A 144179-nucleotide genomic window follows, 5' to 3' on the forward strand; every position below is an offset into this window, starting at 1 on the left:
TATTCTGATACTCTGCATCTCTGTAATCAACCTAAGAGTGTGTCTGTGTTTATATATTCTATTCATCTATTAATAGTAATATTGTGTATTATATTGCTTGGTGGGTTTGCTGCTTGTTTATTTAAAATAAACCAAATGCAATAAAATAAAATGGTATGTTGTGCTCAGTTTTATTTAAATATGCAATAAATATATATATATATTAAACAAAATCCCAAATGATAATAATAATAATCTCTTCACCTTTTGGTATAACTCAAATGAGCTGAACATATGGTGCACTGTGGCATTTTATTTTTTTTCAATTTATTAAATTTAAATTTAGGTAATGTTACAGTCTTAACTTTTGTTGTGGAGTTTTTAAACCATTTTCTTTAAACTTTAACTCTCTACAATTATAACTTAAATTATCTGGACATTTTCTGAATAAGGTACTTTTGTATCCAGTTTTGTATCCAGTCAAAAATGCTGTAAAAAAAAAAAAAATATATATATATATATTTTTTTTTCACCATAAAAGCCAAATTACATACGCATATATATATATTACCTTTTTTGCTGAATGTTTAGTACCAGTCGCTTTTAGTTAAATTAAGTGACTTGAACTTTGTTTTATTAATATATTCAAGAATTGGCTTAAGAAAACTGCAGTAATCCAGTAATATATCAGGTCTTTCTTTAGATGAAATTAAATGAAATGTTCTGTCCTGTGTGCAAAAATAAGCTACTAAAAAGCTACAAAAAAAATCAGTTTTGGCCAAAATGATCAATTCTCTTGAAGGTTTTACAGACTGTGAGGAGCAATCAATGCCACACACATACCAGAAGTCACGGGACAGCAGTATATACACATTGTTCATACATTGCCACCCTGCTGTTCCAATACTTTATTTACCCAATGCAAATGATCTAACGCACATTATCTTATCACATGTGTTCTCTTATCTCTGGATCTACAGATACGCTGTAGCAGCATCTATAAAATAATCATTTATTATCATGTGAAAAATTTAAATACAGAACCATTTTTATTCATTATTATTCAACTTCTCCACAAAAGCTGAGTTCAGAAGGAATATTGAAGGTAGAGAGAGAGAGAGAGAGAGAGAGAGAGAGAAAGAGAAAGAGAGAGAGAGGGGGGGGCAGATTTTTATTATTTTTGTTATTACAATTTTTATTATTACTATTGCTATTATTGTTGTTACTATAGTCATAGGCCTGGACAATATTTCGATATCGGTATTTATCACGATAAGAAATGTTTCAATAACGGTAATATCATTTTTGTGGCATATCGATATTTATTATTTACAGACAGGCGTTTTTTAGCGGCGTCACTTCACTGCAGCCCTGAACACAATCAGCCTCCGTAGCCGGGCTACGTCAGTGTGTGATGACGCAATCATACAGGCACGTAGCCGGATAAGATAGGCTAGGCTAAACCTGGGTCGGCTCCGCTCCGGTCCGCACCTAAAATCTCCCGCGATGAAACGAAACCGACCCTAACCCGCTCGTTTTCATCGCAGGACATTTTAGATGAAGATTGAGCGGATAGTTGAGGGAGGCAGGTCTAATTCAGTGGTTCAGCTTTCAAAGGTCTGATAAACTTCAGACTTCAGCTTGCTCCAAATTGTTCTGGAGAGTGGAGCCGACCAGCAACAGTAATACATCCGTTCCTCCACCTCAAGCAGATTCACTACACACAATATCTTCCTTATTCTGGCTAAAACACTTTTGTAGTTTATGTTGTATCTAAGTTATTTATAGTTGATATAGGTTTGTTTATTTGACAGGGATATCATGTTCCCTTTATATATATGAAGGCTTTTTGTATTCCCTATTCTGGTTGAAGCACTTTTGTTTTGATCTGTTAAACATGTTTACAAAAGAATAAGAAGCTCTGCCTCTGTTGTAATGTAAAGTTATTTATATTGGTAATTTGTATATAGGTTATAGGTTTATGTTTGACAGGGATGTCATGTTTTTATTTTGCTAAATGCAAATAAAAGTGAGCATTGATTTATTCTGACCACTTTTTATTTATAAAGTATTTTACAGTTTTTTGTGAGAGGAGGCTTTAAAGACTTACATTTAAAATTTCAGACAGTATTATATAGATTTCCATTGCAGGGCTTCTTAGCAGTTTTTCTGAGGCCTTCAAAGTATTTATATCGATATCGAAATTATATCGTATCGACCGAAATTAAGGAATATATCGTGATATAAATTTTGGCCATTTCATCCAGCACTATATAGTCATAGTTTTTATTGATGTTTCTGTATATATTTTCACTGATGTATTTTTATATGTTCAGTTTTGATATTTGTATGCTTTAAAATGAATAAAATTTAACTGAGAGGAGTAGAGTGAGAAGTAGAGGTAAAAAGAGGTAGAGGTAAAGATATGTAGAGAGAGGGAGAGAGGTATATATATATATATATATATAGAGAGAGAGAGAGAGAGAGAGAGAGAAGTAGAGAGACAGAGGTATTATTATTACTATTGTTATTATTTTTACAATTTTCACAATTTTACAGTTTTTATTGATGTTTCTGTTTATATTTTAATTGATGTGTTATTGATGTTTGGTTTTAATATTTGTGTGCTATAGCAACATTGTTTTAAAACAGTGATTCTAAGAGAGAGGAGTAATAAGAGAGACAGAGACAGAAGTACAGTATAAAGAGAGAGAGAGAGAGATATGTTACAGACTGTCACAACCTGAGGGACAACCATGTTTGGACAAAACCAAACAATATAAATTATTATAACTCATTTCTAATAATAATGATTTAGTGCTTACTATTACACATGTATAAAGTCTAAACACTCTTGTTTCCTTTTATTTTAAATGATCATTAATAATGATTATAATTGTTAATCCTGTAAATAACTAAAGTTCTGTTGCTGTAATCTGTATGTATGTAATCTTTCTTTTTAATTTAATTATTTATTTATTTTTTTCTGTTTTCTGTTTTATGATTTGGCAATAGTGTTGCTTGTTACATTCAGGCTAATAAAGCACCGTTCAACTAAACTGAGAGAGAGAGAGAGAGAGAGAGAGAGAGAGAGAGAGAGAGAGAGAGGAATAGAGGTATAGCGAGAGAGAGAGAGAGAGGTAGAAAGAAGTATTTTTATTATTATTATTATTATTATTATTATTATTATTATTATTATTACTACTATTGTTATCATTATTGTTGTTATTACAGTATTTATTAGTGTTGTTATTATTACTATTGCTATTATTGTTTTTACTATTGTTACAATTTTTATTAATTGTTGTTTCTGTTAATATTTTAATTGATGTGTTACCATTTGTTTGGTTTTGATATTTGTGTGTTTTGGCAACATTGTTTTTAAAAAAGTGATTCTAATAAAACCAACTTAAATTAAAAATAACAATTTTAATTTAAAAGAGAGAGAGAGGTAGAGAGAGATGTGTAAAAAGAGAGATAGAGACAGAGGTAAAGTATAAAGAGAGAGATGGAAGTAGTGAGAGGTAGAGAGAGAGGTAGAGAGAGAGAGAGAGAGAGAGAGAGAGAGGTAGAGAGAGAGAGAGAGAGAGAGAGGTAGAGAGAGAGAGAGAGAGAGGTAGTGAGAGGTATATATATATATAAAGAGAGAGAGAGAGAGAGAGAGAGGTAGAGAGAGAGAGAGAGAGGTAGAGAGAGAGAGAGAGAGAGAGAGAGAGAGGTAGTGAGAGGTATATATATATAAAGAGAGAGAGAGAGAGAGAGAGAGAGAGAGAGGTTGTGCTGTAAGAGTGATAGAAGGAACGGTTGAAAGTCACAGGAAGAACTCTAAACAGGAAGCTGTAACTTCCGCATCGCTCTTAAACACTCGTCTCTCTGAAAGATGTCTCACTGTTTGAGGAGGTTCTGCTGAGCTGGTTCTGGGTGGTTCTGGGTTCTGATTGGTTCTGAGAGGGTCAGCTGGTCCTGCACTACACTGGGAGCAGTGGGGAACTCTGGATGTGTTGCTGAGAAGAAACTTCTACAGGATATTCTACAGGATATTCTACAGGGTTTAGAGCAGCAGGGTACCAACCAGAAACATGGTACCGGTCCAGGACGGGTCCAACTCGGACAGATTACGCGTCCCGCATCAAGAGGCAAGTCCTGAACATCTTTATACTCATATATTACAGTACATACACAACCTGATCAGTGAAGAACATTACTGCTGAAGAGGATGAGAAATGTATTAGATATTTATTTATTAGATTATAAGATTATCACAGAATAACAGTGTAGAATTACGCTATATCTCTACAATTCTATTAAACAATATTTGTCATTTTTTGAGTCGGAAGAACAGATGGATTATAGACTTAATCTGCAGTAGGTGTCTTCCACCAACCCATCATCTGACATTTTATTTCCAGCTACGTCACACAGGAACTGGAGCTCAACTGCGCTGGGGCAGTAGTTGTAGAATACACTGTATAGTACACTGTAGAATACACTGTAGAGTACACTGTAGAATTTGCGTTAAAATTAACTGTAGAGAACAGCATAGAATGCACTGTAGAGTACCGCGTAGAATGCACTATATAATACATTATATATTAATCTGTAAAGTGCATTGTAGAGTGCACTTTTAAATGTAATGTAGAGTACACTGTAGAGTGCACTGTTGAATAAGAATATACTGTAGAGTACACTGTATAATGCAATGTAGAATGCACTGTAGAGTACACTGTAGAATACACTGTAGAATGCACTGTAGAGTACACTGTAGAATACAGTGTAGAACACACTGTAGAATAAGAATACACTTTAAAGCACACTGTAGAATACACTGATTAATGTAATGTATAAATGTACTGTAGAGTGCACTGTAGAGTGCACTGTAGAATGCACCATAGACTACACTGTAGAATGCACTGTAGAATACATTTTAGAGTTCACTCTAGAGTGCAATGTAGAATGCACTGTTTAATGCACTGTAGAATAAGAATATACTGTAGACACACTGCAGAGTACACTGTAGAATGCACATAGAATACACTTTCATGTACTGTAGAATGCAATGTAGGGGACACTATAGAGTGCACTGTAGATTAGATTGTAGCATGCAATGTAGAGTAAATTGTAGAATGCACTGTTGAGTTCACTGTAGAGTACAATGCACAGTGCACTGTAAAATGCACTGTAGAATGTATTGTAGAATACAGTGTATACTTACACTGTAGAATGCACTGTAAAATGCACTGTAGAATGCACTGTAGAGTTCACTGTAAAGTACACTGTAGAATGCACTGTAGAGGTCACTGTAAAGTACACCTTAGAATGCACTATAGAGTTAACTGTAGAATGCACTGTAGAATGCACAGTGTAGAATGCACTGTAGTGTGTACTGCATAGTATATTCAATAATACACTGTAGAGTACACTGTTTAAGGTAATGTAGAGTACACTGTATAATACACAGTGTAGAATGCACTGTAGAATGCACTGTGTAATATACTAAAGAATGCACTGTAGAATACACTGTAGAATGCACTGTAGAATACACTGTAGAACACACTGTAGAATGCACTGTAAAATGCACTGTAGAATTCACTGTAGAGTGTACTGCATAGTACATTAAATAATACACTGTAGAGTACACTGTTTAAGGTAATGTAGAGTACACTGTAGAATACACAGTGTAGAATGCACTGTAGAACGCACTGTGTAATATACTAAAGAATGCACTGTAGAATACACTGTAGAATACACTGTAGAATGCACTGTAAAATGCACTGTAGAATTCACTGTAGAGTGTACTGCATAGTACATTAAATAATACACTGTAGAGTACACTGTTTAAGGTAATGTAGAGTACACTGTATAATACACAGTGTAGAATGCACTGTAGAATGCACTGTGTAATATACTAAAGAATGCACTGTAGAATACACTGTAGAATGCACTGTAGAATACACTGTAGAACGCACTGTAGAATGCACTGTAAAATGCACTGTAGAATTCACTGTAGAGTGTACTGCATAGTACATTAAATAATACACTGTAGAGTACACTGTTTAAGGTAATGTAGAGTACACTGTAGAATACACAGTGTAGAATGCACTGTAGAACGCACTGTGTAATATACTAAAGAATGCACTGTAGAATACACTGTAGAATACACTGTAGAATGCACTGTAAAATGCACTGTAGAATTCACTGTAGAGTGTACTGCATAGTACATTAAATAATACACTGTAGAGTACACTGTTTAAGGTAATGTAGAGTACACTGTAGAATACACAGTGTAGAATGCACTGTAGAATGCACTGTGTAATATACTAAAGAATGCACTGTAGAATACACTGTAGAATGCACTGTAGAATACACTGTAGAATGCACTGTAGAATACACTGTAGAACGCACTGTAGAATGCACTGTAAAATGCACTGTAGAATTCACTGTAGAGTGTACTGCATAGTACATTAAATAATACACTGTAGAGTACACTGTTTAAGGTAATGTAGAGTACACTGTAGAATACACAGTGTAGAATGCACTGTAGAACGCACTGTGTAATATACTAAAGAATGCACTGTAGAATACACTGTAGAATACACTGTAGAATGCACTGTAGAATGCACTGTAAAATGCACTGTAGAATTCACTGTAGAGTGTACTGCATAGTACATTAAATAATACACTGTAGAGTACACTGTTTAAGGTAATGTAGAGTACACTGTAGAATACACAGTGTAGAATGCACTGTAGAATGCACTGTGTAATATACTAAAGAATGCACTGTAGAATACACTGTAGAATACACTGTAGAATGCACTGTAGAATACACTGTAGAATACACTGTAGAATGCACTGTAAAATGCACTGTAGAATTCACTGTAGAGTGTACTGCATAGTACATTAAATAATACACTGTAGAGTACACTGTTTAAGGTAATGTAGAGTACACTGTAGAATACACAGTGTAGAATGCACTGTAGAACGCACTGTGTAATATACTAAAGAATGCACTGTAGAATACACTGTAGAATACACTGTAGAATGCACTGTAAAATGCACTGTAGAATTCACTGTAGAGTGTACTGCATAGTACATTAAATAATACACTGTAGAGTACACTGTTTAAGGTAATGTAGAGTACACTGTAGAATACACAGTGTAGAATGCACTGTAGAATGCACTGTGTAATATACTAAAGAATGCACTGTAGAATACACTGTAGAATGCACTGTAGAATACACTGTAGAATGCACTGTAGAATACACTGTAGAACGCACTGTAGAATGCACTGTAAAATGCACTGTAGAATTCACTGTAGAGTGTACTGCATAGTACATTAAATAATACACTGTAGAGTACACTGTTTAAGGTAATGTAGAGTACACTGTAGAATACACAGTGTAGAATGCACTGTAGAACGCACTGTGTAATATACTAAAGAATGCACTGTAGAATACACTGTAGAATACACTGTAGAATGCACTGTAGAATGCACTGTAAAATGCACTGTAGAATTCACTGTAGAGTGTACTGCATAGTACATTAAATAATACACTGTAGAGTACACTGTTTAAGGTAATGTAGAGTACACTGTAGAATACACAGTGTAGAATGCACTGTAGAATGCACTGTGTAATATACTAAAGAATGCACTGTAGAATACACTGTAGAATACACTGTAGAATGCACTGTAAAATGCACTGTAGAATTCACTGTAGAGTGTACTGCATAGTACATTAAATAATACACTGTAGAGTACACTGTTTAAGGTAATGTAGAGTACACTGTAGAATACACAGTGTAGAATGCACTGTAGAATGCACTGTAGAATTCACTGTAGAGTGTACTGCATAGTACATTAAATGATACACTGTAGAGTACACTGTTTAAGGTAATGTAGAGTACACTGTAGAATTCACTGTAATCGGGGGGGGGGGGGGGGGTGTGGAGTAACTGAAGGCAGTATTAAAACACTGATACTGATGGATCGTTGCGAAGCTTCCTGATAAGAAACAGGGAAGCGTTTTAGAGAACTGCACACAGCACCACAGCATGACCAGTTTAACTGCATCCTCCTGTTCCGCATATTAAAATCATCTGCTATAATATCACCAACAATTCTAATACAGTAAAAATATCCTCTATATTGGGAAATCTCCATATTCTTGAAACTAGACTGTTTTACTGTTGCATTTATATTATGCTGCATTTACTACTTTTTTATTTTTTGTTTGCAGTTTATATGCATTAAACATGCTGTACTTAAGTACTGTGGTAGATCTTTGTTTGGTACTCTATGATTACTTTTTGCTGAATATATAAATCTATTTATATTAAGTAAAACTTTTTAAAATTATTTATCATTAAAAAAGTGTAATATGTAATGTAATATTTTGTAATATTGTTGGCAATATCGTTATCGCAAAAATACCCTATAATATCGGGATATTATATAGAAAGTGACTTTTACCTGCTAACTGTATGTAACCTTAGGCTTTAGTAAACATAAAATCATAAAAACCTTTAAAATACTCTGATTTTAAAGGTCCAGAACATCCAAAAACATTTTAACATTTTAAGAACATCCAAAAAACTCGACAGATTGAACATTCTAAGAACGTTTACGGTAACTTCCAGAAAAGGTAACTTCTACTAACCAAAACTTGAAAAACTTGAAACGCTATAAGGGTGTTTTCACTCTGGTCCTGATCTGGATCAGGATTCTGGGCTGGTTGATTTGGGGGGCGGGGCTTATTATGTTTGGTTTGTTTTCACACACAAGAACTTCACCTAAACTATCAGTCCTACCATACTGAACTTTATTTTTATAGTGCCCTTGCTTTGACTGCTCTGAGTCCACTTGAAGAGAAACCCAGACCATGATGCTCATCGCTATCTTACACCCCGCCAACAGTATATTTTCACGCCTTGAGCCTGTGCTGTTAAAATAGGGTCAGAGTTTAGGATTATCTACACTGATGGGTGTGGTGGTCTGAAAGTGAGGTGTCTTCAGGTACATTTCTTGCATGTTTCTATATACAGGAGCTCCACTGACTGATTAAAACCCTGACAACAGTCAACAGTCAGCTGTCCATTCCTATAGGAGCTCCCAGCGCTGGTACACAACCCCAACTTTTAACTCAACAATAAACAGAATAAATAATAAAATAACAGTACTGTTCCCTAATGCCAGGTTCACACTACACAACTTTTTTTTGGTCAAACTCTGGTTGTGCTGCAAGTCTTTCGGTTTTTGAGATTTTCACACTAGATGACTAATCGCTGACACAAGATCATAAATTACACAATTTGTCGCTGTGGGAAATCGCTGACTCATCTCACAGCTCTCCAGAAACACATTTTTCACCAGAACTGAACGCACTCTAAAAACTAGTGATGCCAAACCAGAGATAGAGGAGAATACGCACTTAAAGTGAGTCCAACATGAACGAGTTATATGAAGCAACTGAGTAAAATTAGAGTTTTGAACTGAAATATGTTCTTATGTTCTCAACACAGAACTATATCAAATGTTTCAGTACTGGATACATCATTTATTGTAGTTTTAAACTCAATTATAAACTTTTTAAACATGCTCTACCTGTATCTCCAGGATCAGATTGCCAGTCAACCAATCAGCTCACAGCAGCAGTAATGCTAGAGCTTTACAGTGTAAAACCACTTACTGTTTTTCTGTAGATTAAATTAAATATACAGACACACTTTCTTTGCTTTTTTTGGCAAATACATTATTCGAATTTATAAAAATTAAAGAAATATTTAAAACAAGTAGTTCATTATTATTTTTAATTTAAAGTTTTTAGCTTTTAGCTTCATTCACCACTATTCACAGAGGAGTCACTCGTGAGCTCCCTCTAGAGTTTAACAGTGATTTACTGATTTAACAGAGATAAAGAAAGTGGTCAGAATCTCTACAAATGGCAGGAGTTTTGGACCCGTGGTTCTCTCTTTTTTATCTCTGTAATTCTTTTAGCAGTATGTAGCCACTGCTCCTGACTCTTAGTCGACAACTGGGTCAGATATCTAGCATGCCAAATATTAAGATACGAATAAGCCAAAGTCAAAGTCAAGTCAAAGTCAAAGTCAAAGTGGTTTTTATTGTCATTTCAGCTATATACAGAGTACACAGTGAAACGAAACAACGTCCTCCAGGGACCATGGTGCACATAAACACAGTGTAGACAGAACAAAAAGTGCAACAGTACAAAAGTGCAGACAGACAATACAACACAATACAGACAAAGAATAATAAATAACAAGACAGTGTACAAATTATGCAGGGTGCAAAAAGTGTGCAAAAAAGACCAGTGAGGTAGTAATTACCTCTATTACACAGTGTGCAATAGAGTCCAGTGAGGTAGTAGGGTTTTTAGTGCTTTCCATTTTCTGGGGTAAGTGGGATAAGAGTGTGTGTGCATGTACAGAAAAACCATCAGTTCAGTCTCTGCAGTTGAGGAGTCTGATGGCTTGGGGGTAGAAGCTGTTGCAGAATCTGGTCGTGCTGGACCGGATGCTCCGGTACCTTCTTCCCGAAGGCAGGAGGGAGAACAGTTCGTGTGAGGGATGGGTGGGGTCATTCACAATGCTGGTTGCTTTGCGGATGCTGCGGGTGGTGTAAATGTCCGTGATGGAGGGGAGAGAGACGCCGATGATCCTCTCAGCTGTCCTCACAATACGCTGGAGGGTCTTGCGGTCAGAGACGGTGCAGGACCCAAACCAGGCAGTGATGCAGCTGCTCAGGATGCTCTCAATGGTCCCTCTATAGAAGAGTGTGAGGATGGGTGGAGGGAGACTGGCCTTTCTCAGCTTCCGGAGGAAGTAGAGACGCTGCTGGGCTTTCTTGGCTGTAGAGCTGGTGTTCAGGGTCCAGGTGAGGTTATCTGCTAAGTGGACACCAAGGAACTTGGTGCTCTTAACAATCTCCACAGAGGACCCGTCGATGTTGAGTGGAGAGTGGGTGTGTTGTGCTCTCCTGAAGTCAACAACCATTTCCTTTGTCTTGTCCACATTCAGGTGAAGGTTGTTGACTGTACACCAGTCTTTCAGCCGCTGCACCTCCTCTCTGTATGCTGACTCGTCGCCTTTGGTGATGAGACCCAGTACGGTTGTATCATCGGCGAACTTGATAAAGCTGTTAGAACTGTGTTTTGCAGCACAGTCATGAGTCAGCAGGGTGAACAGCAGAGGACTCAGGACACTGCCCTGGGGGGCCCCAGTGTTCAGTGTGATGGTGCTGGAGGTGCTGCCCCTGAACCGGACTGACTGGGGTCTCCCCGTCAGAAAGTCCAGGATCCAGTTGCAGAGGGGGGTGTTGAGGCCGAGCGAGCTTAGCTTCCTGATGAGGTTCTGTGGGATGATGGTGTTGAATGCTGAACTGAAGTCTATAAACAGCATTCTGACGTAAGTGTCCTTCTTCTCCAGGTGGGTGAGGGAGAGATGAAGGGTGGTGGTGATGGCATCGTCCGTGGAGCGATTGGGACAATATGCAAACTGCAGGGGGTCCAGTGAAGAGGGCAGTCGTGTCTTGATGTTCCTCATGACTAGCCTCTCGAAGCACTTCATGATGATGGGTGTAAGTGCAACGGGACGGTAGTCATTGAGGCAGGACACTGTGGACTTCTTCGGCACGGGAACGATGGTGGTGGACTTGAGGCACGTTGGGACAGTGGCGCTGCACAGGGAGATGTTGAAGATGTCCGTGAGAACATCTGTCAGCTGGTCTGCGCACTCCCTGAGCACTCTGCCGGGGATGTTGTCTGGTCCTGAAGCTTTTCGTGGGTTGAATCTGCGCAGAGTGTTCCTCACATCCACTGCAGTCAGGCACAACACCTGCTCGTCCGGCTTGGGCATGGTCTTTCTCGCCATCGTGTTGTTTTGTGCCTCAAACCGTGCATAAAAGTTGTTCAGGGCATCAGGGAGGGAGGCATCACGTTCACAGGACGGTGGCATTGTCCTGTAGTTGGTGATTGCCTGGATGCCCTGCCACATACGCCGCGCGTCACCCGTGTCCTTGAAGTACAGAGCTCAGAGCTCACCTGGCTTTTAAAGAGAATGATGACAAAATGATTGGTTTATTTCATTTTACGCGCAAAATTAACCACACCCATGATTAATTAAGAGAATTAGTGCATGACTGTTATGCATAAAAGCATATTTTTGCTTTTATTAACTCGTACGGGAAGCTACACTTTTTAACTTATTCATTTTATAGTAGATAACAAACCATTTATAGTAGTTAGTAGTAAATAAAAAGTATTAATATGCTTACACGCTTTATAAATAAATAATGACTATGTATTTTTATATTCATTAATTTTATTTTTTATATGTGCAGTCTCACTCGACGAGTCCGGGATCATCTCGCAGGCAGAGACAGGTACTGATATATTTCTACTAATTTACTGTAGATTTCATTATTTTTGTAGATTTTCTGCCTGTTATAAACTGAATAAGTTAAAATATTCTAAACAAAAATCTCATTCTTTTATATTAGAGATTGTATATTTGTTCTATAAAGCGATGTGAACAAAACCAACAATAACAAAATAATTTGTAATATTTATTTTTTATATATTAACAGTAGCTTTCCTTTTCTAAGTGTATTGTAGTTTAGACTGTTTTTGTATTTTTTAAGAAGAGATTTAAGAAGCTTTGTATAAAAATACAACAGATGTAACGTCTGTCAAAAAAAAAAAAAAAGTGGCACTTACCTAAAATATATTTTTTTACAATTATATTTTATAGAAATATGTAATTCATATTTTTTTTATAAACATATTCTGTTTTTTTTAGCACTTATGATTTATTCAATAATTCTCTATGTGTTTCTGTAGAGCTTTAGCATAGTCTTCAATATTAAATTTACAATGTAAAAAATCACAAAAACTAAGAAAAAACACACTAAATGAGAGAGAAGAGGTGTGTCCAAACGTTTGACTGGTACTTTATTTTAAGTGTACTGAACTGATCTGATATTGTTTTAATTTTAAGTTAATTAAATTAAGTTATTTCTGTCTGTTTTTGTTCTTCAGGGATCTCCGGCTCGGAAGCTGGGGATGACGAGGAGACAGAAGGACAGAAAGGTGAACAGCCAATCATTGGTTCTGAAGGTCACATGGGTCGGCTGTGTTCCAATCTGTGCACTGTTCACTATTCCCTACACAACAGCACACTATTATACTAAACGAAATTATACGAGTTTACAGTTCCAGACTCAGGATTATGAGTCGCATTAGCTGCTGTTTATTTATATTATTTTATTTATTATTAGCACCTTATACAAATATACAATATATACACTACATTATTATTAACATGTATAAGCAGAAAATAAATTAAATAAATTAATAAAATACAACTAAATATACTAAATAAATACTGGGGAATGCTTTATGCTTCATCAGCTATTATTAGAACACAACATGGTAGTATATAGTTAAAATTTGCATGATCAATTATTAAATATATATTGTCTATATTACTGTGTAGTACACATAATTGGGACACAGCCACTGATATATATATATATATATATATATATATATATATATATATATATATATATATATATATATATATATGCACACACACATATATAACATATGTAGTGAACATAATTAGACATGGAGCTAATAGACTCACTATAAAGGGTGTGAAGCAGCTGAATATATATTTTAATTCTTTTGCAGGACTTTAAAGATCCAGAAAATCCAGAAGAACGAGAGAAACGGCACAAAGAGCAAGAGGCAAGTAGTTGTACAAAAAATATATTATTATTATAATTTTATTTATTATTTTTTTATTCTTTATGACGAGCAGTAATTTAGAGTATCTTTACTGATTATATCCATATTAGCTATAGTTAAATCTATCTATCGATTATGCCAGCTGTTCCCTGATTTTATTCACACCTACCGGTAAATCCGAAATTGGTTGGCCGGTAAATTCCGACCCTGCAATGTGATTGGCTGAGGGGCGTTCTGTGAGTGCCGTTATCAGCCGGTAATGCACTGTAACCGAAGCTCTCCATGTATTACTGTATTACTCCGCCACATACAGGTAACCTAGCAACGATGCAGCGCTTACAAACCAAACAGAGCAGCTACAAACAGAGCAGCAATGGAACTATTTTAACTGGCGGAGTTTTAATAACCAAACAGATCCTATTTTCCAAAGTCAGTGCAGTGCTTCATGCTTCCCTCTGCTGACAACTTTTATGGAGATGAGGATTTTATTTTCCAGCAGGACTTGGCACACTGCCCACACTGCTAAAAGTACCAATTGAACTTATATAGTATTCTACTTTTCTGATACACTGATTTTGGGGGTTTCATTGGCTGTAAACCATAATAATAGTCAACAATAAAATAAATAAATGCTTAAAATAGATCACTCTGTGCAAAATACATATATATATATATATAATATATGAGTTAAGTAACTTTTTAATAATATTGTAATTTTTTGAGATGCACTAGTAAATTACGTTCAGCTCCAGACAGCTTAATATGTTACAAAATATATGTTCAATGTTTTATTTTAAGTAAAATAAGTATAACTGTGTTTTCTGCAGCTGAAACCGTTATATAAGGAGCTTCTGTACACCATTAAGCACAGACTGGGGAAACCGAGCGGCGACGCCCAGTATAGCGCCACCCAGCTGCAGGACTATATTAAAGAGGTGAGCTTACACCCAGCATTATACCTGCTTATTTTATAGTTCATTTTTTGATATTGTGTGATTAATGCGTATTAAATACATGTCCTTCTGAAAGGCTTTTGGAATGACGGACGCTGAGCACGAGAGCCTGAGTGAAAAAGTCCAGAGTTCACAGGTAATTAATTTAGATAAATTGATCTATTTATTTATTATTTATAAACTTTTTAAGTTGGAAAACATCTTTAAGGGTTTAAATAATCTGAATTTTCTAATTTTTAACTCTGACATTTTACACAGCGGCCAGTTTACTGTCTTAAGGTAACGGTCAAGGAGGCCAAAGGGATTCTGGGAAAGGACATCAGTGGTACGGGTCATTTTATTGTTGTTTATATGACTTATCTATATATATATATACATACAGCTCTGAAAAAAAATAAGAGAGCACTTTAAGAATAATGAGTTTCTTTGATTTTACCAAATTAAAAACCTCTGGAATATAATCAAGAGGAAGATGGATGATCACAAGCCATCAAACCACCAAACTGAACTGCTTGAATTTTTACACCAGGAGTAAAGCAGCATAAAGTTATCCAAAAGCAGTGTGTAAGACTGGTGGAGGAGAACATGATGCCAAGATGCATGAAAAAAACTGTGATTAAAAACCACCAGGGTTATTCCACCGAATATTGATTATTTCTGAACTCTTAAAACTTTATGAATATGAACTTGTTTTCTTTGCATTATTTGAGGTCTGAAAGCTCTGCATCTTTTTTGTTATTTCAGACATTTCTCATTTTCTGTAAATAAATGCTCTAAATGAGAATATTTTATTTGTAATTTGGGAGAAATGTTGTCTGTAGTTTATAGAATAAAACAACAATGTTCATTTTACTCAAACATAAACCTATAAATAGCAAAATCAGAGAAACTGATTCAGAAACTGAAGTGCGACCTTCATTTCAGGGTTTAGTGATCCGTATTGTCTGCTGACCATCATGAATAAAGACCAGGAGGGGAAGAGCAGCAGCGCTCCTTCTAAACCTCAGAAAGCCGTGGTGAAGGACTCCGCCCAGCAGGGGGAGGTGTTCCAAACCGACATCAAGAAACAGACACTCAACCCGGTCTGGGACCAAACCTTCGCACTGTGAGTGTCCTAAAACTTCTGGAGGAGTTCAGTGATGGAGAGTTTACAGTAAAAACTCAATCTTCAATCGTTTTACCTGAAAAAGGGGTTTTTGAATCTGGTGTGCTTTATGTCCCCCAACACTACTTCAAAGATTTTAAATTATTGGAAACTACAAATTTACAGCATTTTAAAGTCATCATTTAATAAAATTATGTGTCTTTGCAATATGATGTAAAAAAATAACTTACAAAACAATTACACTATTTCTTTAGATTCAAACCCATCAAACCCAACCAAGTCTCATTTGACTCTGTCACACTCAACCCTGTTACACTCAACCCTCTTCATGCTAAACCCCATCACATTTAACACAGTCACACTCTACCCCGTCACACTGAACCCCCGTCACACTAACCCTAACCCTAACCTAACCCTAACCAGGTCAAACTCAACCCTGTCATACTCAACCCAATCACATTTAACCCCTGTCACACTCAACTCAGTCACCTTCAACCCCCTCACACTCAACCCTGTTACACTCAACCCTGTTACACTCAACCCTCTTCATGCTAAACCCAGTCTCATTCAACCCAGTCATGTTTAAACCCCATCACACTCAACCCTGTCACACTCAATCCCGTCACATTTAACCCTGTTACACTCAAGCCCGTCACACTGAACCATGTCAAACTCAACCCAATCACATTTAACCCCTGTCACACTCAACTCAGTCACCTTCAACCCCCTCACACTCAACCCTGTTACACTCAACCCTCTTCATGCTAAACCAAGTCTCATTCAACCCAGTCACGTTTAAACCTTATCACACTCAACCCTGTCACACTCAATGCAGTCATATTTAACCCTGTTACATTTAACACCATCATGCTTAACCATGTCAAACTGAACCTCATCACTCCCAACCCTGTTACATGAAACCCAATCACATTTAACCCCGTCACATTCAATGCAGTCACACTCAACCCCGTCACACTCAACCCAGTCACATTTAACGCCGTCACACTCAACCCGGTTTCATTCTACCCTATCACACTCCACTGCGTCACATTTAACACTGTCACACCGAATCCTGTCACACTCAATGCAGTCACGTTCAACCCCTTTACACTCAACCCAGTTTCACTTAACCCAGGCACCTTCAACCTTGTTACATTCAACCCCATCATACTAAACCCCGTCACACTCAACCCTGATTCTAAGATACTAAGTTTTTAATTTCTTTAGTGCATCATCAGTAATGTAAAGTGTGTAGTGGTGTTTAAACAGTTTGAGCTCTGTAGTCTGAGAACAGGCTGGAAACAGTGTGACTCATGATCAGCTAACTGCAGTTCATCACTCTGTTTCCATCCAGGGTGTTTCAGGATTTATCATCCAGCAATTTTCATCTGGAGATGTGGTGAGTAACCAGCGCCCAGGCAACGAGCGGCTTCAGATCCGCTTACTCACTGAGGTTAAACCAGGCTGAGCGAGGTTAAGCGAGGTTAACAGAGGGTAAATTAGGTTAAGTGAGGTTCAGTGAGATTAGGAAAGACTACATTTGGTTTAATCGAGGTTAATTGAGGCTGATTGAGGTTAACAAACGACTACGCTTGGTTAAATGAGGTTATGCGAGGTTAAGCTAGGTTTAGCATGGTTAGGAGGATTAAGCTTGAATAAACAAGGTTAAGCGAGGTTAGGGAAGACTACATTTGGTTTAATTGAGGTTAAGCGAGGTTAATTGAGATTAATTGAGGTTAAATGAGGTCAACTGAGGTTAAGCGAGGTTTATTGAGGTTAAGCGAGGTTTATTGAGGTTAAGCGAGGTTAATTGAGGTTAGGAAAGACTATATTTGGTTTAATTGAGGTTAACTGAGGTTAAGCGAGGTTAATTGAGGTTAAGCGAGGTTAATTGAGGTTAATTGAGGTTAAGTGAGGTTAAGCGAGGTTAAGTGAGGTTAAGCGAGGTTAAGCAAGGTTAATTGAGGTTAAGCGAGGTTAATTGAGGTTAAGTGAGGTTAAGCGAGGTTAAGTGAGGTTAAGCGAGGTTAATTGAGGTTAAGCGAGGTTAATTGAGGTTAAGCGAGGTTAATTAAGATTAGGAAAGACTATATTTGGTTTAATTGAGGTTAAGCGAGGTTAATTGAGGTTAAGCGAGGTTAATTAAGATTAGGAAAGACTATATTTGGTTTAATTGAGGTTAGGCGAGGTTAAGTGAGGTTAAGCGAGGTTAATTGAGGTTAAGCGAGGTTAATTGAGGTTAAGCGAGGTTAATTAAGGTTAGGAAAGACTATATTTGGTTTAATTGAGGTTAAGCGAGGTTAATTGAGGTTAAGCGAGGTTAATTAAGATTAGGAAAGACTATATTTGGTTTAATTTAGGTTAAGCGAGGTTAATTGAGGTTAAGCATGGTTAATTGAGGTTAAGCGAGGTTAATTGAGGTTAAGCATGGTTAATTGAGGTTAAGCGAGGTTAATTGAGGTTAAGCAAGGTTAATTGAGGTTAAGCGAGGTTAATTAAGATTAGGAAAGACTATATTTGGTTTAATTGAGGTTAAGCGAGGTTAATTGAGGTTAAGCATGGTTAATTGAGGTTAAGCGAGGTTAATTGAGGTTAAGCATGGTTAATTGAGGTTAAGCGAGGTTAATTGAGGTTAAGCGAGGTTAAGTGAGGTTAGAAAAGACTAAGTTTGGTTAAACCAGGTTATTCGAGGCTGAACTGAACTGTTTTTCCTCTGTTTTACAGGGATAAAGATGAGGAAGTGTCGCTCGTCCAGAAATTTGACGAGTTCCGGACAAACTTCCATGGCCTAAAAAGGTCTCACACACACACACACACATACACACACACACACACACACACACCTGTTTCCCTAGAAATAAAAAAAAAAGGTAAATTCACTCAGACTTGTTTATATCTAGTGCTCTGTCACTGATCTGGACCGGCCCTACAGTCTAACTGCTGCTCTGGAAATAAGCTTTATAAGGAGATCATGAGTTCAAATTCCAACCTCAGGTTCTTAGAACGATTTTACTTTAACATTTATTTTACTTTACTTTTAACATATCCAGAATGTTATTAATTATCAATTTGGAAATGTTGTACTTGCTAAAACTTGCTAAACTTTCCAATGATGTTGTGATGCAAACTATTATTATTATCAGGCGTCATTATGTCATTCCTGTAATGTTAAAAGCCAACCTTTCTGGATCCTTTTCAGTACATTGCTAAATGTTTTTTTATGTTTTCTATTAGCAGCTAACAATTTTTGATTAGTAGAACATTTTTAAAATATAGCATTTAATGTTCTTAGAACATTTTTTGTTCTAAGCATTCTGGTAGCGTCGCTGAAACGTCACTTGTGTCAGAGTTTTAATTGTTCGTTTTGAAAATGTTGCTTAACATTTCCATAATGCTCAGTCTAACAGGCTTACAGGCTGAGCTTGTTGCAAATTCTTTTAAAATGTTAGTTGTGCAGGTCTGATTTTACACTGTTTTCACTGTAGATCAGTATAAATGTTATAAATGTTATATGTGTTCTCACTGTACTGTGGTTTGATTACAGGATGATAAAAGATGCGAAAAAGGAAAAAGGAACAGATGATTTTCTGGGGAATGTTGTTCTGAAACTACAGGTAGATATAAATCATAACATTTTACAGATTTAATAATTTTACACAATCCAAACCAAACATTAAACCAGATTTTTTTATCATCAATGTAAACTGTAGGACCTGCACTGTACAGAAGACCGATGGTGCATCCTCCACCCCCGGACCGAGACGTACCCAGACCGCGGGCAGTGCCACCTCCAGTTCAAATTCATCCATAAGGAAGTGAGCAAAACCAGTTTCCTGAACATACTTCACTTTTATAGTTACCACTAGTTAATTCAGGTGCTTTCCTCCCAGCAGTGTAAAGGGAACTGAATCAGGACAGAAAATCAATTTACTAGAACAGAAATTAACACTTTACTGTAGATCCACAACTTAAACTATTCAAAAATTACATCCAATCTTGCATTTTACAATATCTATCATTCTATCACCCTGTTTTTACATGTACAGCTCTGCCAAAAATAAGAGAGCACTTAAAAATGATGAGTTTCTTTGATTTTACCAAATTAAAAACCTCTGGAATATAATCAAGAGGAAGATGGATGATCACAAACCATCAAACCACCAAACTGAACTGCTTGAATTTTTACACCAGGAGTAAAGCAGCATAAAGTTATCCAAAAGCAGTGTGTAAGACTGGTGGAGGAGAACATGATGCCAAGATGCATGAAAAAAAATGTGATTAAAAATCAGGGTTATTCCACCAAATATTGATTATTTCTGAACTCTTAAAACTTTATGAATATGAACTTGTTTTCTTTGCATTATTTGAGGTCTGAAAGCTCTGCATCTTTTTTTTATTGTTTCAGTCATTTCTCATTTTCTGTAAATAAATGCTCTAAATGAGAATATTTTTATTTGGAATTTGGGAGAAATGTTGTCTGTAGTTTATAGAATAAAACAACAATGTTCATTTTACTCAAACATAAACCTATAAATAGCAAAATCAGAGAAACTGATTCAGAAACTGAAGTGGTGTCTTCATTTTTTACAGAGCTGTATATTTTTGTGGTCACTATAATAAAGCAAAGAAGCTTTTTACTGGCTAAATATTGACCAATTATGACAGATGACTGAAACTTGACAGATATCTCTATCTATGCATGCTTTAGAAAGTAGTAAAGTTTAGCAATGGTTGGCCTGTAAGAGGCTCAGTAAAAGAAAATCAAGTATAACTTATTATACCAGGTATTAAACCATATGAAGCATCATCTTTTTTATTCAGTCCACTAGCATTTTATAATTATCCAAATAAAGTATCCAAACAATTTCGATTTTTTACAATTTGTGGCCCCAACACCCAGGTTAAATGGCCAGAACCCTGTCATTTTAAAAAACATACTAATTTAACAGAAATGTTAATAATGACTGATGGAAAAGTCAAAGTAAGATAAGCATCTGAAAAGGTCTGAGGTTTAAAAATCACTATTTGAAACACGGTTTCCTTTTCTGTTTATGTGTTGCTTAATAATTCTGCTTATTAATGGCTTATAACCTAATTAATGACAATTAGTAAACCCATTATAAATGATTTATAAAGGAGTCTTATTTTAAAGTGGTACCAGTAGAAGTCTTTTCTTTAGAGGAATTACAGATGGAGCCAGAGAGCGATGAGAGAAAACTGCTACAGGAAGACGTCTGGCTGACCCACATGGAAACAGCAGCTTTAGCCTTTAGCTCTTTAGATCAACATGATTAAGAACTGAGTCTAAGTTTCAGCAGAGAAGAGGAGAATTAGAATTAGAGTTAGAGTTAATCTGACAGGGGAAGAACTGCAGATTCACAGTCTTTATCTTGTCTTTGTGACGGACAGAGGGATGAGACGCTGAGCGCCGGGCGAAGTGCTTACGTGAACTATAGTGGCATCCTGCAGCAGTTCGTTCACGCCCACATCTCCAAACAACAGGTGGGCACCCGTTTAACCCCCTTTTTCCCCCCCTGATCTCAACCTAATCTTAGACTGACTGATTGAACAGGTAAATGGGTAAATTAGCTTTGTAAATGATTTCTGATTTAGTTCAGTATCTGTGCTGGAATATGAAGGCAGTATATAGGTCTGTCACGATAAGAATGTTTTGTGGACGATATATCGTCTCAGAAATTATTGTGATACACATTTTTTTTTTATTTTAAGACAATTAAATACCACTGACATAATGATAACAGAATGGCATAAAAAAGCAATTATACACTTTTTAAAGACAGTGAAAATTTAATTAATCATTTATTATAATTAGTTTGGGAATGATATACTTATTTCTTCACCCATTTTTGTCCACACTGTGAAGCATGACTGGCTAAAATACTGTGCACTGTTTTATTTATATATATATATATGAACAAACATACAAATAAACACCATAGACCAGGGTGGGCAATTTTTATACAGTTATTTTAACAGACAATACACAATATTTTAACAGTTTTAGAGGGCCAGACTAACACACTTATATATATACACATATATACACATATATACACATATATAGTGTAGCTATACTTTCAGCTACACAACTTTACACACAAAAAAAATGCAATAAACGCTCTACATCAGTACACAGTTTTTTTGTGTTCAGAAAAAGTGCATTAAAATCAGGCTGAAAATCTGATGTGTAAATGTGGAGGACAGCACACAACTGTGATCAAATCTATTTTATGAACAACTGAATATAGATTTTTCCTAAGTTTGGTATCCCATTTCTCCAAAATGAAACAGTAATATAATTTGAAACATTTATTTTGAATACATGAGAAAGATATCTTGAAGAATTTAGTGGTGTGATATAATAACCCTTTGATTTTCCTGTTTTATATGACTCTTATAGGTCTTATTTTTCAGTAATATGACTGGAAACATACATTATGAATACAGTTAATTACTGCTAGTAAGACTTTTGTGCTATCATTTGATAAAGACTGTTTTACAGATGGGTAGTTGTATTTCTGGTGTATATTTGTTGATTAGATCTGGGAAATTATGAAACTTGTTTCTCTTCCATTTTTTCAGTCTACCGTGCACACGGCTACCGTAATACACCGTTTAGCAGTTTTTGGTGCGGACAGCGCGACTTACAGTTTTACTTTTCTCTTCTAATTTACCAACAATCTCACTTAGGTCTGCCATAGATGATATCACGATTATCAAAAATGATTAAGGTCATGTTCATTTATTGTATCATAAATCGATACTGCAATTATTGTGACAGGCCTATCAGTATACTGTGTTTATGATGATGACGTTGTTGTTGGGTTGTAGGACAGCAGCCCCTGGAAGGGTGGTTTATGTGGTGAGGGAACCACCCTGCTGGAGCACTACGCCGCCCAGAACGACATCTCCCCCTTCCTGCAGGACCTGGCGTGAGTTTAATCACCGATAGTGCTCTGAATCTGCTCACTATTTATGATTTAGTGCACTGTGGAGTACGTCTGTCATTTTCTCTGTGTCTGAATCATAAAGTAGAATTTAAATAGGATTTTAAGGCACTATCTACATTAATCTGCTACACCCACTTCCTCAAAGTTGTCATTCCATTATTTTTAAAATCTAGTCTAGTTGTACCTCTAGTATAAATAAATGCTATGTGAGCTGGTTGTTTTTTGTGGGAAAAAAAGGGCTCCGGTGATCCAGTATAACACTGCTTTAATCCGGTGGAGGAGTGGGCGAGGAGAAAAAATAGGACTTTGGCTCTTGCTCATGAATATTCATACATGCAAACATATCGCCTCTGATTGGCTAACATCACTGCGACACAAGGAGGCGGCGAGACAGACAACAGTTAGAAACTTTTTAAAATAATAATAATAACAGTGATCTTTACAATGTCATATGTTACTTTACAACATGTGTAATAATGCCCTGCTAAGTGCAGTTCAGCCACTGATCTAGTCTTAGAGTCTCTGTAAAACACCAAATCCACCGGAGATCCTATTTAAACCTATAGTTACTTACACACAGAGGTGGGTAGAGTCCAGGTCCTGAAAATAAAAATCCACCCCGGGCTGAGTTTTGTTGGCTGAGCCGCAGCAGATCCACCCAGGCAGTTGGAACAAACAAAATCCCGGGGTGGATTTTTACTTTTAATTAGTGTAAACACAACTGTTCTAAACATCTAAACACCTACCTAACTCAATTGTACTTGGCTGGTGTTGTTCCTCCATAGACTAATTCTAACCATTTGTTTCTTAGCTCTGAATTATTGGGTAAAGTATATAAACACTGATGTGTTATTCGCACAAATAACACAGGAATGAACTGCATGCTGTTTCTAGCGCTATTAGTTTTCTCCTATCTGACGAGACGGCGTCGCCGCCCGGCTTCAGCTCTGCCTGTGGGCGGTCCCGAGCCGAGGTGGGCGGGGCAAATGAATACTAATTCATTCACGGGTTGATGTAGACACAGTGCTTTTCCTGATCATTCTTCATTACTTCTAAGGAATATATTTCAGATATTAATGAAAAAAATATGACTTTGGCGTTTAGTGGCTTTTTAAATGTAAATCTACTTCAACCACAGACGCAGCTACTCTTTTTTGGAAGGTGGTGGATGGAAGTTATATGGAACTTCTCAACACTGTTAAATTCAGACTAATTTCAGATTAATCTGAAACTGAGTTTAGACTGAAATTAGTCTGAAATGAGTCTTTTGAGAATTTACAGGTTCTTGAGCTAATCTGAAGCTACATGATATTTGGAGGTCTGTAGTGGTGGTCTCTGCAGTAGAAGATGAAAGCCTGATTAAATATGAGATATATATATATATGTGTGTGTGTGTGTGTGTGTGTGTGTGTGTACAGGAAGTGGGTGGCCTACAGTAAACTCTATCAGAGTTTGGAGGTGGATTCTACAGTGCTGTTTCAGCAGTTAACCAGTATTGAATACCACTGGGACCAGCAGGAGCTCCCATACCAGCAGGTACATAACCTATAACCATAACAAAGATACCTGTACCTCAGGGCACGCCCGTGAGGTGTTATCTTGTGAGGGAGGCTGAACACCTTTATTATGGTGATGTGTGTAAAAACTGAATTCAAATATGCAGCAATACCCTTCAACAAACAAAGCAAAAAAATTAAATAAATATATATAAATATATATATATATATATATATATATATATATATATATATATATATATATATATATTTATGCCCGTGCCTCACTTTACCTTACTTTACCTCACGCTAATTCTTTCTAACACACTCTGCCTCATTTTACATCACTCTATCCTCACCTCTACCTCACTCCACTTCATTCTACCACACCGCACCTCATTTTACCTCATTTTGCCTCACTGTGCCTCACCTTTTAAGGTGTTCAACCTTATTCTACCTCAACTCTGACTCACTTTTCTCTCATTCTACCCTCACTCAGCCTTACTCTAGCTCACTGTTGGTCCTTCTACCTCACTGTGCCTTGCTTTACCTCACTTTACCTTCACTCTGCCTCATTTTACCTCTTTCTGCCTCAGTTTTAAGGTGTTCAACCTCATTCTAACTCAATTCTGACTTAATGTACTCTTACTCTAACTCCCTCTACCTAATTCACTTTGCCTTACAATACCACACTCTACCTCATTCTGCCTCATTTTACCTCATTTTGCCTCACTGTGCACCTTTTAATGTGTTCAACATTGTTCTGCCTCAACTCTGACTCACTTTACTCTCACTCTACCTTACTCTAGCTCACTGCACTTCTTTCTACCTCGCTGTGCCTCACTTTACCTCAGTCTACCTTTACTCTACCCTTACTCTGCTTTACTGTACCTCACCCTACCCTCACCTCATTCTACGTCTTCCTACCTCATTCAGCCTCACTCTATTCGACCTCACTCTATCTCAACTCTGACTCTCTAACCTCATTTTACTTCTTTCTACCTCAATGTTCCTCACTTTACATCACTCTACCCTCAATCTGCTTCACATTACCTCACTCTGTCTAGCTCTACAACACTTTCCTTTATTCTAATTCTACCCTTACTCTACCACACTCTACCTCATTCTGCCTCACTGTGCACCTTTTAAAGTGTTCAACCTAATTCTACCTCAACTCTGACTCACTTTACTCTCACTCTACCTTTACTCTAAGCTCACTCTGCCTTACTCTACTCTGCTTTACTGTACCTCACCCTACCCTCACCTCATTCTATGTATTCATGCCTCATTTAGCCTCTCTGTACCTCACTCTACTTCTTTTTACTTCACTCTGCCTCATTTTACCCCATTCTACCTCACTGTGCACCTTTTAAAGTGTTCTCTCGAATCTGATTCACTTTCTACCCTCACTCTACCCTCACTTTGTTTCACTGTACCTCACTCTGCCTTGCTCTACGCTGCTTTACTGTACCTCACTCTACCCCAACATCTACCTCACTTTACTCCTTTCACTCTACCTCACTCTACTTCTTTCTACCTTACTCTGGTTCATTTTACCTCATTTTGCCTCACTGTGCACCTTTTAATGTGTTCAACCTCATTCTGCCTCACTCTGCCTTACTCTAGCTCACTGTGAGTCTTTCTACCTCACTGTGCCTCATTTTACCTTACCTCACTCTACCTTTACTCTGCCCTTACTCTTCTTCACTGTACCTCACTCTGTCTTGCTCTACTCTGTTTTACTGTACCTCACCTCTACCTCACTCTACCTCATTGTAACTCACTCTACTACTTTCTACCTCATTATGCCTCACTCCTTTTAACACCTTTTAAGATGCTCATCCTCATTCTACCTCAACTCTGACTCGCTTTACTCTCACTCTACCTCACTGTACTTCTTTCTACCTCACTCTACCCTCACTCTGCGTCACAGTACCTCACTCTGCTTTGTTGTACCATACTACTTTCTACCTTATTGTGCCTTACTCTAGTACACTCTACCTCATTCTGCCTCACTCTTCCTCATTCTGCCTCACTGTGCACCTTTTAAGGTGTTCAACCTCATTTTTCCTCAACTCTGACTCACTTTACTCTCACTCTACTGTACTCTAGCTCACTGTATTTCTTTCTACCTCACTGTGCCTTGCTTTACCTCACTCTACCTCTCTGACTCACTCTACTCTCATTCTACCCTCACTCTGCCTTACTCTACCTCACTGTGCCTCGCTTTACCTCACTCTACTTCATTCTGCCTCACTCTACTCTCATTCTACACTCACTCTGCCTTACTCTACCTCACTGTGCCTCGCTTTACCTCACTCTACTTCATTCTACCTCACTCTACTCTCATTCTGCCTTACTCTACCTCACTGTGCCTCGCTTTACCTCACTCTACTTCATTTTACCTCACTCTACTCTCATTCTGCCTTACTGTACCTCACTGTGCCGTTACCTCACTGTACCTCATTCTGCCTCACTCTGCCTTACTCTACCTCACTGTGCCTCGCTTTACCTCATTCTACCTTCACTCTAACTCACTCAGCAGTATGTAGAGCAATGTGTTTGTTTTCAAGTCACATTTTTTATAAATTTAGAACCTTTAAGCACTTCCGTAACAACAAGCAAAAGTTAAGTAAAAGCTATGAGTCTACGTCTCTGTTAAATACATACAGATAAAATAAAAGTTTATAGTTTTTAATGGTTTATATATTATTTGTATTAAGTTTACTGATAATTACTGATATTATATTTTATAAATTTCCATTTTGGCTTGTGAAGTCATACCTTCTGACTGTCTTTAGGGGGTTGAATATTTCTGATTGAAAGTGTGACTACTGATTAGGTCTGATTTTGTTGAAATTATTTCCTTTAATTCTTTAATCTCCTGAGGTCGGTTTTAAACGGTTGCAAACTGTTTTAGTATAAAAATGAACAGAAATCAGCTGTAAAGAGTTCAAAGTTTTGCAGTGCATGCTGGGATATGAGCTGCAGCTGAACTATAGATGTAAGATAGTGTAAAAGTGCAGAATTCTGCAGAACTCTGTTCAGCTTCTAGTGAATTCTGCTGTTTCACAACTTCAGAGCTTCTCTGTAATCTGATCTGGTTACAGCAGAAAAGAGACTGAGCTTTAAAACACGTTTTATAAACACTGTGATTAAAATCCAGGGTTATTCCACCAAATATTGATTTTCTTTTTTTCCAGAGCTGTATTTATAAATCATTTGTGAGGGGTGTACTGCATACGCTGCATGTTTGCTAAATGTTGCACCTTGGAGAAATGTAATTCAGCTGCACTGTGTACCTGTACTCAGGTAGACTGAAATAAAATATTTTAAGTATTTCAGGGTTTATTAATTTGTATTAATTTGTATTAATTTGTGTGTTTTTAACAGAAACAGGAGCTGGGTGATTCTCTTCACGGTTTTCTTCAGTACGGTCTTTGTTTAGTGTCTAAATATCGGGACATCTTCCCCCCGACGCCCAAAACCACGCCCCGCCTGCACACGCTGCTCAGGTACGCCGCCGAGGATTATGGGAAGATACTCACAGATTATGCATGGTTTACACTGTCCATTAGAGTTAATAGTGGTAATAGTTTAGTAAATAGAAGATAAAAGGCATGAAGTTAAGATGAAACATTCACTTTAAGCAGTTTTAGTGTTTTAAATTTAAAAACAGAAAGAAGCAACATTTAAAAATGATGGGTTGGGTTAAAAACAATTTTGCTAAAACTCCTTTAAAGTCTCTGAAACGTCCTTAGTTCAAACTATCCTTTAATATGTGTGTAAAAATCTGTATGTCGTGTTTTAACTAGTAACAACTAACTAACTCATGCACTGATTTACAGATTATCACTTTTTGACATAAAGTAAACTAATGTATAACACGTTGCCATGGAAACGCAGCAGCTGTTTTATAATTCTATATATGATTCAATTATTTTTTAAGCCACAAGATGCATTGCTTTTCTACATTAACGTGGAAAATATGTGCCAAAATGAAGCGCAAAACCACTATTACATCACATTTCACTTTTCTATCGAAAAACAATATCACAAGAATTTACATTTTCAAAACTAAGAACTAAATTTTTGTCTAAATTCATGTTACAATTATAAAATCAGCTCAACTGCAGTTTATTCCACTGTGTTGCTGTGTTGTGAATGTTCAAAACCAAATCACAATGCACAGGACTACAGTTCGTCTAGGAGCATTGCAGAATTCGTGCCAAAATGAAATGTAATTACTGTCCAATCAGAACCCACTACTAAACGTGGGGCGGGGCTGAAAAACCAGTCAGAAGCGAGCACTCATAGCTGTACTTTAAACCAGAGAAAATTTATTTTGCGAAAGAATATAAGAGGAAATAAAGACCTAATTCTATAAATGAAGGCGGGCACAGTTACAGACGAGTGTGTATTTTTTTTAGAGTTGGTTTTCACGCTGCCTTTTTTCAGACTGGAAAGATCAGTCCAGAGTACTGATCTGTGGGTGTGTTTGGTTAATTTTTTAACAGTTATGTTAAAAAACCTACACTGACTGGTTTCTCAGCCCCTCCCCAATTTCAATAGTGGGTTCTGATTGGACAGTGATTACATTTCATTGTGGCACAAACTCTGCAGTGCTCCTAGATGAACTGCAATCCTGTGCACTGTGATTTTGCTTTTGAACGAATGCATTGTGTGTGTGTGTGTTTGTAAATATGTGTTTGTGTGTGTGTGTGTGTTAATGGTGTGTGTGTTTGTGTGTGTGTGTGTGTGTGTGTGTGTATATATATATATATATATAGAGTGTTGGTGCAGATCTGTAAGACTCGAGCGTTTCAGAAGTTGAACCCGGCTCAGGTTGATCTGCACGACGAGGTGATTGATGCAGTGCTGGTGAGGAATTTATATTTACTATACATTTTAATTAGATTAATTGATAATAATAATTGATCAGTATTGATCCTGATCATCTGTGATTGATGTTCTGGTAGAACGGTACAGAGGAGTGGTTCAACATTAAGAAGGGGCTTCATCAGCCCATGACCAAGGTACCCTGATACTGAACTCTTTAAAGTGTTTAATGATTAGTTTAGTGTTTATTAGAGATTATTGATTATTGATTGATTATGTATCTGTCACAGGATCTGCAGGACAGTGTGGGCGCCCTCTCCAGGCTGATCGGGGAAGTGCAGGAAGATATTCGGCTCAGTAAAGACGTGTGGAACCGAGTATTCGTCAGGTAGAACATCACACAGATCTATAATTACTGATCATTTGGATTGATTAATTATATTGATTAATCAATATTGTGTGTGTGTGTGTGTGTGTGTGTCTCCTCAGTGCCGTGCAGTTAGACGTGTTTACTGTAGTTTATCAGAAGCTGGACGCTCTGGTGAGATCTTCTTCTTCCTTTCTGATCTGATAAAATAATCTGATAAAATATGACATTTTTATATATATATTTACACTAATAAATAAGATTATTATTAGAGTGTGGACTCCCCTGCTAAACTTAGCAAAATATAGAATCAGTTACTCCAAAAAAAGCAGGATAAACTCATTTTATTCCCTTAATTTCAGGAGAAACAGTAAATGAGCAGGTGTCCCAACACTTTTGTCCATTGTGTAAATTCTGACCATATTTTTAGGTCGTTTTTAAATATATATAAAACAAGTTTATTATTTCAGTTGAAATTTGAGATTAATTGAATTGATGCACATATTGTCAACGCTCACATTATAAAAAATATATATTTTATCATCAGAATTATTGATTATGACCCGTGTGTGTGTGTGTGTGTGTGTAGCTGGCGGATGAGCTGAGGGCTACTCTGCTGCAGTTGGAGAATAATATGGATCAGTCGTTGGCGAACAGTCTGTTTCCGGTTTATTTGAGTCTGCAGGTCATTCATAAAGATAAAGCCTTCCTCCAGAAAAGGTCAGACATCCTCTAATCACATCACCAATCACATCACAGATCACAGAACTAATCACATAACCAATCACATCACACTTCTAATGACACTGCTAATCACATTACTTACTACATTAACAACCACATAACCAATAATACTATTATCACATCACCAATCACATTACTAATCACATCAATCACATAACTTATAACATAAGACAGAGCTCTTCAAAGAGCACTTACTCTCCTAACACCTCTAACTAACTACCTTCTACTACCAGATCAGGAGAATCTCTCACTATCTTTAATAAACTCCTGAAGACAGAGCTCTTCAAAGAGCACTTACTCTCCTAACACCTCTAACTAACTACCTTCCACTACCAGATCAGGAGAATCTCTCGCTATCTTTAATAAACTCCTGAAGACTGAGCTCTTCAAAGAGCACTTACTCTCCTAACACCTCTAACACACTACCTTCTACTACCAGATCAGGAGAATCTCTCACTATCTTTAATAAACTCCTGAAGACTGAGCTCTTCAAAGAGCACTTACTCTCCTAACACCTCTAACTAACTACCTTCTACTACCAGATCAGGAGAATCTCTCACTATCTTTAATAAACTCCTGAAGATTGAGCTCTTCAAAGAGCTCTTACTCTCCTAACACCTCTAACTAACTACCTTCTACTACCAGATCAGGAGAATCTCTCACTATCTTTAATAAACTCCTGAAGACAGAGCTCTTCAAAGAGCACTTACTCTCCTAACACCTCTAACTAACTACCTTCTACTACCAGATCAGGAGAATCTCTCACTATCTTTAATAAACTCCTGAAGACTGAGCTCTTCAAAGAGCACTTACTCTCCTAACACCTCTAACTAACTACCTTCTACTACCAGATCAGGAGAATCTCTCACTATCTTTAATAAACTCCTGAAGACAGAGCTCTTCAAAAAGCACTTACTCTCCTAACACCTCTAACTAACTACCTTCTACTACCAGATCAGGAGAATCTCTCACTATCTTTAATAAACTCCTGAAGACAGAGCTCTTCAAAGAGCTCTTACTCTCCTAACACCTCTAACACACTAACTACCTTCTAACATCATTTCCTTCTTCCCCTCCTTCACTTCTCTATCCCTTTATTTCCCTTTGACCTCCTTTAAGCCCTATCTAAAAATGTTTTATCTTAATTCCTATTACTTTTGTACTTCATTATTGTAAGTCGCTTTGGACAAAAGCGTCTGCCAAATGTAATGTAATGTAATGTAATGTAATGTAATGTAATGTAATAACACTACTAATCACATTACTTATCATATTACAAATCACACTACTAATAACAATACCAATCACATCACCAATCACATCGCTAATCACCTCACAAATCACATCACCAATCACATAACTAAAAACAGTCCTAAATCACATTACTAACTACATCAATCACATAACTTATAACATAACTTAACACTACTAATCACATTACTAATCACATTACTAATCATATTACTAATCACAATAATCCCACCACTAATACTACACATGACTAACCACATTAATATTCACATCACTAATCACATTACCAATCACATGACTAATCACATTACCAATCACATAACTAATAACACTGTTAAATCACATTCCTAACTACTAACTACTAACATTAATAATCACATAACTAGTAGCAAGACTTATCACATCAATAATCACACTACTAATAACACTAACAATCAAATGATTAATCACAACAATCACACCACTAATATTACAAATCGCACGACTAAACACATCACTAATCACATTATTCATCACAATAATCACACCATTAATTATATTACAAAACACAACTAACCACATTAATAATCACATAACTAATCATATTACTAAGCCCACTACCAATTACATTACTAATCATACTATTACATTATAAATCATGCTGCCAATTACACTACTAATCACATTACAAAGTGTAATTACTAATAACATTACTAATTGCACTTTATCACACCACCAAATCACACTACTGTACTATTATTATTATTGTGATTAATGTTATTAATGGTTACTGTGGTGATGTGTAAATGTGATTCAGAGGGAAGACGCTGCAGTTGACGAGTTTTCATGAGGATTTCCGGGAGGCTCTTCCTTATTGGCTGAATAAAGCCTTCAGCACCACGTCAGAGCGAGTAGAGAAAGCTGTACAGGTGGATCAGGTACGCCCCCTCTCTCACAGACCACGCCCACTTTCACCTGATATAAACTCCGCCTTATGGTGATGAGCGTTTCTGAGCCAAAATGAAAATCCCTTGCGTTTAGTTTCTAGAGTTTTACAGTAATTACTACAGAGCGATTTTAATCCAGTATGTTTTTGATTTGTACAGTCTGAATGTTATTACAGATATGTGATTTTATCCAGGATGAAATAACGATGTGTGTGATTTATACAGTCTGACAAACAGAAAAGTACATTGTCTGAAGGAAATGTTGGGCGGTTGTGCGGCTAACATGATTCACACCGATCACTAAGGTAATCCAGGTGGTTACTAAGGTGTGGCTATTAAGTGGTAGCTAGGGTGTTTGTAGGTGGTTGCTATGGTGTTGCTAGTTGGTGGCTGTTGTGTCCCCAGTGCTTGCTATGGTGTTGCTGGGTGGTTCCTAGGTGGTGGCTGTTGTTTCCCAGGTTGTTGCTATGGTGTTGCTGGGTAGTTGCTATGGTGATGCTACGTGGTGGCTGTTGTGTTGCTGGGTGGTTGCTACGGTGATGCTAGGTGGTGGCTGTTGTGTTGCTGGGTGGTTGCTATGTGGTTGCTTGGTGGTGGCTGTTGTGTCCCAGGTGCTTGCTATAGTGTTGCTGGGTGGTTGCTAAGGTGTTGCTAGGTGGTGGCTGTTGTGTCCCCGCTGTTTGCTATGGTGTTGCTAAGTGCTTGCTAGAGGTTTCTAGGTGGATACGTTTGGCTAGTGTACACTACCAAAAAAACTGCACCACAAAGTTGTATTTTATTATTTTTTTAAGCACAGAAATGATAGAACTTCGTCTTAAACTTTTAAAAACTAATTCAAAACTTGTACAACTGGTGCAATTTATTCAGTTCTGAAAAGGGGATCATTAATACTGGACAATAGATATTTTAAAAACATGTTTTAAATGATTTTTAAATATTATTTTGCTCTTTTTCTCCAGCTGCAGCCGCTGCAGACTGGATCAGTACCCATAAAGCACAGCTCGTCGGCGGTGGACCTGGCCGCCTGCCTGCAGCCCATCTGCCAGCTCTGGGAGCAGCTGGGCTGGCCCGACTCGGAGGAGGGCTTCATGCTGATGGTCAAACTCACAGAGGTGGGTTTTCATACCGTACCTTCCTGGTATACAGTGAATAACTCTATTTAAGTAACGTTCTAATCCAGATTATGGTAAGAGCTACTCAACTAAATAAAGAAAAAAATACTTTAAGAAATCACAAAGACAACCAAAATGTCAGGATGAAATTGGGACTCATCAGAACGACACATCTAGTAAAGCTGCAACTAATGATTATTTTGGTAGTCGACTAATTTGTTGATTATTTCTCTGATTAGTCGATTAGTCAACGATTATTTCTGCCAATCCTTCAGGGTACGGCTCTTACTCAAAATGATAGAAACAGCTAAACGTGAGATTTAAATGCAAGAAACAAACCAGAACTTTCAAATAAAAGAAAAATAATTTGCACGTGGTGCTACAAATTAACAATTAGTCGACACTGAACATTTGGAGTCGAAAAATTGTTATAATTGATATTGTCGATTATATCGACTAATCGTTCAAGTCCTAGCATCTAGTCATATTCCATAATTCCATCTTTTAAATAATTGACAGTTTTAATTGTGATAAATATCTCAGGATATCTGTAAGATTGCATCGACGTACTGCCGGCTGCTGAAGGCTCGGGTGAAGGAGCTGTCGGATAAATCAGACCCCGGCATCGCGATAAACATGGTGAGCCTTATCAATAATAACTCCCATAATTCACCTGCACCCACTATTATCAGCCCCTCACTACAACTCCCATAATTCACCTGCACCCACTATTATCAGCCCTCACTACAACTCCCATAATTCACCTGCACCCTCTATTATCAGCCCTCACTACAACTCCCATAGTTCACCTGCACCCACTATTATCAGCCCTCACTACAACTCCCATAATTCACCTGCACCACTATTATCAGCCCTCACTACAACTCCCATAATTCACCTGCACCCACTATTATCAAACCTCACTACAACTCCCATAATTCACCTGCACCCACTATTATCAGCCCTCACTACAACTCCCATAATTCACCTGCACCCACTATCATCTGCCCTCACTACAACTCCCATAATTGACCTGCACCCACTATTATCAGCCCTCACTACAACTCCCATAATTCACCTGCACCCACTATTATCAGCCCCTCACTACAACTCCCATAATTCACCTGCACCCACTATTATCAGCTCTCACTACAACTCCCATAATTCACCTGCACCCACTATTATCAGACCCTCACTACAACTCCCATAATTCACCTGCACCCACTATTATCAGCTCTCACTACAACTCCCATAATTCACCTGCACCCACTATTATCAGCTCTCACTACAACTCCCATAATTCACCTGCACCTGTTATTATCAGACCCTCACTACAACTCCCATAATTCACCTGCACCCACTATTATCAGCTCTCACTACAACTCCCATAATTCACCTGCACCCACTATTATCAGACCTCACTACAACTCCCATAATTCACCTGCACCCACTATTATCAGACCTCACTACAACTCCCATAATTCACCTGCACCCACTATTATCAGCCCTCACTACAACTCCCATAATTCACCTGCACCCACTATTATCAGCTCTCACTACAACTCCCATAATTCACCTGCACCCACTATTATCAGCCCTCACTACAACTCCCATAATTCACCTGCACCCACTATTATCAGCTCTCACTACAACTCCCACAATTCACCTGCACCCACTATTATCAGCCCTCACTACAACTCCCATAATTCACCTGAACCCACTATTATCAGCCCTCACTACAACTCCCATAATTCACCTGCACCCACTATTATCAGCCCCTCACTACAACTCCCATAATTCACCTGCACCCACTATTATCAGCCCTCACTACAACTCCCATAATTCACCTGCACCCACTATTATCAGCCCTCACTACAACTCCCATAATTCACCTGCACCCACTATTATCAGCCCTCACTACAATTCCCATACTTCACCTGCACCCACTATTATCAGCCCTCACTACAACTCCCATAATTCTCCTGAACCCACTATTATCAGCCCTCACTACAACTCCCATAATTCACCTGCACCCACTATTATCAGCCCTCACTACAACTCCCATAATTCACCTGCACCCACTATTATCAGCTCTCACTACAACTCCCATAATTCACCTGCACCCACTATTATCAACCCCTCACTACAACTCCCATAATTCACCTGCACCTCTCTCTCTGTATCTCCTGTGTGTAGTTGTGTGTGGTGGTGAATAATTTGGAGCACCTGCGTTCGGTGTTAAACCGCCTCCCTCAGCAGCTGAACTGGGCGGGGCTTCGGGAGAGAACGCGGAATGTGATTGGAGAAACCCAGTTCCAGAACACGCTGCACTCGCAGCTACAGCACACCCAGGCCGTCCTTAACCGAGAGATACGCTCAGCTGTCGACACGCTGGGGAAGAAGGTAACGAACTCCATACTCATCGCTATCTTACACCCCACCAACAGTGTATTTTCCTTCCTCCTGCCTGGTTTAAACAGCAGCAGATCTTCTGAATATATCTACACTGATGGGCGTGGTGTTCTGGAAATGAGGTGTGTTCAGGTACATTTCTGGAGTTTTATCTTGTTTATCTTGGTAACAGAAAACACAGGAGCTCCACTGACTGAATACAACCTAGACAGACGCCAACAGTCAGACGTTCATCGCTATCTCGGTAACACAGGCGCCGTGCCGAGCCGAGCGTACACCCCCACTTATTACACACACATGAACACACAGCAGCACAAACCCAACTTTTACATCAACAATAAACAGAATAGTAAATAAAATAACATTGCTGTTCCCGTAAATGAGCTGCTGGAGCTCCTTCACAGCGTCAACCAGCAGCTCAGTTTCCTCTGCTGAGAAGAGTTTGTTGGACACGTCCAGGTAGCTGCACCGTTACAATAGCAATCCACCAAAGACAGAGCTCACCTGATCTACTCTTAAAGAGAATGATGAGCAAGAGACGCTCTGATTGGTTTATTATTTCACATTACGCCCAAAATTAACCACACCCATGATTAATTAAGAGAATCAGTACATGACTTTTGCTTTGTGTTTCCACATAACTGTGGACGCTGTAAGAGGAAGCTGTCTGAAAGGGATGTTCGGGTGCTAACCCGGATTGTATCCAATAAAAACCATAAAACCACGGCTGATCAAATCACGCAGAATTCAATGTGCACCTCAACTCTCCTGTTTCCACCAGAACTGTCCGTCACCACAATCAATTACTGTGCTCTAAAACCAGGTGTTTCACTTTCATTCTCCAACACCTGTATTTCTACCTGTAGAGTAATGAATGGAGATTTTTTTTTCACACCTTTTCTCGCAACACTTCATCGTTTTCTGGTTACAGATGCACACCGATATTGAGAAGTTCGTCCGCAGTATGGCCACACGCCACCGGCTGCCCTCCAGATCCACAGAGGACGTATGTATTAAACAGAAATCTGGAGTTATAATGCGATAGTTTTGCAGAATCGTAATAAATATATATTTATCTCCTGAAGGCGGTGCACCCCTTGATGCGCTACCTGGAGGAGGAGCTTCAGTTTATGAACGAAAATCTGGTTCAGGAGAATTTTAACAGGTGAGTCTAAACCCCTATATGGATGGGATTAGTTTCTCAGGGGGTTCTGGGTAAATTTCTATTTTATGGGTTTTTTTTATTCCTGTCCTGAACGATTATGTACATGTTTTTCTCAGACGTCCTCTGAGATGATCAAAGTTTACTTTCAAACATTTGATTAAATACTTAGACAATTATACTTATTTCTCAATATATTTAAATGTATAATTAATTATATTTTTTTTTCCACGAGGGAGAGGATTTTAAAATAATGAAAAAAAACACAGTAGACTGCAATGTGGTACTACTTATTAGCCAAACCACTTAAACAACATTACAAACCATTAATCTGATCAGAACCTACCTGTATCTCTCTCTCTCTCTCTCTCTCTCTCGCACTCAGTCTGCTGATGCCGCTGTGGACAAATTCAGTGAAGGTTCTGCACCAGATCTCTCAGCAGGAGGACAGCACTGTGGTTTACTTCCACAGACTCCAGTTCACTCTGCAGGTTAGAGCTGATTGGCTGAACTCGCCTGTGGCGCACCTGTAGCTAATCAGAAGCACTGAAGTGTTTAACCAGCTGTGGGAGGCGGAGCTTTGGTAGATTGGCAGTAGTGTAGTTGGCCTGTTTTATTATTCAGCTGTTTTTCTTTAGATATGAAATTACAGTCTACTATATTCTCTTTAAGACCTTAAATGTTTTAATTTCTCTGTAAAAGAAAGACATGATTTTATTTTGTGGCTTTATTCAGTGTACAGTGCTTTACTATTTCTTAATTAATTTATTTATTTACTTATTATTAGTATTAATATTATATATATATATAATATTATATACACTTATATACACCTTTATTTACACTTGGAATACATTGAGAGTAACCCTCATTTTCAATGCAGCTGAGCCTTTACAAAATTAAAGGGACTGAAAAATAAGTTTAAATATAAAAACAAGCAAATAATATAAAAAAATAGATTTAATTATGAAGAAATAAAATAATTCAGAATAAAAGGATATGCAGAATGGCTAAAATGTAAAGAAATAAAACAGAGATACATAATTATAATTAATTAGAATAATAAAATATAAACACAATTTTTAAAAGAAATAGAGGACTAAAATAACACCAACTTTATAAAAAAAAGGTAATTTTTGGAACTAAAATAAATAAATACCAATAAAATAAGTTAAGTATAGAAAAAAGTATGTAAAAAATAAAAGGACAAGATTAATAAAACAAAAAGATACACAGCCGAAAGTAAAAACAGTAATAAAAAAAAATAAAAAGATTAAAATGTAAAATCTAAAATTTGATCAATAAAATGACAAAACAAATAAAATAAATAAAAGGGTAAAAGAAAAAAAACTTAACTAAAACAGGTACAATCTGTCTGAAGGTGGTTACTTATTAAAAGTTGTTAAAATCATTAAAAAATGATTTAGTGACACCAGTGAGCCGAGTTTTATAGTTTTAGAGTTTCCTGTAGTGAATTCCTACTCGCTTCTGCTCTGTAGCTAAACATAAAAAAGCATTAAATGAAAATTGAAGTTTTTTAGCTGCATGAACAGAATCAGCTGAACATTCTAAAATTGTATCATCTGCATAAAGGTACACTTTATATATGTTAAATAAAACTGGACCCAGGACTGAGCCTTGTGGTACTCCTTTGTCAATAGTAGTTAAATTTAATTTATAGTTACCCAGAATCACACATTGTTTTCTATCTAAAAGGTAATTGTATTTAAATATGGGTCCATTTTTTGCCTGTTCACAGGCTACAGGTGTAGGTGATACAAAATCTCTTTTCTCTGCAGTAAAATAAACTAAATTGTCTGTTAATACAGGCTGTTACAGGCTGTCTGACTGAAGTTCAGGTCAAGTATCCATTTAACCCTTCTATTATGTTCATTTGTCAGGAACAGTAAAGGATTTTCTGAACTTATTATGAAAAAATCATAATAATAAGTGTGAATATTTTATTACTCCTTTGCTAATTATTATCAATATAATAAATATTTAGTGGAATAGTGCCCCTTACCTGTAACAGGTAATGGTTCGATTATTATACAATTAGGATAATTCACTCGTGTTTCTTAAAAAATACATATTCTAACTTTTTTAAATGTTTCACTACTTTATTACTTCTAAAAGACCACCATATAAAACAGTAGTTTTGCACAACATGAACCATTTTCATATTATATGTTTATTACAGTAATTAAGGCAAGCAGAAGAAGTTTCATACTGAAAAAATACTTTTAACTATTTTTCCTAGATCTTCAAACTTTAAAACAGGTCAAATTGACCCGGAACAAAACAGGAGGGTTAATTATTTAAAAATACAGGCAAAAAGAGCTGCTAAAGGGTTAAAATTCTGTATACTTCTGTATAATATAATTCTGTATAATATACACATTAATAAAGTGTTTAAATAATTGATGTTATTTATTTATTTGCAGTGTTTGGAGCAGTGTTTCCATGCTGAAGGGAACGGTCTTCCTCGTGAGACACTTCACACAGAAGAATACAAGGTCAAAACTTTTACATTATTCGATAATAAATACACTCAATAATAAAACATTACAGTAATTTTACATCTACAAACGTCTTTAAGCATCACTTTTAGCATTTTAAAATAAGCAACTGCCCCAAAAATTTAATTTAAATTGATAAAATCAGTCCTGCTGTAATGAATTCATCACTATCTGGGTTCTGTTCTCCAGGTCCTGCAGAATCACCTGCTGCTGAACTCGATGAGCTGCCAGCAGCTGATGGAGAAGTTCTTCGAGAGGAAAGTCTGGGAGCAGGTCGGACTATAATCGATTTATCATATTAATACATTTTAAAGTGTGTGTGTGTGTGTGTGTGTGTGTGTGTGCTGATAGGTGATATGCAGGATTGTGTTTGTGTAACAGAAAGTGTGTCATGGTGAGAAATACGGAGCGGTGACTCTCATCATCTCGTATCATCGATCAGACGGGAAACTGCATGTAGAAGTTCTGAACGCCGTAAACCTGATCCCCCTCGACTCCAACGGTACCCAACAACACCATCACCACACTCATAAAATCTTCTGTATCATAGATTAATACTAAACTCAACCAAACTATCAACAAAAATAATATCACTTCAGTTTCTGAATCAGTTTCTCTGATTGTGCTATTTATAGGTTTCTGTTTGAGTAAAATGAACATTGTTGTTTTATTCTATAAACTACAGACAACATTTCTCCCAAATTACAAATAAAAATATTCTCATTTAGAGCATTTATTTACAGAAAATGAGAAATGACTGAAATAACAAAAAAAAGATGCAAATAATATTCATAAGAAAATAAGACAGCACTTAAAAATGATGAGTTTCTTTGATTTTACCAAATTAAAAACCTCTGGAATATAATCAAGAGGAAGATGGATGATCACAAACCATCAAACCACCAAACTGAACTGCTTGAATTTTTACACCAGGAGTAAAGCAGCATAAAGTTATCCAAAAGCAGTGTGTAAGACTGGTGGAGGAGGAGAACATGATGCCAAGATGCATGAAATTAAAACTGTGATTAAAAACCAACCAGAGTTATTCCACCAAATATTGGAATAATTTCTGAACTCTTAAAACTTTATGAATATGAACTTGTTTTCTTTGCATTATTTGAGGTCTGAAAGCTCTGCATCTTTTTTGTTATTTCAGTCATTTCTCATTTTCTGTAAATAAATGCTCTAAATGAGAATATTTTTATTTGGAATTTGGGAGAAATGTTGTCTGTAGTTTATAGAATAAAACAACAATGTTCATTTTACTCAAACATAAACCTATAAATAGCAAATAGCAAAAAAACTTTGCCAGAGCTGTATGTTTTGTTATCAACACAGTGTATAATTTAAAGCATTTTGCTTAAAATACATTTAATGGAAATACACATCGTCGCTGTCCTTTTAAAAACACTTATCTTCCTTTTTGTAATAATAAACTCTACATTACATATACATACAGAAAATATACATTACATTTTGACTTCCATTAAAACTTTAGAAGGTTTTTTCTCTCTCCTGTAAAGTTGCTGTTTTGGAGATAAGTGTTTTTCATTGGACAATTAAATTAAAAATGTACTATTAGTATTCCTAACCTAATTTGAACATACTTTTAATAGTAATTTTATGTTTTGAGAGAAACATCCTCAGATGTTAATAACCCGCCCTGATGCTGATTTTATGGAGTATGTTTATAAGTTATGGTTATAGGGGATAATTCTTTATTCTGACCCCGTTCTCCGCAGGTTCCAGTGACCCGTTTGTTCAGTTGTCTCTGGAGCCGAAACACGTTTTCCCGCAGGCGGAACCGCGGACCACCAAGATCATAAACCGGGACCTCAACCCCCTGTTCGAGGAGTCATTCGAGTTGTGAGTAAAACTGTAAAAACCGGATTAAACCTGTGCAGAAATATTAACTTAACCTTCCTGTTATGTTTTGGGTGAAATTGACCCGTTTTAAAGTTTGAAGATCTAGGAAAAATAGCTAAAATATATATTTTTTCAGTAGAAAACTTCTTCTGTTTGCCTTAATTACTGTAATCAAATATAATATGAAAATGATTAATCTCACATATTTGCAAAAACTAAAAGTAAAACAAAATTTCAATGTTATGTAAAACTAGTGTTTTTTTTTGTTCTGTATTTTTATTTTAAAATGAAAAACAAGTGAATTATCCTAATTGCATCATTATCTGTTAGAGGTAATGAACACCATTGCACTAAATATTGATAGAATAATTATTAATGAGTTATTTGTTTTGTTCCAGACATCACTGCTGTTTCTGACAAACATAACAGGAGGGTTAAACTCTATAGTTTTTAATCATCTCTAAGTTATTACTTTAATTGTTCAGTTATTTTAGTTAAAAGAGGTTTGTGTGTAATGAATAGTTTAAAGAAAGTACTTTACATTGTAGAATAATTCCTAATTATATTGTAATATCGTCGTATATTTACTAGTTTAAGTTAATTTTGGCAACTGATGGCAAGCTGCATAACCGGGATTCAAACCAGGGATCTCTTATCATAGTGGCAGCGCCTTAGTCCGAATTGAATTGAATTAAATAATATATGTAATATGTATTAAAAGCTACAAACAGTGAGTTTTTGCAATAAGTATCCTGATATTCTGGCTATGCACAACATCCAGCTTCTAGATAACTGGTTAGCTAAATTAATTTTCGTTAATTAATAGTTTAAACAACTAGAAAATGAAATAGTTATTGGCTACATCAGGTCAAGTTAATTCTAAATTCTAAGCTAGCTGATTCTAAAGTTAAGCTAAGTGACTGTCACAGGCTGTAATTTATTAAGCACACGGTGGGTTTCATACTAGCCCACCGCGCTCCACAAAACCAGCAAGCTGATTGGCTGTTTCTCCTGAAACTGGCTCCGTGATTGGCGTTAATAGATTTTTTTCTATTCGCCCATGGCCAGTAGCCTGTCTCCTCATTTATAATACAGCTAAGCTGAGTGAATCGATTCGGGGCTACTGGAAAATCATTCGGGGCTAAAGCCCCAGCAGCCCCGGAAGCACAGGCCAGGCGACGCCCCTGGTAAAGAGTTACCAGGTCACTCAGATATAGAATTACACTATGAATTCTATGTGTTTTATCGATACGTGTTTTCGGCGCTAACTGGTCTCTGTGCTGTGGTGCAGTGCGGTGACGCTAGAGCAGTGCCAGTCTCCGGGGGCGTGTCTGGTGGTTACGGTTCTTGATCACGACACTCTTCGCACCGACGATTTCGAAGGAGAGGCGTTCCTGTCCCTGAAGGCGGTGCCTGGAGTCGCGGGAGGAGGAGCTCCGGACCCCACCCCCGCTCAGATCCGCCTCCCCCTGCTGCACCCCAAACCCAACAGTACGAATTTCTATTTCTATTCTTAATCTGTTTCTACAGGGCTGTGGGTTCGAGAGTTGATTCTACTTAACGGTCAGCGTTGGGCCTTTGAGAAAGCTCCTCTTCATACAGTAACGACAGATCAGTACATCTGAGATATAGGGCCCTATTTTAGTGATCTACAGATCTGTAAAAAAAATAAGAGACCTCTTAAAAATGATGAGTTTCTTTGATTTTACCAAATTAAAAACCTCTGGAATATAATCAAGAGGAAGATGGATGATCACAAACCATCAAACCACCAAACTGAACTGCTTGAATATTTACACCAGGAGTAAAGCAGCATAAAGTTATCCAAAAGCAGTGTGTAAGACTGGTGGAGGAGAACATGATGACAAGATGCATGAAAAAAATCTGTGATTAAAAACCAACCAGGGTTATTCCACCAAATACTGATTATTTCTGAACTCTTAAAACTTTATGAATATGAACTTGTTTTCTTTGCATTATTTGAGGTCTGAAAGCTCTGCATCTTTTTTGTTATTTCAGTCATTTCTCATTTTCTGTAAATAAATGCTCTAAATGAGAATATTTTTATTTGGAATTTGGGAGAAATGTTGTCTGTAGTTTATAGAATAAAACAACAATGTTCATTTTACTCATAAACCTATAAATAGCACAATCAGAGAAACTGATTCAGAAACTGAAGTGCTCTCTTAAAGAAACACTGACGTGTCTTTGCTATCGTAACGACAGGAAAAGTACACCTTGTGCAGCTTAAAGCACAAAAGTCACATACTTATTCTCTTAATTAATTATGGGTGTGGTTAATTTTGGGTGTAATGTGAAATAAACCAATCAGAGTGTCTCTTGCTCATCATTCTCTTTAAGAGTAGATCAGGTGAGCTCTGTCTTTGGTGGATTGCTATTGTAACGGTGCAGCTACCTGGACGTGTTCAACAAACTCTTCTCAGCAGAGGAAACTGAGCTGCTGGTTGACGCTGTGAAGGAGCTCCAGCAGCTCATTTACGGGAACAGCAATGTTATTTTATTTACTATTCTGTTTATTGTTGATGTGAAAGTCGGTGTGTCTTTGCTATCGTAACGACTGTAAAAGTACACCTTGTTCCTCTGTTTGCAGGTGAAACCACGCTGAAGCTGCTGGAGGCTCGGCGAGGAGAACGCGAGGCTCAGGCTTTCGTTAAACTGCGGCGACAGAGAGAGAGACAGTCTCAGGAAACCTGTAAAAAACAAGAATGAGGAGAAAGAAGAAGAAGAAGCCGGATCCAAACACCTTATTCTGCACAGCAACAATGAGAAGAACTTTAGTTTAGTTTACTGTAAGCTGGAACTTTCAGCATAGCAAAAGACCACTGATATACAGTAACAGCCAAAAGTTTGGACAGTTTGGCCTTAAAATCAGTGTTTTCTCATTATTTTAAAATGTTCTGTATTGTAGATTAATACTAAACTCACTTAAACTATGAAGAAAAACGTATTAAAATTATTTAGTAAACAAAAAAGTGTTAAACAAAACATAATATGATCTATAATTTATAATTTACATTCTTCAAAGTATCTCCTCTTGTTTAGATGATCAGTTCTGAACATCTCTGCTGGATTTTCTCAGTCAGTTTTATGAGGTAGAGTCTCCTGGAATTCAGGCTTTCAGTTAACAGCTGTGCTGAACTCATCAAGAGTTAATTACTTGAATTTCTTGTCTCTTAATAAAGTGTTTGAGAGCATCAGTTAAAGTAAAGTAGTGAACAGGTAGAGTTGCAGGTATACAGTGAATAGTGAATATTTGAATAAGAATTTCAAGAACTTTGAAAGTATCCTCAAGTGTAGTTGTGGCAAAGACAATCAAAAACGTTATTATAATGATGAAACTGGCACTCATCAGGACCGCCCAGGAAAGAAGAAGTATTTTAGTTTGTTTAACACTGTTTTTAAGATACTACATGATTCATTATGTGTTCCTTCATAATCTGATAGATCACTGCACTATTCATTTACTATGTAGGAAAAATAAAAACTCCATATAACTTATATCCACCACCTTCCACAGAACGGGAGCTACGTCTGTGGTTAAAGTATCTAAATTTAAAACATCCACCCAAATGTCCATATGCAGACTTCCCAAGTCTCCCGGAAGTTGGCATTTATAAATAACGGTTGGCAGGCATTGTTTTTTGTTTGCAGGAGCATCATAGCACCCATTAAAACTTATTTTACCTCAGACTACTCTAAAGTATATCCATGTCTGGTAAAAGTATATACAGTGAAAGTCTTGCCCTCTACGAACTCTACAAAAGAGGACGTGGCAGAATAAGGTGGATAAAACTGAGGGCGCCGAGTGATCTAAAACACTGCCACATTGATCAGGAGGTCGCTGGTTCGAATCCCGATCATGCAGCTTGCCATCAGCTGCCGGAGCCCCGAGAAAGCACACACAGTTGTCCTTGCTCTCTCTGGGTGGGTACAGTACAGTACATGGCTCTCTCTCTTTCCCCTAATCACTCCTAGGGTGATGTGGATCAGCACAAGGCTGCATCTGTGAGCTGATGTATCGGAACCGACCGAGTCTGACTCTTCACACGTTTTTCAGAGGAGGCGTGTGCTAGTCTTCCTAACCCTCCTGGTGTTGTGGCATCACTAGCGATCACTAGCTGAATGGGTGGGAGAAAAATCTTAAAAAAATATATATATTTTCTGTATCTATTCATCTTTACCTGCATAATATTAATATATTGTTCTTTAAGTGTTTATTTTATGAGTTAATGTTGTATTTTATTGGAATATGATCTATTCTAATAAATAGATTAATTTAATTCAGACTTAAGTGTTAATTATAGTAATAGAGACAGAATATTGTGATGAATATTGAGTTGAAATGCCAGAAAAATGTAATTTTCAGCTTATAGAGTGCATGTGTATTATGACCATTAAAATTTAACTCATAAAAAAAGAAGTGACTGAGACTTTTTCATCCAAAAATATACATTTGTTTATTGTCTCGTACAAAATCAGAACACTGTAGCTGAGCGGTTTGGAGCAGACGACTACAGAACTCAGCGCTGAAGCTCTGAAACTGAGGAGCTCCAAAATTAACCTAAGCTTTAAACTGATTTATCTAAATTCTAACATAACCTTAAAAATGAACCTTAAACTACAGCCCCGCCCCACCAAAACCATATCAAAACTGTACAGTATTGTGTCAGATTTGTTCTAAAGGTCTGTATAGCCCCACCCACTCTCAAAATAACCTACCATATTTTTTTCGCACTATAAGGCGCACTTAAAACTTAAAATCCTTTAATTTTTAAAAAAATCATATATATATTGTGTATATTGTGAATTCTACCAGTCAGGTATTAAAGGAGCAAGAAAAGCCACTTCGCTGAAGTACAGAGTATAGGAATTATACAGGAGTTTCAATGAAGTTTCTCCAGCACTAAGGCTGGGTGCAGCAACATTAGCATTAGCATTAGCCGCTAACTGTGCTAAGCGCTAGCTAAGCTTTCGCCATTCAGAGGTTAAAACAAGCTACGTGGGATAAACAGCTAGCTAGTATCCCCTAATATCACCCTGACTTACCGGAACACTCTCAAGGGTTCCTCAGTGTAGCACTGTCGGGCAGCATTTACTAGCACTATGTGCAGCTAGCCGCTAGGCGCTAATGCTAAAACTGCTGCACCCAGCCTTAGTGGAAATCTGGAAATCTTACTGTAAATAAACAGAAGTGCTTTACTCACACAAATAAACAGTTTTAGTTTTCAGGAGAGAAATCTATGCAGATTAACATCCAAAATATATTCGACTTGAATACATTTTTTAAGAATTACAGTTTTGTTTACTTAATTAGCTTATCTTAACATAAATTAATTATTCCCCCACCACCCACCACCCAGCAGAAAGATTGATGTGCTGAATTAGAAGGGAAACGCCCCTTAGTAGGCATCACCCCTGTTCCTTACTAGTTTCGCATAATATATATGAATATAGACCAAAAAATAGACGTTTCCGGTAACCTTCCTGCGACCGAGCAGCAAATACTGTGAGACTAACAGAGCTGCTGAAATCCTTAACTATCGAATATTATCTGATTGGCTCTGAGGATTGCCAAATTGCGTATTTTGCCTAAAAATGGCTAAAAGTCGACAGATCTATAGAAGTTTCAACCACTGGGCTCCTGTGATAATGCTTTTATTTCCTGTTCTGCAATTTTAAGACTAATCAGATTTTATGCAAAATGGGCATATTACACATATCTGACGGGATTAGAGTGTTAATTATGTCAAAATTATTCTGTGAAGTTTTACATTTCTGTGTCTTTGCACCATGATACATTTATTAAAACATTGACCTATTGGTCAACATTATGGGAATCCCAGTCAAAGGTTTCTACAGCCAGTCCAGACAGAAACTCTCGTCCAATTTTAGTTTTTACAAAGTTTTAGTAACTTTTATACACGTTCTGTCCTTCTAATCCTAAACAGCTAGGATAAAAAATAAATTAACATTAAAAAATGGACGGGTCTCAGAAGGAAATATGAAAATAGACCAGGAAATAGATGTTTATTGATAGTGTGCCTTATAGTGCGAAATATACGGTATTAAAACGTTCCCCTTTCTTTCAGTGGGCGGAGTCAGTGCACATTAAAGAAGGCTAAATTAGACTAAAGAGCTGTTCACATACAATATCAAAACCAAATAAAAGCTTGCATTAAAAATGAAAAAGCAGAAAGTTTCCATCGTTTTGGTGACACAGAATCAGCGTTTAATAAATGCTGTAAAATACTGTCGTTTTTCGCTCCTTTAGCAGATCGTTGATGTGACGCTTTAAGAAAGGAAAAACCTCAATCAAAAACCTGAGTGTAAACCGAACTGTGCTGATCGACGCTAAAATCCAAATATGAACCGTATTTTTGGATCTCCTCAAATCTGCTGAAAGAGCACAGGATCCGTATTCCTCTATAGAAAACTTTTCTTTACACTAAAAAACATTATACAAAAAGACGCTGCAAAAGTTCAGGTCAGCTTTTCGTTTGTTGCTAAACTGTTTTATCTGTCAGAAGTTTAACAACTAAAATCTAGCATTTAAAATCCAGGAGCTGCGCTGTAGTCGATAGTGAACGAATGCCGTAAATGTGTTGTTTCTTGCGGAAGCATTCGGGCACTGCTCTGTGAATGCTGAGGCAATAAGCGGTGATTGTCATTGTTTAACACTATTTCTGGGCCTTTATTTAACCCTTTACATGTTTTTTGATTGATGCCAGAGAAGAAACGTGGTTCTTTGTGGAGCAGAAAGTGGTTCTGACTGTAAATAAATGAAAAGGATTTACTGTACTAACTCAAATAAACATTTTTCAGGAGATATTTGTGTAGATTATTTTCCAAAAAAAACTCTTTATTTTAGATTTGATTTAGAATAAACAGTGAATAGTTTCTGTATAATTACGATTTACTTTACTTCAGCACCAATACTACAAAAACAATCAATTGTAACGCTTCAAACTGCCCATATTAACTGTTAAAATATACATCTAAGTTATTATTTTAATAATAACAACATGAAATATACTTTACTGTCAGTCTCCCGTAGCTACAGAACTGCACTGTCGAGCTTAAATTAGAAACTCAAGCAAAAACAGCTGCTTCTTCAGCACTAAAACTCAAAATATTATTTTTTATTTTATTATTTATCTGCAGCTCTGGATTGTGATGTTTGTTAGCTCTGCTATTCACTACTGTGTGGGCTGAAAGATACTTCGGATACTCTGGAGAGGGATATCCGGTTAGTGGGGTAAAGTCTTAATTCTTTCCTCCACAAGGCGCTTTTGTCTTACACATTCTACACAAGAATGGCAGAACTGAGCCTGCAGTCCTGATCGGACTGGAATTCCGCTCTATCTAGTGGTTGAACGAGGAACTGCAGCTTCCTGCGACCGAACAGCAAATACTGTGAGTCTAACAGAGCTGCTGTAATCCTTAACTACAGAATATTATCTGATTGGCTCTGAGGATAGCCAAGTTGCCTTTTTTGGCTGAAAATCCACAGATAGATACATAGCCAATCAATTTTACATTTCAGGTTTCAACCACTGGGCTGCCATGATAATGCTTAGAGTCTGTTGGCCAAAAATTGTATTTCTTATTTTCTATTCTGCAATTTTGAGACAATTTTTTGACAGATTTAATGCAAAATAAAGACAAAAATAAAACATACACACATTCAAGCTCACTGATTGGGCTTATGTCAGAATTTTTCTGTGAAATTTTACCAATCTTCATTAATCCAACTGCGTACACTGTATGGGTTGGGATTCAGCCAAGTCATAAATTATATTTTCCCTTTTTTAGGTTAAAACTTTGGGTTTTAAGTGGTTAAATATATAATTGTGAGATTAAATTTGGTTAAATGGTTCGCGAGCTGCAAAACATTTGGAATTTCTGTTCTGTGGCATCAATCAAAGAACACGTTGACGCTCTTCACTTATTATTTGTTATTTATAACAAACCTATCACTGCTTAAAGTGGGACGGTACCAAAAGCCTTGTAGGAAAGTCGGGCAGTAATTTATAGTTACACAAAATATTACAAACTGAAGGGTTTAAAAAATTGAAGCACAAATACATTGATTTGATTTGTCAGATGGTTTTGGCTGCTGCACTTGCACAGATCTCCATATCGAGGGAGGCCACTGGATTAAATATGAAGGAAATATGAGTTCACATCACACTCCACATGGCGTCTGTTTACGGATAAAGTCCCGCCCTTTAATAGGAAGAGCCAATCAGCTTACAGCACACGTAGTTGGTGGAGGAGGGGCCTTTATCTGACTATCTTATACCTTTATCTGTAAACAGACGGCATTCATATTTAATCCAGTGACCGCTCTGGAAAAAGCAGCTGTGATTGGTCGACTCATTAATAAAACTGTCTTTAAGCCCTAAAACCGGTATATTATATATACAGCTCTGGAAAAAAATAAGATACCACTTAAAAATGATGAGTTTCTTTGATTTTACCAAATTAAAATCCTCTGGAATATAATCAAGAGGAAGATGGATGATCACAAACCATCAAACCACCAAACTGAACTGCTTGAATTTTTACACCAGGAGTAAAGCAGCATAAAGTTATCCAAAAGCAGTGTGTAAGACTGGTGGAGGAGAACATGATGCCAAGATGCATGAAAAAAAACTGTGATTAAAAACCAACCAGGGTTATTCCACCAAATATTGATTATTTCTGAACTCGTAACTACTTCATGGATATGAACTTGATTTCTTTGCATCTTTTTTTTGTTATTTCAGCCATTTCTCTCATTTTCTGTAAATAAATGCTCTAAATGAGAATATTTTTATTTGGAATTTGGGAGAAATGTTGTCTGTAGTTTATAGAATAAAACAACAATGTTCATTTTACTCAAACATAAACCTATAAATAGCAAAATCAGAGAAACTGATTCAGAAACTGAACCATTATTTTCAGAGCTGTATATATATATATATATATATAAAATGTTTTATCACATTTTATTAATAAACTGGAAATATAAGCTGAAAGCATAGTGTTCATAATGTTCATACGCAACATTTTTGTTCCCACAATTAATATATATATATATATTTTGTTTAGTAATAAAAAGAAATTCTAAATTGAAATAAAGTAAAACAGTTATTTGCTTCTGGGCCCCTGGAATAAACTGACTCAGTACAGGGATTAGACGGTACATGAATATGGATAATGCTCTCTCCAGTCTGAACTGTGCCCTACATATCCAGTATGAAATGCTGTGTGACTTGCCATATAACAACAATCTTTAATCAATTTTTTGATGAATGCAGGTATTAATACAACGACTAGCCGTAGCTGCTGTAGAGGGTCACAAACGGTTTTAATAATATTGATTATTAAAATAAAAAAGATTTAAATTGTAAAAGAGCATTGCGAAATTAATCTTTATTAATTGTTAAATTGGAAAAAGGCCCAGTACTGATCTCCTCACAGATCTGTTCTTTTTTATGGTAAAAATGTAGCTGTTTCTACAAGTTTTTTTTTTATTCTAACAGATGAACCACTTTTGCTTCCATAAAGAACCAGGTCTGTATTTTTCACATTTATTGTGTTTTATATTAAATATACTACTGGTTCAAAAGTTTTAGAACACCCTTATTGTTTATTTAGTCGGTTTTTAGACTAACTCTAATTCTAATTATTTTCTTTAGTTCTACTGAAACTGAGACTCAGTTCTTAATCATGTTAATCTGAGCTAAAGGCTAAAGCTGCTGTTTCCATGTGGGTCAGCCAGACGTCTTCCTGTAGCAGTTTTTTCTCTCCAGTTTCCAACAGTCTGAGTTTGAAGGTGTAGGAAACAGCTCTTATCACTGGCTTGATCTGTAATTCTGACCAGTAGTGTATGTTCATATATTTATATTATATTTAATTATGTTTACAGTGACAATAATGTCTTTGACATCTTTTTTAAATGTATTTATTAGTAAATGAATATTCTAGGTAAACCGTTATCTGTGAAGGACGAAAAATATTACACAAAATACAAAATACTGATTATATTATATAGCTAGAATGGCTAGAAAGATAATATGTATAAAGAAAAATATACATATATATATATATATACAGCTCTGAAAAAAAGAAGAATATAATCAAGAGGAAGATGGATGATCACAAACCATCAAACCACCAAACTGAACTGCTTGAATTTTTGCACCAGGAGTAAAGCAGCATAAAGTTATCCAAAAGCAGTGTGTAAGACTGGTGGAGGAGAACATGATGCCAAGATGCATGAAAACTGATTAAAACTATCAGGGTTATTCCACCAAATATTGATTTTTGATCTCTTAAAACTTTATGTTTTCTTTGCATTATTTGAGGTCTGAAAGCTCTGCATCTTTTTTGTTATTTCAGACATTTCTCATTTTCTGTAAATAAATGCTCTAAATGAGAATATTTTTATTTGGAATTTGGGAGAAATGTTGTCTGTAGTTTATAGAATAAAACAACAATGTTCATTTTACTCAAACATAAACCTATAAATAGCAAAATCAGAGAAACAGATTCAGAAACTGAAGTGATCTCTCTATTTTTTCCAGAGCTGTATATATATATATATATATATATATATATACACATATACTGTATTGTGCTATAACCAAGGGGCTAAACTGTCAATCCAGGCAATCCTCAGACCTTCAGAAGGTTCTTTATGGAAACTGAAGTGTCTCCTGCAGAAGAAACACTCATTTATACCGCACTGCTAATTACCACAGACAGCAGATCATATAAATACAAAAAATATAAATATCAGTTTTAATATTATATTTAACAAAAATATTTAAGATTTATTCCAATTATCAATTACTTATTGACTTACTTTTTTGACACTTTTACCTACATTTTTACAGTGTTTCGTCTGATATTGAGAGTATAAAAAGAGTTTATTCTGAGTTTATTCTTTTATTGGAGTAACTGTTTCTCTATTGTCAAGGAAAGACTAAAATTACACTGTAATTTGAAGAACTGCTGTGAGGATTTGATTGCATTCAGCGACAAGAGCGTCATTCATCTCATGATAATGATATTATCACGATATATTGTCGACGGTAACAGTATCACATCTTGATACAGTGATTCTGTGATATTTGATATATCACAGGACAATCTGCATTATTGAAGAGAATAAAATATTCCTAAATAATTAAATAAATACCAGGAATTATAGATTTATTGGTTTCAGTTTCACTTTTTTTTTCAATTTAACAACCAATATTCTTCACCGCAGGTTTATCAACCCTATTTATTTCATAAAGCAGTAACTATAGTAAAGCCCTGTCTGGTCGGGATTATTTAATCAGGGGGTTCTGGGTAATTTTCTCTTTTATGGGTTTTTTTTATCCTCTGTGATTTTATTCTCGTCCAGAACGATCATGTAGGTGTTTTTCTCAGACGTCCTCTGAGAAAATTACAGGCTGAATTATCTACTGTTTTTCTCTGAACTCCGTGCTCCTCCGGTAATTTTAGTCCCGTCCGGACGCACATCTCTGAGTTTCGTCTCCTCTCCTTTAATAAAATAAATATTTGTCCACTGCCGCGCACCGTAATTACACTTTGGACTCCACGGTTTCCACGGAGATCCACGTAAAAAAAAAACACAACAGCGAGTGGAAATAGAGGAGCTCCTGAACACCGCAATGAGGTCATGTGACAGAGAAAAAAAGCCTAAAAACTCACTGATCCTCCTGTTTTTACAATTGCAGTCCGGATGCAGGACTTTTATCACTGAGTAGAAAAGTGAATTTATTTATTTATTTTTTTTTTTTTAACAAATGTTCCCCTGAGAAAATAATCCGGTCTGGATCGAGCTTAAGTCTGGTTAGGGGGAGAGTTTTAATTTTAAGAGAGTTTAGAGTTTAGCCTATATTTTCATAAAAAAAAAAAAAAAAAATCCATATTTGATGTCACATATCGATATTTCAATGTATCACAAACAAAAACAATAGAGATTTTGTTTCCTATTCTATTAGCATATAGCTGAATGCAGCATTTCTTTTATAGGGGTGGAATTATATATACAGGGTTTGGAGAATGAAACTGAAACACCTGTCATCATTTTAGTGTGGGATTTTAGGTTTCATGGCTAAATTGGAGCAGCCTGGTGTTCAATCTTCATTAATTGCACATTGCACCAGTAAGAGCAGAGTGTGAAGGTTCAATTAGCAGGGTAAGAGCACAGTTCTGCTCTAAATATTACAATGCACACAACATTATGGGAGACATACCAGAGTTCAAAAGAGGACAAATTGTTGGTGCACGTCTTGCTGGAGCATCTGTGACCAAGACAGCAAGTCTTTGTGATGCATCAAGAGTCACGGTATCCAGGGTAATGTCAGCATACCACCAAGAAGAACCAACCACATCCAACAGGATTAACTGTGGACGCTGTAAGAGGAAGCTGTCTGAAAGGGATGTTCGGGTGCTAACCCGGATTGTATCCAAAAAACATAAAACCACGGCTGATCAAATCACGCAGAATTCAATGTGCACCTCAACTCTCCTGTTTCCACCAGAACTGTCCGTCACCACAATCAATTATTGTGCTCTAAAACCAGGTGTTTCAGTTTCATTTTTCAACTCCTGTATATATAATATATACAGTGTATGCTTTTGCTTTAAAGCATTTATTCTGCTTAATATTTAATTCATTCTGAGTAAATATTAAAGTATTAACGTATATAATTTACTGTCGGTGGTAATCAGACATATGATTCAGATGCAGAACAAGAGATTAGATACTTTTGTAAATCAGAACCGAGGATTAGATCAGTGTAGATCATATTTTATACCCCAAAAAAAACCCTTGAAAGAACCCTGTTCTACTGGACCTGATCTAGACTTGATCTGGATTTAATCTGAATTTAATCTGGACCTGGTCTAAACTTGATCTGGACCTGATCTGGATTTAATCTGGACCTGATCTGGATTTAATCTAGACCTGATCTGGATTTAATCAGGACCTGATGTGGATTTAATCTGGACTTTATCAGGACCTGGTCTGGATTTAATCTGGACCTGATCTGAACCTGATCTAGTCCTGATCTGGACTTTATCAGGACATGATCTGGATTTAATCTGGACTTTATCAGGACCTGAACTGGACCTGATCTGGACTTTATCTGGATTTAATCTGGACTTTATCAGAACTTTATCTGGACTTAATGTGGACCTGTGTTTGGGCTGAATGGAGGAATGGATCAGGGATAAACTGTAGGTCTGGTTTAGGACTGCTGAAGGTTGAGGTTCTGCTGGTGTTTGGAGCAGACCGGGCATTCTGCAGAACCCGCACAGCGCTCACAGCACACGCCATGCTGACATGGCAACGCCACCGAGCCCAGCTCCTCACAGGAAACACAACACAACCGCTGCTTCCTGTACACAGCCTGAGAGAGAGAGAGAGAGAGATAGTGTCAGTCTAAATAAACTCATACTAATGCCAGTTCACTCTTCACAACGTTTTGAGTCGTCAGTCGTTGTGCTGTAATTGTGAGTCCTTCAGTTGTTAAGATTTCACACTACACGACTGTGCTGGTATAGCTTTTAATATGGTAACAAACGGTTTTAACGCCCCCTTGTGGCTTAATTAGTAACAGCATAGCCTCAATTCAATTGTAAGTTGCTAATTTTGATGCTTTTGTCAGTTACCTTGTCTTTTTGAGTTGAATATATCTTGTTTTCAGTTAGTTTGATAGAGCAAACAAGCTGTAAAATGTTTGAAATCTAAGCTAACTGTATTAGCATGTATGCTAGTGTGCTTACATGGAGGCAACAAGCTCTCTGAAAAGATATAGATAGGATAGAGCTGTGTGTGTACGTGTATCTGAGATCTGTTAATGTTGTCAATACTGTAGTAGCTGTCTCAGTAATGTCAGACTGAACTAATGTACATTTGGTGGTTTGGAAACTGATATTTTCCCTTGTTTATTTTAGTTTTACAAAGATATAAGAGAGAAAAAATAAAGAGTCTGAGAGTTTGAACTCTCTACTGTGTGCTGTCTGTCTAACTGGACAGCTCAAACCAGTTTTTAATGTTCAGTTGGGACAGAACAACGACCGATCAGCAAAACGGTGTCACAAATGACACGATTTCTCACTGTGAGAAATCACAGACTCAACTCACAGCTCTTCAGAAACACGTTTATCACGAGAAAACACACCAGAACTAAACACACAAAAACTAGCGATGCCCTACCAGAGAATCTCTACAGAGGAGAATACGCACTTAAAGTGAGACCAACATAAACGAGTTCATATGAAGCAACTGAGCTTATAAACCTGAGTTTATAAATATCTGATCAGTTTTATATTAAAATATATATTTATGTCCTCAACACAGAACTATATCAAATGTTTCAGCACTGTAGACAAAATTTTTTATGTCCACCTAATTTTAAGCTCCAGTTATTAGCCTTTTTATCATAGCCTTTAAGTTTTTTAGCTACATTCACCCCATTCATACAGGACTCACTCATCAGCTCCCTCTAGAGTTTAACAGTGATTTACTGATATAACTCTCCTTTACTAACAGCTCTGGAAAAGCAGTGGATGTGTTTTGGACTCGTGGTTCTCTCTCTCTTTCTGTGATCCCATTGGCTGTATGTAGCTGCTGCTCCTGACTCCCAGTCGCCGACTGAGTCAGATATTAAACATGTTGAATATTCGCCGGGTGGCTGCGACTGGTCGACGTCAGTCAGCGGCAGGTCAGCGAGCGTCTTTCAGTATTTCACATTACGCCAACTGATCCCTGATTTTCCTCCGAGCAGAGTTTGTGTTGGCGATAAATGAAAAACTGTCGGCGACTGAACAACTGGCCCAAAATCGTGTAGTGTGAACCAGGCATAAAGCTAAATTAGCTTTATCAGCTAAAAGTACTATCCTGGTCCTGTACAGCTCTGTGTGTCTCTCAGCTGTAAAACAGACAGTTTGTAAAGAGGTGGTAAACTGATTAAACTGATTTAGAGAGGGATAATTAAATGAATAAATAAAGTTAAATCAAATAAATAAATAAAATTAATAAAGTGTTAAGAATTATTTAAGTGTAGAGTAGAGTTTAATAACTAAATATAAAGTAGTCTCTGGACAGTAGATACAGTAACAAAAGCAGGATAAACTCTTAATACCCTTAATTTCAGAAGAAACAGTTCTGTGTGTGTATGGTGTGTGTGTGTATAGTGTGTGTGTGTGTGTGTGTGTATAGTGTGTGTGTGTGTGTATAGTTTGTGTATAGTGTGTGTGTATAGTGTGTATAGTGTGTGTGTATAGTGTGTATAGTGTGTGTGTATAGTGTGTGTGTATAGTGTGTATAGTGTGTGTGTGTGTGTGTGTAGCACTAATGTAGTGTATTGTAGTGTAATGTAGTGTAAGGTAGTGTATTGTAGTGTAATGTAGTGTAAGGTAGTGTATTGTAATGTAAGGTAGTGTATTGTAGTTTATTGTAGTGTAATGTAGTGTAATGTATGTGTGTGTGTGTGTGTGTGTATAGTGTGTGTGTAGTGTGTATAGTGTGTGTGTATAGTGTGTATAGTGTGTGTGTGTGTGTGTGTGTGTGTTACCTGCTCGACGGAGCGCAGGCAGGTGCAGATCTGGGTCTGCAGGCTGCAGATGGAGGTGAGTGGGAGGCGGTGCAGTAGCTGCAGCTGGTGGATCTGTAGGCGGGGGTTCTCGGCGGTGCGTAGGCTCTCTAGCGCCTCCTGCAGGAGAGCCGCCTGCTGCTGCGCCTCCTCCTCCACCTGCCGCGCTCGCTCCGCCTCCATCCCCAACCTCCCGGCCAGCAGCCGCGCCTCCTCAGCATCCGCCTTCAGCACCGCCCACGACTGCAGACCATCAAACACCACACAGCCAGTTACACATCTTCAGTTTCTGAATCAGTTTCTCTGATTTAGCTATTTATAGGTTTATGTTTGAGTAAAATGAACATTGTTGTTTTATTCTATAAACTACAGACAACATTTCTCCCAAATTCCAAATAAAAATATTCTCATTTAGAGCATTTATTTACAGAAAATGAGAAATGACTGAAATAACAAAAAAGATGCAGAGCTTTCAGACCTCAAATAATGCAAAGAAAACAAGTTCTAAGAGTTCAGAATTCAATATTTGGTGGAATAATCCTGGTTGGTTTTTAATCACAGTTTTTTTTCATGCATCTTGGCATCATGTTCTCCTCCACTAGTCTTACACACTGCTTTTGGATAACTTTACGCTGCTTTACTCCTGGTGTAAAAATTCAAGCAGTTCAGTTTGGTGGTTTGATGGTTTGTGATCATCCATCTTCCTCTTGATTATATTCCAGAGGTTTTTAATTTGGTAAAATCAAAGAAACTCATCATTTTGTAAGTGCTCTCTTATTTTTTTCCAGAGCAGGAATTTTATCTCGTGTTGAATAAATGATTCTGCACAGAGAATCGATTCTGGGTTCTCTTTTCTGAGTGAATAGTCGCAGTTTGTTGTTGTTTTTCTCAGATTTTACTTGGATAAAAACACTCATTCAGAGAGGAACAGCAGCAGGAGCTCCTCAGATAAAGTTCTGTTCTCATTTCTCTCCAGGTAGGACAGAGCGAGAAGAGCCGAGCTACCATTACTGTATGGTAGTGTATTAGCTTGTTTTTCAAACTGTATCTTCTTCTTTGGCTGTTCTGTTTTACACAGCGCTCTCCAGCACCTCTAGTGGTGTGGTGGTGTGTGAAAAATGCATTTCGGTTTTAATTTCCCCTCAGGTAATACACAGGTAATACACACCTGAGACATCTGCCTCCAGCTGTGGTCCCAGTGCTTCAGCACCCTGTGAGCCTCTTCCACTTCCTGTTTGAGTCGGGAGGTCTCGGCGAACACGGCGCCGGCGGAGAGCAGCGCTGGAGGAGTTCCAGGAGAACTCTGTCCGGGAGGGAAATGTTCCCATATACTACTGTTCATCCCATTCAATCCTAAACAGAACACACAGCACAGGTCTATACATTACATTTTATTACACTTCTGCTTGATTTAGGGCGTGTCAGTCAGTGTGTCTTTGCTATCGTAACGACGGGAAAAGTACACCTTGTGCGGCTCAAAACAGAAAGCAAAAGTCATGTACTAATTCTTTATACACTTAAATATAAAGCAGGAAAATACAAACCACCAACCTAATGAACTATGAGAAGCTCCCAAAAAGCTGCTCTCTGATTGGCTGTGCTGTGACAACTGGGTAGACAGAAATGGAGAAGCGTGTGCTCTGATTGGAGGAGAAGGTGAGGGGGATCTAAATGGGGAGGGGCTGCTGAGGGATCCAGGAATATTTACTGGAGCTGAACTCTGATGTGGACTTCCTCCTGTAAAATAAAATAAAATAAAATACAATTAGCATCAGATCTGTACTGGCAGTGTATTGTAGTGTATTGTAGTGTATTGTAGTGTAATGTAGTGTAAGGTAGTGTATTGTAATTTAATGTAGAGTAGTGTAATGTAGTGTAATGTAGTGTAAGGTAGTGTATTGTAATTTAATGTAGAGTAGTGTAATGTAGTGTAATGTAGTGTAAGGTAGTGTATTGTAGTGTATTGTAGTGTAATGTAGTGTATTGTAATGTAATGTAGAGTAGTGTAATGTAGTGTATTGTAATGTAATGTAGAGTAGTGTAATGTAGTGTAATGTAGTGTAAGGTAGTGTATTGTAATTTAATGTAGAGTAGTGTAATGTAGTTTATTGTAGTGTAATGTAGTGTATTGTAGTGTATTGTAGTGTAATGTAGTGTATTGTAATGTAATGTAGAGTAGTGTAATGTAGTGTATTGTAATGTAATGTAGAGTAGTGTAATGTAGTGTATTGTAATGTAGTGTAATGTAGTGTAATGTAATGTAGTGTAATGTAGTGTATTGTAATGTAGTGTAATGTAGTGTAATGTAGTGTAAGGTAGTGTAATGTAGTGTATTGTAGTGTAAGGTAGTGTAGAGTAGTGTAATGTAGTGTAAGGTAGTGTATTGTAATGTAGTGTAATGTAGTGTAATGTAGTGTAAGGTAGTGTATTGTAATGTAATGTAGAGTAGTGTAATGTAGTGTAAGGTAGTGTATTGTAATGTAGTGTAATGTAGTGTAATGTAGTGTAAGGTAGTGTAATGTAGTGTATTGTAGTGTAATGTAGTGTAATGTAGTGTAAGGTAGTGTATTGTAATGTAATGTAGAGTAGTGTAATGTAGTGTAAGGTAGTGTAAGGTAGTGTATTGTAGTGTAATGTAGTGTAAGGTAGTGTATTGTAATGTAATGTAGAGTAGTGTAATGTAGTGTAAGGTAGTGTAATGTAGTGTATTGTAGTGTAATGTATTGTAAGGTAGTGTATTGTAATGTAATGTAGAGTAGTGTAATGTAGTGTAATGTAGTGTATTGTAGTGTAATGTACTGTAATGTAATATAATGTTATATAATGCAATGCAATCGTCGTGTAATGTATTATATTGTAATGTAATGCATTGTAATTGTAGTGTAATGCAATGTAATGTACCGTATTTTTCGGGCTATAAGGCGCACTTAAAATACTTATTTTTTCCCAAAAATCGTCATTGCGCCTTATAATGCAGTGTGCCTTGTGTATGGATTTTGCTTGTATTTACTGACCTCGATTTTTATGTGGTACACGGCGCTCTGTTGTGCAGAATTCCTCACCCACGCCAGAAAAAGATCCCCCTCTTGGGCTAGCGCGCGGTTACCTTTGACTGCCGTACTGCCTCTCGGCTGTGGCTCAGGGTAGCTAGTTTCCACTGTAGCTCCGTGGCCAGAACAAGGTGCCGGTAAACTTTCCTTTCCACCCGTTCTGGGGTAATAGCACAAACTGTTTCTTTTTAGCGCCCACTTCTAAGTAAAGTTAACCTCTTAACACGCGCTGGCCCACCGGCGGGCCAGAAATATTTAATATTTCATAACTGGCTGTGTTTCTGAATAGTTATGAACAGTTACAGGTTCAATATAGACATCCAATATACCATTTTAAAGCTTAGAATCTCTGCTTTTGAGCTATTTAGCCTATTTAGAGGAATATCCTTTCAGAAAATAAACATTTAGGGCGAAATATGCCTTGGTTATGATTTTAATAATTCATAACTCTCATATTTGCGTTTATCGTTCGTCCATATTTCATCGAATGCGGTCATGTCATACACCATTCGAACCGTCTGGCTCTCCGGATTCCAGAACTGTGCTTTTACTGTACGATGTATGTTTCATGAATTAGAGCTGCGTCAGAGCGCATGTTTCCAGTAATAAAAGGCTCTCCTTTTGTCCTGGGGTAACCTCCGGTCACTGCCGCCACCCCCCGAACACACACCCGCGCTCAGCCACAGGTCCTACCTTCAAAACGCGTCCAGACTAAAGAGAATCCATCAATCCAGTCTCCTGTAATCCACAGTTATATCCAAACAGCGCTGGAAATCACTTCATCCAGAAATGAAACTTATCCAATCTTTATCTCTGTTTTAAAACCGTTTTATTCACCGAATTCGGCACAACACGCTATTATAGTCAGAAGCCTCGCGGAGTAATGCGGTACTTGCTGTGCTTCAACATAATATTATGGTCTGTCGGAGCGTTGCGGCTACCGTTGTCAGGAGCGTCGCGGAGTAATACGTACTTGCTGTGCTTCAACATAATATTATGGTCTGTCGGAGCGTTGCGGCTACCGTTGTCAGGAGCGTCGCGGAGTAATACGTACTTGCTGTGCTTCAACATAATATTATGGTCTGTCGGAGCGATGCGGCTACCGTTGTCAGGAGCGTCGCGGAGTAATACGGTACTTGCTGTGCTTCAACATAATATTATGGTCTGTCGGAGCGTTGCGGCTACCGTTGTCAGGAGCGTCGCGGAGTAATACGTACTTGCTGTGCTTGTTGATTTATTGCTCAGAGCTGTTGTTATTTTTCACAGATATTGTGAAGGATTTATTGCTCAGAGTTATTGTTACTGATATAAATAAAGTTTCATTTAGTGCGCCTTATAATCCAGTGCGCCTTGTGTATGGACTAACACTAAAAATAGACCGTTCACTCATCGTGCGCCTTATAATACGGTGCGCCTTATAGTCCGAAAAAATATACGGTAATTAAAGTGTAATGTAATGTAGTGTAATGCAAAGTAATGTTATATACTGTATCATAATTGTAATTGTAACGTAATTAGGGTGTACAGAACACAGACCTAACATCAGCCCCATACTGGGCATAGAGCTGCTCTCCAGACTCTTCTCCAGCGCCGACACTCCAAACGCATTCAGATCCAGATCATCCAGAGCCGACTCTAAACACACACACACACACACATACACAAACACAAACACACACACACACACACATAAAGTAATGTTACTTTTTTCTGCAAATTCTACATTGAAATATGTCTTAAAGATAATATAAGATAATATATCTATATATAGAGATGTTGATATATATATAATAATTGTCCAAATAACATTTATATTTTTGTCAATCTTTTTTTATTAAAACAATCTAATCTGAGGACTTAATTTATGTTGTATATTTATAATTGGTTATAGTTCATTATTCATTATTAAGTCAAATTAGTTAGTTTTATTGTTGATTGCAGGAGTTTTATTCTTAATTGCAGAGGATTTAAATTGTGTTACTCTCCTTCCCAAAGTTACAGCAAGAAAAACATAAAGCGATAGTTGACCAAATACAAAATAAAAATAATCTAAGAATGAAATAGACACAGTATTAGTTACTCAGATAAAGGAAGTGCAGCTAGCTAGGTGTTAGCTTGGATTCTAAGTGTTTTCTGAGCTGAATTAATGGCTGGTGTTTTATATCAGAATGATGTTACTGTGCTGGTTAAATATGGTAAGATCTGCTGTTTGATATGATGTGTGTATCAAATTGTCAATAAAATTATTCATCAGTCCTACAAACAATTAATAAAAATATTTTAAATATTTAAAATTGCTTAACATAATCAATCAACCTTTATTTTCACTCGAGAAAAACATTGAAGGTGACCCTCATTTACAATGTTGCCGAGCATTTATAACATCAAAGGGATTGAACACATTTAATAATAATTAATATAATTAGAAATATTAAGAAATAAAAAAGTAAAAAAAAAAAATAAAAATAATAATAATAGGAATAATAATAATAAAAAAAACACTCATTTAAAATCAACATTTAATAAAAGTATATATATGTAAAACAGAAAATTCTAAAATACTTAAAAAAAAAATTGACAAATAAAAAATAAAAAGGTAATAAAATATAAATTACGTAAATGGCGAATAGTAAAAAATTATAAGAAGTGATTAAATGAATAATAGAACTAAGAACAAAAATGAAAATGTAAAACATTACAATAAAATACAAATAAAATAAAAGAAAATAAAATGAATAACTCTGCTCACCCACTACAGACTCCACGGTGTCGCTGGTGGGGTAGAAGGGCAGGGCGTTGGCGTTCATGCCCACCGAGGGTCCGGGAGGTGCCGGGCTGGGCGGGGTGGCTGCCAGGCTGGAGGGCACGCTGGAGGACAGGCTGAGAGGACTGCCCACCGGCAGGAACACGGACAGCTCCTACAGCAACAGCACATACACTCTATAAACATTTATACCACTCTATAACACATCCTTTAACATCATCAGGTAACAACACCTGATACAGACCTGTAATACTGCGCTACAAACAGTATCTTTACACTTAACTACATAACAACTACAGAGACTGAGCCAAACCATGATCATTATCCCCCCTCAGCCAAACTTTACCTTTAGTACGATATTTACAATATCAAACATTGCATACAGACCATGTATCAAACACAAAAAAGAGTTTACTATTCTATTATATCATTCTATTAATAGCTCACTTCAAAATCTGTCAATCCCCAGCATGCACTACAATCCCCAGCATGCACCACAATCCCCAGCATGCACCACAATCCCCAGCATGCACCACAATCCCCAGCATGCACCACAATCCCCAGCATGCACTACAATCCCCAGCATGCACCACAATCCCCAGCATTCACTACAATCCCCAGCATGCACCACAGTCCCCAGCATACACCACAATCCCCAGCATGCACCACAATCCCCAGCATGCACCACAATCCCCAGCATGCACCACAATCCCCAGCATGCACCACAATCCCCAGCATGCACCACAATCCCCAGCATGCACTACAATCCCCAGCATGCACCACAATTCCCAAGCATGCACCACAATTCCCAGCATGCACTACAATCCCCAGCATGCACTACAATCCCCAGCATGCACTACAATCCTGCAATGTAAGGTTGCAAAAAGTACATCTCTCTCTATCTCTCTCGTTCTATTCCTACTATTTTCTGTCTCTCACACTATACCTCCACGTCTTTCTCCTACTCTTACCCTCTCTAGCTCTCTCTCCTCTATCCCTCCATATCTCTCTTTCACTGTCTCTCACACTCTATCCTTCCATGTTTTTCTCTTATTTTCTCACTCTCTCTCTCACGCTCTATCCCTCCCTGTCTTTCACTCTCCGTCTCTCTCTTATGCTCTATCTCTTCCTGTCTTTCTCTCACTCTCTCTCCTGCTCTCTCTCACTATCTCCACATCTCTTCTTTATTCTCTGTCTCACTCTCTATCCCTGCCTGTCTTTCTCTTACTTTCTCACTCTCTCTCACTCAAGTCTTTCTCATTTTCTCAATCTTACTAAATCGCTTTCTCTCACTCTCTCTCACTTGCTCACCCTCTCTCTCTCTCTCTCTCAGTTCTGGATGTGTGTTGAGTATTAGAGGAGTATAGTACCGGTTTGCCGTGTAGAGAAACACTATCTTTACTGCGATGCTCCAAACCAAAACTCTTCTGTTTGGCCTAAAAGAAAAAAGGGAAAAGAAAAGAAAGGGATGCGTTTAATTTACTTTCAGCATCATTAGTGAAGATGATTTAAAAATTTAAAAAGTGTAATAGAAATGTTTAAAGTGACCACATTTGATATTTAGTTTGGGCTGTTGACACTATTCATCTTTTAAATTAATAACACATATCTGCCTTCTATCTGAATAGTTTGTTCTTTTGTAAGTGGTGCTTCATGTTAAGTTTCCCTTTAATCCTTTAGTCAGAATCGCAAGAGCTGTGAATGAGTTCAGACTGCAGCTGAGCTTATCGCCAAGAACTCACTCCAGCTCACTGAAAAAGACACAATATTGGGCCATGGTCAGATTTTTATTATTTTATTTTCAATTAGCGCTTTATTTTATTAGGAACACCACATGGCTGCGACACACATCAATCCAAATATTTATGATGTCTGTTATCTCGTTTTTACTATTACTAACCCCTTACTCAACACTGTTGTCCATTTTCTCATCTACTCGCACTCACTTTCTGTTTTCCTCAGTTTCTTTTTTACTTCTGTTTCACGTTAAAGTCACAGAGCAGCATTATCAGGAATCTGATATGTATTGGGTTTTAATCCCAGGGTTCATACACGTTTTAACCAATATATAGCCTTCAAGGCAAATTTACAGGACCATACGATTTTTAAAACATCACAGCAGACATGGACAACAAAACCAAAAATCAACTAAAATTTACATAACATAGTAGGTATACAATTAATCCAATAAAACGTCAGAAAAATAGATTTTTTCCATCGATAAACTGAAACACAAAGATCTGTAGAGCAAATTTCCATGACTTTTTTTCCAAAAAAAAATATTTTTCCATAACTTATCCAGGCCTGGAAATTGCTATTTTTAAATTTCATGAAAAAACCTGTAATCAACATAGAAAAATGATCCAAATTGGAATATAAAATGCTTAATTTAGTGTGTTTTTTGCTGTTGTATACACTTTTTGAAATATATTGAAAGGCAGTACATTAATATAACATTCTTATTATTACTATTAATATTATTTATATTATAATTTTTATCATCAGTAGTAGTGTTACATACCTGATCCTCTCTCTCGAACCCCGGCGCTTTCCCATAACCCCCTTCTGCCGCCCAGGGCGAGAGAGGGGCGTCCAGACAACACGGCTCCTCAAACAGGATCCTTCCCAGAAACCCTTTCTCTGAGGGGGCGGGGTCTGAGCAGGGCATGGAGGGAGGAGAAGAACTGCATTCTGGGAAAGGCTGATCCTCAATCATGCTTGCCTCTGAAAAACACAAACATACATACGCTTTATCTACATATATACACTCTACCAACATATTCTGAAGCACTATGAGCCCTATTATATGTGTCTTTGCTATCATAATGACGGGAAAAGTATTCATCATGCGGCTCGAAACACTCTGATAATTTTGGGCGTAATGTGAAATAAACCAAGTAGAGTGTCTCTTGCTCATCATTCTCTTTAAGAGTAGATCAGGTGAGCTCTGACTTTGGTGGATTGCTATTGTAACGGTGCAGCTACCTGGACGTGTTCAACAAACTCTTCTCAGCAGAGGAAACTGAGCTGCTGGTTGACGCTGTGAAGGAGCTCCAGCAGCTCATTTACGGGAACAGCAATGTTATTTTATTTACTATTCTGTTTATTGTTGATGTAAAAGTTGGGTTTGTGCTGCTGTGTGTTCATGTGTGTGTAATAAGTCTTACTCTCCAGGTGAGCGAAGGCACAGAAGGGCCCTCGTGGGCAGCTCCCACTCTGCTGCATATCATTACATTTCGTGGATTTGTAGATCTGGAGAAAGAGAGAAAACAGAACATGAAATACAATCATATATATATATATATATGCAAACCCCAGCTGGCACTGCTGGAGCAGCATTAGCATTACCCTCTAACGCTCAATAAATGGATCGTTTTCAGCAGAGAAATCTGGGTAGATTAACATCCAGCACTCGATTGACTTTAATTTTTATTTTATTTTAATTTTTACAGTTTTGTTTACTTAACTTAGCTTTACTTAACTTAGTTAGCTACCCCTCCTCACCACCACCCAGCGGTGAGACCTTCTGAATTATAAGTTCCTTACAGTGTCCCTTAAAATGTGACTTATAATCCGATGCTCCTTACTGTCTAAAGTATTCGGTAGTAGTTTTAGTGCCTGCAGTATGAGGGTGATCTTTACCTCTGGGTGGAACTGTTGTTCAGTCCGGGTGTGACAGTACTGGCAGCTCTCACCACTCTCACACTTACTGGGATCTCCCCACTCATCACTGTGCTTCACTGAAGGACACGGTAAAGCCCTTCAAAACACACAAACAGGGAAATCAGAACTTTTTAATAACTTTTATACACCCACAGAGACAGAGAGCTACTGTTAATATTCATATCAGCCATCAGAATGAATTGAAATTATGATCTTGGTAATTTAAAGTGTCAGAAGGGCTTTTAAAGAACTGCTTATCAACAACTTCTTCAATTATTACAAGATCTGGCAACCAGAGCAGCAGCACCGAGTCTGCTTTCTCCTCAATCTGCCAAGAACAGAAAGCTGAGGCTGAGGTTCTGTAATACTGTGAGGCGTGCCCACAGGAAGCATAACTCAATAATCAAACACTAATTATTAGGAGATAATTAGTCTTTCTAATCAGGTTATTCAGATAAATCAAATACCAGGAGCCACGATGGCACAGGAGTTAGTGCATTTACTTCCCAGCACTGAGGTCTAGGGTTCAAGTGCCTGCGTCGGTAGAATTTCCATGATCTATTAGTGCTTGCACGAGTTTCCTCCCACAGTCCAATAACATGGAGATTAGCAAAATTGGATTCTCTAAATTGTTCTGGTGCGTGTTTGTGTGTGTGAGAATGTGTGTATGACTGTATTCATCAATATAGATACAGATTGGCACGCTATGTTGGGTCAGCTTCTCAGTGCTACATGCAGGTCTACATGTGTATGGTGTTTCCGGTAGAGAGTATGCTTTGTGTGATTGGCTGCTGCTTCTCCTCTGAGCTGGTGTGGTGTGTATATGAGTGCTAAGTGTAAATATTTGTGTGTAAAATGTGTTTTTGAGTGTCTAGAAAGACGCTATATAAGTTTTAACTTCATTCATTTTTTCCATTATTCATTCATGCATTCATTCATCCCAAAATTATCATTAGCTTTAGCCCTAATTCTCACAATATTTACGATATTATGATGTACAGCTTTGGAAAAAATGAAGAGAGCACTTCAGTTTCTGAATCAGTTTCTCTGATTTTGCTATTTAAAAATAAACATTATTGTTTGATTCTATAAACTACAGACAACATTTCTCCCAAATTTATTTGTAGAAAATGAGAAATGGCTGAAACAACAACAAAAAAAGATGCAGAGCTTTTAGACCTCAAATAATGCAAAGAAAACAAGTTCATATTCATAAAGTTTTAAGAGTTCAGAAATAATCAATATTTGGTGGAATAATCCTGGTTTTTAATCACAGTTTTAATTTCATGCATCTTGGCATCATGTTCTCCTCCTCCACCAGTCTTACACACTGCTTTTGGATAACTTTATGCTGCTTTACTCCTGGTGTAAAAGTTCAAGCAGTTCAGTCTGGTGGTTTGATGGTTTGTGATCATCCATCTTCCTCTTGATTATATTCCAGAGGTTTTCAATTTGGTAAAATCAAAGAAACTCAATTTTTAAGTGAAATCTTATTTTTTTTTTGCATTATAACAACTGCTGTCCAAATGCTCTAACACTTTACTAATACTAATATAAATACATTAATACTGTGATGAATATTATAATAAAGTTATAGTTATAGTATCAGTATTGGAGGTATTGTAAATGACTGAATGAATGATTATTAATATATAGAGATGATGAACTCTGCAGGTTGAGGTTGTAGTGTTGGGTGGTTGAGCTGGTACCTGTATTTGTGTTTGTGCGGGCAGCGCCGCCGGTCTTTGCTGTTGTGGTAATACGGGCAGGCGTATCCCTGCCGGCACAGCCGCGGCGGCTTTTTACACAGTTCAGTTTTATAGTGAGAGAGAACGTAGCCGTTATCTGCAGAAAACAGAGAAATTATAATAAACAATTAAAATACATAATAATCACAATAATCATCAATCTTACCTAAACCCAAGTTTGGTCAATTTTTATTTTTCATATATACATAATTTAAAACACAGTTCATTTTGATTTTTTAAATATATATATATATTCCAGTCAATTTAAGACAATTTAATACATATTTAGCTCAATTATTTGTATAAAACAGGCAAAGTTTACTTTTTAAAGAACCAAAAATCACTAATCAACATTAACTAATCATTAGGGGTTTAACAATACACAAAATTATTGTTTCGGTACGATTTTTATACAGTGGGTAGAATAGGTTTGTGCCACATTGTATCATACGTAATAATATCGGCAACATTTTTGAATATGGTGAACGATATTTTACCCTGAAATATGGAGCCATATCACCCCCCTCTAATTATCACATCAGGGTTCTATTTTTATACTGTTTTTATCAAAAGAAAAATTCACACTGTTCTCATTTCCCATTATATATCTACTAGAGACAGATTATATCTGTGCAGTATCATTTATTTTACTTTAATCCTGGATATACGGAGATATATGGAGTGTATTATTAATTTTAGTATCATGACTAATAATTCTGCATTGATGACTTCTGTTACAAATCTGATAAAATTCTTGTATTTTTTATTAACTCAGTTTTTAGGGGTGTACCATATCATATCATATCGTACGCAATAATAAAATTAAATATTCATTTTGTTGTAGTAGTTTATTCTTGAAATATTTATTTTTATTCAGTGTTTGGTCATATCGCCAAGAATATCGTTATCACGAAAATACCTTAAAATATTGTGATATTATCTTAGGGCCTTATCGCCCACCCCTAGGGTAAAAAAAGAAAAATAAAGAAAGATCCAGGGTTTCCTTTAGTTAATTTGTTTTGATTGCACAGCGTACAGAATGCTCCCTATACTGTGCCCTAAAATAATATTAATATCAGTAATAAGATCAATCAATATCAATAATATCACGATATTTCAGGGTATTTTTGCGATAACGACTTTCTTGGTGATATGACAAAACACTGGATTATTTTAAATAAATTTTATTTAGTATGAATATAACAAACTGATACATTTAGCAGAAACGAATAAACTATATAAATGTTTGTATTTTTATTAAACAGCAACAATTAAGTATTGTATTTTTTGCACTATAAGGTGTGTTTAAAATCCTTAAATTTTCCAAAAATCATCAGAGCTGCTTATAATCCGGTGCTCCTTATGTATGAATTCTATCAGTCAGGTATTAAGGAGCAGTAAAGACACTCCACTGAAGTACAGAGCTATACAGGAGTTCAGTTTAGTTCTCCAGCACTAAGGCTGGAGCAGTATTAGCATTAGCTGCTAATTGCGCTAGGCGCTAGCTCTTTCACCGTTCAGTAGTGAGTATTATCGGCATGTAGCCTGCTGCTAACCCAAGCTAGCACTGATGGAGCAGCATTAGCATTAGCCGCTAAGCACTACTGGCTAGCCGCTAATGCTCCAGTCTTACAGCTGGAGAAATCTGGAAATCTTAACTAGACATAAACAGAAAATAAACAGTTTAAGGAGTGAAATCTGTGTAGATTCACATCCAGCGTTTGTTTTACTTGTCTGACTCGTCTAAAATGTTTTTTTCCTTAATTTACAGATTACTTGGCAACATGGCAAAACCCTGTTCCTTACTACATTACATTACATTACATTACATTTGGCATTAAAGTAAATGGCAAAACAAATACAAAATATATATCCTGATATGGATTTTACAAGCAAATGAGCTACAGTTAGCATGGCATTGCTTATAGCAACAATACACAGCTAAATTAAAGTAGCTAATGCCATATTCCTAAACTCCAGACTCAATATTCTCAGATTACACCTCATTATTCAGTAAAATCATATGAAATATGTTAAATAATAAATGATGTATTAATTTGTGTTTTTACCTTGCCACCGTGGTTCTTCACTCAGGATCTTCTCGATCAGAGCCGTACTCGCCACTAAACCAGACTGACCATCTCCAGCTCCGGCGTCCGACAGTCCAGAACCAGCAGGCGTCTCTAAAGACTGCACCTCCCTGCAGGATACGCATCACAGCTCATGTGACCATTTCTGACCAATTATACAGCGAGAGCTTGTGCTTTAAATCATACTATTGCTACTATACTCTCTCTCAGACTCCGGCTGCTGATGGAGAAGCAGCATGATCTACTGTACTCTCTCTCTCTCTCTCTCTCTCTCTCTCTCAGACTCCGGCTGCTGATGGAGAAACAGCATGACCTACTGTACTCTCTCTCTCTCGTTCTCTCTCTATCTCTCTCTCTCTCTCTCTCTCTCTCTCAGACTCCGGCTGCTGATGGAGAAGCAGCATGATCTACTGTACTCTCTCTCTCTCTCGCTCAGACTCCGGTTGCTGATGGAGGAACACTATGATCTACTGTACTCTCTCTCTCTGTAATGAAGTAAATGAATGGTACCTGATGTCGTAGACGGGCGAGCGAAGGTCGTGGGATCCGTGAGCGAAAGCACAGTGTGGTCCGTTTTTACTGCAGTGTCCTTTCGCGTCCGTCTCGTGGATACAGGAACCCGTCTTATAGTACCGCAGGTGGTACCGCCGCTCCGTGTCCCCGGCGGTCCGGTGCAGAAATGGACATCTACAAACAACAATACACTCAACTCAAATTTAACGCTTTTTAAGACCTCAGTAAATATAATTTAAGACCCAAAAATGTAGTCATAACTTCTTAAGTAGAAAACAAATTATTGTATTGAAAATGAAAATTTAACGTTTCCCATTTATTATCAATTTTCTTTATTAATTATGTTCCACTGTGATGCACAATATGTTAGCCTGTTAGCTAGCTCACTGCTAATGTTAGCTAGCTTTTTGCTAACCCTAGTTTTCTCCCCGGTAATGTAGCTAACTCTCCAATAAACGTTAGTATGTTAACTAGCTCACCGCTAATGTTATCTAACTCTATGCTAACTTTAGTTCTCTCCCCAGTAACGTTAGCCAGCTCGCCACTGATGTTAGCTAGCTCTACGCTAACCTTAGTTCTTTCCCCAATCATGTAAGCTAGCTCGAAGCTAATGTTAGCTAGTTTTATACTAACCTTAGTTCTCTCCACAGTAACGTTAGCTAACTTGCCGCAAACGTTAGTATGTCAGCTAGCTGTACAATTACCTTAGTACTCTCCCCAGTAATGTTAGCTAGCTTGCCGCTAATGTTATCTAGCTCTACGCTAACTTTAGTTCTCTCCCAAGTAACGCTAGCTAGCTCTCCGCCAATGTTATCTAGTTCTATGCTAACCTTAGTTCTTTCCCCAGTTACTGGCTGCTAATGTTAGCATGTGCTTTTCTGCTGGCATTAAACGCACCACCAAAAATTTAAAAAGGAAAATTTCCAGTAAATTTAGGACAATTTAAAACCTTAATTATTAAGATTTTAATTTAAGACATTTTAAGACTTTTTAAGGACCCGAAGGAACCCTGTAAATTTAGCACACTGAACATGGCGAGTATGGTAAGTATAGTGAGTATGTTGAGTATAGTGAGTATGGTAAGTATGTTGAGTACGGTGAGTATGTTGAGTATGGTAAATATGGTCAGCAGGTTGAGTATAGTGAGTACGTCGAGTATGGTGAGTATGAGGAGTACTGTGAGTACAGTGAGTACGTTGAGTATGGTGAGTATGTTGAGTATGGCGAGTATGTTAAATATTATCAGCAGGTTGAGTATAGTGAGTACGTTGAGTATGGTGAGTATGCGGAGTACTGTGAGTACGGTGAGTACGTCGAGTATGGTGAGTATGTTGAGTATGGCGAGTATGTTGAGTATGGCGAGTATGTTAAATATTGTCAGCAGGTTGAGTGTAGTGTGTACGTCGAGTATGGTGAGTATGCGGAGTACTGTGAGTACGTCGAGTATGGTGAGTATGCGGAGTACTGGGAGTACGTCGAGTATGGTGAGTATGCGGAGTATGGCGAGTATGTTAAATATTGTCAGCAGGTTGAGTATAGTGAGTATGTTGAGTATGTTGAGTACTTACTCGTCCCCGTCCAGGCAGGCGCCCGATCCCTCGTCATATTTGAGGCAGTAAACGTCGGGGCTGTAGTTGAAGGTGCCGTCTCGGCGGCGGATTGGTCGGCGGCGGCGCTGGTTGAGGAAGTGCCAGTGGAAGCAGGTGAAGGGGCGGTGCTGAGTGCACTTATGCTGCACAAACAGAGGACACTGCTCCGTCCTGAACTCCTTCAGATATCTGAGAATCAATACATAATCAATACATGCAATACTCTCCTCCACCAGTCTTACACACTGCTTTTGGATAACTTTATGCTGCTTTACTCCTGGTGCAAAAATTCAAGCAGTTCAGTTTGGTGGTTTGATGGCTTGTGATCATCCATCTTCCTCTTGATTATATTCCAGAGGATTTCAATTTGCTAAAATCAAAGAAACTCATCATTTTTAAGTGGTCTTATTATTTTCCAGAGCTGTATATATACAGTGTGTGTATAGAGAGTGTGTGTGTGTGTATTTGTATACAGTGTGTATATAGAGTGTGTGTATATTGTGTGTGTGCCTAGATTACAGTGTGTATTGAGAGTATGTGTGTGTGTGTATATATATATATATATATATATATATATATATATATATATATATATATATATATATATATATACACAGAGTGTGCGTATAGTGTACAGTGAGGGTATATAGAGTGTATAGTGTGCGAATAGTGTGTGTATAGAGTATTGTCTGGGTATATAGTGTAGGTATATACTGTGTGTACAGTGTGGGTAACGTTATATGTATACAGTGTGGGTATAGAGTGTGGGTATATAGAGTGTATATATAATGTATAGTGTGCAGTGTGTGTCTAGTGAACAGTATAAAGTTTGTGTACAATAAAGTGTGTGTGTGTGTATATTGTATGTATGTATAGTATACAGTGTGGGTATATAGAGTTTATATAAAATGTATAGTGTACAGTGTGTGTGTATATGCATAGAGAGTGTATATAAATGTATACAGTTTGTATTTGTATACAGAGTGGGTATATAGAGTGTGTGTGTATATTGTATGCATGTATAGTGTACAGAGTGGGTATATAGAGTGTGTGTAAATATATAGTGTGTTTTTATTTGTATACAGAGTGGGTACCTACGTGTAGTGCTGCGGTTTCTCCAGCGCGTTGGCGGGCGCGGAGGCGGAGGGGGAGGATGAGGAGGAGGAGGAAGGCCCCAGGCTGGAAGCGGCGGCGGCGGAACCGGTCTGGGTCGCTGGTTTCGACATGATTTCTCGGTTTAAACCCGAACCCGAGGCTCCCGCGCGCTGTTTATTATTGTCATATTGTCACAGCTTCGGAAATCCGCATTATTTTTCCCTGTGCGCATGCGCGGGCTTCTCGGAGGCGGGACATCCGGGGCAACGACAACACGAAGCAGAGCCGGGGTGCGTCCCAATCCGCGGAAAAGCGCACTAACTAGTGTGCCTAAAGTGTGCACTACCTCTATTCAGCGTACATCCATCCCTTTATTATTTATTTTTTATTAAATGCTGTAATACACCGTGAATAAATTATATAATATAAAACCCTTAACACAACTATAAAATATTTATCTTAAATTATGATTAATAAAAATAAATACAAATAAATAAAAATAATAAAAAAATAACACAAAAATTTAATTTGAACATTTTAGAAACAGTAATACTCTCTCAGCAACCTTTCTTTGTCTACGTTGTATATTTTACTTCTACTTTTAAATCAGATTATCACAGTAAATCATAGTAATTTAAAGAGGCTAGTTTGGGATTCAAAATAAAAAATATTATTAAGCTCAAAGTTCTGATCAGATTTCATACAATAATAATAAAAAAAAAAACCTAAACTCATTTTTCTTATCACAGCATTAAATGTATATGTATATATAATCAAATATATATATATATATATATTTTGTTATATAGTGTTATTATAATAATGTAATTTACATTCATATTATATTCCTGTAAAACTGTCTTACTGTAATTTATAATAAATGTGAGCAACCTGTAGCAAAATATTGCTATAATCAGAGTTTAATAATCCTGTGGAAAATCCCTGTATCATAATACACTATATATCATTAAATTATTCACATTTTAAATCTCACACTTTTATACTGCTAAGTCTTTTTTAATCAAGTTAACACTTTATAGTGTTATTTTGATATTGTTATTTTTAAAGTAATTATACCCTGCTCAAAACTGATTAGTGCAGGTAATGTATTTAAATTTTAGTAGTTTAGCAGGTCTATAAAATTCACCAGCATAACCGTCAAAGACCAGCTTGGACAATTTTAGGGTCTTCTAAGCAGTGCTGAGTAATATATTATATAGTAATATATAGAGTTAATTAGAATGTATAAAATATATAATGTAATATGGTCTATTGTTTTTTTATATAGTAAATTATAATGTATTAAATATATAATAACATAATATAGTATATAGTAATGTATATAGTATGAGTATAGAATATATAACAATACAGTATATAGTAATGTATATAGTATATCATAATATATAGAATATATAATAACGTATTTAAGTATATAATAATGTATATAGTATACTATAATGTATAGAAAATATAATAGTGTAATATAGTATATAAAATATTATAATGTATAGAATATATAATAGTGTAGTATTGTATATAGCAATGTATGTAGTATACAATAACATTTATAGTATACATAATATATAGTATATAATAACCACAGATAGTTCAGCTCTTCAAAACTCTGTATTTTTATTCTTTTTTTTTCTAAAACAACATAACGACTGATTACAATACATTCTCATAAAATATATCGTACAAAAAATACATCTTACATTACAATAAACATGTTTAATAAATGATTAAGACACTGATAGGCCGGCAGTGACTAATCAGAAGCTCCCGGCGCCGCAGCTGTTCTGATCTCATACAAACCACTCTGTGCTCTTAAATCCAGCAGCTGCAGAAACAAAACAACAAAACATCAAAACATCAGAACAACAGATCCTTACTGAGCACACAGCGGAGATACGAGGTACGACGCTGCTCACCGATACGGTGCACGATTTCCTCACACTCGCCGCTGGACGCTGCCTGCAGAACCACACAGCAGAACCCTGCGGGCCGGCCCACATCCGGAGCATCTCTGAAACAGCCAATCACATCCTCAGCTTCATTATTACCTCAGCCAATCACATACTCAGGTTCATTAATCCATCAGCCAATCACATCCTCAGCTTCATTATTACCTCAGCCAATCACATACTCAGGTTCATTAATCCATCAGCCAATCACATCCTCAGCTTCATTATTACCTCAGCCAATCACATACTCAGGTTCATTAATCCATCAGCCAATCATATCCTCAGCTTCATTATTAATCGTTCAGCCAATCACATACTCAGCTTTCTTAGTACCTTAGCGAATCACTAACTTAGCTTCATTTTAGTACCTCAACCAATCACATACTCAGCTTCATTAATCCCTCAGCCAATCACATCCTCAGCTTAATTAGTACCTCAGCCAATTACATAGTCAGCTTCATTATTACTTCAGCCAATCACATACTCAGCTTCATTAGTACCTCGGCCAATCACATTCTCAGCTTCATTAATCCCTCAGCCAATCATATCCTCAGCTTCATTATTAATCCTTCAGCCAATCACATAATCTGCTTAATTAGTACCTCAGCCAATAACATACTCAGCTTCATTATTAATCCTTCAGCCAATCACATAATCTGCTTAATTAGTACCTCAGCCAATAACATACTCAGCTTCATTATTAATCCTTCAGCCAATCACATACCCAGCTTCATTTTAGTACCTCAACCAATCACATACTCTGCTTCATTAATCCCTCAGCCAATCACACACTCAGCTTTATTATTAACTCAGCCAATCACATATTCAGCTTCATCAATATTACCTCAGCCAATCACATGCTCAGCTTCATTATTACATCAGCCAATCACATACTCAGCTTCATTAATCCCTCAGCCAATCACATATTTAGCTTCATTATTACCTCAGCCAATCACATTCTCAGCTTCAATTCCGTCTTATCTTATCTTAAGGTGGAACTAGCTAGATTGTATAATATATTGCCAGCTTTAAAGGTGGACATTGTGTGATTTAAGGTGGAACAGAAAAAAATCAACTGAGCATTGATGCTTATACTTCACTATACATACTTCACTGTTTAAGGTGGAATGGAATAGAAATGAACTTCCAGAGTGTATTGGTGTATTGGGGAGTTTAAATGAGTATTAGACAGTATAAAACTATACTTTTCTGCTTCAGAGTTTAAATGATTTTTTTTCCTGTGATGCAATGAAGATTTTAAGGTAGTATTAAGCCACTGTGCACCTCTAAATATCTCCCTGTTATTATATACTGTAGTTCCTATACTTTTATTTATTTACAGTCCTCCCATACAGAACAAATAATCATTTTAACCACTTTCTTTAACAGTGTAATATTATAATTATATATTTCTTATATATTTAATATGAATACATACACAACACAAAACGCGAAGACGGTGAAGTCCGGCTGCCCGAACCTCCCCACACACGATATCTCAGGAAAGTGATGCTGGAACAGCTGCTGTTAAAAATGTAAACATCGATTATTAAATAAAATTATAAACCTGCTGAATTATTAATCTCCACAGTGACCCGTACAAACCTGCTTACTGGACCTATCAGTGCAGGTCAGGTGGGTCTCCTTTACGTCCAGCAGAACCTCCTGCACACACACACACACAAAACACACACACACACACATACACACACACCAATAAAACCCAATAAACTGGATGTCATAAAAATATCAAATGTACAAAGAAAACTATGCTGCAAATGCCAAGTTTCCAGCATGATCTACTGTACTCTCTCTCTCTCTCTCTCTCTCTCTCTCTCAGACTCCGGCTGCTGATGGAGAAGCAGCATGACCTACTGTACTCTCTCTCTCTCTCTCTCTCTCTCTCTCTCTCTCTCAGACTCCGGCTGCTGATGGAGAAGCAGCATGACCTACTGTACTCTCTCTCTCTCTCTCTCTCTGTCTCTCTCTCTCTCTCTCTCTCTCTCTCTCTCAGACTCCGGCTGCTGATGGAGAAGCAGCATGACCTACTGTACTCTCTCTCTCTCTCTCTCTCTGTCTCTCTCTCTCTCTCTCTCTCTCTCTCAGACTCCGGCTGCTGATGGAGAAGCAGCATGATCTACTGTACTCTCTCTCCAGACATATTATATCTCTTTTTACACAAGTTGGAAAACTCACCAGCTCTATTTTTACCAGTTTTAGTCCCTTTCAGAATAAGCCATTTAAGGGCTCTGTCACTTTTATGCAAATAAGTTGCTACTGGCCACGCCCCGGCCACCTTTATGCTGATAGTTTATCACACATTAGTGTTAGCTTGTGATAAATGGCAAATGGGAATGTTGGGATAGAAGTGCAAAAGCTATCAAAATGATTTGAAAGTTCTTACATCTTCCTCATCTGCTGACTTGCAAACAAACAAACAAACAAACAAACAAAAATATAAATAAACTAACAAATAAATAAATGTACCTTGGTGTTCTGCCCGGATTTCAGCACGGCGGGAATCGCATGCTGCAGCACCTCCTTCCCTCCATACTGAAATAATCAGAACTTTAATTCATTAATTTCACACTTTATTCACTGTACTGTAGCAGTGTGTTGCTCAACTTCATTTTAATCATCATCATCATCACCATCACCATGCAAAAACCTCTTTAATCTGCCATATTTACAGTACACTAAAAATACTTTAATTAGAATTAGATTCATTTTGAAGCATTTCTATTGGTCCATTATTATTACGAAACTTACAAAACCAGGTTCAGATTATGTTAAAAAGTGAAAAAGGCAACATGAAGGAAATATGAAGTTTTTTGTATAACAGTGATGTTATGCATGTTTTAAAGACAGTGTCTGCATTACCATTCCTATGTTGGTTTTTCCTAGAAGCTGCAGAGCGTACAGGATCCTGAAACCAGAAGCAGATTAAACCCAGTCAGATTAATAATAATAATAGTAATAATAATAATACTTAAGCCATAATACACTTGAGGTTGCACTGCAAAAAAAGAATTGGCAAAAACTAGATTAAATATATGTAAATTGAGACGTAAATGCTTAAATTAAGCAAATCAATCTGCCAACGGGGTTAGCAATTTTTCCTTAATAAGATTTCTCAAAATAAGCAATCGCAAAGTCTCAAAATAAGGGAAGTAAGACTTAAATCAAGCAAAAATCCCTTATTTTCTGGCTAAAATCTGTACACAAGAATCAAAATGACTTGATTGGTGACGTTTTGTGCTTATTTTGAAGGTTAAAAGTCTAAGTAAGACTGAATAAGATAATTATTTTTAAAATCAGTAAAACAATCTTACACTTAAAAAGATTTATTGCCTTAAAATGAGATCATTTCACTTGGTAAGATTTCGTTTTTTTGCAGTGTGGTACTATAACATGTAATATTGGCACTGCTGTGCTGCAGTTGTAGACATGAAGCCAATATTACAATATTACACTTTATAGGATGTTAAACTTTGAGTGAATTATTGTGATTACACCACAGTTCCATCATTATCACTGTTTATTGAAAGATTTTAAAGAGTTAAAGAGGAGGAGAAAATAGGATCTGTTTGATTATAAAAACTCCGCCAGTTAAAATAGTTCCATTGCTGCTCTGTTGTGCTGTTTGGTTTGTAAGCGCTGCATGGTTGCTAGGTTACCTGTATGTGGCGGAGTAATACAGTAATACATGGAGAGCTTCGTTTAGTTACAGTGCATTACCAGCTGATAACGGTACTCATAGAACACCTCCCAGCCAATCACACTGCAGGGTGGGAGGTAACTGTGGTATAAATGTAATTACTGGTAATTACTGCGCTGGGCTTACCGGCCCTCTCTCACACACTGGTTCTGGGCGGGGTGCTGGGCTTCAGGATCGGGCCGCGAGCCGAACCCCAGAGCTGGGTTTTCCTGTTTCAGGAGGCGTAAGAATGGCACTAGAGGGCGATACACGCTCCCGTCCTCACACCTCCACCTCAGCAGCCGGAGGGTTAACGGCTGGCCCTTCAGTCTGGACAGCAGTGACCCCGCCTTAATAACACAGAAAAGATATAATTTATATATTATAGTGATTTTACTATTTATAGGGTTATGTTTGAGTAAAATGAACATTGTTGTTTTATTCTATAAACTACAGACAACATTTCTCCCAAATTCCAAATAAAAATATTCTCATTTAGAGCATTTATTTACAGAAAATGAGAAATGACTGAAATAACAAAAAAGATGCAGAACTTTCAGACCTCAAATAATGCAAAGAAAACAAGTTCATATTCATAAAGTTTTAAGAGTTCAGAAATAATCAATATTTGGTGGAATAATCCTGGTTTTTAATCACAGTTTTTTTTTTCATGCATCTTGGCATCATGTTCTCCTCCACCAGTCTTACACACTGCTTTTGGATAACTTTATGCTGCTTTACTCCTGGTGTAAAAATTCAAGCAGTTCAGTTTGGTGGTTTGATGGTTTGTGATCATCCATCTTCCTCTTGATTATATTCCAGAGGTTTTTAATTTGGTAAAATCAAAGAAACATTTTTAAGCGATATATATATTGTATATACACCAGACAAAATGTTATACATTATAACTGTCTGATTTCATAGTTTAATGTTGAATAAGGGGTAAAAAGTAAAACTTCAAGACATGAATATTCTCCATCTCACAATTAAAAAACGAACGTTTTGGCTCAGTAGTATTAAATAGTTAAAAGAGTTTATACTGCTTTTGTTGGAGTAACTGTCTCTACGGCCCAGAAAAAAAGCTTTTCTCCCAGGCTTTTGTCTCAGAGCTCAGTACTTCACCTGCCCGTTACTGGAGTTCCTCAGTGATGTTCCGTTAATCTCATCTATAATATCTCCAGGCTCCGCAAACTTATCCACCTGAGCCACGCCCCCCTGCAGCACCTCCAATACAAACACACGCCCACCCAGATACCTGAGAGAGAGAGAGACAGACAGAGTGAGAGATACAGAGAGACAGAGAGAGATAGACACAGAGAGAGAGTATACAGTATAATAAATAATAAATAAGATCAGTTATTCCTAAATCATATATTCTATTCCGACTTTTTTTGGCCCGTTTCTTCCCATTTATCTACCTGTCTATATTTCTATCTACCAGTTTATCTGCCCGTCTATTTACCTGTATATCTATTAATGTATCTACCCATCTATCTGCCTATCCATCCAACTGTCTATCTGCCAGATTCTCTAGCTTTGTCTCTGGCAGTATTTCTACCAGTCTATTCACCCGTCCATCTGACTGTCCATTAACCTGTTAATTTGTCTGTCTGTCTATCCACCTGTTTATTTAACTGTCTATTTATGTGTTCCTCTACCTGTCTACCTACCAATCTCTCTACGTGTCTCTGGAAAATAACCACTTCCTGTTTCCTGCAGAACTTCCTTCTCCAGCTTTGACTCCTCCAATCAGTGTGTGAGTGTGATGGGTCAGTATGTAGGTGTGACAGGTTAGTGTGGGGGTGTGACACGTCAGTATGAGAGTGTGACGAGTGTGTGTCTGACGGGTCAGTATGTGAGTCTGACAGGTTAGTTTGTTGGTGTGACGGGTCATTGTGTGTGTGTGACGGGTCATTGTGTGTGTGTGACAGGTCAGCTTGTGGGTGTGACGGGTCAGTGTGGGGGTGTGTCTGGTCAGTGTGGGGGTGTGACGGGTCAGCTTGTGCGTGTGACGGGTCAGTGTGGGGGTGTGATGGGTCAGTGTGGGGGTGTGATGGGTCTGCGTGTGGGTGTGACAGGTCAGTGTGTGGGTGTGACAGGTCAGTTTGTGGGTGTGACAGGTCAGTGTAGGGGTGTGACGGGTCAGTGTGGGGTTGTGTCTGGTCAGTGTGCGGGTCTGAGGGGTCAGTGTGTGGGTGTGACAGGTCAGTGTGGGGGTGTGACAGGTCAGTGTGTGGGTGTGACAGGTCAGTGTGGGGGTGTGACGGTTCAGTAAGTGGGTGTGTCTGGTCGGTGTTTGGGTTTGACGGGTCAGTGTGTGGGTGTGACGGGTCGGTATGTGGGTGTGACGGGTCAGTGTGGGGGTGTGTCTGGTCAGTGTGCGGGTGTGACGGGTCAGCTTGTGGGTGTGACGGTTCAGTAAGTGGGTGTGTCTGGTCGGTGTTTGGGTTTGACGGGTCAGTGTGTGGGTGTGACGGGTCGGTATGTGGGTGTGACGGGTCAGTGTGTGGGTGTGACGGGTCAGTGTGGGGGTGTGTCTGATCAGTGTGGGGGTGTGTCTGGTCAGTGTGTAGGTGTGACGGGTCAGCTTGTGGGTGTGACGGGTCAGCGTGGGGATGTGATGGGTCAGTGTGGGGATGTGATGGGCCAGTGTGGGGGTGTGTCTGGTCAGTGTGCGGGTGTGACAGGTCAGTGTGTTGATGTGACAGGTCGTATGTGGGTGTGTCGGGTCAGTGTGTGGGCGTGTTGGGTCAGTGTGTGGGTGTGACGGGTCAGTATGTGGGTGTGTGATGGGTCAATGTGTGGGTGTGACGGGTCGTATGTGGGTGTGTCGGGTCAGTGTGTGGGCGTGTTGGGTCAGTGTGCGGGTGTGACGGGTCAGTATGTGGGTGTGTCGGGTCAGTGTGTGGGCGTGTTGGGTCAGTGTGTGGGTGTGACGGGTCAGCTTGTGGGTGTGACGGGTCAGTGTGGGGATGTGATGGGTCAGTGTGTGGGTGTGACGGGTCAGTATGTGGGTGTGTCGGGTCAGTGTGTGGGCGTGACGGGTCAGTATGTGGGTGTGTGACGGGTCAGTGTGGGTGTGTGACGGGTCAGTGTGTGGGCGTGTTGGGTCAGTGTGTGGGTGTGACGGGTCAGCTTGTGGGTGTGACGGGTCAGTGTGGGGATGTGTTGGGTCAGTGTGTGGATGTGACAGGTCGTATGTGGGTGTGTCAGGTCAGTGTGTGGGCGTGTTGGGTCAATGTGTGGGTGTGACGGGTCAGTATGTGGGTGTGTGACGGGTCAGTGTGGGTGTGTGACGGGTCAGTGTGTGGATGTGACAGGTCGTATGTGGGTGTGTCAGGTCAGTGTGGGCGTGTTGGGTCAGTGTGTGGGTGTGACGGGTCAGTGTGGGGGTGTGACGGGTCGGTGTGTGGGACTGACGGGTCATGCTGCTGCATGCTAACCTGAGCACCATCCCCAGCTCACGGCACGGCACCGCCTCATACGTCTCACACACCTAAAACACACAGGTAACCTTCAGCATGCGCCCACATGCACAATCCACCAATCAGCAAGAGGGGCGGGGCTTAGTCATACTTACAGGAAGCAGCCAGCTCTCGTCCAGGAAGCTACAGTTCTGCAGTGGTAGGTACAGACAGGAAATGAAACAGTACAGTGAGAAAGCTCAGGTTACAACTGTTACAGTTACCAGTGTTACAGTTACCAGTGTAACATTTACCAGTAATTCTGTTACCAGTGTATCATTACTAATGTTACATTTCCGAGTATTACAGTTAGCAGTGTTACAGTTACTGCTGTTACAGTTACCTGTGTTAGTTACCAGTATTACAGTAACCAGTGTTACAGTTACTGCTGTTACAGTTACCAGTGTTGCAGTACTGGTGTTACAGTTACTGCTGTTACAGTTACCAGTATTACAGTAACCAGTGTTACAGTTACTGCTGTTACAGTTACCAGTGTTGCAGTACTGGTGTTACAGTTACTGCTGTCACAGTTACCTGTGTTACAGTTACCAGTATTACAGTAACCAGTGTTACAGTTACTGCTGTTACAGTTACCAGTGTTGCAGTACTGGTGTTACAGTTACTGCTGTTACAGTTACCAGTATTACAGTTACCAGTATTACAGTAAACAGTGTTACAGTCACTGCTGTTACAGTTACCTGTGTTACAGTACCAGTGTTACAGTTACTGCTGTTACAGTTACCAGTATTATAGTAACCAGTGTTACAGTTACTGTTGTTCCACTTATCGGTGTTACAGTAAAGGCTATACAGTTACCAGTGTTACAGTTACCACTGTTCCAGTTACCAGTGTTGCAGTAACCAGTGTTACAGTTACTGCTGTTCCACTTATCAGTGTTAGAGTAAAAGCTATACAGTTACCGCAGTTACAGTTACCGGTGGTACAGTGTTACAGTTACTGCTGTTACAGTAACAGTGTTACAGTTACTGCTGTTCCACTTATCGTTGTTACAGTAAAAGCTATACAGTTACCACTGTTCCAGTTACCAGTGTTACAGTAACCAGTGTTACAGTTACCAGTGTTACAGTTACCAGTGTTACAGTTACTGCTGTTCCACTTATCAGTGTTACAGTAAAAGCTATACAGTTACCGCAGTTACAGTTACCGGTGGTACAGTGTTACAGTTACTGCTGTTATAGTAACAGTGTTACAGTTACTAGTATTGCAGTACTGGTGTTACAGTTACTGCTGTTACAGTTACCAGTATATAGTTACTAATGTTACATTGACGAGTATTACAGTTAGCAGTGTTACAGTTACTGATGTAACAGTTACCGGTGTTAAAGTACCAGTGTTACAGTTTTCAGTGTTACAGTTTCCAGTTTTACAGTACTGAGGTTACAGTTAACACTGTTACAAATACCAGTGTTACAGTAACAGTGTTACAGTTACCAGTCTTACAGTTACCGGTATTACAGGTAACAGTACTACAGTTACTCTACTGGTAGTAGAGTACCAGTGTTATTTACTTGTGTTACAGTTCCCAGTAGTGAAGTTACCAGTGTTACAGTTACCAGTGTTACAGTACTGGTGTTACAGTAAAAGGAAATGCAGTGAATTTAATATAGTTAAAATATCCTCCCAGCAGGAGAAGCAGAATGTACCTGTAAATTAAGCTTAAACTCCATCTCAGACAGAATCAGACACAGCGAGAGAAACGGTTCTGCAGAAAATACACAAATAAATCAGTTATTCAATATAAAATACTTTAAAGTGATGAATAAACTGCAGATAATAATCAGTTTCTCACCTACGAATTCTTCATTCCTCAGTACAGAAACATCCGGAGTGTAAAACTACAAAAAACACAAAACAACGAAATAAATCCATAGCTCCTGGTATTTGATTATTTAGGAGTATTTAATCCTCTTCAGAAACACAGATGCTGTAAAGTATTGTAGAGAACTGTATTGTGATTTATCAAGTATCACAGAATCACAGTATCGTGATATTAGTGGGTAATGCTAATGCTGCTCCAGCAGTGCTAGCCGGGGTTAGGAGCAGGCTACAGGCAGATTATACTCACCTCTGAACAGCTAAAGAGTTAGCGTGGTTAGCGGGTAATGCTAATTATGTTGTTATTATATATTGTTATAATGGGATGCCCGGTGATTAACAGTAATAAGCTTTATTCAGTTACAGGATACGTTTTTATTGTTCTGTTTTCTAAAATGCAGCAGAACAGATCTGAATTAAAAATGTAATTTTATCTCTTTATTATAACATGTTCCAGATCTAATACCTGTGTAATTAACCTGTACTGTACCTCCATCACTCTGTCAGTGTGCAGCAGATGTTTGACTACATTTCCCAGAGTTCTCCTGGTCAGCATTAGCCGTATGAAGTAGCGTCCGCGCCCCTGAGCGGTGAGGAGCTTGGGGCAGGCAGCGGTTTGCTGCACCGCTAACGATACCACACTCAACCTGAAAACAGAACCAGAGGAACCTTCAACTTCAACACCAGAGTCATCAATAAAAATAAAGTATAGAATAATAAATGTGTGGATTTACCTGCCGCAGGTGTCGTACTGAAGCAGCTGCTCAAAACAGTGCCAGTAATCCCTCTGTGATAAACTCAACACCGGCTCTGCAAAAACCAGCAATCAGTTAACAATTACACAGAGATAAAAGAGAACATGAATATATACTGGCACACACTATGTATTTATAGAAACTATTTTAGGGATGTATTTGTCGTAAACTTTGAATCGTACAGCTTGATTTAGGGCACGTCGGTGTGTCTTTGCTATCATAACGACGGGAAAAGTACATCTTGCTTGGCTGGAAGCGCTTTATTATCTTAATTAATCCTGGGTGTTTTGGGCATAACGTTATAGGGCATGTGATAGTACATCCTTAGTATGATAATACATATGATACTACATATGAGAGTACATGTGAGATTACATGTGACAGTGCATGTGATTGTGCGTGTGATAGTGCATGTGACAGTACATGTGATAGTACACGTTATAGTAAATACGATAGTGCATGTGATAGTGCATGTGATTGTACACGTTATAGTAAATACGATAGTGCATGTGATAGTGCATGTGATTGTACACGTTATAGTAAATACGATAGTGCATGTGATAGTGCATGTGATTGTACACGTTATAGTAAATACGATAGTGCATGTGATAGTGCATGTGATAGTGCATGTGATAGTACACGCTATAGTACACGTTATAGTAAATACGATAGTGCACGTTATAGTACACGTTATAGTAAATACGATAGTGCATGTGATTGTGCATGTGATAGTACACGTTATAGTGCACGTTATAGTACTCGTTATAGTAAATACGATAGTGCATGTGATAGTGCATGTGATAGTACACGTTATAGTAAATACGATAGTGCATGTGATAGTGCATGTGATAGTACACGTTATAGTAAATACGATAGTGCATGTGATTGTGCATGTGATAGTACACGTTATAGTAAATACGATAGTGCATGTGATTGTGCATGTGATAGTACACGTTATAGTACACGTTATAGTAAATACGATTGTGCATGTGATAGTGCATGTGATAGTACTCGTTATAGTAAATACGATAGTGCATGTGATTGTGCATGTGATAGTACTCGTTATAGTAAATATAGTAAATAATGCATGTAATAATACATGTGATACTACATGTGATAGTACATATGATGGTGCATGTGATAATAGCACATGCAATAGTGCATGTGATAATGCATGTGATATTACATGTGATCGTAACCCCCCCCCCCCCCCCGTTGATCTCTGGAGGTTCTGTAAGTTGTAAGAAATAGTTATATAAATAAAGGTGTCAGTAATATTGAGATGAAGATGGTTGTGTGTGTAAATATGTTTAATAGGCGGTGGTTTTATCAGTGTGTTTATTGTGTTTATAGATTAATAATATAGAGTGATGGTAATGGAGGTGTAGACTCACGCTGAAGACCGGAGCGCAGGATCAGCTCCAGCAGCTCACAACACGACGACAACTGAGCACTGGAGTCTGTTACTGAACCTTCAGCCTGCAGCTGCACAATACACACTGCACACACACACACACACACACACACAAACACACACCAGCTTATACAGGGTGTGAATGTGACATCACATCCTGAGACATGTTAATATCACACTAATAACACCTTAAAGTTAGCCTAGCCTAGCCCTGCTAAATCAATATCATCTGAATGCCACAGTGCTGTAATACACACACACACACACACACACACACACACACACACACACCGATACACAGCAAATATTTACACTGTGACTAGAGCCTCACACACTTCAGCCTCTCAGCTCACTTACACCAGCAACAATATAATAATAATAATAATAATAATAATAATAATAATAAATCTGATTTACCCTTCAGGCTGTGGATCAGGGGGTGTTTGGGGGGCATGTCTCTGTGCCAGTCTGAGTCAGAGCCCAGTGCATGGGTGAGGCTGGCACCAATAACCCAGCATTCCCACACTGCACCCTGTACACACACACACACACACTGTTTAAACACAAACACTGTATAAGCACACTGACATTAATACACACACCCCTATACCCACACCTACACCAACACACACTATATAAACACACTAGCATTACACCACACATCACTACTCACTTCTACACACACACACTGCCATTAAACCACACACCTAAACACCCCCACACACACCTGTATAAACACTAACATTAATACAAACACACACACACACTGTATAAACACACTGGCATTAATCTACACACACCTACATACACACACAAACAAACACAAACACACACAGACCTACATACACACACCTATTCACATACTGCACACTGTATAAACACACCGCCATTACACCACACATCACTACACAGTCCTACATACACACACAGCTACACACACCTATACACACACAAACAAACACAAACACACACAGACCTACAGACACACCTATACACACATACTGCTCACTGTATAAACACACTGGCAATAATCTACACACACCCCTTTACCCACACCTACACCTACACACCCTTACACACACACACACATATATAAACACACTAGCATTACACCACACACCTATACACACACAAACAAACACAAACACACACAGACCTACCTTTACACACACCCAGACACACACCTATACACACATACTGCACCTACAATTACACCTACACAGCCTTACACACACCTACAAACACTTAAACACACCCACTTACACACACCCACACACACTGCATAAACACACTGCCATTAAACCACACATCACTACACACCCCTACATAAACACACAGCTACACACATACAAACAAACACAGACCTACCTTTACACAAACCTACACCCAGCATCCCCTTTACACACACACACAGCAACACAAACCTACACACAGCTACGCACACCTACACACCTCACACTGGCATTACTTCACACATATACACAAACAAACACACACACACACAGTCACCTCTACACACACACCTACGCACACCATCCCCCTTACACACAAACAAACCTACAGCTACGCACACACACACACACACACACACACACACACACACACACACACACACACACACACACACACACACACACACAGACCTGTCCGCAGCTCCAGAACAGAAACAGGAAGATCTGCAGAGCTGAAAATCAGAGCCGCTGCGGTTCATGAATATTCATGTCGCTCTTCTCAGCTTCTCCAATCAGAGCTCATCCAGCTCAGGGCACCGCCACCGCATCAGACACGCCTCCCTGGCGCCCTCTGCCGGAGCACAAAGACATTACCCCAGCGGTTTATGGAGACACTTACTGAGTCTCACCGCTAGAGGGAGCCCGCGGGTCAGTCTAAAATCAACCGAGAGCTAAAAACTAAAAACACACATTAAAACTAAAAACACACATTAAAACTAAAAACACTCATTAAAACTAAAAACACACATTAAAACTAAAAACACACAGCTTTAGATTTAGAAAATAGAGTAATTTAATGTAAAGTGAACAGGTTTTGGCCAATAGAGTTTCTAGTATTACTGCTACTTATTAGTTTAAAAGCTTTGTAACTAAAGTATAACATGTTTATAACTGGACTATAAATTGTTAATAAATATGGCTTAAAAGATTTTTAATTAGAGGGTAAAATTTCTTTGTGTAAAAATGTGCTGTTTTAGTGTCGCTAAGGTGTTGTTATGATGATGTCCGTGGTGGTAACTAAGGTGTTGCCAAGTCGTTGCTATGGTGTTTCTGTTTTTTGTGAAAAAGCTCTTGAGCTGAGGTGGGCGGGACCACGAATACTAATTGATGGGTTGATGTAGACACAGTGATTTTCCTGATCGACTCGTTTTTATTTTCTTTTATTAGCTGCTGCAGACAATGAGGAAGAGTTTGGGAGACCTACTGTATTTCACAAAGAAGAAGAAAAAGAAGAGTTTTAAAGGAAGGAGAGTTTTAAAAGTGTTAATATAAAAGTCTTTGCTATTGTATCTGTGGTGGTTGCTAAGGTGTTGGTAGGTGGTTGCTAATGTGTTGCTATAGCAGCTGCTGCAGACAATGAGGAAGAGGTTGAGGAAGAGTTTCATGTGCAGCATCATAAACAACTCAGAGAGAGCCGGTGTATTTCACAAAGAGCAAGAAAAAAAGGATTTTAGCGTAATGAGACCTTTGTGTGTTAATTTATTGTATGCTCTGTGTTTTGTGTGTGTGTGTTTTGTTGTTTGGAGGTTTCTAGGTTACTCATTATTAGAAATGGCGGGTCTGAACAGAAGTGCTCTGTACAGATTGTATAGAAATCCATTAAACAGGTGATTTTAGTGATAAAAGAACAGAATGTGAGTTATTGTAGTTTTTGTTGAGATGTTCTGACCCACTTCTCTGATCTCCACAGGGGTCCAGTGTCTCCCGTCCCCCCGCTGACCCGCTCCACGCCTCGGCCGCCTGCTCTCCTCATCACCAGCGCTGATCCGGACCTGCTGTTCTGGTACTGATGAACCCGGCGGATGGAGAGCGGCGTTCAGCTCGGAGCTTCCTGTAGAGAGGAGGAGCTGTGGATCGATACGGTTCTGATTCTGGAGAAAAGCTCAACAGAAAAACACGCTGAACACGGGCAGGATGTGTTCCTTCATCAACAGAAAGAAAAATAAAACAGGATGTTTTTGCACATTTACCCTTTTTATGGGTCAAAACATCAAAACATATGTAAATCTTCTTTACCGCAGTTTAACCTCTCTTATCTCCTTCACAGCTGCATCTGATCTTTAACATTAAATCACTACTAAAACTAAAACTAAAACTAAAAAACGTTAAAAAAGGTTATTTCATTTCAAGGCAATAAATCATATTTTTACTCTGATAAGAATTGTATTGTAATGATCTACTGCAAGTGTAAGATTAAAATTCACCTTATTTTGAGTAATTTTTGTGTTTCTTGTGTCCACATTTAACCTCCTAAAACCTAATCTCTTACTTCTGTTTGCCATTTCTAGATGGCCTCATAGGAGGACACCAGGCCCTCGTAGAGCAAAATTTAGTGTTGTGGTCTAGACAACCCAAAATGTGATGTCCACACATGTGGACACCAGGTCCTAGAAGGTTAAGGTAGAAAATTAGGGTTTTTTGCTTGATTTAAGTATTTGCAATTGCTTATTTTATTAAATCTTACTAAGAACAAATTGTTTATGCCATTAAAGGCTTTCAGGAAATGCTTGAAACTTGACCCTTTCAAACCCTTCGTCCATCATGTTGTGTTGCACATAACACTAATTGTCAGACTAGAGCATGAACTAGCCAATAAGCAAGTTTACAAGCCAATTAAAGAGAAGCTTAGCCCCGCCCACTTTGATTTAGACACTTTCAATCATGTTTATTTTACAGTGGAGAAATGGTTTCTGACATAAAACGGTCAATATCAAACATAAAATAAAAATGTTAAACACAGGCTTTCAGAAAAATAAGTCAATCAGAAAAGCATCGTGTCTACATCAACCCGTGAATTAGTATTCATGGCCCCGCCCACCTCAGCTCGGGACCGCCCACAGACAGAGCTGATGCCGGGCGGCGACGCCGTCTCGTCAGATAGGAGCTAACTAACAGCGCTAGGAACAGCATGCAGTTCATTCCTGTGTTATTTGTGGGAATAACACATCAGTGTTTATATACTTTACCCAGTAATTCAGAGCTAAGAAACAAATGATTAGAATTAGTCTATGGAGGAAAAACACCACCAGCCAAGTACAATTGAGATAGGTAGGTGTTTAGATGTTTAGAACTGTTCTGTTTACACTAGTTAAAAGTTTGTTCCAACTGCCTGGGTGGCTCTGCTGCGGCTCAGCCAATAAAACTCACTTAACCCGGGGTGGATTTTTACTTTCTGGACCTGGACTCTACCCACCTCTGTGTGTAAGTAACTATAAGTTTAAATAGGATCTCCGGTGGATTTGGTGTTTTACAGAGACTCTAATACTAGGTCAGTGGCTGAACTGCACTTAGCAGGGCATTATTACACATGTTATAAAGTAACATATAACATTGTAAAGACTGTTATTAGTGTAAAAATGTCTTTATTTTAAAACATTTCTAACTGTTCTTCGTCTCTCTGCCTCATGGTGTTGCAGTGGTTAGCCAATCAGAGGTGATATGTTTGCATTTATGAATATTCATGAGCAAGGGCCGAAATCCTATCGTTTGTTTCCCTGCTCACTCCTCCACCGGACTAAAACAGTGTTATACTGAATCACCGGTGTTATACTGCTCACATTGCGTTTATTCATACTAGAGACACAATTAGACATTTTAAAATGAATAGAGAAATAAGACGCCTTCATAGAAAGTCAGATTTCACTGGGTGATGACTCTGTGCTGGGGAGCTCTGTTCACTGGAAGCCCATTAAAGTGTGAAGAGATCAGTATTGTGGACACAGCACACAGAGACATCTGTCCTCTAAACTGACCACCACTAACCCTACCACCAAACACAGAATAACACCTATAAGAGTGAGCTGTATCATATTGTCTCGTACGCAATAATATCTCCAGCATTTCTTAATAAGGTGAACTATGATATTATATCCTGAAATATGGTTTCATATCACCCCCCCTAATTATCACATCAGGGTTCTACTTTTTTACTGTTTTTATCAAAAGAAAAATTCACACTGTTCTCATTTCCCATTATATATCTACTAGATACAGATTATATCTGTACAGTATCATTTATTTTACTTTAATCCTGAATATACGGAGATATTTGGAGTGTATTATTATTAGTAGTAGTATTGTGATATTCTGCACCATTGACTTCTGTTACTGTAAATCTGATAAAATTCTTGTATTTTTTAAATATCTCAGTTATTAGGGGTGTACCATATCATATTGTATCATATGCAGTAATAACAAGTAATTTTCAATAATTTTCATGTGCAGTAGTGTATTCTTGAAATATAAATATATGATAATAATAATATATATATAATTCAGTGTTTGTCATATCGCCAAGAGTATCGCTATTGTGAAAATACCATAAAATATCATGATATTATTTTAGGGCCATATCATCCACAGCTTAATCACCAAACAAACACAGCATAAGTTGATTTATTTACATTAATTTACACTTTTTTAAACTGGGGTTGTCTTGTATGTACAGCTTTGGTTTCTCTGATTTTGCTATTTATAGGTTTATGTTTGAGTAAAATGAACATTGTTGTTTTATTCAATAAACTACAGACAACATTTCTCCCAAATTCCAAATAAAAATATTCTCATTTAAATGAAAAAAAAGATGCAGAGCTTTCAGACCTCAAATAATGCAAAGAAAACAAACAAGTTCATATTCATAAAGTTTTAAGAGTTCAGAAATAATCAATATTTGGTGGAATAACCCTGGTTTTTAATCACAGTTTTTTTCATGCATCTTGGCATCATGTTCTCCTCCACCAGTCTTACACACTGCTTTTGGATAACTTTATGCTGCTTTACTCCTGGTGTAAAAATTCAAGCAGTTCAGTTTGGTGGTTTGATGGTTTGTGATCATCCATCTTCCTCTTGATTATATTCCAGAGGTTTTCAATTTGGTAAATAACCAAATACCAATAATCAATTTATTAACCAATTAATCTTTATTTAAACTCTTAATACAGTGAGGATTACCCTCATTTACAACATAGCCGAGCATTGGTGTAGGAACCGGAGGGGATAGCTGGAACATGTCCCACCCAATATTAGAAACAGGTGGATTTGTCCCCCCCAAAAATGATATTGTTTCGCTCAGATCAGCTGTACTATTAATGAGGAGACAGACCGGACCAATCACGGAGCCGGTTCAGGTATTAAGTCCCGCCTCTCAGTGGAAACAGCCAATCAGCTTGCTGGTTTTGCGGCCCGCGGTGTGCTAGTGGGGGAAGCCCCGCCCCCTCGCTGTGAGATTTAGCAGCGGGATCGGGCTGCAGCAGCTTCAGCTGATTAAGATCTGGATATACGGAGATTTTACTAAAATAAAGGTAACGATAGGCTAACCACATAAACTGTGATGATATGTTTCTGATAGCTGGTTAAAAATACTCGTCTCTGAATCAGCCCACAGTTTAAACCCACTGTGATTAATAAACTGCAGCTGTGTTAGTGAGTTAACTTAACTTTGGAATTAGATAGATTGGGAGTCAGGGTTAAAGAAAAAATAAACTATATATGTAATGTTCAACTTGCCCTGTACCTGATCAGCTAATCACTGTTTCATTTTCAAACTGTGTTTATTAATTTAGGATTACAGGACTTACTGTGAGCAATAATGAACAAAAATTAATTTAGTTAACTAGTTATCTAGAAGCCAGATGTAGTGGATAGACAGAATTTAGTACAGTACTTTATGTTTGTAGTTTAAAGCAGTTTCTTAACCCTGATCATCACTGCCCTAAAATTGTGTTTTCCACCTGATCCAGCTGATCAGCTAATAAACAGTCATTTACTGAGTTTACCTGTTAAAATCCTTTACCCCCCTATAGAGCCTACATTAATCATGTATATCAGCAGTGTATTAGACACATCATACCACCACTTACTTTATTAAGTGTCTTTAAAGCAGAGAAAGCTCTAGAATATGTAGAACAGTGTTAATATGCAGTAGAATATGTAAGAACTGGGTTGAGAAACACTGATCTAACCTGACTTCTGTTCATTTGTAGTTCACAGTAAGACCACATGTCCTGACGTTTATAAAAATCTCTATGAAACTAAAGTTACATTATTTCACATAAAAGAAAGGGCTAGAGAGCTCTTAAGAAGAGCTCTCAGTTGAAAAAAAACGTTTTTTTAAAGAGTAGAGAGAATGTAAATATACAACAGAATTGACATGCCAATTAATAATAATAATAATAATAATAATAATAATAATAATAATAACCAAATCTGTTATATTATTTTAAATATTAGGTGATAACTGATCATTTTTGTCATATGTTTATAATTCAGACATTGCATGCATAATTGTAACATAAAAATGTAACAATAAAATTAACAACAGTAAATGTAACGTGGAGTAACATGTTTAGGTTGTAAAATCACCTTGTTAACTAATAAAAAACAAAATACAGAAAAAAAAATATTATTTGTGATTAAAAGTAATTTCCACAAATGTTGTTCTATGAAACTATAGGGTGGGCTTGGGTTCATATTGGCAAATGTGTCCCCCCCCAATATCAAACCCGCTCCTACGCCCTTGTAGCCGAGCTTCATACAACAGAAATTATTTTAAACTATAAAACTATTAAAACTGAGTAAATACTTAATATATACAGCTCTGGAAAAAAAATAAGAGAGCACTTTAAGAATAATGAGTTTCTTTGATTTTACCAAATTGAAAATCCTCTGGAATATAATCAAGAGGAAGATGGATGATCACAAACCATCAAACCACCAAACTGAACTGCTTGAATTTTTGCACCAGGAGTAAAGCAGCATAAAGTTATCCAAAAGCAGTGTGTAAGACTGGTGGAGGAGAACATGATGCCAAGATGCATGAAATAAAATCTCTATATTTTCTGTAAATAAATGCTCTAAATGAGAATATTTTTATTTGTAATTTGGGAGAAATGTTGTCTGTAGTTTATAGAATAAAACAACAATGTTCATTTTACTCAAACATAAACCTATAAATAGCAAAATCAGAGAAACTGATTCAGAAACTGATTCAGAAACTGAAGTGATCTCTTTATTTTTTTTCAGAGCTGTATATATATATATATATATATATATATGGCACAACAAATAATCAATCAATTAACCTATTATTTATATTATTTTATATTTAAACTTTTATTACAGTAAAAATTACCCTCATTTACAAAATAGCCGAGCTTCATACAGAAGAAATTATTCTAAACTATTAAACTGTGAAGCAGAGATTCACAAAACTAAAATAAGTGAATATTAAACATAAAAATATATAATAAATAAGTAGATGACTGATATATAGTAATAAATAATAAGTGTAGAAATAAATAAGAGTCTAAAATAAACTATAATAATTTCCTTTTTTTTTTTACAGACGAAATTGATACAATGTAAAACAACATCACAATATAATACATTCTTACATAATAAATGTCCCGAAGCTTCTATAGATTAAAAGTCTTTTAAAAGTGATATGTACAGTACAGGACGTGGTCACATGACGGACACTAATCACACATCTTTATGGAGTTACTGATCACGTCAGGCGATGTTAAATGAAGCTTCAGTTCTGAGATTTTCCACTGACTGAGCAGCAGAGCAGCTTCATCCATCACTTCAGCAGAAAAACAGCCGTATAGAAGCTCAGAACACCGAAAAACACCTTACGTAACAGATACACCACGAGAACCACCCCCTGCTGAAACATACCCGTAGAAAAGTCTAATAAAACAAGAGAATGCTGAGCATTTCTACTGAATCATTTCTACTCAAACTTTTTTCAAATACAGTACTGTGCTAAACGTTTTAGGCACCAAAGCAAATTATTATTTCACTAATCCATTCATCTCAGCAATTCGAGTGTTTTTACCTGAAAAAAGGTAAAACCCACATATGATTTAAACAGATGCAAAAAGTACCAATCCAAAATATAATCCAGTGTCTGAGGAGAGCTCTGTGTCGTCTCTGTGTTTACTCCAGCCCAGAGCCTCATATCAACACATGAGCTTCTAAACAACTTAAATATATTGTTTAAATCATGTTTAAATCATGTGTTATTCACGCTATATTCTTATTTAATTTTTAATTGATTTTTTTTTGTCATTTTCTTACGTTTATGTGACTCTCTTTGTATTTTCTAGTTTGTAAAGCACTTTAACTGACCATTGTGTAAAAAAAGGGGCTATATAAATAAACTGGCCTTGCCTATAAAAGACTCAGGTTAAAATCACTGTTTTTACCTGGCAGACAAATTAAATTTTAACCCAGACATCCTAAGTTACAAAAAATAATTTTAGGGAGTTACCTCCAGACCTGGACTAATATGAACTCACCTAAACCTTTGCAATCATTTAGTCCACTGTGAGCAATGCTAAAATCACTATTATAAACTACAGTACAGCGGGCAAAACGTTCACTGTTTTTCCTTTACCAGACAGGGATATACTTTAGAGTAGTGTGATACAAAATGAGTTTTGATGGGATCCATGATGCTCCTGAATGCATCCTGTCTAAGTGGGGGGGAAATAACACTGCCTGCCCACACTAAAACCTGATTGGCTGACTCACAGGCTCTTTGCAGAGAACAGGCCAATCAGAACCCTTTCTGTTTTGCATGTGTTTCATGAATATGCAGAAGAGGGGAGTGTTTTTCTCTCCCTCTCTTTCACACTCGTGTTTGTGGCTCGTTCGTTTCAGATTTCAGGAGTTTTTTTTCTGAATTGTGAGCATCAGGGATTGGGCTTACTGTTCCAGTACTTCTGTAGTATCTTACTAAAATTACCATAAAGTATTCAGGTAATACGAGGCAGTTTGAATGGGTATAAAGGAGCTGATTCAATTAAAAATATTGTGCTAAGATGCTTAAGTTTGTAAAAATGGTCAGATTTTGTTTTACAGAATTCATGTATCAGAATTTTGCTTAGGGTTGCAGAAAAGTCTGAACTGGCTCTGTATTCAACAACCTGCAGTAAACAGGGTCTAGACCAGTTCCTCCACTGTCTATCCCCAAACCAGTGCCAACACCAGTACTTCCACTCCCACCTACAAAAAGAGAAGCTGTTTTAAAGGCCCAAGTTTGTGGAGTTTCCACAATCCTGTAAACTCTTGGATTTTCCTTGATCTACCTGTTCATCATCTGTTGCTTACTACACTTAGTACACCAGTGACGACTTTCTTCTTCAGAACATTCCAAACGGTTGTTCTGGCAAAGGCCAATATTTGAGCTCTAATGGTTCTGATTGATTCCTCATCTTCTATCAGCTTTACAGCTACATATTTTTTTCACCCATTGACTCTGTTTTACAGGACTGTGTACAGAAAGCTTCTATAAGCCCCAAGTTCGAACCCTGAAGGTTTCCACTCTCCTGTAACTCTTGGCTTTTTCATTAGAAAACTTAGAATCCTTTAAACTCTTGAGTTTTTCTTTACAAAACTCACAATATTTCTATTCATCAACTGCTGTGGTTTTCCTTGATCTACCTGTTCATCATCTGTTACTTAGTACACTTAGTACACCAGTGACGACTTTCTTCTTCAGGACATTCCGAACGGGTTGTACTGGCTAAGGCCAATATGATTTTTTATCTTCTATCAGCTTCACAGCTGCTTGTTTTCTACCCATTGACTCTGTTTTACAGGATTGTGTACATGAAGCTGTTTTAAGCCCCAAGTTCGAACCACAATCCTGTAACTCTTGGGACGGTTCAGCAGGTCCAGGTTTCAGATTCTTTTTCTCATAACTAAACGTGATACGCATTAATTCCACAGTGAACCCACGGTTTATAGTATTTACTCTAAATGCTAAAAAGTCGCTTAAGTAACGTTGAAAGTCATAAAGGTGCTGCTCATCATCTTCCTGCTGCTCCTGCTCCACAGACGAGCCCTGCCCAGTCCTTCGCTCTGATTGGACCCCTCGCTGGACCCCACCTCCACCAGACTGACTGTCTGCGCCGGCGGGGCGGCGTGGACCCGCTGGACCGGCCGCTTCTTCCCGACGCAGCCGAACACCTTCCGGAAGCCCTTGCGAAAGTGTTTGGACACCAGCGCGTAGACGATGGGGTTCAGGCAGGAGTTGGTGTACGCCACCAGGTGCGACAGGATCCGCAGGACGTAGGTGGTGTGGTTGAGCGGGAAGTGGCCGAACCACATGCACAGGATGACCAGGTGATGGGGCAGCCAGCACAGGCAGAACAGCACCGCCACGATGATGATCATCTTGGTGACCCGGCGTTTGGCCCGGCGGCACTCGGACGCGTCCTGCACCGGGTCCACGCTGGTCCACAGGTAGCGGATGGTGCGGGCGTAGGTCAGGCTGAGCACCAGCACTGGGATCAGGTAGCCGAACACGAAGGTGCAGACGTCCATCGCCCGGCGCTGCTGGAAGTCCCAGGCCGGGATGCAGACGGTGGTGCCATCCAGGTCCATCTGCTGGTAGTAGCTGAGATACGGACTGGACAGAACCAGAGACACGGCCCAAACCACGCCGATACAGATCAGAGCGTTACGAGGGGTCCGCATTTCTCTCGCCCGCAGCGGATAACGAATCGCCAGGTACCTGTAAACAAACATCAAACAAACAAACAACTGTTTACTAAACAAACATCAAACAAACAACTGTTTACTAAACAAACATCACACAAACAAACATCTGTTTACTAAACAAACATCAAACAAACAACTGTTTACTAAACAAGTGTCACGCAATCAACTGTTTACTAAACAAACATCAAACAAACAAACAACTGTTTACTAAACAAACGTCAAACAAAAAAACAACTGTTTATTTTACAAACAATGACACAAAAAGTGAATAAGAAACACAATGAAAGATTGAGTGAGGGATAGAGAAAGAGAGACAGAACGAGTGAGAGATTTAGAGACAATAATAGAGAGAGAGTGAGAAAAATGGGTGAATGACAGAAAGAAAGTGAGACACAGGAGTAGAGAGAATTAAAAACAAAGAGAGAGAGAGAGAGAGAGAGAGAGAGAGAGAGATACAGAAACAGAGATAGAAAATATGTGAGTCAAGGAAAAAGAAAATAAAAGATTGAGAAAGACAAAAAGATAGACAGAGAGACACAATAAAAGGGATAGAGAGACACAGAGAGATGGAAAGATAGAGAGAAACAGAGAGGGACACAATAAAAGAGTGAGAGAGACAGAAAAGAGAGACAGAAAAAGATAGATGAAACAAAAAGAGAGTGAAAGAGATACACAAAAGTGTGAGAAGGAAAAAAATAGAGAGAGACACAATAAAAGAGAAACAGAGAGACACAATAAAAGAGAGAAACAGAGAGACACAATAAAAGAGAGAAACAGAGAGACACAATAAAAGAGTAACAGGGAGACAAAAAAAGAGAAAAACAGAAAAGACACAATATAAGAGAGATATAGAGAGACAATAAAAGAGAGAAACAGAGAGACAAAACAGTGAGAGAGACAGAAAGAGAGAGACTAAATAAAAGAGTGAGGAAGAGACAATAAAAGAGTGAGAGACACAGAACAATAGAAAGAAAGACAATAAAGAGAGAGAGACACAATAAAAATGAGAAACAGATACAGAAAACGAGAGACTAAATACAGAGAGATAGAGTACACAATTAAAAGTGTGAATAAAAGTGCCAGAACAACAGAAAAATAAAGAGAGACAACAGGAGAGAGAGAAATAGAGAGATAATAAATAAAAAGTGAGACAGATGTGTGTGTGTGTAAGCAGAGGGGTGTAGTTTGGGAGCGCGCGCACCTGTCCAGGGACACGGCGGTGAGTGTGAGCGCGCTCGCGTGCATGGTGAGGTAGACGGCGAAGTGCGCGGTTCTGCAGGCGAGCGAACCGAACCGCCACTCGGGCAGCGTGTAGACCGCCGCCTGCACCGGAACACACAGCACGATGAAGCCCAGGTCCGCCGCGCACAGGTTCACTATGAACACGCTGGTGATCTTCGCGCTCGCGCGCCCCCCGCGCAGCACCACGGCCAGCACGAGACTGTTCCCCACCGTTCCCGCCACGAAGATGAAAGAGAAGACCGCGGAGATGAGCACGGACTCCACCGTCCCGTTAGAGGAGACCGGAAAGTGCTGAGACGCGTTCATCACTATCTCACTACCTACTGACCAACACTACTGACCCCCCACCCACTCACTCACTCACCACCAACACCCACGCCCACCCGAGACAAGCCACGCCCACTCACAGCCTGCAGGTGCGGGGGGGGTGGAGTCATGATCTAATTATTTTAAATAATATAAATCATTTGTATAGAAAATGTAAAAAAAAAAAAGTGAAGTTATTTTAGAATTATGAAAGTTAGGGTCCTGTCTTACACCCCGCCTGCCTCGATTAAATAGCAAGAGTGCTTCTAAATATACAGCTCCGGTAAAAAAAAAATAAAGAGAGCACTTCAGTTTCTCTGATTTAGCTATTTATAGGTTTATGTTTGAGTAAAATTAACATTGTTGTTTTATTCTATAAACTACAGACAACATTTCTCCCAAATTACAAATAAAAATATTCTCATTTAGAGCATTTATTTACAGAAAATGAGAACAAGATGCAGAGCTTTCAAATAATGCAAAGAAAACAAGTTCATATTCATAAAGTTTTAAGAGTTCAGAAATAATCAATATTTGGTGGAATAACCCTGGTTGGTTTTTAATCACAGTTTTAATTTCATGCATCTTGGCATCATGTTCTCCTCCACCAGTCTTACACACTGCTTTTGGATAACTTTATGCTGCTTTACTCCTGGTGTAAAAATTCAAGCAGTTCAGTTTGGTGGTTTGATGGTTTGTGATCATCCATCTTCCTCTTGATTATATTCCAGAGGTTTTCAATTTGGTAAAATCAAAGAAACTCATCATTTTTAAGTGCTTTTTGACACATTTTAGCAATAATAGGAAGCTACAATAAAAAAATAAATAAATTCTTCTTATTATTTTTTGCAAAATGACTTTCTGTACAAAGACAAAATTTAGTTTTTATACTTGTTAGGTCCTACTAATCCCAAATAGCTAGGATAAATAAAAAATGCATACTAAGCAAAATTCTAGGTCTCAGGAGGTTAAAAAACAGAGGAATAAGGAACTTATTGTGTTGTGCTAAATTCTGCAGCAGTATGAACACAAACACTTAGACCTATTATTTAATTTATTTGTTTGGCATAAAGTTATCCAAAAGCAGTGTGTAAGACTGGTGGAGGAGAACATGATGCCAAGATGAAGCATGAAATTAAAACTGTGATTAAAATCCAACCAGGGTTATTCCACCAAATATTGATTATTTCTGAACTCTTAAAACTTTATGAATATGAACTTGTTTTCTTTGCATTATTTGAGGTCTGAAAGCTCTGCATCTTTTTTGTTATTTCAGTCATTTCTCATTTTCTGTAAATAAATGCTCTAAATGAGAATATTTTTATTTGTAATTTGTGAGAAATGTTGTCTGTAGTTTATAGAATAAAACAAAAATGTTCATTTTACTCAAACATAAACCTATAAATAGCAAAATCAGAGAAACTCATTCAGAAACTGAAGTGCTCTCTTCATTTTTTACGGAGTTGTATATGAACTAGTTTCAAACAAAATCGGATGACATTTTTTTTTCTCTGAACTGGCTGTAAAAACTTTTGACTGGGATTCCTTTCATCTTGTTTTTTTTTTTTTTGTTAATTGAGTGTAATATTATCATGTGATCACTAGATGGTACAAGCAGTGTCCCCATATGAGGGCAAAGAGTTTACTGTTTTAAAAACTATCTACAAAAGTGTTTTAAACTACAGAAGAACCGGATTATGGTTCTGTAGATCCGGACCAATGAGAACATCTCTTATGGTCGTACCAAACTCTGGTTGGTTGATCCGAACTGTGGTTCACGCCCACTTTCACACCTGATACTTTGGTTCCGAAACTTTAAACCAAATAAGGCGGGTGCTAAAAAAACAATCCTAAATCTTCATGAATAAATAAAATAAAACTACTAATAATAACAGCATAAAAAAAAAACAAACAATAATTACAAAAAATAAATACATATTCAGATTCAGATTCAGATTCAGATTACTTTATTTGTCCCCAAGGGGCAATTTAAAAGGGCATAAAGAGTAGCTCAGAGAAGGGCACGCACTCCCTCCAACAAATACCACACACAATACACAGACACAACCACAGATACACCATTAGATTAATGTTAATAAAGTTAAATCAGCATTATTACTGATTAACTACTGGTCCCAATTAAAATAAATGTTTTAAATTTGGATTCTACATTAATTTTCATATGGTTTTGATCCACCTGCAGCAATTTGTCCTACACTGCCCTCTGCTGCACAGAATATGAATTAATTCAGGTTAAAATGTTGTGTATGGATGCATTTTGAACATTTTTAGACTTTTCTTGTTATTTAACATTTAAATCTATAGTTTTGTACCAATAAAATATGAGGACAGCCATAATTTAATCTTATTCTGCTGTAGTTACCTGAGGATAATGCTATAGTAATGAAATAGTAATTTACGCCAGTTTATAAAGCTTTATTATTTAAAATTAAGTTAAAATTAAAATGCAATTACCCAAGCTGTAGTGCATGTGTAGACAAGAGAACATGTTCTGCAAAAAGAACATTATTACTAAACATAATCACATAGATAAGCCAGAAAGATTTTGGAAGAATATTTTGTGGACGGAAGAGACCAAAATAGAACTTTTTGGTTTAAATAAAAAGCGTTATGTATGGAAAAAGGAAAACACTGCATTCCAGCATTAGAACCTTTTCCAATCTGTGAAACATGGTGGTGGTAGTATCATCATGATTTGGGCCTGTTTTGCTTCATCTGGGTCAGGGTGACTTGCCCTGATTGATGGAACAATGAAAATATCAGCACATCTGTTCATGAGCTGAAGCCCAAGAGAAGGTGGGTCATGCAGCAGGACAATGACCCTAATCACACATCTTGTTCTATTGAAGAATAGAGTTAATGTTTTGGAATGAGGCCAAATTCAGTCAAAATTCTGATCTTAATCCAGTAGAAATGTTGTGGGCGGAGCTAGTGTGAGGAAACGACATTAACAATCAACATCCCAGACTTGAAGCAGAACCGTAAGCGTTTAGATCAGTTATTGCTGTAAAACAAAGGTTTATATACTTTTACCCTCACAAATATGTAATATTGGATCATTTTCCTCAATAAATAAACGAGTAAGTATAATATTTTAGTCTAATTTCTTTAACTGGGTTCTCTTTATCTAATTTTAAGACTTGTGTAAAATAATCAAATGATGTTTTAGATCATATTTATGCAGAAATATTGAAATAATTCTAAAGCAGCACTGCTTTATCTGGATAGAAATATTTAAATTAACCCTCATGTTATGTTACGGGTCGAATTGACTCGTTTTAAAGTTTGAAGATCGAGGAAAAATCGTTCAAAAGTATTTATTTTTCAGTATAAAACTTCTTCTACTTGCCTTAATTAGAGTAATCTACATATAATATGAAAATTTCCTCTCACACATTTGCAAAAACTAAAACTAAAACTAAAACTAAATTGCAATAATATGTTTTAATGTTATAAAAAAACTATTGTGTTTTATATGTTGGTCTTTTAAAGTAGTCAAGTAGTGAAACAAAGATTTAACATGTATTTTTTAATGAAAAAAAAGGTGAATTATCTTAATTATAGCATTACCTGTTAGAGGTAATGTACACTATTACACTAAATATTGATAGAATAATTAGTAATGGAGTTAGTAATGGAATATTTACACTGCTTTTTAGAATTTTTGGGGGGTTTCAGACTTAATTTGGATGGTTAAAGATGCACCAGGTCAAAATACTAATACTAAATAATAATAGTAATAATAATAATAATAATAATAATAATAATAATAATAATAATAAACGTTATTTAAATAGCACCTTTCATACATAAAAATGCAGCTCAAAGTGCTTCACAATAATATTAAATAAATCAGCAAAATGTAAAAGTAATATAAAACAAATAAAACAATTAAAAAGTAAAAAAATCATCATAAAATAGTAATACATAAGGCATTTATATTAAAATAAAATATAGAACAAAAAATATATAAAATAGGAATAAGAACAACAAAAGCATTTACATAAAAGAAATTAAGTAAAAAAAAAATAACCCTGCAAAACCATCACTATTCCTGACAAATGAACATAACAGGAGGGCTAAAATATAATAAATATAATAATGTAATGTATGCAGTGGTTCTGTCCTGCTCTTCTGGCTCAGGTGAGTTAGAGCAGGTAGATCTCAGAGCTCAGTGAACCTGAACGTTCCTCTCCGGGGCAGCAGGGGGCAGCACTGGCATTACAAATACAGGCACGGTGGAGAGTTCAGGCCTCGCAGAGCATCACTGCTAACCTGACTGACCTTTAACCCATATTTAAACACTACTGAGCCAAAAAACATTACTTACATCATGGTTTACTTAAATATATATTCATATATTTCATATATTTTACTTGTATGCATTAAATATGCTGTCATCTGTCTTATATTATATTTTTTTTCCCCTGGATCAATACAATTTATTGGATTAATTTAGTTTTTATAGGAATGAATGATTTCAACTATGGCCTAAAAAAATCAAATTTTCGATTATAATCGATTTTGTTTTCCCTCTATTAAAAATAGAACTACAGATGACAAAGAAATGGCTCAAAACTAGGTTTACCTGTAAAACATATTTTTTGAGAATATAAACCACTAAACAAGTCACAAAAGAAACTTTGAAGGAGATATTATTATTGTTTTCCACAATTAATCACAGATTAGTTCCCCAGGAGGGCGCTGATGCTGCAGCTGAATGTTTAGAAAATTTGTGTGTGTTAGTTTGTGGGAGGCGCCAGTAACCAAGATAAGACAGATAAACACTTCAGAAATGAGGAGCGTTTTCAGATAATTTAGATTAAAAGATAAAATGTCTGTATGTAAAATCGAGAAACTCTATTTTATAAATTGTATTAAAAATGTAATTCTAATTAACCGATTTAATCTTGAAAATCGCCCAGCACTAGTTATAATGATGTTAGAAACACACCAATCACATTAAACCAAAAAACACCATCAGCAACTTAGTAACTGTTTGAAACACCATAGCAACCATCAAGCCTCTACCTAGCAACACCATAGCAACCACTTAGCAACACCATAGAAATCACCTGAAAACCAGTTAGCAATCCTATAGAAAACACCCAGCAACATCATTTTTACTTATTGGGATGTCTTAGCAACAGCTTCTCACACCATAGTAACACCACAGCAACCACCTAGTAACTGCTTGGAACCACTTTAACGGTGTAGACATAGTTTCTTGTTTATTACATTAAAATCAAATAAATAAACAGTAATAGTGTACAGGAAATAGTGGATTCAGCATCAGTACTAACAACCAATCACCATACAGCCTGAGTCTCACTCTCTTTAACATCCTGAGAGAGAGAGAGAGAGAGAGAGAGAGAGTTAGAGAGAGAGAGAGAGAGTTAGAGAGAGAGAGAGAGAGAGTTAGAGAGAGACAGGGGGAGAGAGAGAGTTAGAGAGAGACAGGGGGAGAGAGAGATTTAGAATGAGGGAGAGACAGGGAAAAGGAAGATTGAGAGTTAAAGTGAGAGTGAGACAGAGAGGTTTAGAATGAGAGAGACACAGGGGAAAGGGAGAATGGGAGCTAAAGTGAGAGTAAGACAGGGAGAGAGTGAGACAGGGGAAGTGAGAGAGTTAGAATGAAAGAGAGACAGGGGAGAGAGAGAGAGTTAGAATGAGAAATAGACGGGGAGAGAGAGAGCTAGAATGGGAATTAAAGTGAGAGTGAGACAGGGGGAGAGAGAGAATTAGAATGAGGGAGAGACAGGGAAAGGGAGAATGGGAGATAAAGTGAGAGTAAGACAGGGAGAGAGTGAGACAGGGGAAGTGAGAGAGTTAGAATGAAAGAGAGAAAGGGGAGAGAGAGACAGGGAAAGAGGGTGAATGAAAGTTAATAAGAGAGTGTGTGAGAAAGAGAGAGAGAGAGACTAAGAGTTATATCAAATCAGTCAAAATATATCAATATATCTGTGTGTATATATATATATTTATCTTTTTTATTTTCTTCAGCTCTGTGAAGCAGTGATGAGTCAGTGTTCTGAGGTTTTTCTAAAAAATCTGAATATAAAGAAATAGTGAAAACAGGTTCGGGTAAGAGATCAGCAGTTTGGAAAAATGAACAAAATTGTGGAGCAAACAAATGTAATCAACCTGATTCAGACAGAATCTACAGCAGTTCTGAAAAAGCCCCAGACTGTATTCTTCTCTAATGAGACTTTAGATCAAAGCCAAGTCACACCAATTACATGTATTTAATGAATAATAATCAGTGAATAATCAGTCCAACATTTTTTCAACACAGGGGAAAGAGTAGTCAGAGACAGGCAGGGTCAGAATCAAAAATAGATGCAGAGAAAAAGATGCAGAGCCTGTTTTTTTTTCATGCCTCTTGTCATCATGTTCTCCTCCTCCACCAGTCTTACACACTGCTTTTGGATAACTTTATGCTGCTTTACTCCTGGTGTAATAATTCAAGCAGTTCAGTTTGGTGGTTTGATGGCTTGTGATCATCCATCTTCCTCTTGATTATATTCCAGAGGTTTTTAATTTGGTAAAATTAGAGAAATTCATCATTTTTAAGTGCTCTCTTATTTTGTACTTTGTAAAGTTGTAAACATTTTGATTGCAGTTTTTATTTTTTGGCGTAAAACTTTTGGCATAAAATTCACTCCGTATTTTTAATATCGCTGTTTTTAAGATTACTGTTTTCATCCAGAAATATTGTGATATTATTTTAGAGCTCTTATATATATATATATTTTTTTTTCATGGTTTTATTGGTTCTAGATCCTATAGCAGCGCAGATCAGCTCTGTTCTCTATATAAAGTAATATATGGACTCGCCGGGTCGGTACCGGCCGGTTCCGGCTGTGGATTTGAGCAGAACAGGAAGCTGTACATCATCTCTGGGTTCTGTCTGGATCGGCGCCAGAGTCTGAGTGGCGATGGCACTACAGCGGCCACAACCCACAAATCACGGCCGCTTCATTAAGCCCGCCTCCGGCCGCCGGTGTCGGATCGGTGACCTCATTACATCTGTTTTAATAGAGCCGCGTCTCAGGAACCCGCCGCTAAACTCCGGAGCTGCGGGTCGGAGCCGGGCCGCCGCGGCCTCTGGAGGTCCGGCCCGGAGCTCCGGTTTCAGGCAGGCTCTCTGCAGCTCCCGAAATGCCATTGGTGGTCGCCCCGGCCGCTCTGCATCGCGTGCGCTCTGAACGCGAGCGCGTGTCCAGCGCATTACGTCATGCTGTGGGAGAAAGAATACAGGAGTGTTTCATTATAAACCTGTGCCATTAAAAACCTGTTGCTGTGATCCGGCTCTTGGCTCCCACGGCCTCCTCACGCTCATGTTCCCGCTGTTCTCAGAGTAGAAAAAAGAAAAAATGGAGAGGAGAAATATGGATGATGTCAGAAGAATGTATCACTAGATCACTAAATCACAGTAAATCACAGTATATCACATTATATCACAGTAAATCACAGTAAATCACAGTAAATCACATTATATCACAGTATATCACAGTAAATCAGAGTATAGCACAGTATATCACAGTAAATTACAGTAAATCACAGTAAATCAGAGTACATCACAGTAAATCACATTATATCACAGTATATCACAGTAAATCACATTATATCACAGTATATCACAGTAAATCACATTATATCACAGTATATCACAGTAAATCACATTATATCACAGTATATCACAGTAAATCACATTATATCACAGTATATCACAGTAAATCAGAGTATATCACAGTAAATCACAGTAAATCAGAGTAAATCACAGTATATCACAGTAAAGCACAGTATATCACAGTATATCACAGTAAATCACATTATATCACAGTAAATCACAGTATATCATAGTAAATCACATTATATCACAGTAAATCACATTATATCACAGTATATCACAGTATATCACAGTAAATAACATTATATCACAGTAAATCACATTATATCACAGTATATCACAGTAAATCAGAGTATATCACAGTATATCACAGTAAATCAGAGTATAGCACAGTATATCACAGTAAATTACAGTAAATCACAGTAAATCAGAGTATATCACAGTAAATCAGAGTACATCACAGTATATCACAGTAAATCACAGTAAATCACATTATATCACAGTATATCACAGTAAATCACATTATATCACAGTATATCACAGTAAATCACATTATATCACAGTAAGTCACAGTAAATCACAGTAAATCACATTATATCACATTATATCACAGTAAATCACAGTATATCACAGTATATCACAGTATATCACAGTAAATCACATTATATCACAGTGTATCACAGTAAATCACATTATATCACAGTAAGTCACAGTAAATCACATTACATCACATTATATCACAGTAAATCACAATATATCACAGTAAATCACAGTATATCACAGTAAATCACAGTATATCACAGTAAATCACAGTAAATCAGAGTATATCACAGTATATCACAGTAAATCACATTATATCACAGTATATCACAGTAAATCAGAGTATATCACAGTATATCACAGTAAATCACATTATATCACAGTATATCACAGTAAATCAGAGTATATCACAGTATATCACAGTAAATCACAGTAAATCAGAGTATATCACAGTATATCACAGTAAAGCACATTATATCACAGTATATCACAGTAAATCACAGTATATCACAGTATATCACAGTAAAGCACATTATATCACAGTATATCACAGTAAATCACAGTATATCACAGTATATCACAGTAAATCACAGTAAATCACAGTATATCACAGTATATCACAGTAAATCACGGTAAATCACATTATATCACAGTAAATCACAGTATATCACAGTAAATCACAGTATATCATAGTATATCACAGTAAATCACATTATATCACAGTATATCACAGTAAATCACAGTAAATCAGAGTATATCACAGTATATCACAGTAAAGCACATTATATCACAGTATATCACAGTAAATCAGAGTACATCACAGTATATCACAGTAAATCACATTATATCACAGTATATCACAGTAAATCACAGTAAATCAGAGTATATCACAGTATATCACAGTAAAGCACATTATATCACAGTATATCACAGTAAATCACAGTATATCACAGTATATCACAGTAAATCACAGTATATCACAGTATATCACAGTATATCACAGTAAATCACGGTAAATCACATTATATCACAGTAAATCACAGTATATCACAGTAAATCAGAGTATATCACAGCATATCACAGTAAATCACAGTATATCATAGTAAATCACATTATATCACAGTAAATCACATTATATCACAGTATATCACAGTATATCACCTTTAGCTTTTTAGCAGCAGCATCATTTCCACAAGCTTCTGCAACATCACAACGTTTATATACAGTACAGGCCAAAAGTTTGTACACACCTTCTTCTCTTTTTCAGTGCGTTTTCTTTATTTATCATGACTGATATTTACATTGTAGATTCTCACTGAAGCATCAAAACTATGAATGAACACATGGAGTTTTATGTACTTAACAAAAAAAGGTGAAATAACTAAAAACATGTTTTACATTCTACGCAGCTGGCACGTAGATGTTATCGTTGAAAGGGAATCAGTGTTGATATAGCAACGTTGTTTCAACATCATAAGTTTAACCTTTAATAAACTATAGCTCACTAAAATGAGAAAATCCTCTGGTTAACAAAGTGTTAACAATAAACATACATCACTGTAGTAAATCTGAGTATAACGAATGTTACCCACCGCTACCAAACTCCAACATCTGATCTCAAAAACACTAAAACTGTTAGAACATGATGTTAAATTAAAAAGCTGACGGTGACTGTGGAGGTTCAGCTCATTTTTTGTTAAGTACATAAAACTCCACATGTGTTCATTCATAGTTTTGATGCTTCAGTGAGAATCTACAATGTAAATAGTCATGAAAATAAAGAAAACGCACTGAAAAAGAGAAGGTGTGTCCAAACTTTTGGCCTGTACTGTAAGTCCAGAGCTGCATTCATTAACTTTTTTCCTAAAGATAAAATAAGTTAAGTATTAATGGCCATCAAAAACGTTGTAATGATGATGAAACTGGCACTCATCAGTGCCACGCCAGGTAAGAAAGGAAGAGCAAGAGTTACCAGCCTCAGAAACCTCAGATAGTTAACAGCTCCTCAGAAAAGATTATTTCAGAGTATTTTTTTTGTTTTTTTTTTTAACACTGTTTTTAAGTTACTACATGATTCCTTATGTGTTCCTTCATAATCTGATAGATCACTTTACTATTCATTTTCTACGTAGAATAAAAAAGGAATTCCAGGAAAGTAAATGCAAATCTTAACTTTTAGTGTAAAAATGATATTTTTATTTTTAAAAGAAGAGTAGTTGGTATGAAGTGTTAACTGTGTGAAGAACAGAGCGGTCTCTGGGGTCAGTATTTAGGCGATGAGCTTCCCATCCCCCCCACTTCCTCCTTACCTCACAGGTGAAAGGTCAGCGGGGTCAGGTGGTGGTGCGTGCAGGTGCTTCTGGGAGTCTGGGGGCGGATGGGGGGGTGTTGGGGGGGTTAGGAGGGGAAACACATGGCTGTAGAGGAGCTACAATCACGCAATCGAGCTGCGTGCGGTTTGGCATCGACTGCCAAGACCTCTCACTCCGTCCGTCTCAGACTTTTCTCCCAGGGCTATCCGATCCTCCCTCCATCCCTCCATCCCTCCGCCCCCCTTCACCCCCCTCCGTACCTCCCCCCACCTCTCGACCGCACACAAATGGTTTGAATAAGAGTCCGGTATGACTGCGCCGCGGCCTCAAATGAAAATCCCAAAGAGCAATAGTTTACTTAGCCTAAATACCCCGATTAGACCAATCGAAACATTGTTGTTATGCGGTGGAAACTCAAGGACCTATTGGCCGAGTGTGTTAACCCCGTTCCGGAAAGGACTGACTGCAGACTGTCATCATTCACCAACCGCAGCCTCTCTAAACGCTGGAGAAAAACCAGACAATGCAGCATCAACAAAACACCCGCATAAAAAAACAATAAAACAAAACACCCGCATAAAAAAAACAATAAAACAAAACACCCGCATAAAAAACAATAAAACAAAACACCCGCATAAAAAACAATAAAACAAAACACCTGCATAAAAAACAATGAAACAAAACACCCGCATAAAAAACAATACAACAAAACACCCGCATAAAAACAATAAAACAAAACACCCGCATAAAAAACAATAAAACAAAACACCCGCATAAAAAACAATAAAACAAAACGCCCGCATAAAAAACAATACAACAAAACACCCGCATAAAAAACAATAAAACAAAACACCCGCATAAAAAACAATACAACAAAACACCCGCATAAAAAACAATAAAACAAAACACCCGCATAAAAAACAATAAAACAAAACACCCGCATAAAAAAACAATAAAACAAAACACCTGCATAAAAACAATAAAACAAAACACCCGCATAAAAAACAATGAAACAAAACACCCGCATAAAAAACAATACAACAAAACACCCGCATAAAAAACAATGAAACAAAACACCCGCATAAAAAACAATACAACAAAACACCCGCATAAAAAACAATACAACAATACACCTGCATAAAAAACAATAAAACAAAACACCCGCATAAAAAACAATAAAACAAAACACCCGCATAAAAAACAATAAAACAAAACACCCGCATAAAAAACAATAAAACAAAACACCCGCATAAAAAACAATAAAACAAAACACCCGCATAAAAAACAATAAAACAAAACACCCGCATAAAAAACAATAAAACAAAACACCCGCATAAAAAACAATACAACAAAACACCCGCATAAAAAACAATACAACAAAACACCCGCATAAAAAACAATACAACAAAACACCCGCATAAAAAACAATAAAACAAAACACCCGCATAAAAAACAATAAAACAATACACCCGCATAAAAAACAATAAAACAAAACACCCGCATAAAAAACAATAAAACAATACACCCGCATAAAAAACAATAAAACAAAACACCCGCATAAAAAACAATAAAACAAAACACCCGCATAAAAAACAATAAAACAATACACCCGCATAAAAAACAATAAAACAAAACACCCGCATAAAAAACAATAAAACAAAACACCCGCATAAAAAACAATAAAACAAAACACCCGCATAAAAAACAATAAAACAATACACCCGCATAAAAAACAATAAAACAAAACACCCGCATAAAAAACAATAAAACTATACACCCGCATAAAAAACAATAAAACAAAACACCCGCATAAAAAACAATACAACAAAACACCTGCATAAAAAACAATACAACAAAACACCCGCATAAAAAACAATAAAAACAAAACACCCGCATAAAAAACAATAAAACAAAACACCCGCATAAAAAACAATACAACAAAACACCTGCATAAAAAACAATACAACAAAACACCCGCATAAAAAACAATACAACAAAACACCTGCATAAAAAACAATAAAAACAAAACACTGAAACAAAACACCTAAATAAAAAAGAATAAAACAAAACATCACAGGAAAACAACAAATATCCATACAAAACATTTAAATAAAACACCCAAATTAAACACTGAAATAAAACACCCAAACAAAACACCACAGGAACACAACAAAACACTGAAATAAAACATCCAAACAAAACAAAAAATGAAAAAACATAAAAAGGCACTGAAATAAAACATCCAAACAAAATATAAAAACAGATCACTGAAACAATACACCCATACAAACAATGAAACAAAACACCCAAACAAAACACTTAAGTAAAAATATCACAAAACTACACTGAAATAAAGCATCCAAACAAAACATAAAAATTAATCGCTGAAACATTTAAAGCGACACTGAGACAAAACGCAAATAAAACACAAAGAACAATGAAACAAAATACCCAAAGAAAACATTTAAACAAAACACAAAAGCACCCATAAAAAAGTGAAACAAAACATAAATAATAACGCTGAAACAAAACACTCAAACAAAACAGTGAAAAAAACACAGAAATAAAACAAATGAAACGTCCAATCATCTCGCTTCATGTCATGTTTGTTCTCAGTAACTGGGCCAATCCAGCGTCTCCTGACTCTCTGAAACTGAAGCTTCATACCTTATCCAGCCTCAGCTCTCTGATACTGCAGCATCTTCCTCTTCTGATAATCTGAACATCATACAGGGTCAGAAATCATGGGACAGGAGCTAGTACAGGGTCCCATGACTTCTGGCAGGTATGCTGGAAGCTGCAGAAGAGGGCGGAGCATCTCGTGGATCTGCACAGCTGCAGCTGAGAGTCTGAGTTTCAGAGTAATGGAGGAGATTGGAGCTCAGTTCCAGATGATGCTGCTTTGAAGTGAGGAAACCAGAGCCGGGGGCAATATGCAGATTAGCTGGGCAGCTGAGATCGTGACTGGAGGAAAACGCTCACTCTGCATCTTATCAGTCTTTCAGTCTACAGCCAGAATGATCTGAATGCACACCTGGGAAAACGATGTCACCGGCTGGCACCGTGCCGCCGGACCCGCCGGGCATCACCCAGCCTGTACATCCATCCCATAATACACCCAGCAGCCAATCACCTCATCTCAATACACAGGAGTTTTGTGGATCATTGATAATATGTTTACCACCATCATGTGTAACATGTTTAATATGGAGAAAAACCAGTCAATGCAGCATCAACATAACACCCGCATAAAACAATAAAACAAAACACCAGAGGAACACGACAAATATCCAAACAACACTCTGAAATAAAACACTGAAACAAAACACTGAAACAAAACACTATAAAAAAAATCTAAACAAAACACTGGAACAAAACACTATAAAAAAACTAAACAAAACACTGGAACAAAACACTGAAACAAAACACTGAAACAAAACACTATAAAAAAAAACCTAAACAAAACACTGAAACAAAACACTGAAACAAAACACTATAAAAAAACCTAAACAAAACACTGGAACAAAACACTATAAAAAAACCTAAACAAAACACTGGAACAAAACACTGAAACAAAACACTGAAACAAAACACTATAAAAAAAATCTAAACAAAACACTATAAAAAAAACTAAACAAAACACTGGAACAAAACACTGAAACAAAACACTGAAACAAAACACTATAAAAAAAAAACCTAAACAAAACACTGAAACAAAACACTGAAACAAAACACTATAAAAAAACCTAAACAAAACACTGAAACAAAACACTATAAAAAAACCTAAACAAAACACTGAAACAAAACACTATAAAAAAAACCTAAACAAAACACTGAAACAAAACACTGAAACAAAACACTATAAAAAAAATCTAAACAAAACACTATAAAAAAACCTAAACAAAACACTGGAACAAAACACTGAAACAAAACACTGAAACAAAACACTATAAAAAAAAAACCTAAACATGTGATATGCAATATTTTATCATTTATATATTATTATAACTAATATTGATCTTATTTTTCTGTTATATATTGCTTGTATATTAATGCTACTTTCTTTGTTCTGTCCTCTTCGTTGCTGTAACATTACAAATTTTCCAGTTGCAGGATTAATAAAGGACTATTATTATTATTATTATTATTATTATTATTATTATTATTATTATTATTATTATTATTATTATACATGAGCAGTGGTACTCACAGTAACAGGTTAAATACACTAATACATACGCTAATACTCAAATACTAAGAGTATAGATACAAATAATAAAAATAATCTACAACATATTTAGTGTATTTGTCATGTGTTTAAAGCCTCTACATTATATTCTTATATTTATGTCCAATGTTTGTATGTTGTATTTTATTTTTTAATATACATTTTTACTGTGTGCTTTATGCCTGTTTTGCTTTGTATGAAAAAAAAGTGCATTTGAGTTTTTAGAAAAGCGCTATATACTGTAAATAAAATGTAAAATTCTTATTATTACAATTACATGTGTTCTAAAGCTGCACTCATGTTTAATAACAGGGATCAACTGTTATTAAATAACTGTTTTTTTAAGATAATATGTCATTAAACAGCAGAGAAAACAATTTCTCTAGTTAATTTGTATTTATTGCCTGATATTCTGAATCTCACATTTCATGCCTCATTTTTGAAATTTGAAATACAAATTACTTGTTTTTACCTAAAATAAAACATTAATAGCCCAAAATATTTCCCAGTTCTGGTTCAGGAGAAGCTGTAATAATGACCAGTGGTTTAAAGTTAACCTGCAGTCTGCACTCTTACTTCAGTGGTGCAGCTTCCTGGAAGTGTTGACTATCCAATGCCGAGATAGCGATGAACGTCTGACTGTGGGCGTCTGTCTAGGTTGTATTCATTCAGTGGAGCTCCTGTGTTTTCTGTTACCAAGATAAACAAGATAAAACTCCAGAAACACGCTGTACTAAAGGGTCCTAACTGAGAATTCCCTCTGTTAACCCATAAGGATGTTGGATAGTCGACATCATAGAACTAAGCAATAATACACGAGAGGAAGTGCTATAACTCAGAATAAATCAAAATAACTCAATAATTTAAGAACTATGACGCAAAAAACTATAACCACAGTTTATCAGTGCCAATATTACACGTTATAGCACGAATCTCTACCTTTATTGCTTAATTATTCAGTTTACTTTTAATAAAGAAACTTATGTGAATTGTGAATTATTTGCTATTTTGTTTTAGTATTTAGGTTTTATCTTGTAGAATCCCACAGGGCTCTATTCTGGGGTCTATTAAACTGTTAAAATTAAAATGTTAATTACGGCAGATTACATTAGGTTTGTATCAGGCAGTTAATCCCAAAACTAATGTGAATTATGAAATATATGGTTCTAGTATTTGGGTTTAGTATATCTATAACCTCGAGTGTATTATTATTCGAGCGATTAAACAGTTCCATTATCACTGTTTACTGAAAGATTTTAAAGAGTTAAAGAGGAGGAGAAAATAGATCTGTTTGGTTATAAAAACTCTGCCAGTTAAAATAGTTCCATTGCTGCTCTGTTTGTAGCTGTGCTGTTTGGCTTGTGAGCGCTGCTGCATCGTTGCTAGGTTACCTGTATGTGGCGGAGTAATACATGGAGAGCTTCGGTTACAGTGCATTACCGGCTGATACCGGTACTCATAGAACACTTCTCAGCCAATCACAATGCAGGGTGGGAACTAACTGTGGTGTAATAGTAATTATTGCTGATTAGTGCTAACCTCTAGGGGTTAAAATGGAAATTATTAAGCTGATCAGAACATTTTCAATGAATCAATCAATCAATCAACCTTTATTTTCACTCGGGAAAAACATTGAGGGTGACCCCTTATTTACAATGTTGCCCAGCCTTTATAACATCAAAGGGATTGAAAACATTTAATAATAATTTACAAATAATAAGAAATAAAATAGGAAAAAATAATACAAAAAAAATAAAAAAGTACTAATTTTAAATCAACATTTAATAAACATATATATGTAAAACTTAAATTTAAATTCTTAAATACCATAAAAAAAACAAATTTGACACATAAAAAGTAAAAAATGAATAAAATAAAAAATAAGCAAATAGATAATAATAAAATTAAAATAAAATGTTACAAATGAGAAGTGATTAAATGAATAATAGAACTAAGAACAATAATGAAAATATAAAACATAAAACAAATAAAAGTAATTTTAAATAAACAAATTAAATTTTAATAATTAATAACTGAATCTTTATAGATATATATGTTGAATTTGATGTTATTAGTTAACTGGTGGCAGTTATAGTAATAATAGAACTACTCCATATTTACACACAGATAAACAGCAGTGGAGCTGTTTTTAATGGAGTGTTAATCCACACCCCAATTTTACTACAATCCTCTTCACTCAAACTGTGTGTGTGTGTGTAAGTGTGTTTTTGTGGTGTGCGTGAGTGTGTGTGTGTGTGTGTGTGTGTGTGTGTGTGTGGCGTGTCGGGGGGGCGGGACACACAGCAGCTGGTGCAGATGCTGGGTAAACAGTGTGTTTCGTACGAGATGAGAAGTTTCCAGCTTTTCAGGTTTTCATTACTATAATAACAGTGGAAATAAATAGAGCCGCTCGCTCTGACGGATCAGGGGAGGGTTCTGGTTCGGATTCAGGAGAAATACATTAAAGCAGGATGTCTAGAGTCCAACCGTCACGCACTGATTCATCTAACTCACTTATTCCTAAAGCGAACGCCACAATAGAGCCACAACAGAGCGCTCCTGCACTGTACTAAAACAGGGAGTCACTCTCCAAAGATGTGACGGATAAAAAGGTTAAAATAAAAAGAACCAGTAAGGATTAGATTTCCAGTAAAATGATCAGGATATGTCAGATATGAAATATTAATGAAATAAGTTCAAGTTCAAGCACTGTAATCTTTTTTAAGCAGAGCTTCAGCCAGTATTTTATTACTGTAACTCCCAAGCTAACACCCCGAGGTTGCCAGGTTTATAAAAACACAACAGCCATGGAAGCTAGCAAACAAGCAGGCTGGTGGCTGGTTCAACCAAACATTAGCTGCTACACATCTTAAAAAAAAGCCTCAGCATTCGTCCAAAACGCTCAAAGATCAAAGACAGAACAAAACGAGACTAAATACTGGGAATGAGTTCAACAGACGGACAAGACTTCCAGCCCAAAAGGAATACAAGACAGACACAGAGCTGCTACTTTTCTCCTGAACAGGTAGCTAAACTACTTTAGCCTGATAATTCATCACAATCTGAGATACTGTAGCCAGCTAAACTGCACTATTAAACTGTTCATGTTAATTACAGCAGATTATATTAAGTTTGTATCAGGAAGTTAATCAACAGAACCTAAGCTTTATTCATTTATATTAAATCTTAATGCAGAAACTAATGTGTATTGTGAAAAGTTTGTTAACTGTTTGGTTTAGCTTTTGTGGAAGTCCCACAGGGCTCAATTTTGGGGCTGGAACTAATGTGAATTGTAAAATATTAGGAATTTTGTTTTAGTATTTGGGTTTAGTATGTCTTGTGGAGTCCCATAGGGTTCTATTATGGGGTCTAATAAACTGTTAACGTTAATTATGGCAGATTACATTAGGTTTGCATCAGGCAGTTATTCCCAAGAACCAAAGCTTTATTTATTTGGTATTAAATCATAATGCATTTGAGAATTCTGGATTATTTGGTATATGTTGGTTTAGTATTTGCTGAATCGTCCCACAGGGCTCTAGGCTGGGGCCGAAACTAATGTGAATTGTGAATTTGGTTTAGAATATCTTCTGTTTAGTATATCTTGATGAATCGAGGAGTCCCACAGGGCTCTATTCTGGGGTGTATTAAACTGTTGTTAATTATGTAATGTAATGTAGTGTACCCTGTGAAAGTAGGGTTTACAGTGCAGGTTTTAACAGGGTAAATCGCTGGGTGTTTGGACCCGTTTGGACTTTGATTGTATAAATAGTGTTCGTTCTTCACTGGGTCGGTGCTGGACCGTTGCTGTAGGTTTTCACGCTGTGTGATTAAATCTTAATGCATTTGAGAATTTTGGATTATTTGGTAATGTTGGTTTAGTATTTGTTGTATCGTCCCACAGGGCTCTAGTCTGGGGCCGAAACTAATGTGAATTGTGAATTGTGAATTTGGTTTAGAATATCTTCTGTTTAGTATATCTTGATGAATCGAGGAGTCCCACAGGGCTCTATTCTGGGGTGTATTAAACTGTTGTTAGTTATGTAATGTAATGTTAAGTAATGTAGTTGTGAAAGTAGGGTTTACAGTGCAGGTTTTAACAGGGTAAATCGCTGGGTGTTTGGACCCGTTTGGAGTTTGATTGTGTTAATAGCGTTCGTTCTTCACTGGACCGGTGTTCTGGAGGTGCTGTAGGTTTTCACGCTGTGTGATCTGATCTGAGAGCACTAGTGGGGGGGGGGGGGGGGGGGGGGTTATAGACTGGATATAGTAGCTTTAGAAACGGCGCTGTTAAAGTTCTCTCGGGGAGAAAGGGGTTCGAGTCTCGACAGCAGCTTATTTTCCACTGTTTTAATGAGAATGACAGACACAGCGGAGGAAACGGGTCGGGTATTTATAGAACCAGCTGGAATGTGAACCCTAATTGTGCTTAGTCTATCGCTCCCTGCGTCGTCTGTTCACCATTACGCTGCTTTTCAACAATCGCTCCTGAGGAGCTGCAGATTCACTAGTGAGTAAAACGCTGGGGCTTCACCACGGCCCGTTCACAATCCCATCACTTCAGACCTTCAGACGTTCTGAGCACATCTGAGCTTTACTTTACTGGATCCTACTGGTTACAACCAACAAATATTAGCCCAGAACTTAAAATTGAACACACCTCTTCTTATTTAATGGGCCGTGTGTCAGGGTTGACCCAGGCAGAGAGACGAGGAGGCGGACGTATGTGCAGGTATGGCGAATTTATTAAACAAAGATATAAACAAATAAACAAGTAAACAAGAAACAAAGAAAAACAAGAAACAGAGGCGAGCTAAAAATAACAAACAAACAAGAGATACTAAAGATAAACAAACGGGGAGACTATAAAACTAGGCAGGATAAACTAAAACAGGGCAAGGGAATAAACTAGGGAAAACACAGGGAACTAGAAAATAACAGAATAAACAGGAAGATAAATATAAACTACAAACAAATAGGGAGGCTGACAAAAACAAACGAGGAACTGAATAAATACAAAACTAAACAAGGCAGAGCTGTATAAATTTAGGGAATAAACTACTAAAAGACTAAACACTAGGTGACTAGGGAACACAGAAGTAAACTAATAACTAAAGCTAGACAAACAAAACAGAACTGAACAAAACAAGAATTACACAAGAAGATAAACAAAGAACAAGGGACTCGGGCTAAGGCTATGAAACACAGAGAGAGACAGAGAAACGCAGAGAGACAGACAACGGGGGACAGTGCAAAGACCGACAGAGGACAAGTAACAGAGGAAGTCTTTTTAACATAACAGGAAACACACTGGGAGTGGAAACACCTGGGGAAGGGGTGGAGCTACAAATGAGACATGAGGTAATGGAAAATCACAGGCAGAACACAGGGGCACGGGTCACGTGGGACAACACAGGCACGAGGACAGACAGGAAACAGGGCCAGGCGTGACAGAAACCTCCCCCTAAACGCGCAGCTCCCGAGGCGCGTAAAAACAAACCCCGGGGGCTGGCGGCAGGGAGAGGCCGGGGAAAACAGGAGACCGAACGGGAGACTGGACAGGGAACTGGACAGGAGACGGAGACTGGACGGGGAACTGGACAGGAGACGGAGACTGGACGGGGAACTGGACAGGTGACGGAGACTGGACGGGGAACTGGACAGGTGACGGAGACTGGACGGGGAACTGGACAGGTGACGGAGACTGGACAGGGAACTGGACAGGTGACGGAGACTGGACGGGGAACTGGACAGGTGACGGAGACTGGACATGAGACAGAGACTGGACGGGACCGGACATGGGAACAGGGACTAGAACAGTGACGGGGACGGAAACAAACACAGTAACAGGGACAGGAACAGAGAAACCACCGGGGACAGGAACTGGAACGATCACAGATACGGGGACCAGGACAGGGAGAGACAGGGGTACAAAAGACATAGGTGGGTGCCCAGGACTGGTAAAAGTCTGTGGGGACAGCCTGGGCACATAACTAGGGGCAAAGTCAGGAGGCCTAGGAGCAGGCCTGGAAATACGGGGCCTGGGCCCAAACATAGTTCTGGGAGCTGCAGGTGCTTGAGCTGGAGCTGGAGCAGCTGGGACTGCTGGTGCTGGAGCTGGAGCAGCTGGGACTGCTGGTGCTGGAGCAGCTGGGACTGCTGGTGCTGGAGCTGGAGCAGCTGGGACTGCCGGTGCTGGAGCTGGAGCAGCTGGGACTGCTGGTGCTGGAGCTGGAGCAGCTGGGACTGCCGGTGCTTGAGCTGGAGCAGCTGGGACTGCCGGTGCTTGAGCTGGAGCAGCTGGGACTGCTGGTGCTTGAGCTGGAGCAGCTGGGACTGCTGGTGCTTGAACTGGAGCAGCTGGGACTGCTGGTGCTTGAACTGGAGCAGCTGGGACTGCTGGTGCTTGGGAGAGCGGCGCGGCCGCCGCTGAAATCTCGGAGAGCGGCGCTGCCGCCGCTGCAGTCTGTGAGCGCGGCGCGGCCGCCGCTGAAATCTCGGAGAGCGGCGCTGCCGCCGCTGCAGTCTGTGAGCGCGGCGCGGCCGCCGCTGAAATCTCGGGGAGCGGCGCGGCCGCCGCTGAAATCCCGGAGAGCAGCGCTGCCGCCGCTGCAGTCTGTGAGCGCGGCGCGGCCGCCGCTGAAATCCCGGAGAGCGGCGCTGCCGCCGCTGCAGTCTGTGAGCGCGGCGCGGCCGCCGCTGAAATCTCGGAGAGCGGCATGGCCGCCGCTAAAGTCTCGGAGAGCGGCGCGGCCGCCGCTTGTATCATGGGGTGCAGCGTTTCAGACGCGTGCTTCACGGGGCGTGGCAAGAAGAGATCCGACGCTGCAGCACTGGAGCCCGAAGCTGCGGTCGAAGTGAAAACCCGGACTGGAGTCCTACTCTCTCGTGCAGCGTCAGGTGTGAGTAGCGCGGGGAGCGCTGGTTCGCCGGTGAAAGCTGGCGCGGGGAAAGTCTTTGACCGCGGCTGGCTCGCCGCGCAGGGGGTCTCGGAGCGCGGTTCTGCTGCCACCGTGGAAGGAAGTAGCGGCAGGCGGGCTGGTGCAGGAGGATAGTCCTCTTCCTCCTCGCTGGACGCAGGTGTGAGGAGATCGGAGTAGTCCCAGAGAAAGGACTCCTCACAGCCTGCATCCAAGTCACCCCCGTCCTCCTCGGGGCGAGGACCGAGGCCGACAGCACACACCCCCAGCGCCCCCCCAAAATTTTCCCCACTCCGGAGGGAGTCCTCCCGCGCCTTGCGGGCTTTTCGGGCCTGTTTCCTCCGAGACTTTTTCCCCTTATGAGTCTCGGTGGGCACCGCTGAAGCTGGGTTCACGGGCTCCAACCCAAGGAAAGGCGCCGGGAGCGGGTCATCGCCCCGGATTCGCTCGGCGAGGAGGCGGAGAAACTCCAGGTCCGCCTTCCGAGCAGCATGCCACTGGTTTACGTCCATTTGGTCGGTCTTTTTGTCAGGGTTGACCCAGGCAGAGAGACGAGGAGGCGGACGTATGTGCAGGTATGGCGAATTTATTAAACAAAGATATAAACAAATAAACAAGTAAACAAGAAACAAAGAAAAACAAGAAACAGAGGCGAGCTAAAACTAACAAACAAACAAGAGATACTAAAGATAAACAAACGGGGAGACTATAAAACTAGGCAGGATAAACTAAAACAGGGCAAGGGAATAAACTAGGGAAAACACAGGGAACTAGAAAATAACAGAATAAACAGGAAGATAAATATAAACTACAAACAAATAGGGAGGCTGACAAAAACAAACGAGGAACTGAATAAATACAAAACTAAACAAGGCAGAGCTGTATAAATTTAGGGAATAAACTACTAAAAGACTAAACACTAGGTGACTAGGGAACACAGAAGTAAACTAATAACTAAAGCTAGACAAACAAAACAGAACTGAACAAAACAAGAATTACACAAGAAGATAAACAAAGAACAAGGGACTCGGGCTAAGGCTATGAAACACAGAGAGAGACAGAGAAACGCAGAGAGACAGACAACGGGGGACAGTGCAAAGACCGACAGAGGACAAGTAACAGAGGAAGTCTTTTTAACATAACAGGAAACACACTGGGAGTGGAAACACCTGGGGAAGGGGTGGAGCTACAAATGAGACATGAGGTAATGGAAAATCACAGGCAGAACACAGGGGCACGGGTCACGTGGGACAACACAGGCACGAGGACAGACAGGAAACAGGGCCAGGCGTGACACCGTGATGCTCTTTCCTATCTTAGCATTAGAGTTAAGGAATATTTTCATATGGTGGTCTGGAAGTGAGGTGTGTTCAGGTACATTTCTGTATTGTTTCTGTCTTGGCAGAAGAAAATACATGTGCTCCACTGACTGATTAAAACCCTGACAGCAGTCAACAGTCAGTCACCCAATCCTAACTCAGCCCTGCAGCAGCACAAATCCAGCTTTTACATCAACAATAAACAGAATAGTAAATAAAATATAATCATTGCTGTTCCCATAAATGAGCTGCTGGAGCTCCTTCACAGCGTCAACCAGCATTACAGTCAAAATTAACCACACCCATGATTAATTAAGAGAATTAGTTATTAACATGACTTTTACTCATTTCGAGCTGCGCAAGGTTTACTTTTCCCGCCGTTATGATAGTAAAGACACTCTGACACGCCCTAAATCAAGCTGGGCGAGATGCAATTGACCTGTGCGCTGTAGATCACTAAAACTGGGCCCAATAATAAATTTAATATTGAAGACTATATTAATAAATATAGTAATATTAGTGAACAAAAAGTGTTAATTAAACCAGAATCTGTCAGAATATACTTCTAATATACTTCTATATACTTCTAAGTATCTTTGAGGACAGATCTACAGACTCTTGTATGTGCAACCTAGGTAACAAACTCCTTTATAAACCATTCATAAATCCTTTATAGAGGTAGTATTTTTAAATGTGGTGTTCTGGTTAGTTTAACACTTTTTTTAAAGAAATAATTCAGCATGTGTTCCCGTACAGCTTAAATATAGTCAAATCAAATCAAATCAAATTTATTTGTATAGTGCTTTTTACAACTGGTGTTGGCACAAAGCAGCTTTACAGAAACATGATTACAGGACAAAGAATCAGGCAAAACATTAAACATAGAAAATACATAATACAGAACCCCCAGTGAAAAACTCCCTCAGAGCTGCAGGAGGAGGAAGAAACACTGGGAGGACCAAGACTCACATTAAAGGGGGGACCATCCTACCACTGGTCAAACGGCTTTTAAATTAATTTTAAAAAGTCTTTCATACATCCACATAGGTTTTATATATTCAGGTGTATAGCAGCTCCACTAATGGCTTATAGAGTAAGATGGATGATGAGCAGCTGATCTGTGGTGGTGGATGGAGAAGAGCTGACTTCAGAAACTTCCAGTCTGGCCAGACAGAGGACATGAGAGCCTGAGGGTCCAACATCCCTCGGTATTGGGTCAGACAGAGAGATGGAATTAGTTTTGACTGGATTTATGTAAAACAGAGAATATAAAACATTATCAGAGTGAGGCTAATGACTCCGGCAGATCTAAATAAAACAGCCTAACTAAAGGCAGAGAGTCAGAAGGTAACATAGACATGGAGGCTCCCTGAAACACTGGCATCCACCCACTCCACCGTCCACAAACCTGAGTGACCGTGTGCAGTGGGAGAACAACAGCACCAGCATCTCAGTTTACCCACAATTCCCTCTGTCCATGAACCCCTGAATCTGCAGCCTTATCTAAAGGGAAAAACATTAATTACCAAAAGCTAAACTAAACAAGTAAGTTTTCAGTCTAGACTTAAAGATTGAGACTGTGTCTGAGTCCCGAACATATTCGGGGAGATTATTCCAGAGTTGAGGCGCTTTATAAGAGAAAGCTCTTCCTCCTGCAGAGCTCCTCTGAATTTTAGGAAATCTAATAAACCAGCACCCTGAGATCTAAGTAATCGTGGTGGTTCATAACAGGAGATGAGGTCTTGTAAATACTCAGGAGCGAGTCCGTGTAGGGCTTTATACGTTAACAGGAGAATTTTATAGTCTATGTGGAATTTGACTGGAAGCCAGTGCAGTGCTGATAGTACTGGACTAATATGGTCAAATTTTCTGGTTTTAGTAAGGACCCTGGCTGCAGCATTCTGAACTAGCTGAAGTTTATTTAAGTTACTGCCGGAACATCCAGACAGTAGCGCATTACAATAATCTAGCCTTGAGGTAATAAAGGCATGTACTAATTTTTCTGCGTCATGCAGTGATAGGGCATTTCTTAGCTTGGCAATATTACGGAGGTGTAGAAAAGCTGTTCTAGTAACATTAGATATGTGTTTATCGAATGCTAGATCTGAATCTATGATAACTCCAAGAGTTTTTAGCTGCTGAACCAGGGGTGGCTGAGAAGTCAGCCAGATTTAGCATTAAGTCTGATAATTTATTTCTAGCAGCTTTGGGGCCTAATAGGAGAACTTCTGTTTTATCACTATTTAATAGCAGGAAGTTGTGCGACATCCATGATTTTACATCTTCTACACAATCCTCGATTTTCTTTAATCTCACTCTGTCATCAGGTTTGGCTGATATGAAGAGCTGCGTGTCATCCGCATAACAATGAAAATTCACATCATGTTTTCTAATAACTTTGCCCAGTGGGAGCATATATAATGTAAATAATAACGGTCCTAATATAGAGCCTTGTGGAATTCCATATCTTACCTTGGTATAACTGGAAGACATATCATTTATCCTCACAAACTGATAGCAATCGGTTAAGTACGATTTAAACCATGCTAAGGCAGTTCCGGTTACACCGACCATGTTCTCTAGTCTTTCTAAAAGGATAGTATGATCTATTGTATCAAAGGCTGCGCTCAATATTAAATTGTCTTCAATATTAAATTGTTTAGAGTGTTTTGTTCCTCAGTGGAAACACATTATTGATTATTGATTAATGAAGCGATTGATCAGCAGTGTTTCCTGTAAGGTTTTTGTTCTGTGTTTATAGCTGTGTGTATGTATGATGTATTCGCGGGTCTGTGTATTGAAATATGAGGATTACATTTCCTCTGAAAGGTCAGCCTTATTTAGAAAATCTCATTTTGTACCACAAAAACATTGTGAACGGAAAACTGAACCCGAGTCAGATTCTCCGGGCCGGGTCAGAGACCTCACACCGACACTCAGAACAGAACCGAGGAACGCTGATATGAGTCAGAATCTCCGGACTCGCGAGGGTTCGGTTCTGCAGATCCTCCTCCAGCCCTCCATACAGGTCTAATACTATAATTCACTCTATAATTATTAGAGATGCACCGATACCAGCTTTTTCCTTACCGATACCAATACCAGCTTTTCAGGTATCGGCCGATACTGAGTACCGATACCGATACCAACTGTCTTATGCTGAATAAGATATAATAACCTGATTGGCTGCTCCGCAGTTTCCGCCTTTTTTTTAAATGTCTGTTAAGATGATTGGCTGCAGTAGAAAATGATTGACAAGGAGCTCCTGTTGTCGATATAAAAGTATTGAACATGTAATGATCAAAATATGGTACAAACCAGGAAAATCTTTAGGCACTTTTCAGGTTTTTAGCTTTATAATTTATGTAATTTTTTTAGCTTTAAAATGGCATATTGGGTGTCTATATTGAGCCTATAATTATTCATAAACACAGACAGATATTAATTATGATATTTTTCAGGGTGGTTAAGAGGTTAAGACTGTTACTCAGGCGAGTATTTATTATTTAGATAGTTATATATGTAGCTGGCTCGTGTATTCAGATCTGTATTGTGTAAACTGATATAGGAGTTGTACAGTTACTCACAAGGAGGTGGACGGCAGAAATCCTGCTCCATAGCATTAGCATTCAGCTCGGTTAGCATTCTGCTTGGTTAGCATTCGGCTAGGTTGACATTCTGCTTGGTTAGCGTTCGGCTAGGTTAGCATTCTGATTGGTTAGCGTTCAGCTCGGTTAGCATTCTGCTCGGTTAGCATTTAGCTCGGTTAGCATTCTGCTCGGTTAGCGTTCAGCTCGGTTAGCATTTGGCTCGTTTAGCATTAGCGTTCAGCTCGGTTAGCATTCTGCTCGGTTAGCGTTCAGCTCGGTTAGTGTTCGGCTCGGTTAGCGTTCAGCTCGGTTAGCGTTCAGCTCAGTTAGCGTTCGGCTCGTTTAGCATTAGCATTCAGCTCGGTTAGCATTAGCGTTCAGCTCGGTTAGCGTTCAGATCAATTAGCGTTAGCGTTCGGCTTGGTTAGCGTTCGGCTTGGTTAGCATTCAGCTTGGTGAACGTTCGGCTTGGTTAGCGTTAGCATTCAGCTCAGTTAGCGTTAGCGTTCAGCTCAGTTAGCGTTAGAGATCAGCTCGGTTAGCGTTCAGCTCGGTTAGCATTCTGCTCGGTTAGCGTTCAGCTCGGTTAGCATTTGGCTCGTTTAGCATTAGCGTTCAGCTCGGTTAGCATTAGCGTTCAGCTCGGTTAGCATTCTGCTCGGTTAGCGTTCAGCTCAGTTAGTGTTCGGCTCGGTTAGCGTTCAGCTCGGTTAGCGTTCAGCTCAGTTAGCGTTCGGCTCGTTTAGCATTAGCATTCAGCTCGGTTAGCATTAGCGTTCAGCTCGGTTAGCGTTCAGATCAATTAGCGTTAGCGTTCGGCTTGGTTAGCGTTCGGCTTGGTTAGCATTCAGCTTGGTGAACGTTCGGCTTGGTTAGCGTTAGCATTCAGCTCAGTTAGCGTTAGCGTTCAGCTCAGTTAGCGTTAGAGATCAGCTCGGTTAGCGTTCAGCTCGGTTAGCATTAGCATTTGGATCGATTAGCTTTAGAGTTTAGAACATTACTGAAATATTCACTATTCACTGTATACCTGTAACTCTACCTCTTCACTACTTTACTTTAACTGATGCTCTCAAACTTTACATTAAGAGACAAGAAATTCAAGTAATTAACTCTTGATGAGTTCAGCACAGCTGTTAACTGACAGCCTGAATTCCAGGAGACTCTACCTCATAAAACTGACTGAGAAAATCCAGCAGAGATGTTCAAAACTGATCATCTAAGAATGTGAAATATAATAAAGCCTATTTTACCACAGTTAGTTCTGACCCTGCAATGTGATTGGCTGAGAGACGTTCTATGAGTACTGTTATCAGCCGGTAATGCACTGTAACTGAATTTCTTCATGTACAGTATGGAGCCAAACAGCGCAGCTACAAACAAACAGAGCAGTAATGGAACTATTTTAACTGGCAGAGTTTTTATAACCAAACAGATCCTATTTTCTCCTCCTCTTTAACTCTTTAAAATATTTTAATAAACAGAGATAATGGAACTGTGGTATAATAATCACAATAATACACTCGAGGTTCGTGCTGTATTCAGTGTCAGTATTGCATGTTGTAGCACGATCTTTGATTGTATTATTGCTTAATTCTGGTTTGTTTAACACTTTTTTCGTTTACTAAATATTAATTCCATATGTTTCTCTTCATAGTTAAGATGACTATGGTATTAATCTTTAATTCGGAACATGAAAAGAGTGAGGAAAAAAAAGAGGTGTTATTAATGAGGAGCCTGAGTTACTGAGTAAAATCTCATGCAGTTAAATCCACTCTTAAGCGCAGGAGAACTGATCAGGGATCAGAACCGGGCGGTGTTACTCTAATGAAACACACACAGTTTCCCAGCCTCTCTCTAACTAAATCAGTTACAGCACAGCGCCGTCATGTTTACTCTCTGCTGTCACTACACACTGCGCTGCTATTGGTCCGTCTGTATGATGTGCGTGTGTGTGAATGTGTGTATAATGTGTGTGTGTGTTCTCAGTGTAATTAAGAGTTCGAGTCAGATCGTTTTGATATAAGATATTTTAGCAGGTAACACATAAATAAATCTGGGGCGTTTTGGCGATTCCTCACGAATTCCTCAAACAAACAAAAGTCGTGAAGGATAATGATTAAACCGCGTGAGCCGGCGCTGAGCGGAGGCCCGGCCCGAGCCGTGACGTGACCCCGTAATTAAACATACTAATCCGGACGATGCGGCGTAATCAGTCAATCTCCGCCGAGCGAACACATCAGAGCCGGCCTGCTGCTGGCATGGAAAAAGCTGGTCATCAGCATGAGCGCATCGGGCCTGTGTCACTTCGCATGCGACAGACGAGCTCCCGACTCCACGCTAACATCTGCGCCGCACCCCGGCGACCGCCCGCCCGCACGCCGAAGCTGCAGCGCCTGTTTGCATTTCTTGCTGATGACCCGCGCTCCGACCCGCACGCCGACCTGACGAGAGAAAACACCGATCTTTATATAGAACATCCGCACCTGACCTCCACCAGATCCTTATCAACACAGGGCTGCCCCACCCCCAGCCTGTGGGAGGAGCTTACTGCAGTTACAGTGTTTATTTCAGGATCTCACGAGAACTCCCGGAGATCTGACCCACAGCCGACCCGAGAAACAGCTGAGGTGTTCATCAGATCAGTAAACCCAGCCCACATCTGATACAGAACTGTGTAAAAACACAGTAAAAAACAACACTCTGCTGTAATAAACTGTACAGTACACATACAATTAACTACATTTAAATACACTTAATCACAGTACCTACTAAACACTGTAGAAACAAAGGTGTGCCGAACTAAACAAAACTTTAATTCTTCAAAAAACATTAACTTTTAAAGTCAAACGAGTGCTGGATGTTAATCTACACAGATTTCTCTCCTGAAAACTGTTTATTTGGGTGAGTAAAGCTCTTCTGTTTATGTACAGTAAAGTTAGATTTCCTCAATTTTTACTAAAATGGCCAAACATAGAGGCCAACCACGCTAACTCAGCAACAATGCAGCAATGCCCCTGTGCCTCTATGGGATCCAGCGCCTCCCAGTGGTATATAATAACATCGCATTTGGTTTGTGTTTGGCTTGTAAGTGCTGCATCATTGCTAGGTTACCTGTATGTGGAGGAGTAATACGCGTTTATACCTACTGCATTTATATACAATTATGAATATGTACAGAGTATATAAAGCTCTGGAAAAATGAAGAGAGCACTTCAGTTTCTGAATCAGTTTCTCTGATTTTGCTATTTATAGGTTTATGTTTGAGTAAAATGAACATTGTTGTTTTATTCTATAAACTACAGACAACATTTCTCCCAAATTCCACATAAAAATATTCTCATTTAGAGCATTTATTTACAGAAAATGAGAAATGACTGAAATAACAAAAAAAAAGATGCAGAACTTTCAGACCTCAAATAATGCAAAGAGAACAAGTTCATATTCATAAAGTTTTAAGAGTTCAGAAATAATCAATATTTGGTGGAATAACCCTGGTTGGTTTTTAATCACAGTTTTTTTCATGTATCTTGGCATCATGTTCTCCTCCACCAGTCTTACACACTGCTTTTGGATAACTTTATGCTGCTTTACTCCTGGTGTAAAAATTCAAGCAGAAAAGTTTGGTTTGATGGTTTGTGATCATTCATCTTCCTCTTGATTATACAATTCGGTTAAAATCAAAGAAAATCATCATTTGTAAGTGATCTCTTATCTTTTTTTTCTGAGCTGTATATTATTTAACCTGCTGTACTGTAACCCGGCGTGTTATGATAATATAATATAAGAGCAGTGCTTACTTCACTGACAGGAACATGGAGAGGAAGTGGCACTCAAGCACATCCTGTTCAATTCAGTTCACACACACACACACATAATCACCCTCTGTTTCCAAAAATAAAACATGACTTGTGAAAAACAAGTCATATTTTGTGTTGTTTGGTTTTAAGGCCTTTCATATAATTTCTAATGGGAATAATCAAAAGCAAATGCGGACCATATTTTTATAGTACGAAATGATTGCATAGTAATTTTTAATGGCTTATTTTTCTGCCTTAAAAGTTTTTTCCATTCATTTTCCCTCGGCTCCTCTGAGGTCTCGTCAACCTGAAGGCCAAGAGCAGCTCAGGAACCGGAGAGACGGGACAGGTTTCGGGTCGAGCCAGACGGATCCCGTCAATTTTGGCCTGGAGACCCATAATTCTCGGCGGTGGTCGGCACTGCCCGATCACATTCACATTCCACAAAGCATTCCAGTGCTCAGATCAATATCACCTGAGTCATACTGTTCTCTTTATTATTATAAAACAGTGAATCGTTAACCGTTCACTACAGTGGCTTGCAAAAGTACTCATACCCCTTGAACTTTTCCACATTTTGTCACATTGCAATCACAAACTTTAAGGAGAGCTCTGGTGTAAAATGTACTTTTGTTGTAGTAAAACATGATAAAAAGTTCTTATCTTTGATGAATAGCACACCTCCGTTCTCCCACAGCGTTCAGAGATCCAACAAACACCCTTCAGACTGGGAGATACGGGGCATAATTTACCCTGATAAATCACTTTTTACACCGTTATCCAGCTCAAAGTAGCTCCACACCTCCTTACTAGAATCCGGAGAGTCCTGACATTTAAAACGAGGCATTAATAACTTAAAAAGTGCTTAAAAAGAAGCTTATTAAACACCACTGTTTCCATCCTATAACACTACTAGCTTCAGCTCCGAGCACCACCATCACTGAACTGATAATGACATAGACATATATATACATAGACTCCACACAGTCTGAGTCCTGGTGCCGGCTGCTGCACTATGTGGAGTCTATATGTACATATATGTCTTTGTCATTATCAGTACAGTGATGGTGGCGCTCGGAGCTGAAGCTAGTAGTGTTACAGGATGTAAACAGAGGTGTTTAATAAGCTTCCTTTAAATGTATTTTATTGAGATTTTATGTGAAAAACAAACAAAGTATTACTTAAGTGTGAAGTGGAACAAAAATGATACATGATTTTCAACATTTTTCTCCAATAAAAACCTGGTAAGTGTGATGTGCAAAAGTATTCAGCCCATCAATACTTAGTAGAGCCACCATTCACTGCAATTACAACTGGATAAGTGATTTAGGGTTTGTCTCTACCAGCTTTGCGCCTCAAGAGACTGAGATTTTTACTCTGTTCTTCTTTATAAATCAGCTGAAGATCAGTCAGGCTGGATGGAGAGTGTTGGTCTGTGAACAGCAGTTTTCATGTCTCTCCACAGAAGATCAATCAGAGCTGCTCTACGGACAGACTGAGAAGATCGTTCGTTCCGAGAGCCATCAGACTCTTCAACTCCTCCCAGTGGAGCCGGAAGAGAGAGGACAGATGAGGAACGAGTCTCTATGTGCTTTCTTAATCAGCCTTTTTTTATCTGTACTGGAAAGCACCCTACACATCTACACCCTGGGACTCTTTTGCCTTTTTACTGTATATACTGTTCATTTGCATCCCTGGACACTTGGCACTTTACTGTACACTCTGTACCTTTTCACTCCTGGACACTTTACTGTACATCCTGTACTTTTGCACTCCTGGACACTACACTACGCACCTTACTTAAATACAATACTTGCACAGGTTTATGTTTAATATTGTCATATCTGCTGATACCTTCTATACTTAAATTATTATTTTACTGCACTACCTCATATCTATGACTGATTACTTTCACACTTTGTATAGTTTTTTTGTATTTATATATTTATGTATATATTTTTAAGTCTCAGTTTATAATTTTATAGTTTAGAGTCTTATATTCCTCACTGTGCTCTTTTATTTTATTTTATAATACTTATTGTTTGTTTCTACTGTGTATTGTTTGTTTCGACTGTGTTGTGTAACTGCTACTGGCTGCTAAATTTCAATAAAGTATCTATCTATCTATCTATCTATCCATCTATCAATGAGATTTAGGTCTTTAGGACTGGATCATTCTAACACATGAATATTCTCTGATCTAAATCATTATAGCTCCACTGTAGCTCTGGCTGTATGTTTAGGGTCATCGTCTTGCTGGAAGATCTCGAGTCTTTTACAGCCTCCAACAGCTTTTCTTCTTCCAGGATTGTTCTGTATTTATTTATCTCCATCCATCTTCCCTCCATCAACTCTGACCAGCCTCCTAAATCTGTCCCTGCTGAAGAAAAGCTCATCCCCACAGCATGATGCTGCCGCCACCATGTTTCACAGTGGGGATGGATGGTGTGTTCAGCGCTTCACATTTAGACCAAAAAGTTGAACTTTGGTCTGATCTGAGCACAGAACTGTTTGTTGTTTTCCTACATGACTTGCCTTCCCTCCACCACCCTGACCCTTCACCCTTCAGGGTGATGAGCTGTGTTACTTTTCCTCTTCATATAGTTATTTGCATTTAGGTTCTCATCTGACCACAGAACCTTCTTCCACATGTTTGCTGCAACTGCTAACTGCAAGCAATTAATATGTTTTTTTTTACTTATGATTTATGATTGTTGTCTACTGAGAAACCTGAGCTGTGGATCTCTGCAGCTCCTCCAGAGTGATCATGGGCCTCTTAGATGCTTCTCTGATCAGTGCTCTTCTCTTTGCTGGATCTGTCAGTTTGGGTGGATCATGGCCGTGTCTTGGTTTGTTGTAGGTTTGTAGAAACAGGTGTAGAATACATTTTCTTTATTTTTGGATGATGGATTGATGGAACAGTGCTTATTGGGATGATCAAAGCTTGGGAGATGTTTTTATAACCTAACCCTGCTTTAAACTTCTTCTTCTTCACAACTTCTTGGTCTTGATGCTGTTTGTTCACTAGTGTTCACTAACAAACCACTGATGCTTTCTTCACAGAACAGGTATTTATATTTATACTGAGACTAAATTACACACATCTGGACTTTATTAAATAATAAGTGACTTCTGAAGGCAATTAATTGATTGCAGTGTATTTTATTTAGGGGTTTTATTTATTTATAAATAAATGCTGAATACTTTTGCACGTCACACTTTTTTTTTACATTTCAATTTTTATTCCATTTCTCACTTATTCAATACTTTGTGTTGGTTTATCACTTAAAATCTCAATAAAATAAATTTAAGTTTGAGGTTGTAAAGTGACAAAATGTGGAAAACTTCACAGGGTATCAATACGTTTGCATGCGGCTGTATTTATTTAATATTTATTTTTATTTTCAGTAGGCCCACGTCAGCCACGCCATCAGTGCCATCTAAATAACCGTAGCTTCGTGTGGTAAACAAACGGCAACCGGCTGCTCCAGACTTTCCACGTCCAAAGAGTTTCGCTCACAAAGCGCCTCGTTTTCATCTGAACCCTGAATTCAGCTTATTCAACTCTTAAAGCCAATCAGACGGCACGGGCCAGTCCTATTATTAAACAGCAATGTTCTTTTGGCCGAAGCTCCAGCAAAATATATTGTTATGATTATTATTATTATTTGTCTGCTTTAAAAAGTGCAGCTCGTTTCAGATTAATATTTTATGCTCGATATAAAAATGAACCAACTCAGGTCAAGCACTGCAGAACCAATCCCTGCCCAGATCCTCCCTCACACAGTTCAACAGGTTCATTTACCCACCGGCTCCACACACACACACACACTGATACGCACACACACACACACACACACACACACACACACACACACACTGATACACACTCACACACACACACACACACACACACACACACACACACACACACACTGATACACACTCACACACACACACACACACACACACAGCAGATAAATGTACACCATTCAGCTCATACACTAATATATAAAAATAAACTTCTGTATTTCTGTAGCAGTTTACTGTGTAATATCTGATAAAATAAGAGCTAATACAGAGATACAGAATTATGGGACTTGTAGTGAGGGCAGATAGCAGGGGATAGTTGGTGACAACCAGTTATTAATCACTTAGCAACCACCACTGACGCCATCGCAACAGCTCAACAACCAATTAGCAACACCACAACAATCACAAGACATTTGGAACCATTTAGCAACCACTATGGATACCATTGCAACACCATTGCAACCAGTTAGCAACACCTGGGATACCACAGCAACCACCCAACAATACCTTGACAACAATACCCCTTGCAACATTATAGCATCTATTTAGTGACCACCGTGGATACCATTACAACACCTTAACAGCCAGTTGGCAACACCAAAGCATACACCTGTGATACTATAGCAACACATTTGCAACCACTTTGCAACCGCCACGGATACTATTGCAACCAGTTAGCACCACCATAGCAACCACATGGGATACCACAGCAAACAACTAACAATACATCCACAACCCTTTACCAACACCATATCAACCACCTGGGACATTATAGTAACATATTTGCAACCACTTTGCAACCGCCACGGATACTATTGCAACCAGTTAGCACCACCATAGCAACCACCTGGGATACCACAGCAAACAACTAACAATACCTCGACAACCCTTTACCAACACCATAGAAACAACCTGGGAGCCTATAGCAACACATTTGCAACCAGTTAGCACCACCACAGCAACCACCTGGGATATTATAGTGACACATTTGCAACCACTTGGGAACCACCACAGATAACACTGCAACCAGTTAGCAACACCATAAAAATTATTTGGAATACCACAGCAAACACCTAACAATACCTTGACAACACCCTTAGCAACACCATAGCAACCACTTAGTAACAATTTACCAACATCATGACCTGGGATACATTTGTGATAGGTGTGGGCCTACAAGAAAATTCACTTTTCTAGTATTTAATGGGCAGTTGTGCATCACTGACACAGAAGATTAGATCTCACTAAAAAATAAGGAGGATCTGGAGAAAGAGCTTCTGATTAGTGAATGTTAGTGAATATTAGTGAACGTTAGTGAACGTTAGTGAACATTAGTGAATGTTAGTGAACGTTAGTGAATGTTAGTGTGTAACGGAAATGGGAAGGTCGTCCAGGAACTTCAGGTTTCTGTAGAGTGAGGAGCACTAAGGGCTCTGAGAAGAGGAAAATCAGAAGTGGAGATAAAGATCTAACTGGTATAAAAACACCAACAGGGTTTATATGAGTCACTGCATGCAGCGTCCAGAGACGCCCCGGCCTGATTTATACAACTCAACAGTTTTAATCAAATAAAACATTCGGAAATTTTATTCAAAGAGAGAAAAGCGCTACAGAAGGTTTTCCACATTCATCTGATCAGACGACGTCTTTAATCCTGGAGAACGAGCATAATGAGGTTAATGTGCCTCATCTGTTGCCATAATACCAGCAGTGTTGACACTTCAGCAGCAGCCGAGGTCACCCCGCAGCTCTCGGCCAATCAGCACGCGGCGTTCGCTGATATAATCTGAGTCCTGCAGGCCGGCGGGGAGCCGGGCGACTGAAATAAGTGAAATGAATAGCACACACTGATCTGTTTTCCGTGATTTTCAGTCCCGTGGTTTCAGTTTCACAGTTTCACCTTTTGTAGAGCGCGATTACGTTACCCTGTCTGACCCGAAAATACGGCAAATTCCTCTGATTAAAGAACCCGAGCAGAACTCCTGACCTGAGGATCACACTGTGCTGAGACATAGATCATACGGTAACGTATCAGGAACAAGATAAGAGCCTATTTTAGCTTGATTTAGAAGGGCGTGTCTGTGTATCTTTGCTATCATAACAATGGGAACAGTACACCTTCCACGACTCAAAACAAAGTACGTGTCTCCTGCTCATCATTCTCTTTAAGAGTAGAACCAGGTGAGCTCTGACTTTGGTGGATTGCTATTGTAACGGTGCAGCTACCTGGACGTGTTCAACAAACTCTTCTCAGCAGAGGAAACTGAGCTGCTGGTTGACGCTGTGAAGGAGCTCCAGCAGCTCATTTACGGGAACAGCAATGTTATTTTATTTACTATTCTGTTTATTGTTGATGTAAAAGTTGGGTTTGTGCTGCTGTGTGTTCATGTGTGTGTAATAAGTGGGGGCGTACGCTCGGCTCGGCACAGCGCCTGTGTTACCGAGATAGCGATGAACGTCTGACTGTTGGCGTCTGTCTAGGTTGTATTCAGTCAGTGGAGCTCCTGTGTTTTCTGTTACCAAGATAAACAAGATAAAACTCCAGAAATGTACCTGAACACACCTCATTTCCAGAACACCACGCCCATCAGTGTAGATATATTCAGAAGCTCTGCTGCTGTTTAAACCAGGCAGGAGGAAATAGGAGTGATTACAGACTGTTGGAGGGGTGTGAGATTGAGTAAGTTTAATGTAAACCTCACTGGAAGGTTACAGACGGGAACATCTGATGGTATTTTTTTAGCAGGAGTCATGGCCTTTACTAAAATGTTCTACATACAGTAGATATTAAAAAAATCAGAACATCAAGAGCCATTTTCCCCTCATACTTCCCTAAGCAATAACCCGTACAATAAATCTTCCAAATTACACTTTCAGATTACTCGTTTTTATAGGAATAAGTGATACTCTCCATTTCCCAGATGAAAGAAAAGTTTAAAACAACTGATGAAATGTTCAACATCAGTGTTGTTTTCATTACCCATAAGCCCCCGCTGAAACATCACTAAAAGCACTAAAAGGACCGCGGATCGCATTTTTGGTTCTGAAACGTGCGGCTCTTTCTGTTCGCACCGATTCCGTGTCCAAATTGCTTGAATTAAAGGTTCTAAAATAAGAGTGACAGACAATCTGATCAAAGCTCACAAGTCCAACTCGCTTCAAAGCAGCGTCACCCGATCTCTTTACAGTTCTTTAATAGACAGCGCCTGAATTCTCTTATTTCCAGTATTACCGTTGGCATGGCGGCCAACACAATCAAACTCCGGTCCAAAGGGTACAGTTTTCCCCTTCGCTCAGACCGTGGTAGTGGCTCTGAGGCAAGTATTCTAGATGATCGAGATATTCTTTTCTGAAAGAACATCTAAGCATCACAAACTTAACGGGGAGGTAGAAAAACACAGATCTGCAGCTTTATTATAGTTTTATTAGCAGGAGGAATTCGCCAACGGCTCGCATGACGACTCCACCCAACCGCCCGACCACGCCTGCTTACCTGTACCCATACTCACCAACCTGCCATCCCACAGATAACATTTAATGCCCGCTTCCCATGCCTACCTCCCTATACCTCTTTTCCCCATGCCTGCCATCCTCCACCCATCTCCCACACCTACCTCCCTGTACCAGCCCCCACGCACCAGCCATCCAGCACCTGCCCCCCTCACCCACCTCCCTGTACCCGTCCCCCAATGCCTGCCATCCTGCACCCTTCTCTGCTTTGCCCACTTCTCTGTGCCTGCCATCCTTCGCCAACCTCCCACACCTGCCTGCCTGTACCCACCCCCATCCTTCAACCGCCTCCCCTTCGCCTCATCTGTGTGCCAGCCACCCTGTTCCCTCCACCCATGCCTTCTATCCAGCACCCGTCTCACCTTCAACCACTTTCCTGTACCTGTCTTCTCACGCCTGTTGTCTTGTGCCCACCTTGCCTCCCTGACACTGTGTTCACACTCGCAGGCGACACGTCACTGGCGTCACCCTACTTTTGTCTTTTGTGGGCGTGTTCGAGGCTCTTCGTACTGTCGTGAATGGGCATGAATCAGCATGGATGGTTAGCATGCTAGCAAGCTACCTATCAAGCTGTTTACTACTTTACTTCACTACTTGCTTTGTTCAGAACCGTTCGTACACATCTAAAGGATTTTTCCATCCAATCGGTGTAGAATGTCACTTCGATATGTCACAATTCATTTGCATGAAGTTAAGAACATCTCAACTTCATTTGTCACTCACCCACCTCCCTTTACCATCCCCCCAATCCTGCCATCCTGTGCCAACCTCCCACATCTGCCTCCCTGTACCCGCCTGCCGTTTTTCCCCACATCTGTGTGCCCGCCACCCTGTACCCACCCCCCATACCTTCATCCACTTGGTTGAGAAAGTTGAGAACATCTCAAGTCCGTTTGTCACTTATTGCCAGTGTGAACGCAAGGCCCGCACTGCATGCCTGCGCCCGCCATCCCAATGCCCGCCACTTTACAGTATGCCCTTCATCTCAGTGCCCGCCTTGCTATGCCAGCATCCTGCACCTGCCTGCTTTTCTGCACTTGTCTTCCTGTGTTCCCTATCCCCTGCCGTCCGTCTCGCACCAGCCAGCCCCCCCCCCCCCCCCCCCCCCCGTGGCTGCAGTTATTTAACGTCTGCTGTTTTTCCCTCTGTTTACTGAATCTGCACAGCCGGCTCCTCTGATTGGTCAGAAAGGTCCGGGGGAAACTGATCACCACCCACCCCACACTCTGTTGACTCAGTTGCCTCGCTCGAGGCTGGACAACATCCCCCGAGGAGAGTGACGGGTCCGGTGGACGTCGGACCCCGGCCCCTCCCGCCCCTGCCCCGCTCTGCTGCCCCCGCCGGGGGTCAGTGGTCTCCTGCTGAAGCTTCGGTCAGTTCCTCTTTCTGCTGGTCTGATCCAGAATCTACTGCATCTCAAACCCCCCCAAACACCTCACTGTTCACCAGCTGAGCAGCAGCGTCTCGCTGTTTCAGCTTTTAAACACTGCAGATATAAATATATATATAAATATATATATATAAATATAACACGCTTTACTGTAAACAGTATCTGAGAGGAGGGACTGACCTGATTCAGCTGAATGATGGTCAATATTCCATCATGTTCTCTGGATGTTTTGTATTAATGGGATGTATTTGGTAAGTATTAAGTTATTAAGTGTTATGAATAGTATAAATCAGGTGTGTAGTTGATGTTATCTGTGGCAAATGTGGCACTCAGAAATAGCTGAGGTTTTCCTTGTACAAAAATATCCTTTGAGACTAGAAAGGAACTACTTATAAGATGTCAAAAAATAGTTTTTAATGTTTAAATAAAGGCTACAAATCCAGTGGTTCCATATCATCCTTACTTAATCGCTTTAGTTAAGCTGTTTCTGTCAGATTTGTCAGAATTTCTTCAGTTCTTACTTTCCTTACCTTCTTGCTTTGCTGTTCTCAGCCTGCATGAACTCACTCTTTGCAATAAAGGAAAGGGTAACTTACTCGTATGGCCTACAAAACTGTGTATGTGCAGTCAACCATTAAATATATAAAAATATAACTAAATAAGCAATAGAAAATTAGCCCTGGTGGTCAAAACTACACAGCGTCAACCAGCAACTCATTTCCTCTGCTGAGAAGAGTTTGTTGGACACGTCCAGGTAGCTGCACCATTAAAATAGCAATCCGCCAAAGTCAGAGCTCACCTGATCTACTCTTAAAGAGAACGATGAGCAAGATTAAGACACTCTGATTGGTTTATTATTTCACGTTACGCCCAAAATTAACCACACCCATCATTAATTAAGATAATTAGTACATGCCTTTTGCACGGTTTGAGCCGTGCAAGGTGTACTTTTCCTGTTGTTGTGATAGCAAAGACACACCAACACGTCCCCCAAATCAAAGTGGACAGTGCACGGTTGATGACTCACCTATTAATTGCTAAAACATGGCTAAAATTATTGTGTCTCAGTTGTTTTTTTTAGGTAATAATTTTTTTTATATACACAATATCTACGCAAATGAAGCGAGTGCAAATAGTAAAAGGTGAATTAACACGCAACATCTTACGAATAGTTGGCAGTGCCGCAGTGCCACGGCCGCTATGCCATCAGAAACCGAGTCTGGAGAACATCTAAAATCCTGCTGCTCACTTTCTAACACCACTTCCCAACGCCAGCAATCAGACAGATCCCTCAGACCCGTCCCCCTATGAGGAGGAAGGACCAATCAGGAGCGGGCGAGCGCTACCGGCTGCCCATCACTCTGACGCATGGCTGCTGGCACTGATTCCAGACTAAAGCTTTTACAGGATGTGATGAATTAGCAGGCAGGTACAGTTTGTCCTGTTTAAGTTCTCAGTTCTGACACAGTCCAGATCTTCTCAGCTTCCAGCAGCTTCTTACTGAGCTCCAGAACGGTGAGTTCTAACAGGAGAACCGCTCACACACCTGCTGTAATACAGGATAAATCTGGTGTGAAATGGGCTTTGGGTACAAACTATTGTTAAATAGCCCAAGTTCATCCCCAGCTTTTCGGGAGTTATAGCTGTAGAATAAAGTGGCCAAGCAATTCTTCATATTTATACCATATTTTCCCTATAGTGTATATATTTTAAGCGGAAATAAAATCAATTAATTTTTTTACCATTTTACTGACCTTAATTTAGTTAACAAATACATATTTAATACAAACACACGTTCTGTTGAAGCAATAACATTTTTTGTGCCTTTTTTCTTGTCGGAGGCTGGACCATGATACACGCGCCCATTGAGCTTGACACGCCCACAAGCGACACAAGCGACTCGTTGCGTACCAACCACATCCAACAGGATTAACTGTGGACGCTGTAAGAGGAAGCTGTCTGAAAGGGATGTTCGGGTGCTAACCCGGATTGTATCCAAAAAAACATAAAACCACGGCTGATCAAATCACGCAGAATTCAATGTTCACCTCAACTCTCCTGTTTCCACCAGAACTGTCCGTCACCACAATCAATTACTGTGCTCTAAAACCAGGAGTTTCAGTTTCATTCTCCAAACCCTGTAGGTCAGTGTGATGTTGTGTGATGTAGTGAAAGTGTTGTGAGAGTGTTGTGAGAGTGATGTGAGAGTGTTGTGAGAGTGTTGTGAGAGTGTTGTGAGAGTGTTGTGAGAGTGATGTGAGAGTGATGTGAGAGTGTTGTGAGAGTGATATGAGAGTGATGTGAGAGTGATGTGAGAGTGATGTGAGAGTGTTGTGAGAGTGATGTGAGAGTGATGTGAGAGTGATGTGACAGTGTTGTGAGAGTGATGTGAGAGTGATGTGAGAGTGATGTGACAGTGATGTGAGAGTGATGTGAGAGTGATGTGAGAGTGATGTGACAGTGATGTGACAGTGATGTGAGAGTGTTGTGAGAGTGATGTGAGAGTGATGTGAGAGTGATGTGACAGTGTTGTGAGAGTGATGTGAGAGTGTTGTGAGAGTGATGGGATGTGTATCAGTGTATCTGCTGAAGGTAAATGGATGTGGTTTTGGGATCAGCCTCCACTTCCTCAGTCACACCATTTATACATTTTCCACATCAGATCATTCACTCGCTCTCTCTCTCTCTTTATCTCTCTCTCTCATTCACTCGCTCTCTCTCTTTCTCTCACTTTCATTCACTCACTCTCTCTCTCTATTTCATTCACTTCACTCTCACTCACCAAAACTATCCAGTACTTTCTCTATTTCTCACCCACACATTCTCTCTCTCTCTCATTCACTCACTCTCTCTATCTCTCTCTCTCTCAATATCTCTACCTTTCTTTCTCCATCCCTCTCTCTAAAACTCTCTCGTCCATTCTCTCTCTATTTCACTCTCTCTCACTGCAACCATCTATTACTCTCTCTCTCACTTCCTGACACCACAACTATCCATTACTCTCTCTATTTCTCACCTACACACTCAGTCCCTCTCTCTTTCTCTCTCTTCCTTTCTTTCTCTATCCCTCCCTCTAATACTCTCTCTTCCACTGTCTTTATATATCTCAGATTCTCTCTCATTCACCACATCTATTACTTTCTCTCTCTCTCTCTCTCTCTCGCTCGCTCTCTCATATGCATGGTTTTGATGGTATCATATCAGTATGTATCAGACTCCCCCCCCAATTACACTTACTAAAGTTACTGCTTCATTACTCCACATGGTGGCGCTATAATAATTAATAGGGTTAATAAACCTGCGGTGAAGAATATTGGTTGTCAAATTATGTGAAGTAGTTTATTCTCTTCAGTAACACAAACACTGTAATCATCATCATCATCATCATCATCATCATCATCATCAACATCATCATCAACATCATCAAAATATCGAAGAGAACTGTACTGTGATATATCAAGTTATCACAGAATCACAGCATTGTGATATCATTGTACTCATGCGCAAAGTATTGTGAAAATATTGTATCGTTTTAATATCATATCATTATCATATATTATCGTATTGTGATGATACCGCATTGGGATAACAGCGTATTGTGATGATATCTTATTGTGATAACATTGTATTGTGATAATACTGTATTGTGATAATATTGTATTGTAATAATATCATATCATGGTCTTGTTTTGTGATAATATTGTATTGTTATAATATCGTATCGTGATAATATTGCATTGTGATAATATCGTATTGTGATAATATCGTATTGTGATAATATCGTATTGTGATAATATCGTATGGTGATTGTCTCGTATAATGATAATATTGTATTGTAATAATATCATATCATGATACTATATTATGATATTGTATTGTAATAATATCGTATCATTCTAATATCATATCCTGATAATATTGTATTGTGATAATATCATATCATGATATTGTATTGTAATAATATCGTATCGTTATAATATTGTATCATGATATTATATTATGATTTTGTACTGTAATAATATCATATTATAATATCATATCCTGATAATATTGCATTGTGATAATATCGTATAATGATAATATTGTATTGTAATAATATCGTATCATGATACTGTATTGTAATAATATCGTATCGTGATTATATCGTATAATGATAATATTGTATTGTGATTATATCGTATAATGATAATATTGTATTGTGATAGTTCAGTATTGTGAGCTGCCCTGTGATTCTTACCCCAAGTGTTGCTTTGATCCAGTCTAAAATTAAAATACGCAGTATTAAAGAATGCCATGCCTTTTTTGGTTCTTAACTGCTCCTAAGGCTCAAATGATGTCACTTCCTCTGTGTGATGTAATTTAAAGTAACAGTGCATTACTTATAGTTAAAGGTATTAGCTGCGTTACTCAGTATTCAGTACTGTCCTATGAAGACTACTTCTCAGTACCCCTGTTGGTCACACATTTAGAACAGTGTAATGAGGCTTCTGAGAGATATTTTAGAAATAAATGTCATGGTGGTGAATATATAAGAGTGTGGAAATGTTAATGTTGTAATATAATGATGATAAATTATTAAAGACAGTATGGTACACTTTAAGAAATAGTATTTTTTCATAAATCTCTTTATCCTGGAACCCGGTAGCACTTTTTATAAAACAGCTCCAGCAGAAACTGGAACACAGTAGAATTTGAACAGTAGAATTTGAACAGTAGATGGAGTTTAGTGTGAGCGGGTCTGGATGAGGACGGATCAGTCGATAGAGTTTCTCTGGCGGCGTCACATGATGATGATGAGGAGGAGGAGGAGGAGGAGGTGGAGGAGGAGGTGGAAAAAACATGGGAGAGTCTGATAATCACTGTAATCCTCCTCCTGTTCTACAGCATCGTTATTTTACCCCGTGACATCAGACATCACCACCCCGCCTTTCTCTTTCCAGACTCGTCCTCCGCTCTATCTCTCTTTATTCTCTCCTTCATGAATAACGATGGTAAATGAATTTCCTCTTGTCGGCGTGGAAACCGAGGGCCGGTCCCGCTGTTTACCCCGGGTTACATGAATCACAGATCAGCCTGATTCAACC

General features: G+C 38.3%; 4 protein-coding genes and 2 long non-coding RNA genes across 14 annotated transcripts; 2 read left to right on the forward strand and 4 right to left on the reverse strand.

Annotated features, from left to right (window-relative positions):
* Nucleotides 1–3814: 3814 nt before the first annotated feature.
* On the forward strand, nt 3815–44711 carry unc13d (unc-13 homolog D (C. elegans)). The gene is made up of 34 exons (XM_049464309.1): nt 3815–4115; nt 12332–12373; nt 13029–13079; nt 13686–13742; nt 14570–14677; nt 14772–14831; nt 14954–15020; nt 15620–15800; nt 17155–17199; nt 18525–18596; nt 19345–19414; nt 19511–19615; nt 21210–21302; nt 22653–22753; nt 24190–24307; nt 27661–27782; nt 29058–29148; nt 29247–29303; nt 29397–29494; nt 29596–29647; nt 30063–30193; nt 32265–32385; nt 33354–33506; nt 34050–34145; nt 35703–35909; nt 36850–36924; nt 37004–37083; nt 37466–37571; nt 39525–39596; nt 39789–39872; nt 39981–40101; nt 41342–41465; nt 42757–42956; nt 44077–44711. Exons 1-34 carry the CDS (start codon nt 4059–4061, stop codon nt 44193–44195), a joined length of 3336 nt encoding a protein of 1111 aa, XP_049320266.1. The 5' UTR covers nt 3815–4058; the 3' UTR covers nt 44196–44711.
* LOC125781165 (uncharacterized) lies at nt 17577–18517 on the forward strand. 3 transcript variants are annotated; one of them, XR_007424296.1, is made up of 5 exons: nt 17577–17646; nt 17817–17917; nt 17989–18109; nt 18161–18270; nt 18382–18517. It is a non-coding gene; the product is annotated as an uncharacterized LOC125781165 (long non-coding RNA). The 3 variants fall into 3 exon arrangements; XR_007424294.1 differs by having other exon boundaries at nt 17582–17646; nt 17797–17917; XR_007424295.1 differs by having other exon boundaries at nt 17634–17696; nt 17797–17917.
* On the reverse strand, nt 34155–35633 carry LOC125781163 (uncharacterized). Of its 2 annotated transcripts, XR_007424292.1 has the most exons (6): nt 35579–35633; nt 34858–35172; nt 34722–34811; nt 34540–34675; nt 34426–34494; nt 34155–34246 (listed from the first exon to the last, which is right to left on the reverse strand). It is a non-coding gene; the product is annotated as an uncharacterized LOC125781163 (long non-coding RNA). The 2 variants fall into 2 exon arrangements; XR_007424291.1 differs by lacking the exons at nt 34155–34246; nt 34426–34494 and having other exon boundaries at nt 34641–34811.
* A 1206-nt stretch (nt 44712–45917) lies between the features above and the next one.
* Nucleotides 45918–73831, reverse strand: unk (unk zinc finger). 3 transcript variants are annotated; one of them, XR_007424286.1, is made up of 16 exons: nt 73604–73831; nt 72485–72694; nt 70914–71090; nt 70383–70513; nt 68275–68410; nt 66545–66662; nt 66070–66154; nt 65424–65626; nt 64273–64338; nt 62888–63056; nt 61675–61773; nt 58640–58825; nt 58257–58441; nt 57071–57331; nt 54622–54901; nt 45918–54511 (listed from the first exon to the last, which is right to left on the reverse strand). XR_007424286.1 is itself a non-coding variant. In XM_049464311.1 (15 exons), the coding sequence occupies exons 1-15, from the start codon at nt 73729–73731 to the stop codon at nt 54740–54742; spliced, it is 2316 nt and encodes a 771-aa protein (XP_049320268.1). In that variant the 5' UTR covers nt 73732–73831; the 3' UTR covers nt 45918–54739. The 3 variants fall into 3 exon arrangements, 1 of the variants encoding a protein (XP_049320268.1); XR_007424285.1 differs by having other exon boundaries at nt 45918–54434; nt 54479–54901; XM_049464311.1 differs by having other exon boundaries at nt 45918–54901.
* A 1387-nt stretch (nt 73832–75218) lies between these two features.
* Nucleotides 75219–88478, reverse strand: si:ch211-250n8.1 (uncharacterized). Of its 4 annotated transcripts, XM_022666572.2 has the most exons (17): nt 88377–88478; nt 87151–87265; nt 86714–86818; nt 85299–85374; nt 85055–85211; nt 84539–84584; nt 84393–84451; nt 82845–82880; nt 82708–82760; nt 80387–80519; nt 79412–79614; nt 78448–78493; nt 78055–78120; nt 77173–77232; nt 77006–77091; nt 75535–75629; nt 75219–75443 (listed from the first exon to the last, which is right to left on the reverse strand). In XM_022666572.2, exons 2-17 carry the CDS (start codon nt 87185–87187, stop codon nt 75409–75411), a joined length of 1293 nt encoding a protein of 430 aa, XP_022522293.2. In that variant the 5' UTR covers nt 87188–87265; nt 88377–88478; the 3' UTR covers nt 75219–75408. The 4 variants fall into 4 exon arrangements, with proteins under 4 accessions (XP_022522293.2, XP_022522292.2, XP_022522290.2 ...); XM_022666571.2 differs by having other exon boundaries at nt 75350–75629; nt 77006–77088; XM_022666569.2 differs by having other exon boundaries at nt 75350–75629.
* A 7637-nt stretch (nt 88479–96115) lies between these two features.
* LOC103028491 (galanin receptor 2a) lies at nt 96116–100051 on the reverse strand. The gene is made up of 2 exons (XM_007236130.4): nt 99676–100051; nt 96116–98487 (listed from the first exon to the last, which is right to left on the reverse strand). Exons 1-2 carry the CDS (start codon nt 100020–100022, stop codon nt 97746–97748), a joined length of 1089 nt encoding a protein of 362 aa, XP_007236192.3. The 5' UTR covers nt 100023–100051; the 3' UTR covers nt 96116–97745.
* Between the last annotated feature and the right edge of the window lie 44128 nt (nt 100052–144179).

The sequence above is a fragment of the Astyanax mexicanus genome, chromosome 15 (genome assembly GCF_023375975.1).
Source record: "Astyanax mexicanus isolate ESR-SI-001 chromosome 15, AstMex3_surface, whole genome shotgun sequence".
Classification (NCBI taxonomy): Eukaryota; Metazoa; Chordata; class Actinopteri; order Characiformes; family Acestrorhamphidae; genus Astyanax; species Astyanax mexicanus.

Coding starts and splice junctions, on each gene's coding strand:
- unk (XM_049464311.1), bottom strand. CDS start 73,731: ATGTCGAAACCAGCGACCCAGACCGGTTCCGCCGCCGCCGCTTCCAGC. Junction 72,695..73,603: donor GAGAAACCGCAGCACTACAC/GTAGGTACCCAC, acceptor ATTGATTCTCAG/ATATCTGAAGGAGTTCAGGA. Junction 65,627..66,069: donor TGCCTTCGCTCACCTGGAGA/GTAAGACTTATT, acceptor TGTGTTTTTCAG/AGGCAAGCATGATTGAGGAT.
- LOC103028491 (XM_007236130.4), bottom strand. CDS start 100,022: ATGAACGCGTCTCAGCACTTTCCGGTCTCCTCTAACGGGACGGTGGAG. Junction 98,488..99,675: donor ACCGCCGTGTCCCTGGACAG/GTGCGCGCGCTC, acceptor GTTTGTTTACAG/GTACCTGGCGATTCGTTATC.
- unc13d (XM_049464309.1), top strand. CDS start 4,059: ATGGTACCGGTCCAGGACGGGTCCAACTCGGACAGATTACGCGTCCCG. Junction 15,801..17,154: donor TGGGACCAAACCTTCGCACT/GTGAGTGTCCTA, acceptor GTTTCCATCCAG/GGTGTTTCAGGATTTATCAT. Junction 36,925..37,003: donor CCTCCAGATCCACAGAGGAC/GTATGTATTAAA, acceptor TATCTCCTGAAG/GCGGTGCACCCCTTGATGCG.
- si:ch211-250n8.1 (XM_022666569.2), bottom strand. CDS start 87,187: ATGCCCCCCAAACACCCCCTGATCCACAGCCTGAAGG. Junction 86,819..87,150: donor CCTGATCCACAGCCTGAAGG/GTAAATCAGATT, acceptor GTGTGTGTGCAG/TGTGTATTGTGCAGCTGCAG. Junction 79,615..80,386: donor GGAACTCCAGTAACGGGCAG/GTGAAGTACTGA, acceptor TGTGTTATTAAG/GCGGGGTCACTGCTGTCCAG.